Source organism: Salvelinus fontinalis, chromosome 13 (genome assembly GCF_029448725.1).
Source record: "Salvelinus fontinalis isolate EN_2023a chromosome 13, ASM2944872v1, whole genome shotgun sequence".
In the NCBI taxonomy this organism is placed as follows: Eukaryota; Metazoa; Chordata; class Actinopteri; order Salmoniformes; family Salmonidae; genus Salvelinus; species Salvelinus fontinalis.
Genome location: NC_074677.1, coordinates 17,749,882 through 17,894,060, shown reverse-complemented (window position 1 = coordinate 17,894,060; position 144,179 = coordinate 17,749,882). Strand labels below are relative to the sequence as shown.

At 44.4% G+C, this 144,179-nt stretch overlaps 1 long non-coding RNA gene across 1 annotated transcript; it reads right to left on the bottom strand.

Moving 5' to 3' along the window:
- Window positions 1–62,120: 62,120 nt before the first annotated feature.
- Window positions 62,121–125,246, bottom strand: LOC129868195 (uncharacterized). The gene is made up of 4 exons (XR_008761732.1): window positions 125,001–125,246; window positions 116,664–116,764; window positions 115,848–115,930; window positions 62,121–65,786 (listed from the first exon to the last, which is right to left on the bottom strand). It is a non-coding gene; the product is annotated as an uncharacterized LOC129868195 (long non-coding RNA).
- Window positions 125,247–144,179: the final 18,933 nt, after the last annotated feature.

The following is a 144,179-nucleotide window of genomic DNA, read 5'->3' as shown; positions in this document are numbered from 1 at the left end:
ATGGGCCATTTGGGATGTAGTCAGAGTGTTGTTTTAAGGTGAATTGAAGGCAGTTTATTGAGAGACAGGGAACTTGGTCCGCATGTGGTGCCACCCATACCAACGTCCAGCACAGGAAAACAACACAAACATTCCAGGGATTCCAGTCAGTTGTAAAACCTGTTTACAGCTTGGACCAGTATAACTGCCAGGCAGTCAATACTTTACAAGTGGAAAGAAAAGTTTCATTATCCAAATAACGGTTTGATTAATTATCCCAAATAATAGGATTTTGGGATATTGCTATAGTTCACCCACATTACTAAATGACATATTGGTGTCCTTACCCTGTAAGCAGTATGTGGACAAGCTATGACAGCAATCCATGCTATGACAGCAATCCATGCACTGCACTGCTTACAGGGTAAGGAAACCAACACGTAATTTAGTCATTTCTGTGAACTATCCCTTTAACAGAATTGTCAACATTCGAAAAGTTCCTCAATGATCCAAAAACTAACCTGAACATTTCAGTTTGTATTTTCTAGGAAGTGTCTATATTCTCCTCCTCACACAATTTCATGGTCAGGGGATGCCTTCCGTCACCCTTATCCCGTATTAATATTTAATATTTCACATTTTCAGCCTAAATGTTGTGCAGTTTTATTGAGGTTACTTCAGGTTAAGGGCATAGCTACTTTTCCACAATACTGCTTGGAGTTTTTTGGTCCGCAACAGAAGAATGAATCATCAGCACAATTTCTGTCAGCTAGTGAGATTGTGGCATATTTTGTATTTTTTATATTTAACCTTTATTTAACTAGGCAAGTCAGTTAAGAACAAATTATTTTTTTAAATGACGACCTACACCGGCCAAACCTGGATGACACTGGGCCAATTGTGCGCCGCCCTATGGGACTCCCAATCACAGCCAGTAGTGATACAACCTGGAATCAAACCAGGGTGTCTGTAGTGACGCCTCAAGCACTGAGATGCAGTGCCTTAGACTGCTGTGCCACTCGGGAGATATATTCCTGGTAGACCATTGCTTTTAAAGCAAAGAGCAAAATACTGCACACCATGGACAAGCTGCTTCGGAATTAGGTGTCTGAAATTCATGTCTGAAACCCATTGTTAGAGAGGAAATATAATTTCCTTATCAGCAATCAAGTTGATTACTGTACATAGATAACCAACATGGACACCATAAGTAGAATGATTTTGAATGGATGTTCCAATATTTACTGCACTGTTTCCTTGAACTGTTAAATGTGCATTGTCTGTTGTAGTAGTTATTTCAGGTCAACGGGGGCTGCTGGCCTGTCTACACTGTTCAATATAAGTCCATAAGAGTCATAATGTAAAAAATGCTGTTGCGAAGAGAAAAATATAGCTGATTTCAGTCCCAAGAAATAAGAGTAAACCCTAAAAATGGGATCGGAAGTAATGAAGCCGTGGAGCTGGGCCTCTGAGGAGATACAGCTTGCATCCAAAATGGCACCCTATTCCCTTTTAAAGTGCACTAACTTTTACCAGGGCTCTGGTCCTATTCAGTCACTGCATGCAAGCTCCCTATAGCAGTCCGATTCCTATCCAGTCACTGCATGCAAGCTCACTATAGCAGTCAGATTCCTATCCAGTCACTGCATGCAAGCTCCCCATAGCAGTCCGATTCCTATCCAGTCACTGCATGCAAGCTCACTATAGCAGTCAGATTCTATAGTCATCCATGGAGTCTAAGGATGGATTTATGATTTTATGTTCCAGTCTTGGCTAGAGTATGTTTTTCATGTGTGAGAGATAGAGAAATAGAAAGTTGTGTGCTTGAATGTGTGCATGCTTGTGTAAGCCTACATATCAACAAATTAAAACTGTTTACTTAATTAAGTATGTTTTATAATTGCAGCAATGTTCTCTGCTAATGTCATTGTTGATCACAAAAGAAAAGACCATGTATGAGAGCTCTTGGTCACAACCATTTATTTGGTTTTGGTGCCAATTTAAACTTGTTTTGGAGTCCACACTAATTTCTCTGTTTTTAATTCATCATTGTGATTATTAAAAGCTTTAACTACAAGGTGATCATTTTTAAGAAGTAATGCTAAAGTTAGGCTAAAGAAATGTAAATGCTTACTTAGTTTTTTCTCGTAAAGTAGAGGGCCTGGCGCTTCATGTTTCCTAGTCGGAGATTTTGACAGGCAAACGGTGAGGGTACGAGTCAAGACAGCAATGTTTAAATAGCCTGAAAGAGGAAATTGACAACAACGGGTGGATCCACACATGAAACAAAAAGACACCTAAAAATGAGATACATTAAACATTTACAAACCAAACAGTGTCCTTTAGGCAAAGTAAGCAACTTAATGACTTGATCTAACTATGAATGTGAAGAAGCACGATTGCTAATAAATGCAAGCTCTCATCTGAACATGAATAGCCTACATAGACAACTTTAATCCAATTACATTTTTAGACTACACATGACAGCGCGAGATGAACAGTACCGGGAATGCATTGACGTCAATTCTAAGGGACAATGGATGAGAGTGCATCAGCAAGCAGGTCAATCAGTGGAAAGTTATTATAAACCATTTCTTTTGAAATTAAGTTCCCTCTGTCAGTCTGCAACTTTGCGTTCATACCCTGATTATCATTAATATAAGTACTAAAGCCAATGCAAACATATGCTAAAATGGTAATCCAACTTTTTTTTCATGCACAACATCTGCCTATTGTAGGTCCAACTAATTCTATCTCCCGGCACTTAGCTTAATCACAATACCACTGCCATATATTTGGGGGCCAAACTGACCTATCGGCAGTCCTGTGTCCTCTGAAGTATGCTTACCTATGTCCATCGATGTGGCAGGGCATGTAGGAGTCCGGGCGCATTGAATTTGCATTGGAATAAGGCCTGGGCTTGGGCTGTTCGATGACAATATCCCAGGTGACTATTTTGTTGTTGTCGGCAGTGTCTGGGCCCTGAGAGGACAGGCCTGTTTTATTTTCATTTCCCCTCTTATCTTGTGATTTCCAATAGCTCTACTTGGCCTGCAGTGGTCCCTGGGAAAGCCAATCAATAGCCGGTTAATGAGTCACTTTGGAGGTGAATGAGGATTTAGTGTGCACATTGAGTCAGGGCTTTACAGTAAGAAACATTGGTTTGAGTCTCCAATGGCACCCTATTTCCTATAAGCCTAGAGTGCACTACTGCTAACCATGGCCCATGCTGCTCTGGTCAAAAGTAATGCACAATATAGGGAATAGCCATGGTGCCATTTGAGACACAGCCACTGTTTCCTGCTGCACTCCTCGTATGGGTCAGATGCACATTAGGAGAGCATGAAGCAACAGAACTCTGACAATATGTGCTTTCTTTACAGGGCACATAAAGGTCACACAGGTTTAGTGTCTGTGTTAACCTCACGTTTGTCTTCAAGCTATTGACTTTTTATCCCTCCCAATTCGCTTATTTTCAGTGTCTTCTGGTATATAACTGATTAATAAGGAATGGTACCATTCTGAATCTGGGCTATAGCTATATGTATTGTAGATAATGTTTGTAATGGATTTTTAAGATGTGAGATTGATTAGAGCTAACGAATGCAGGCTATGCTTGTGGAAATAAACAACATTTGCTATTGCAGCAATAGTTGCATTTTATTGAATCATCTAGAATTCTTTAAAAACAAGGAAATTAAAGAAATGAAAACCTCTTAAGGATCTCTACAGATCGATGTCTCACCCACGGGACGGTAGTCTAATAAGATTAGCATAAGGTGTATGTCACGTTCTGACCTTAGTTCTTTTGTATTTTCTTTGTTTTATGGTCAGGGCGTGAGTTGGGTGGGTTATCTATGTTTGTGTTTCTATGTTCTAGTTTTTCGTTTGGCCTGATATGGTTCTCAATCAGAGGCAGGTGTTAGTCATTGTCTCTGATTGGGAACCATATTCAGGTAGCCTGTTTTTTGTTGTGTTTTGTGGGTGGTAGTCTTCCGTGTCTGTGTGTTCCACACGGAACTGTTTCGGTTTTCGTACGTTCAATTTATTGTTTTGTATTTCAGTGTTCAGTTTGTTCTATTAAAGTTTCATTATGAACACTTACCACACCACGCTTTGGTCCTCCTCTCTTTCTCCAGACGAAGATCGTTACAGAACCATCCACCAAGAAAGGACTAAGCAAAGTCGTGACGAGAGGCAGCGATGCCTGGAGAACTGGACCTGGGAGGAGATTCTGGACGGCAAGGGACCCTGGGCACAGGCTGGAGAGTATCGCCGCCCCAAGGCTGAGCTGGAGGCAGACACCGTGTTATGCGGAAGAGCGCACGGTGTCTCCAGTACGTGTGCATAGCCCGGTGCGGTACATAGCAGTGCCTCGTATCGGCCGGGCTAGAGTGGGCATCGAGCCAGGTGCCATGAAGCCGGTTCTATGCATCTGGTCTCCAGTGCGTCTCCTCGGGCCGGGGTACATGGCACCAGCCCTACGTATGGTGTCTCCTGTACGTGTGCAAAGCCCACTGTGGCCTATTCCACCTCGCCGCACTGGCATGGCTACGGTGAACATTCAGCCAGGTAGGGTTGGGCAGGCTCGGTGCTCGAGACCTGTAGTGCGCCTCCACGGTCCGGTCTATCCGGTGCCTTCTCCACGCACCAGCCCTCCTGTGACAGCCCCACGCACCAGCTCTCCTGTGGCAGCCCCACGTACCAGGCCCCCAGTTCCTGTTCCCCGCACTCGCCTAGAGGTGCGTGTCCCCAGCCCAGTACCACCAGTTCCGGCACCACGCACCAGGCCTACAGTGCGCCTCTAGGGTCCAGTATGCCCTGCCCTGCTCCCCGCACTCGCCCTGAGGTGCATGTTCCCAGCCCGGTACCACCAGTTCCGGCACCACGCACCAGGCCTACTGTGCGCCTCCAGAGTCCAGTATGCCCTGTTCCTGCTCCCAGCACTCGCCGTGAGGTGCGTGTTCCCAGCCCGGTACCACCAGTTCTGGTACCACGCACCAGGCCTACTGTGCGCCTCGGCAGGCCTGAGTCTCCCTCCTGTCCAGCGCCGCCAGAGCCGTCCGTCTGTCAGGAGCCGCCAGAGCCGTCCGTCAGTCAGGAGCCGCCAGAGCCGCCCGCCAGTCAGGAGCCGCCAGAGCCGCCCGCCAGTCAGGAGCCGCCAGAGCCGCCCGCCAGTAAGGAGCCGCCAGAGCCGCCCGCCAGCCAGGAGCTGCCAGAGAATGAACACTTACGACGCTACGCTTTGGTCCTCCTCTCTTTCTCCAGACAAAGATCGTTACAGTGTAAGTAACAAGAAGATTTCTCAAGGCATTAACATATCTGATATTGGCGGAAAGCTCAAATTCTTGTTAATCTAACTGCACTGTCCAATTTACGGTAGCTATTACAGTAAAAGCATATCATGCTATTGTTTGAGGAGAGTGCACAGTTATGAACTTGAAAAGTTATTAACCTGTTTGGGCTGCAAGGGGCAGTATTGAGTAGCCAGATAAAAGGTGCCCATTTCAAACGGCCTCGTACTCAATTCTTGCTCGTACAATATGCATATTATTATTACTATTGGATAGAAAACACTCTCTAGTTTCTAAAACCGTTTGAATTATATCTGTGAGTAAAACAGAACTAATTTGGCACAAACTTCCTGACCAGGAAGTGAAAAGTCTGAAATCGAGGCTCTGTTCTAGGTCCTGCCTATAAATGGGCATGATACGTATTAGTATACATGCACGTCATACACCTTCCCCTGGATGTCAAGAGGCAGTGAGAGAAGAAATGGAGTGTTTATCTTGGTCTGAAGTGGAATAAATCCTCTTGGAATTACGTGTCACCCATTTCCTGTTTTCAGGAAGGCGCGAGGAGGAACCGGGGATTGCCTTATGAAAGCTGTCGTTATAGGCGACTACTATCTCCGGCTTTGATTTTATTTGATACATGTGACCATATCATCGTAAAGTATGTTTTTTCACTATAGTTTAATCAGATTATTGAAATTTTTTCGGGAGTTTTGCCGTGTTCCGTTCTCTTCCGTTTGTTGACATGGAGAGATTCGTGCCACTTGGCTAGTGTGCTTGCTAATTGCTAAATCGAGAGGGAAAAGGCCGTTCCAAATCCAAACAACGATTGTTCTGGACAAAGGACCCCTTGTACAACAATCTGATGAAAGATCAGCAAAAGTAGGAAACATTTTATGATGCTATTTCATATATCTGTCGTACATGTGAACTAGTCGTTGGCACCCAGCTTTTGGGTACTCTCTAGCTATACCGAAGCTGTATGTCGTAATTAAGTTATTTTTAGAATTCTAACACGGCGATTGCATTAAGAACTAGTGTATCTATCATTTCCTATACAACATGTATTTTTTAGTTATGTTTATGAATAGCTATTTGGTCCGAATATGTGTGTCAGAAAAAGTGTCAGAAAAATATCCGGACGTTGTGGGAAAAAAATGCTACCTTAGCACAATGTATAACCACTGATTTCAGCTCTAAATATGCACATTTTCGAACAAAACATAAGTGTATGTATAACCTGATGTTATAGGACTGTCATCTGATGAAGCATATCAAATTTAGTCAAAAATTATATATCCTTTGCTGGTTTGTTACGATCGCTAACTTTTGCTACTGGGAAATGGCTTGTGTTTCTGGCTATTGTGGTAAGCTAATATAACGCTATATTGTGTTTTCGCTGTAAAACACTTAATAAACCACATTTGGGAGGTCCTGATACAAAAGTTTGAACAAAATGCAATGCTTCATTGGATCAGTCTAAAACTTTGCGCATACACTGCTGCCATCTAGTGGCCAAAATCGAAATTGCACCTGGACTGGAATAATACATTATGGCTTTTCTCTTGCATTTCAAAGATGATGGTACACAAAAAGGACAAAAAAAACGGTTGTTTTTTTCTTTGTATTACCTTTTACCAGATCTAATGTATTATATTCTCCTACACTAGTTTCACATTTCCACAAACGTCAAAGTGTTCCCTTTCAAATGCTATCAAGAATCTGCATATCCTTGCTTCCGGCCCTGAGCTACAGGCAGATAGATTTGGGTATGTCATTTTAGGCGAAAATTGAAATAAAGGGGCGGATCCTTCAGAGGTATAATACTGGGGGGGGGGGGGTTAAGGAGAAAACACATTCATTACCTTACCCTGACAGTTCAACGAATGCAACGTGCTCCTGGAGGAAAATTAACCATAATCATTCTCGAAACAGCATATCAAAACAAATGTTATTGGTCACATACACGTGTTTAGCAGATGTTATTGCGGGTGTAGCGAAATGCTTGTGCTTCTAGCTCCGACAGTGCAGTAATATCTAACAAGAAATATCAATTTCACAACGTATACCAAATACACACAAATCTAAGTAAGGAATGACATGAAGAGTATATACTGTACATACATGTACAAGTGATGTCAGAGCGGCATGAACTAAGATACAGTAGAATAATATAGAATACAGTCTATACAGTTGAAGTCAGAAGCTTACATACACTTAGGTTGGAGTCATTAAAACTTGTTTTACAACCACTCCACACATTTCTTGTTAACAAACTATAGTTTTGGCAAGTCGGTTAGGACATCTACTTTCTGCATGACACAAGTAATTTTTCAAACAATTGTTTACAGACAGATTATTTCAATTTATAATTCACTGTATCAGAATTCCAGTGGGTCAGAAGTTTACATACATTAAGTTGACTGTGCCTTTAAACAGCTTGGAAAATTCCAGAAAATTATGTCATGGCTTTAGAAGCTTCTGATAGAATAATTGACATCATTTGAGTCAATTGGAGGTGTACCTGTGGATGTATTTCAGGGCCTACCTTCAAACTCAGTGCCTCTTTGCTTGACATCACGGGAAAATCAAAAGAAATCAGCCAAGACCTCCAAAAAATGGCAAAACTCCACAAGTCTGGTTCATCCTTGGGAGCAATTTCCAAATCCCTGAAGGTACCACGTTCATCTGTACAAACAATAGTACACAAGTATTAACACCACGTGACCACACAGCCGTCATACCGCTCAGGAAGGAGACGCGTTCTGTCTCCTAGAGATGAACGTACTTTGGTGCGAAAAGTGCAAATCAATCCCAGAACAACAGCAAAGGACCTTGTGAAGATGCTGGAGGAAACAAGTACAAAAGTATCTATATCCACAGTAAAACGAGTGCTATTGCGACATAACCTGAACGGCCACTCAGCAAAGAAGAAGCCACTGCTCCAAAACCGTCCTAAAAAAGCCAGACTATGGGTTGCAACTGCACATGGGGACAAAGATTGTACTTTTTGGAGAAATGTAGAAAAATAGAACTGTTTGGCCATAATGACCATCATTATGTTTGGAGGAAAAAGGGGGCGGCTTGCAAGCCGAAGAATACCATCCCAACCGTGAAGCACGGGTGTGTCACGTTCCTGACCTGTTTTCCTTGTTTTTGTATGTGTTTAGTTGGTCAGGGTGTGAGTTGGGGTGGGCATTCTATGTTCTGTGTTTCTATGTTGGGTAAAATGTGTTGCCTGATATGGTTCTCAATTAGAGGCAGGTGTTTGACGTTTCCTCTGATTTAGAACCATATTAAGGTAGGCTGTTCTCACTGTTTGTTTGTGGGTGATTGTTCCTGTGTCTGTGTCTACCACACGGGACTGTTTCGTGTTTTCGTTCGTTTGTGTAGTCTGTACCTGGTCGTGCGTTCTTCGTGTATATGTAAGTTCTCAAGTTCAGGTCTGTCTACGTTGTTTTGTTGTTTTGTATTTTCCAAGTGTTTTTTAGTGTTCGTCTTGTCGTTAATAAATATTCATTATGTCTTCATTCAACGCTGCGTTTTGGTCCGACCCTTACTCCTCCTCCTCATCCGAGGAGGAGGCATTAGACAGCCGTTACAGGGGGTCGCAGCATCATGTTGTGGGGGTGCTTTGCTGCAGGAGGGTCTGGTGCACTTCACAAAATAGATGGCATCATGAGGCAGGAAAATTATGTGGATAAATTAAAGCAACATCTCAAAACATCAGTCAGGAAGTCTTATGGCTGGTGGCAGTATTGAGTAGCTTGAATGAATAAGGTGCCCAGAGTAAACTGCCTGCTACTCAGGTCCAGAAGCTAAGATATGAATATTATTAGTGATGTGGATAGAAAACACTCTGAAGTTTTTAAAACTGTTTGAATGATGTCTGAGAGTATAACAGAAGTCATATGGCAGGCAAAAACCTGAGAAGAAATCCAACCAGGAAGTGGGAAATCTGAGGTTTGTAGGTTTTCAAGTCTTTGCCTATCCAATATACAGTGTCTATGGGTTCATATTGGACTTCCTAAGGTTTCCACTAGATGTCAACAGTCTTTAGAACCTTGCTTCAGGCTTCTACTGTGAAGGGGGAGAGAATAAGAGCTGATTGACTAAGAGGTCTGGTAGAATGCCATGAGCTCAGTCAGGCGTGCGCCCGTGAGAGGTAGCTTGTTCCTTTTCCTTTCTAAAGACAAAGGACAGCGGTTGAAACATTATTGAAGATTTATGTTAAAAACATCCTAAAGATTGATTCTATAGATCGTTTGACATGTTTCTACGAACTGTAATGGAACTTTTTGACTTTTTGACTTTTGGATTTGTGAACTAAACGCGCGAACAAAAATAAGGTATTTGGACATAAATTATGGACTTTATCAAACAAAACAAACATTTATTGTGGAACTGGGATTCCTGGGAGTGCATTCTAATGAAGATCATCAAAGATAAGTGAATATTTATAATGCTATTTCTGACTTCTGTTGACTCCACAACATGGCGGATATCTGTATGGCTTGTTTTGGTCTCTGAGCGCTGTACTCAAGATTATTGCATGGTGTGCTTTTTCAGTAAAGCTTTTTTGAAATCTGACACAGCGGTTGCATTAAGGAGAAGTATATCTATAATTCCATGTATAACACTTGTATTTTCATCAACATTTATGATGAGTATTTCTGTAAATTGATGTGGCTCTCTGCAAAATCACCGGATGTTTTGGAAGCAAAACATTACTAAACATAACGCGTCAATGTAAACTGTGATATAAATATGAACTTCATCGAACAAAACATACATGTATTGTGTAACATGACGTCCTATGAGTGTCATCTGATGAAGATCATCAAAGGTTAGTGATAAATTCCATCTCTATTTCTGCTTTTTGTGACTCCTCTCTTTGGCTGGAAAAATGGCTGTGTTTTTTTGTGACTAGGTGCTGACCTAACATAATCGCATAGTATGCTTTCGTCGTAAAGCCTTTTGAAATCGGACACTGTGGTGGGATTAACAACAAGTTTATCTTTAAAATGGTGTATAATGCTTGTATGTTTGAGGAATTTTAATTATGAGATTTCTGTTGTTTGAATTTGGCGCCCTGCACATTCACTGGCTGTTGTCATATCGATCCCATTAACGGGATTTCAGAAGTTATCAAAGCTTGGTCTCAAATGGGTCTTCCAAATGGACAATGACCCCACGCATACTTGCAAAGTTGTGGCAAAATGGCTTAAGGACAACAAAGCCAAGGTATTGGAGTGGCCATCACAAAGCTGAAATAAATCATTTTTGCTACTATTATTCTGACATTTCACATTCTTAAAATAAAGTGGTGATCGTAACTGACCTAAGACAGGGAATTTCTACTAGGATTAAATTTCAGGAATTGTGAAAAACTGAGTTTAAATGTATTTGGCTAAGGTGTATGTAATCTTCCGACTTCAACTGTACATATGAGATGAGTAACGCAAGATGTGTAAACATTATTAAAGTTACTAAGATACAGTAGAATAGTATAGAATACAGTATATGCATATGAGATGAGTAATGCAAGATTTGTAAACATTATCATTACCCCCGGATTTTGTGTTAAATTCTCTACAACAAAGCTTTCTCATTGTCCAACAAGCTTTCTCTACCCTTAACCTTGTTCTGAACACATCCAAAACAAAGGTCATGTGGTTTGGTAATAAGAATGACCCTCTTCCCACAGGTGTTATTACTACCTCTGAGGGTTTAGACTTTGAGGTAATCACCTCATACAAGTACTTGGGAGTATGGCTAGATGGTGCACTGTTCTTCTCTCAGCACATATCAAAGCTGCAGACTAAAGTTAAATCTAGACTTGGTTTCCTCTATCGCAATCGCTCCTCTTTCACCCCAGCTGCCAAACTAACCCTGATTCAGATGACCATCCTACCCATGCTAGATTACGGAGACATAATTTATAGATCGGCAGGTGAGCGTGCTCTCGAGCGGCTAGATGTTCTTTACCATTCGGCCATCAGATTTGCCACCAATGCTCCTTATAGGACACATCACTGCACTCTACACTCCTCTGTAAACTGGTCATCTCTGTATACCTGCCGCAAGACCCACTGGTTGATGCTTATTTATAAAACCCTCTTAGGCCTCACTCCCCCCTATCTGAGATATCTACTGCAGCCCTCATCCTCCACATACGACACCCGTTCTGCCAGTCACATTCTGTTAAATGTCCCCAAAGCACACAAATCCCTGTGTCGCTCCTCTTTTCAGTTCGCTGCAGCTAGCGACTGGAACGAGCTGCAACAAACACTCAATCTGGACAGTTTTATCTCAATCTCTTCATTCAAAGACTCAATCATGTACACTTTTACTGACAGTTGTGGCTGCTTTGTGTGATGTATTGTTGTCTCTACGCTCTTGCCCTTTGTGCTGTTGTCTGTGCCCAATAATGTTTGTACAATGTTTTGTGCTGCCACCATGTTGTGTTGCTACCATGTTGTTGTTATGTTGTGTTGCTACCATGCTGTGGTGTCATTTGTTGCTGCCTTGCTATGTTGCTGTCTTAGGTCTCTCTTTATGTAGTGTTGTGTTGTCCCTCTTGTTGTGGTGTGTTTTGTCCTATATTTAGATTGTATTTATTTTTTATTTTTTGATCCCAGCCCCCTTCCCCGCAGGAGGCCTTTTGCCTTTTGGTAGGCCGTCATTGTAAATAAGAATTTGTTCTTAAAAACATCTTAAGGATACCCCCCTTTTTTTTTTTTTTTTTACATTTCGCCTAAAATGACATACCCAAATCTAACTGCCTGTAACTCAGGCCCTGAAGCAAGGATATGCATATTCTTGGTACCATTTGAAAGGATACACTTTGAAGTTTGTGGAAATGTGAAAGGAATGTAGGAGAATATAACACAATAGATTTGGTAAAAGATAATACAAAGAAATAACGAACCATTCTTTTGTATTTTTCTTTGTACCATCATCTTTGAAATGCAAGAGAAAGGCCATATTGTATTATCCCAGCCCAGGTGCAATTTAGAAGCTGTTTTTCAGTCTCTCGGTCCCAGCTTTGATGCACCTGTACTGACCTTGCCTTCTGGATGATAGCGGGGTGAACAGGCAGTGGCATGGGTGGTTGATGTCCTTGATTATCTTTTTCACCTTCCTGTGACATTGGGTGCCGTAGGTGTCCTGGAGGGCAGGTAGTTTGCCCCTGGTAATGCGTTGGGCAGACCGCACCACCCTCTGGAGAGCCTTGCAGTTGCGGGCGTTGCAGTTGCCGTACCAGGCGGTGATACAGCCCGACATGATGCTCTCAATTGTGCATCCTTAAAAGTTTGTGAAGGTTTTAGGTGCCAAGCCAAATTACTTCAGCCTCCTGAGGTTGAAGAGGCTTTGTTGCGCCTTGGTCCATTTCAGATTGTCAGTGATGTGTACCCCATGGAACTTGAAGCTTTCCACCTTCTCCACTGCTGTCCCTTTGATGTGGATAGGGGGGGTGCACCCTCTGCTGTTTCCTGAAGTCCACAATCATCACCTTTGTTTAGTTGACATTGAGTGAGAGTTTATTTTCCTGGCACAACACTCCCAGAGCCCTCACCTGTCGTCTGCAAACTTGATGATTGAGTTAGAGGCGTGCTTGGCCACGCAGTCATGGGTGAACAGGAAGTACAGGAGTGGGCTGAGCACAAACCCTTGTGGGGCCCCAATGTTGGGGATCAGCGAAGTGGAGGTGTTGTTTTCTACCTTCACCACCTGGGGGCGACCCGTCAGGAAGTCCAGGACCCAGTTGCACAGGGCGGGGTTCAGACCCAGGGCCTCGAGCTTAATGATGAGCTTGGAGGGTACTATGGTGTTGAATGCTGAGCTATAGTCAATGAACAGCATTCTTACATATAGCCTCCAACACTTTACTCAGCAAATTGGATGCAGTCTATCACAGTGCCATCCGTTTTGTCACCAAAGCCCCATATACTACCCACCACTGCGACCTGTATGCTCTCGTTGGCTGGCCCTCGCTTCATATTCGTCGCCAAACCCACTGGCTCCAGGTCATCTATAAGTCTTTGCTTGTTAAAGCCCCGTCTTATCTCAGCTCACTGGTCACCATAGCAGCACCCACCCGTAGCACGCACTCCAGCAGGTATATTTCACTGGTCACCCCCAAAGCCAATTCCTCCTTTGGCCGCCTTTACTTCCAGTTCTCTGCTGCCAATGACTGGAACGAATTACAAAAACCACTGAAGCTGGAGACTCATATCTCCATCACTAACTTTAAGCATCAGCTGTCAGAGCAGCTCACAGATCATTGCACCTGTACATAGCCCATCTGTAAATAGCCCATTTTACTCCTTTGCACCCCAGTATCTCTACTTGCACATTCATCTTCTGCACATCTATCACTCCAGTGTTTAATTGCTAAATTGTAATTACTTCGCCACTACGGCCTATTCATTGCCTTACCTCCCTAATCTTACCTCATTTGCACACACTGTATATGGATTTTTTCTGTTGTGTTATTGACTGTACGTTTGTTTATTCCATGTATAACCCTGTGTTGTTGTTTGTGTCACACTGCTTTGCTTTATCTTGGCCAGGTCGCAGTTGTAAATGAGAACTTGTTCTCAACTGGCCTACCTGGTTAAATAAAGGTGAAATATTTTTTTTTTTTTAAGAATGTAAAAAATAATACATAAAAAAACAAAATACTGCAAAGTTTCCTAAGAGCTAGTCGCGAGGATGCCATCTCCGTCAGCGCCGGGGACTATACTGTGGAATTATCATACACACACTGTTGAACGTCCAAGGAAATATCTGGAATCCACTGAGATGTCTGGAATCCACTGAGATGTCTGGAATCCACATGGAAGAAATGTGTTTCCTTTTCTTTTTCATTGCCTTTTGTTTGACAGTTTATGTCTTGTCAGAGCCCAGTCAGTGGTGAGAATGTACAGTATTTATTCCTGGATCCATTATGAACGAGACTTTGCCTTATGTGTGTGTGTGTGTGTGTGTGTGTGTGTGTGTGTGTGTGTGTGTGTGTGTGTGTGTGTGTGTGTGTGTTAAAGAGATGCCAATTAGAATATTTTTTTCCCAAGGAGTAAATTAATTGGTCTGAAAGGACTGCCTGACTAATCCATTTCAGATGGGTTGCTTTTAGAGTGACATCTCGACTCAATCATAGACAATACAACTTGCAATTTGTCCCTGTAAGTGTATTTATGGCTCTCTTGAATTAGTTGGGCTACTGGTACAACTGCAGAGTTGTGTGTAGTATTGCTTGCATTACATTATCAGTGTGAGTTACAGAATAATATAATTATTGCCTCTGAGATTGCCATTTGATCGCAGCCATTGTGCATATTCATGACTTAGCAAACGGTATTCGTTGAAGACTTCACAAGTTGTCATTGCACTCATGTTAACTCACATTTGTACAAATTTAGCGGCTCTTGGCAATGGAATACATGTATCAGTAAAATATGCAAATATCTATTTCACTTCATCTCCACTTTGTTCTCCTTAATTAGTCTCTATTAGCTCGTCCCAGTCTAGGAATTAGGCGCATCGTTAATGCTTCACAGACACATTCTTATTGCTGTATAAGCACATTATATTATGGCAAGCTTGGTGAGTTAGTTCAAACATGTTCTCACATGTATTCTTCATTATAATATCAATTATCATTTGGAGCTTTTCCTGTGGCAATGGTCTATTTCTATTGAATGCCTCATTATTGAACTATCTATCTCAGAATGGAACTAGACACACCAGCTATACACAGAACGAAGTTCAGAATCCACATTCCACCGACAAACCCTTATTCCAGAGGTTATCGATGTGTCAATAATGACTCAATCCCATATATAGTTGATACACAGACCCCATTCACATCCCAGTCTCTGGGTATTTAGTGTAGACCTACAGTATCTGTACATCCTCTGTGTTCTCACCAGGCACATTCGTGTCACAGAGGAACATCCCCCAATGTCAGAGTTCACTGATACTTTTTCTTCCATCAGACTCAGTAGACTTTAGAGTCAGATTATAATCTTAATCTGACCAATAATATACCCTCCCACCCTCCATACACACAGTTTTCCCTGCAGTCTTCTGTTCAAACTCCCATCCTGCTATTCATTCAGCACCTGGGATGGTGTTGCAGATAAAGCAGAGAACAGAAGGGAAGGAGGAGATTATACCTTGTGGATGCAGGCCAAGAACTCATGTAAGCATTCATGTGTACCCCCTCAGATAAGGAATGTAGTTCATGATTAAAACATACAGGTTAATGCCTTCACCATCACCACAACCAAATTAATTGGATGTAGTAAACAGACTGTGTTTCCGTCACTCAATTTTTGTTGTTGTTTTGTTGCCTAACTCCACTTTCTTCAGGGCGTTTCCTTGTCGAGGGAGATGTCCAAATCATTGGTTCATTTCTCTTGGGAGGATGGAGTATCACCTACTTCTGTCCATTTTTTGAATACATTTTGGGAGTAATATTTCTTGAACTCTGGTTCGAGAAATTAGCTTAGGTCTGAGATACTGTATGTTGTTGCTTTGGGTCAAATTGCAATTTAGATTTAAGTAGATGTTTAATCTGCATGTATTGAAAACTTGAGAAGCTATTCAAATGAAACCTTTCTTTAATTAACTCCTTAAATGAAACTACCAGTCCTTGATCATGTAAAGGCAGTCATTGTTGTTCTCCCCCTTAGACGAGGAGGAGCATGGATAGGACCAAGATGCGGATTGAGGGAAATAAACCATCTTTTAATGAAAAAACAGCAAACAAGACACTACAAACTACAAAACAACAAACGTGACTAACCTTCAACTGTCCTGTAAGGACACAGGAACAAACACCCACCAAACACCAGTGAAACCCTGGCTGCCTTTGTATGACTCTCAATTAGAGACAAACAATACACACCTGTCTCTAATTGAGAATCATACCAGGCCGAACACAAAACCCCACATAGAAATACAAACATAGACAAACCCACCCAACTCACGCCCTGACCAACTAAAATGAATACAAAACAAAGGAAAACAGGTCAGGAACGTGACAGATCAAGTAACTGGTGATGTACATCATTCCTTTCTTCTTCCAAAGAGTAAACACGAACGGTTTCTCTGCAATTAGATAATCGGGATTCGACCAAATAGCAGAGTTCAATGAAGGTGCCAGTTTTGTGTTAGCTACTTTGTGGGCTTTTGTCCATGCTTCCAGTGTATTTAAGAATCCAGATCTGCCCTATATTTCTCAATCTGTTAAAAAATTGCCATTTTCCAATCCATTCACATTTAGTGGTTTTACACAGAAGTCTTCTAGATCAGTCCAGGAAGGTGAGTTTACACTTGGACAATTGAGATATTTGATTATTTTATTCATTTGAAAGGTCAAATAATATTTTTTTAAGTCTGGTGCTCCTAGTCTGACTTTGGGTTTACCGTATTGTAATGTAGTATAATTCTGGCCTTTTTCTGTCTTCAATTAAAACTTGAGATATAATGGTTGAGGGTATCAAACAATTTCTGTGGGGGGGGACATTGGACTCATTGAGAAAAGATTGTTTATTTTCTGTAAAATATTCAGAGTTCCATCTTTCGAGATCTTCATTCACTGATTGCAATAGTTGCAGGAAGTTATATTCAAGTAATTAATCTAGCCTGTGTGGTACTTGTACTCCAATATATTTAATGCCTTGAGATGATCATCTGAAGGGGAACATTTTGGCTAAAGAGTCCCAAATAAATGTATTTATTGATCTCTGATTTGCCCCAGTTAATCATATCCTGATATACGACCAAATGTGTTCATCGTCGATCGAGTTCTTGTATGAACATCAGAATTATGTTTGGGGACGCCTATGATTTAGCTGTTTTGGCGAACAGCAGCGGCCAAGAATTCAAGGAACATGTTAAACAGAAGTGGAGACATTAGACAGCCTTGTCTGGTCCCTCTTAGTCATTTGAATGGTTTTGTGATTATGCACTGCTCAAAAAAATAAAGGGAACACTTAAACAACACAATGTAACTCCAAGTCAATCACACTTCTGTGAAATCAAACTGTCCACTTAGGAAGCAACACTGATTGACAATAAATTTCACATGCTGTTGTGCAAATGGAATAGACAAAAGGTGGAAATTATAGGCAATTAGCAAGACACCCCCCAAAACAGGAGTGATTCTGCAGGTGGTGACCACAGACCACTTCTCAGTTCCTATGCTTCCTGGCTGATGTTTTGGTCACTTTTGAATGCTGGCAGTGCTCTCACTCTAGTGGTAGCATGAGACGGAGTCTACAACCCACACAAGTGGTTCAGGTAGTGCAGTTCATCCAGGATGGCACATCAATGCGAACTGTGGCAAAAAGGTTTGCTGTGTCTGTCAGCGTAGTGTCCAGAGCATGCAGGCGCTACCAGGAGACAGGCCAGTACATCAGGAGACGTGGAGGAGGCCGTAGGAGGGCAACAACCCAGCAGCGGGACCGCTACCTCCGCCTTTGTGCAAGGAGGTGCACTGCCAGCGCCCTGCAAAATGACCTCCAGCAGGCCACAAATGTGCATGTGTCTGCTCAAACGGTCAGAAACAGACTCCATGAGGGTGGTATGAGGGCCCGACGTCCACAGGTGGGGGTTGTGCTTACAGCCCAACACCGTGCAGGACGTTTGGCACTTGCCAGAGAACACCAAGATTGGCAAATTCGCCACTGGCGCCCTGTGCTCTTCACAGATGAAAGCAGGTTCATACTGAGCACATGAGCACATGTGACAGACGTGACAGAGTCTGGAGATGCCGTGGAGAACGTTCTGCTGCCTGCGACATCCTCCAGCATGACCGGTTTGGCGATGGGTCAGTCATGGTGTGGGGTGGCATTTCTTTGTCGGGCCGCACAGCCCTCCATGTGCTCGCCAGAGGTAGCCTGACTGCCATTAGGTACCGAGATGAGATCCTCAGACCCCTTGTGAGACCATATGCTGACACATGCACATTTGTGGCCTGCTGGAGGTCATTTTGCAGGGCTCTGGCAGTGCACCTCCTTGCACTAAGGCGGAGGTACCGGTCCTGCTGCTGGGTTGTTGCCCTCCTACGGCCTCCTCCACGTCTCCTGATGTACTGGCCTGTCTCCTGGTAGCGCCTGCATGCTCTGGACACTACGCTGACAGACACAGCAAACCTTTTTGCCACAGTTCGCATTGATGGGCCATCCTGGATGAACTGCACTACCTGAGCCACTTGTGTGGGTTGTAGACTCCGTCTCATGCTACCACTAGAGTGAGAGCACCGCCAGCATTCAAAAGTGACCAAAACATCAGCCAGGAAGCATAGGAACTGAGAAGTGGTCTGTGGTCACCACCTGCAGAATCACTCCTGTTTTGGGGGGTGTCTTGCTAATTGCCTATAATTTCCACCTTTTGTCTATTCCATTTGCACAACAGCATGTGAAATTTATTGTCAATCAGTGTTGCTTCCTAAGCGGACAGTTTGATTTCACAGAAGTGTGATTGACTTGGAGTTACATTGTGTTGTTTAAGTGTTCCCTTTATTTTTTTGAGCAGTGTATTATTGGTAATTACAGAGGCTTGTGGTGAGCTATAGAGAAGTTGAAAATATGTACATATATATGCACTAAAACCAAATGTCTCGAGTGCCAAGTTCAGCTATAGAACTATTGGTTTGGGAAGTGAGATGCATGATGTCAAAGAGGCGCCTGGTGTCGTCTGAAGAGTGTCAGCCTTTCATAAAATCTGTTTGAATTAGAATGTATTATTTTGTGAAGAACCATTTCTAATCTGTTGGCTATTGTCTCTAAGGAGTTATGGTCCAGGGAGGAAATTGCTGGAAGTTGGAGATTATCAAAGAAACTTTTCATTTAGAGGGGATCCACATCACTTCCTGACGTATATAGTTTGTAAAAATAACTTTGAATATTTTCTTGATCGGTGAGTAGATTACCTAAAAAATTTCACCAACTTTTTAACAAATGTTCCTTGTTTTCTTTAAACATATTAGCCAAGAACTTGCTGGACTTCAAATGCTTACTTATAAGCACAACAATGCAGTTTTAAGAAAAAATAAGTGTTAAGGAAGTATTTACTGAAACTGAAGTAAACAAAAAATAAATAAAAAGAAAAATGAAAAAAATAAGAGAAAAGAAAAATATCAAATAATTAAAGAGCAAAGATAAAATAACAGTAGAAGCTGTTAAAAATTCTTAGTGATCAATTCAAGCACCAATCCCATTAACGGGATTGATTTGACAACACCCAGTGAAATAGCAGAAATACTCATAATAATTCATAAATCATACAAGTGTAGTTTAAAGATGAACTTCTTGTTAATCCAGCCACAGTGTCAGATTTCAAAAAGGCTTTACGGCGAAAGCAAACCATGCTATTATCTGTGGACAGCACCCCATCAAACATACACATGAAAATCATAATTCAACCCGCCAGGCACAACACAAAAGTCAGAAATAACATATAATTCATGCCTAACCTTTGAAGATCTTCTTTTGTTGGCACTCCAATATGTTAATTAAACATCACAAATGGTCCTTTTGTTCGATTAATTCTGTCGTTATGTCCCCAAAATGTCCATTTATTTGGCGCGTTTGATTCTGAAAATACACCGGTTCCAATTTGCGCAACATGACTACAAAGTATCTAAGTTACCTGTAAACTTGATCCAGACATTTCAAACAACTTTCCTAATACAACTTTAGGTATTTTTTTACGTAAATAATCGATAAAATTTAAGACGGGAAAAACTGCGTTCAGTAGCGGATAAAAACAAAGTGGAGCGAACTTTCAGGTCACGTGCCCCTGAAAGCAAACAGTACACTTCACAAACAGTACACTTTTCACTTTACAAACAGTACACTTCACAGATCAAATCAAATCAAATTTTATTTGTCACATACACATGGTTAGCAGATGTTAATGCGAGTGTAGCGAAATGCTTGTGCTTCTAGTTCCGACAATGCAGTAATAACCAACAAGTAATCTAACCTAACAATTCCACAACTACTACCTTATACATACAAGTGTAAAGGGATAAAGAATATGTACATAAAGATATATGAATGAGTGATGGTACAGAACGGCATAGGCAAGATGCAGTAGATGGTATAGAGTACGGTATATACATATGAGATGAGTAATGTAGGGTATGTAAACATAAAGTGGCATAGTTTAACTTCTTATGGCTGCAAGGGGCAGTATTGAGTAGCCAGTTAAATCGTGCCCATTTCAAACGGCCTCGTACTCAATTCTTGCTCGTACAATATGCATATTATTATTACTATTGGATTACAGGGAAGACACAATATGTAAATCTATTAGCTAACCACGTTAGCAAAAGACACCATTTTTCTTACTCCATCAGTTTTTTACTCCATCAGTAGCTATCACAAATTCGACCAAATAAAGATATAAATAGCCACTAACCAAGAAACAACTTCATCAGATGACAGTCTGATAACATATTTATTGTATAGCATATGTTTTGTTAGAAAAATGTGCATATTTCAGGTATAAATCATAGTTTACATTGCAGCTACAGTCAGAAATTGCACCGAAAGCAGACAGAAAAATTACAGACACCAACGCCAAATAACTAAATACTCATCATAAAACATTTCTGAAAAATACATAGTGTACAGCAATTGAAAGACAGGCATCTTGTGATTCCAGACAATATTTCCGATTTATCAAGTGTTTTACAGCGAAAACACAATATAGCGTTATATTAGCGTAGCCACAAGAGCCAGAAACACTTGGGCGCCGACGACCAGTTCACATGCACGGTAGATATTAGAAATAGCATCATAAAATGTTTCTTACTTTTGGTGATCTTCCGTCAGAATGTTGGACAAGGTGTCCTTTGTCCAGAACAGTCGTTGTTTGGATCTGGAACGGCAAATTTCCCTCTTGATTTAGCATGGGCACTTGCCAAGTGGCACGGATCTCTCCAACGTCAACAAAGTCAGAGAACGGAACACGGCAAAACTCCCGAAAAAATTTAAATAATCTGATTAAACTATATTGAAAAAACATACTTTACGATGATATGGTCACATGTATCAAATAAAATCTAAACCGGAGATGTTAGTCGTCCATAACGACAGCTAAACAGAAGGCAAATCCATGTCCTCTTTCGAGCGCTCCAGAAACAGGAAATGGACGGTCACGTCATACAAAGAGCTTTAATTCCACCTCAGACCAAGATAGACACGAAATTTCTTCTCTCACCGCCTCTTGATAACCAGGGGAAGGTGTATGAAGTGTACGTAGACTCTTACGTTCATTGCCCATGTATAGGCATGAAGTTGAACAGAGCATCGATTTCTGACATTCCACTTCCTGGTCAGGAAATGTCCTGCAGAATGAGTTCTGTTTCACTCAGAGAAATATTTCAAACGGTTTTAGAAACTAGAGAGTGTTTTCAATCCAATAGTAATAATAATATGCATATTGTACGAGCAAGAATTGAGTACGAGGCCGTTTGAAATGGGCACGATTTAACTGGCTACTCAATACTGCCCCTTGCAGCCATAAGAAGTTAACAGTCTGATGGCCTTGAGATAGAAGCTGTTTTTCAGTCTCTCGGTCCCTGCTTTGATGCACCTGTACTGACCTCGCCTTCTGGATGATAGCGGGGTGAACAGGCAGTGGCTTGGGTGGTTGTTGTCCTTGATGATCTTTATGGCCTTCCTGTGACATCGGGTGGTGTAGGTGTCCTGGAGGGCAGGTAGTTTGCCCCCGGAGATGCGTTGTGCAGACCTCACTACCCTCTGGAGAGCCATACGGTTGTGGGCGGAGCAGTTGCCGTACCAGGCGGTGATACAGCCCGACAGGATGCGCTCGATTGTGCATCTGTAGAAGTTTGTGAGTGCTTTTGGTGACAAGCCAAATTTCTTCAGCCTCCTGAGGTTGAAGAGGCGCTGCTGCGCCTTCTTCACAACGCTGTCTGTGTGGGTGGACCAATTCAGTTTGTCCGTGATGTGTACACCGAGGAACTTAAAACTTTCCACCTTCTCCACTACTGACCCGTCGATGTGGATAGGGGGGTGCTCCCTCTGCTGTTTCCTGAAGTCCACAATCATCTCCTTTGTTTTGTTGACGTTGAGTGTGAGGTTATTTTCCTGACACCACACTCCGAGGGTCCTCACCTCCTCCCTGTAGGCCGTCTCGTCGTTGTTGGTAATCAAGCCTACCACTGTAGTGTCATCCGCAAACTTGATGATTGAGTTGGAGGCGTGCATGGCCACGCAGTCGTGGGTGAACAGGGAGTACAGGAGGGGGCTCAGAACGCACCCTTGTGGGGCCCCAGTGTTGAGGATCAGCGGGGTGGAGATGTTGTTACCTACCCTCACCACCTGGGGGCGGCCCGTCAGGATGTCCAGGACCCAGTTGCACAGGGCGGGGTCGAGACCCAGGGTCTCAAGCTTGATGACGAGTTTGGAGGGTACTATGGTGTTAAATGCAGAGCTGTAGTCGATGATCAGCATTCTCACATAGGTATTCCTCTTGTCCAGATGGGTTAGGGCAGTGTGCAGTGTGGTTGCGATTGCGTCGTCTGTGGACCTATTGGGTCGGTAAGCAAATTGGAGTGGGTCTAGGGTGTCCGGTAGGGTGGAGGTGATATGGTCCTTGACTAGTCTCTCAAAGCACTTCATGATGACGGAAGTGAGTGCTACGGGGCGGTAGTCGTTTAGCTCAGTTACCTTAGCTTTCTTGGGAACAGGAACAATGGTTGCCCTCTTGAAGCATGTGGGAACAGCAGACTGGGATAAGGATTGATTAAATATGTCCGTAAACACACCAGCCAGCTGGTCTGCGCATGCTCTGAGGACGCGGCTGGGAATGCCGTCTGGGCCTGCAATCTTGCGAGGATTAACACGTTTAAATGTTTTACTCACCTCGGCTGCAGTGAAGGAGAGCCCGCAGGTTTTGGTATCGGGCCGTGTCAGTGGCACTGTATTGTCCTCAAAGCGAGCAAAAAAGTTATTAAGCCTGTCTGGGAGCAAGACATCCTGGTCCGCGACGGGGCTGGTTTTCTTTTTGTAATCCGTGATTGACTGTAGACCCTGCCACATACCTCTTGTGTCTGAGCTGTTGAATTGCGACTCAATTTTGTCTCTGTACTGGGACTTAGCTTGTTTGATTGCCTTGCGGAGAGAATAGCTACACTGTTTGTATTCGGTCATGTTTCCGGTCACCTTGCTTTGGTAAAAAGCAGTGGTTCGCGCTCTCAGTTTCAGGTGAATGCTGCCGTCAATCCACGGTTTCTGGTTTGGGAATGTTTTAAGCGTTGCTGTGGGTACGGCATCGTCAATGCACTTTCTAATGAACTCGCTCACCGAATCAGCATATTCGTCAATGTTGTTGTTGGACGCAATGCGGAACATATTCCAATCCGCGTGATCGAAGTAGTCTTGAAGCGTGGAATCAGATTGGTCGTCCAGCGTTGAACAGACCTGAGCGAGGGAGCTTGTTGTTTTAGTTTCTGTTTGTAGGCTGGAAGCAACAAAATGGAGTCGTGGTCAGCTTTTCCAAAAGGAGGGCGGGGGAGGGCCTTATATGCGTCGCGGAAGTTAGTGTAGCAGTGATCCAAGGTTTTACCAGCCCTGGTAGCACAATCGATATGCTGATAGAATTTAGGGAGTTTTGTTTTCAGATTGGCCTTGTTAAAATCGCCAGCTACGATGAATGCAGCCTCAGGGTGTGTGGTTTCCAGTTTACAAAGAGTCAGATAAAGTTCGTTCAGGGCCATCGTTGTGTCTGCTTGGGGGGGAATATATACGGCTGTGATTATAATCGAAGAGAATTCCCTTGGGAGATAATGCGGTCGACATTTGATTGTGAGGAGTTCTAGATCAGGTGAACAGAATGATTTGAGTTCCTGTATGTTGTTATGATCACACCACGTCTCGTTAATCATAAGGCATAACCCCCCGCCCCTCTTCTTACCAGAAAGATGTATGTTTCTGTCGGCGCGATGCGTGAAGAAACCAGCTGGCTGCACCGACTCCGTTAGCGTCTCTTGAGTTAGCCATGTTTCCGTGAAGCAGAGAACGTTACAATCTCTGATGTCCCTCTGGAATGTTACCCGTGCTCGGATTTCATCAACCTTATTGTCAAGAGACTGGACATTGGCGAGTAGTATGCTAGGGAGTGGAGCGCGATGTGCCCATCTCCGAAGCCTGACCAGGAGACCGCTACGTTTGCCCCTTTTTCGGCGTCGCATAGGGTCGCCGGTTGGGATCAGATCCATTGTATTGGGTGGAAGGCAAAACACTGGATCCGTTTCGGGAAAGTCATATTCCTGGTTGGAACGATGGTGAGTTGACGTTGCTCTTATATTCAGTAGTTCCTCCCGACTGTATGTAATGAAATCATTTCAGTCTCCTGAGGGGGAATAGGCTTTGTCGTGCCCTCTTCATGACTGTCTTGGTGTGTTTGGAGCATGACAGTTCGTTGGTGATGTGGACACCAAGGAACGTGAAGCTCTCAGCCTGCTCCAATATGGCTCCGTCAATGAGAATGGGGGCGTGCTCGGCCCTCCTTTTCCTGTAGTCCACGATCATCTCCTTTGTCTTGATCACATTAAGGGAGAGGTTGCCAGGACTCTGACCTCCCTATAGGCTGTTTCATTGTTGTCGGTGATCAGGCCTAGTACTGTTGTGTCATCGGCAAACTTAATGATGGTGTAGGAGTTGTGCTTGGCCATGCAGTCATGGGTGAACAGGGAGTACAGGAGGGGACTGAGCACACACCCCTGATGGGCCCCTGTGTTGAGGATCAGTGTGGCAGATGTGTTGTTACCTACCATTACCATCTGGGGGCAGCACGTCAGCAAGTCCAGGATCCAGTTGCAGAGGGAGGTGTTTAGTCTCAGGGTCCTTAAATTAGTGATCAGCTTTGAGGGCACTATGGTGTTGAACGCTGAGCTGTAGTCAATGAATAGCATTCTCACATAGGTGTTCCTTTTGTCCAGGTGGGAAAGGGCAGTGTGGAGTACAATAGAGATTGCATCATCTGTGGATCTGTTGGGGCGATATGGAAATTGGAGGGGTTCTAGGGTTTCTGGGATAATAGTGTTGATGTGAGCCATGACCAGCCTTTGAAAGCACTTCATGACTACAAATGTGAGTGCTACGGGTCGATAGTCATTTAGGCAGGTTACCTTGGTGTTCTTGGGCACAGGGACTATGGTGGTCTGCTTGATACATGTTGTTATTACAGACTCGGTTAGGGATAGGTTGAAAATGTCAGTGAAAACACTTGCCAGTTGGTCAGCGTGTGCTCGGAGTACACGTCCTGGTAATCCGTCTAGCCCTGTGGCCTTGTGAATGTTGACCTTTTTAAATGTCTTATTCACATCGGCTACAGAGAGCGTGATCACACAGTCATCCGAAACAGCTTGTACTCTCATGCATGCTTCAGTGTTGCTTGCCTCGAAACACACATGGAATTAATTTAGCTCCTCTAGTAGGCTCGTGCCACTGGGAAGCTCATGGCTGTGTTCCCCTTTTCTAGTCCGTTATAGTTTGCAAGCCCTTAAGGTGTAGTAGGATTCAATCTTAGTACTGTATTGAAGGAGGGCATATTGGGATTTCTTATAAACGTCCGGGTTAGAGTCACGTTCCTTGAAGCGGCAGCTCTACACTTTACCTCATTGTGGATGTTGACTGTAATCCATGGCTTCTGGTTGGGGTATGTGCGTATGGTCACTGTGGGGAAGACGTCATCAAAGCACTTATTGATGAAGCCGGTGACTGATCCCGGAACCTATTCCAGTCTGTGCTAGGAAAACAGTCCTACAGCTTAGCTTCTCCGTCTTCTAACTACTTACGTATAATGCGAGTCACTGGTACTTCCTACTTTAGTTTTTGCTTGTAAACAGGAATCAGGAGGATAGAGTTATGGTCAGATTCGCCAAATGGATGGCGAGGGAGAGCTTTGTACACATCTCTGTGTGGAGTAAAGGTGGTCCAAAATATGTTTTCCTCTGGTTGCACATGTAACATGCTGGTAGAAATTAGCTAAAACTGGTTTAACCTGTCTAGGATCAGCGTGGCGCTAGCGGCACACCCCCCCCCCCCCACTGAAAAACCAGTGCCGCGAAATTCAAAAAAAATATTTTTTTAAAATATTTAACTTTCACACATTAAAGTCCAATACAGCTAATGAAAGACACAGATCTTATGAATCCAGTCAACATTTCCGATTTTTAAAATGTTTTACAGGGAAGACACAATATGTAAAGATGTACATCTATTACCTAAAAACACATTAGCATATTCCACCATCTTTTATTTGTCCACCAACACCAGTAGCCATCACCAATTCGGCTAAACTAAGATATTTATAGCCCCTAACCAACAAAAAAACTCATTAGATGACAGTCTGATAACATATTTATGGTATGGGATAGGTTTTGTTAGAAAAAAGTGCATATTTCAGGTATATGGCATAGTTTACAATTGCACCCACCATCACAAATGGACTAGAATAATTACAATGAGCAACGTGTTTACCTAACTACTAATCATCAAACATTTCGTAAAAATACACAGCATACACGAATCGAAAGACACAGATCCTGTGAATACAGACAATATTTCAGATTTTCTAAGTGTCTTACAGCGAAAACACAATAAATCGTTATATTAGCTTAGCACATAGCAATTAGCAGCCCAGCATTGATTCTAGCCAAAGTGAGCGATAAAAGTCAACATCGCCAAAAGATATTAATTTTTTCACTAACCTTCTCAGAATTCTTCCGATGACACTCCTGTAACATCACATTACAACATGCATATACAGTTTGATCGAAAATGTTTATATTTAGCCACCAAAATCATGGTTAGACAATGTGAAATGTAACTCGGCTGGTCAGAATTTGTCCTTGCGCCACTTAGACAGTGATCTACTCTTATACATAAATACTCATAAACGTGACTAAAAAATATAGGGTGGACAGGGATTGATAGACAATTTAATTCTTAATACAATTGCGTTATTACATTTTTTAATTTATCCTTACTTTTCAATACAGTTTGCGCCAAGCGAAGCTACGTCAAAAAACATGGCGTCCTAAGCCACTAAAATGTTTCGACAGAAACACGATTTATCATAATAAAAATGTCCTACCTTGAGCTGTTCTTCCATCAGTATCTTGGGCAAAGGATCCTTTCTTGGGAGAAATCGTCTTTTGGTGGAAAGCTGTCCTCTTGCCATGTGGAAATGTCAACTACGTTCGGGATGAACTGAAAAGCGTGTCCAACTTTTCACATCGTTGCAAAAATAAATGTCACAAAATCGCACTAAACGGATATAAATTGCTATAAAACGCTTTAAATTAACTACTTTGTGATGTTTGTAACTCCTATAACGAGTGAAAAGATGACCGGAGAAATATAACAGGCTAAACTAATGCTTGGAACAGGAGAGGGTCGGTGTCTTCCACGCGCGTTACGCAGCAAGAAAAGACTTGCTAGCTAAAGGTTTTTTTCATTTGTAGGGCCTGTGAACGAGCAATCGAGCCCGTTGGAATCGTCATCACGTAAAGGCATCCAGGGGAAGACGTAAGAAGTGTCCGTATAGTCATAGCAACGACAGTGCCCGTTTAAATGACTTCAGAAAAGTGGCCAACGTTTCTCAAATCTGACTCCATGTCAGGGAAATTGCTGTAGAATGGGCTCTGTTCCACTTAGAGACAAAATTTCAACTCCTATAGAAACTATAGACTGTTTTCTATCCAATAATAATAATAATATGCATATTGTACGATCAAGGATTTTGTGGGAAGCCGTTTAAAAAATTAGCCACATTAGCATAAATAGTCTAAACAGCGCCCCCATCCCCAACAGGTTAAGTATCCATGCAATAAAGTCCCCAGCCACTACGAGCGCAGCCTCTGGATCAACATTGTCTCGTTTGTTTATGGCCTTATTCAGGTCGTTGAGTGTGTTCTTAATGCCATCATCGGTTTGTGGTGGTAAAAAGACAGCTGCGAAAAATATAGATGAAAACTCTCTTGGTAAATGGTGTGGTCTACAGCTTATCATGAGATACTCTACCTCAGGCGAGCAAAATCTTGAGACTTCATTAATATTAGATTTCGTACACCAGCTGTTATTGACAAATAGACACACGCCTTGTCTTACCGGAGGCAGTTGTTCTGTCTTGCCAATGCACAAAAAACCCAGCCAGCTGTATGTTATCCATGTCGTCGTTCTGCCACGACTCAGTGAAACATAAGATATTGCAGTTTTTAATGTCCCGTTGGGAGTCTTGATTGGAGCTCATCCAGTTAATTATCCAATGATTGAACGTTGGCTAACAGGACTGATGGTAGAGGCGGGTAACCCACTCGCCATCCAATTCTTACAAGACACCCCGAACTACGACCCCTATATCTCAGTCTCGTCTTCATGTGAATGACGGGGATTTGGGCCTTGTCCAGTGTCTGAAGTAAATCCTTCACTTCCGACTCATTAAAGAACAAATCTTCGTCCAGTACGAGGTGATTAATCATAAGCTCTTTTCATAAGAGACGATGGCAGAAACATTATGTACAAAATAAGTAGCAAATAATGTGAATAAACACACACAATAGCACAATTGGTTAGGAGCCCGTAAAACGGCAGCCATCTCTTCCGGCTCCATTATAATCCAATGATCCCTAAGTTATCCCCTAGTTCATGGTTATTTTGTCGCCTTCTCATAACTAAGCCTCTGTTTCTGCCGAAATAAGTTCATTAAGTTTGAGTCTGGTCTGTAATAGTCGCTTATGAATATCATCGGGGCCTTCCAAGTGGCCTCCCATCGGAGCCTCCCAAGTGGTCTAAGGCACTGCATCGCAGTGCTAGCTGTGCTACTAGAGTCCAGGCTCTGTCGCAGCCGGCCCCGACTGGGAGAGCCATGGGGCGGTGCACAATTGGCCCAGCGTTGTCCGGGTTAGGGGAGGGTTAGGCCGGCAGGGATGTCCTTGTCCCATCGCGCACTAGCGACTCCTGTGGCGGGCCAGGCGCAATGCACGCCTCCACGGTCGCCAGGTGTACGGTGTTTCCTCTGACACATTGGTGTGGCTGGCTTCCGGGTTTAGTGAGCATTGTGTCAAGAAGCAGTGCGGCTTGGTTGGGTTGTGTTTCGGAGGACGCACGGCTCTCGACTTTTGCCTCTCCCGAGTCCGTACGGGAGGTGCAACGATGAGACAAGACTGTAACTTCCAATTGGATACCACGAAATTGGGTTGAAAAAGGGGTAAAAAATGCATTAAAAAAATCAAATAAAAAAATAAATATCATCAGATTTAGTGGATGCAAAGAGGTTATCAAGCTCCTTGACATTTTTCTCAAATTCTACTTCATTGCTGAGCAGAATGAGAATTTTACATCTAAGTACAAATTTTGCAGTTTCCCAGAGTAGCATAGGTGTACATTCAGATGTGCTATGAAGCTCAAATAATTTGTTCCATTCCTTATTAAAATACGTATCGAATTCGGGATCTGTTAGAAGCGAGATATTAGATTTCCATAGTGAAGGATGAAGTTGTTTGGAGTTTATGGTTAAAGACAAGGCTGATCAATGCGAGGTGCGGATCGAATTAATCTTGGTGTCGGAACTTTGGTATAGCAAAGATGTTTTACAGATGAAAAGATAATATATCTTGTTCTACCATGTTGCCTTTGATTTTGGTATTTTATTAGGATACCCACTAGCAGTTGCAAAAGCAGCAGCTACTCTTCCTGGGGTTCACACAAAACATGAAACATGACATAATACAGAAATTTAACAGACAGGAACAGCTCAAGGACAGAACTACATACATTTTAACACTTTAATGGTTCCTGGAGCACCTGTTGAATACATGTGCCCACTGCCATGGGACCTGTCCACTAGTGGATCAAGAACAGTGTTAACCTGTCTGGCTCTGGCGATCCGCTAGCGGAACTCCTCCCACATTCCACTGAAAAGGCAGAGCGCGAAATTCAAAATATATATTTTTGAAATATTTAACTTTCACACATTAACAAGTCCAATACAGCAAATGAAAGATACACATCTTGTGAATCCAGTCAACACGTCCGATTTTTTAAATGTTTTACAGCGAAAACACCACATATATTTGTTAGCTCACCACCAAATACAAAAAAGGACAGACATTTTTCACAGCACAGGTAGCATGCACAAAGCCAACCTAACTAACCAAGAACCAACCAAACTAACCAAGAAACAACTTCATCAGATGACAGTCTTATAACATGTTATACAATAAATCTATGTTTTGTTCAAAAAATGTGCATATTTGAGGTATAAATCAGTTTTACATTGCAGCTACAATCCCAGCTACCGTCAGAAATAGAACCGAAGCAGCCAGAGTAATTACAGACACCAACGTCAAATACCTAAATACTCATCATAAAACATTTCTGAAAAATCGATGGTGTACAGCAAATTAAAGACAAACATCTTGTGAATTCAGCCAATATTTCCGATTTTTTTAAGTGTTTTACAGCGAAAACACAATATATCATTATATTAGCTTACTACAATAGCCTACCACACTACCGCATTCATTCATCAAGGCACGTTAGCGATAGCTGTAGGCACGTTAGCGATAGCGAATAAACCAGCAAGATATATAATTTTTGACTAACCTTGATAAGCTTCATCAGATGACAGTCCTATAACATCAGGTTATACATACACTTATGTTTTGTTCGAAAATGTGCATATTTAGAGCTGAAATCAGTGGTTATACATTGTGCTAATGCAGTATCTTTTTCCCACAACGTCCGGATATTTTTCTGACACTTTTCTGACACATATTCTGACCAAATAACTATTCATAAACATAACTAAAAAAGGCATGTTGTATAGGAAATGATAGATACACTAGTTCTTAACTTCTTGAGAATACAGGGGGTGCTGTTTTTGCATTAGCATAATTTCCTCTACAGATTAAACTGCCTCTTATTCAATTATTGCTCTTACTATATGCATATAATTAATACCATTGGATAGAAAACAATCTATAGTTTCTAAAACCGTTTCAATTTTGTCTCTAAGTGAAACAGAAGTCATTTGACAGCACTTTCCCTGACCAAGAAGAAGAATGCAAGATGTGTATGCTCGCTTCAACGCTCTGCCTATATATGGTCACGCCACCTATGACCCGAAACACACTTCATTCGTCTTCCTCTGGGTGTCAAGAGGACGTCAGAGAAATTTTTTGTTTACATTTACATTTACATTTAAGTCATTTAGCAGACGCTCTTATCCAGAGCGACTTACAAATTGGTGCATTCACCTTATGACATCCAGTTTATCTTGTACTGACGTGAAATAAGACCTATTTCTTTGGCGTGACCGACAACTTCCGGTTCTCTGAATCGCGCGATTTGTAGGTGTGATTGTCTTCTGTTTTGCTGCCGTTACGGATGAAAACTATCTCCGTCTCGAAGTTTGTTTGATACATGTGACCATATCATCTTAATGTATGTTTTTTCAATATAGTTTAATCAGATTATTTGAATTTTTTCGGGAGTTTTGCCGTGTTCCGTTCTGTGACTTTTTTTCTTTGGCCAGTCGACCAGTACATATGCTAAATGAAGAGGGAAAGTTGCCATTATGAATGGATTGAACGACTCATCAGGACTAAGGACACCTTGATCAACATTCTGATGAAAGATCAGCAATAGTAAGACCCAATTTACGATGTTATTTCATATATCTGTCGTGCATGTGAACTGGTCAGGGGCGCCCAGCTGGTTCTGGCTGGCGTGGCTATGCTAATTTAGCGCTACATTTTGTTTTCGCTATAAAACATTTAATAAATCAGAAATATTGTTTGGATTCACCAGATGTTGGGCTTTCAATATCTGTACGCTGTGTATTTTTTCTGAAATGTTTTAAGACAAGTAATTAGTTATATGACGTTGGTCTCTGTAATTGTTCTGGCTGCGTCGGCACTATTTCAGATTGCAGCTGCAATGTAGAACTGTGATTTATACCTGAAAAATTCACATTTTTCAAAAAAAAAACTATGCTATACCATAAATATGTTATCAGACTGTCATCTTATGAAGTTGTTTCTTGGTTAGTGGCTATATATATTTTTATTTAGTCGAATTAGTGATAGCTACTGACGCAGGAAAAAACTGTTGGAGTAAAAAAATTGTGTCTTTTGCTAACGTGTTTAGCTAATAGATTTACATATTGTGTCTTCCCTGTAAAACATTATAAAAATCTGAAATCTTGGCTTTATTCACAGGATCTGTATCTTTCATTAGGTGTCTTGGACTTGTGATTTAATGATATTTAGATGCTACTATTTAATTGTGACGCTATGCTAGCGATGCTAATCAGTGTGGGGGGGGGGGGGGTGCTCCCGGACCCGTGGTAGGTGCTCGGTAGAGGTTAATGCAATCGCCGTGTTAGAATTCTAAAAATAACTTCATTACGATATGCAGTTTACGTTATGGCGAGAGAGTACCCAAAACCTGGCCGCAAACAACTAGTTCACATGTACGACAGATATATGAAATAACATCATAAAATGGGTCCTACTTTTGCTGATCTTCCATCAGAATGTTGTACAAGGGGTCCTTTGTCCAGAACAATCGTTGTTTGGGTTTTAGAACGGCCTTTTTCCCTCTCGATTTAGCAAGCACACTTGCCAAGTGGTGCGAATCTCTCCATCGTCAACAAACTCAGAGAACGGAACACGGCAAAACTCCCGACAAAATTGCAATAAACTGATTAAACTATATTGAAAAAACATACTTTACGATGATATTGTCACATGTATCAAATAAAATCAAAGCCGGAGATATTAGTCGTCCATAACGACAGCTTATCAGAAGGCAAATCCAGGTCCATCCAGAAAACAGGAAACTGGTGACACGTCATGCCGAGAGCTATTATTCGACACCAGAACAAGTTACACACTCCATTTCTTCTCTCACTGCCTGTCGACATCTAGTGGAAGACGTATGAAGTGCATCTAAACTAATAAATATCAAGGACTTTAATAGGCAGGCCCTAGAACAGTGCATCGATTTCAGATTTTCCACTTCCTGTCAGGAGGTTTGCTGCAAAAGGAGTTCTGTTTTACTCACAGATATAATTCAAACGGTTTTAGAAACTAGAGAGTGTTTTCTATCCAATAGTAATAATAATATGCATATTGTACGAGCAAGAATTGAGTACGAGGCCGTTTAAATTGGGCATGATTTTCCCCCAAAGTGAAAACAGCGCCCTCTGTCCTCAACAGGTTTTAATGTCTCCTCCAACTAGAATTCTGGAGTAGTGAAGATCTTGTAAATACTTGAAGATTGAATAGAAACATGTAGGACAGTCAGTATTGGGACCATATAAATTCACCATGGTGTATGATTAATTGGTGATTGTACCATGAATTAAGATGAGGCGCTCTTCAGGGTCTTTTTAAATGGTGTTTCTTTGTTGATGAGGATGGTGACCCCTCTGCTCTTTGAGTTAAAAGAAGAATAATACATTTGGTCTATCCACTTTATTTGTCATTTTTCATGTCAAGATCAGTTAATGTGTTTCTTGTAATAAACAGATATTTGACTTAACCTGCCTGCGAGAGGAGCGGATGCTCGGCCACAAAGTCATAAAATCTGTTTTAAACCTAAACCTAACCCTAACCTTAACCCAAACCTCATCCACAGTGCTAACCCTAATGCCTAACCATAGCCTGAAATTAAGACCAAAAAGCACAATTATGTTTTCTTTCATTTTTACAATAGAGCAAATTTTGACTAGCCTGACTACTCAAACTAAACAATTTTGCTGCTCTGTCATTCGCTACATACTTTTTTAGTCTGAGACTGCCATCATTGAAGTCGTTTGTGGTGACGAGGGGCACGAAGGGAATTGTAGAAAACAAAGTCATCAGTGATTGGATCGTCTCTTACCAATTAGAGTATCAAAGCCAATGACAATTTTTTGAAACCACCGCTTCACCCAAATGTGTTCTAGCACTGGCTCAACCCATTGGTTTCTGGACCAATCAGACGGCCCTGAATGTGTTGGCATTCGGTGAAGGGTTGGGCAGGTACTCAGATCCAGACTCATTGCAGAGAAGAAACGAAGGTCTGTGGGCGTGGCGCAGAATTTGGCCAGAGCAAGGAGTGGAGGTAGCCAGGCAAAATGTTTACTTTACAGCTGGCCTATCTAAGGAGAAATAACTCATTTCTGCCTCCAGGACAAGGCTTGTGACAATAAATGTCAACCGGAATCTGACCACAGCACAAAAGAGGAGATGAAAAACTCTTTACCCATAATGAAATGTACCACAGAACGTACCATTATACACACATGATCAATTAACTTTAGAATGGGTTCGGGATAAACATATTCAGGCAACAAACATACATATTACTATAGAACACATTTTAATAAAGGTGCTAAATCATGCCTTAAATCACATATTTAAATGTTTAGCAATTATCCTCCCCGAAGGACAATTAACAGGTTGGCATGAACCACAATACAACTTAAGTAATTTGTTCTTTGTCAGGAGGGCTGGCTGTGTACGTGTACAGACAATGTTCTGCTGCTTTAGTTGTGTGAATCTTTCTGCAGTTTTTACAATGCTTGATCGTTTTGCCCTTGTAGCCGTTAGGTTGCTATACAGACATGATCACGGTACTCTGTCTGCTGTCCAACTGTGTTCTCCAAAACCCAACTAGGCTGCAGGGTATGTTATTCTTAACAACTTCTTAACACACACACACACACACACACACACACACACACACACACACACACACACACACACACACACACACACACACACTTACCCTCTAATAGGAAGGGCAAATGTGTCTGTTTGCAGAGGGCCCTGACTGCTTCATTATCGCAGCCTCTCACTTGAGCAGCACGTAGATATTTTGGATTTGATCCAGGCCTTAATCTTACAAACCCAATCTCCCTGCATGATTGAGTAGGGCAAGCCTTATCGCCACCAGTCAATATCATATACCCGCTGGTGGTAAGTGATTGCTATTTTCTCATGTAGATGCTTGTCAGATTGAACAAGGGCCAGGTTATTGATTATGTGATAACACTGTAGGCGATTGAACAGACTGGCTCTATGAGTACGGCTGGGTGGTGGTGGTGGTTCCAGCGGCAGGAGTTCTTGGAGAACGTCTCTCCAGCAGGTCATTGCGCTGTGACAACAAAGACTGCATCCAAAAGTAACCTATTCCCTATAAAGTGCACTACTTTTGACCAGAGCCCATAGGGAATAGGGTGCCATTTGGGACAAAATGAAAATCAACAGGGGTGTAATCTCTGTTGTCCTTAATGGGTGTGATCATGATGGTTTACCGCTGCCACCCTCTATATAATCCCCTGTAGAGGCCTCTACACGAAGGGCTGTGAAATGACAGTGGTGGCAGTTCCCCAGCTGAGAGATGCCTTTCAACAAGCCTCTCAGCAAAAATAATGGCTGCTTGTCTGAAGGGGGACCATTACTATTGTCACTTGGTAGGACACAAACACACACACACACTACTTCTGTCCTTTGAAAATAAAAAAAGCTGCATTCTGCATCACAGAATATGTTTTCTGTAGCCTGATATATACTGAGTGCACAAACAATTTGGAACACCTGCTCTTTCCATGACATGACAGACCAGGTGAATCCAGGTGAAACCTATAGTCCCTTATTGATGAGGTGACAGTTTAAGGAAGCATTTTTATGCCTTAAGACAATTGAGATATGGATTGTGTATGTGTGCCATTCAGAGGGTGAATGGGCAAGACAAAATATTTAAGTGCCTTTGAACGGGGTTTGGTAATAGGTGCCAGGCGCACCGATTTGTGTCAAGAACTGCAACGCTGCTGGGTTTTTCACGCTCAACAGTTTCCTGTGTGTATTAAGAATGGTCCACCACCCAATGGACATCCAGCCAACTTGATACAACTGTGGGAAACATTGGAGTCAACATCCCTGTGGAACGCTTTCGACATCTTGTGGGGGGGGGGGGGGGGGGCTCAATATTAAGAAGGTGCAACTCAATATTAGGAAGGTGTCCTTAATGTTTTGTACATTCATTGTATATTTTTACAGTTCTGTCATACATGGTTGTGGATCAAGTTGCTGTAAATTAAGTTGGTACTTCCATTTTTGGTGAATTAAACAATGGCTATTACAATCAGCACATCTAATGATGTTGTTATTTTACGTCCATAAGGAACATGACATTCTATATTGCTCTTAGTATCCATACTTGAAGGTGAAATTGATTGATTTCCTGTCCTACAGCCTCAGCGCTATCCGCTTCGAAGCTCCGGGTTTTTCCCTCCTTCCTCCAACCTCCATTATTTGTGGCTCATAAAGCGCTTGCCCTGAAGCCTCTTCCTTTTGTTTTACCACCAGTCTATTAACTGCTTCCTCAAATATTACCACATGAAGAGAGGGGAGAGAAGAGAGAGACGAGAGAGAAAGGAGGGAGAGAGAGAGAGGAGAGGGAGAGATAAGAGAGAGAGAGAGACAAAGGGGAGAGAAGAGAGAGAGAGAGAGGAGAGAGAAGATAGAAGACAACCGAGCAGGGTTAATAGAAGGGCACCTGGGTAAATGAGTGTACAGCGCAAGACCCAACCCAGAATGGAGAGTTAAAAGAAGGACGGAAATCAATGGAACAAACAGGGTGAAGGTGGGACCATTAACTATTAATGAGGCCACATTTTGGCTGATGGGGGAAAGACAGAAGGAAAGGTCAGCCATTCGCAGGCAGGGGCGCTGAGAATGGTGTGCTACACTGATGTGGATGAGATGAGGAAAATTTGCTAGACAGCCTACAGGCACGTGGGTGTATAGCGTTAAGAAATTATGCCATGCTGTACAGACAGGCGAGTACTGTAGGCAACAAGGGCTGCATCCCATTTCCTACTATAGGCTCTGGTCAAAAGTAGTTCACTATAAAGGGAGTAAGGTGCCATTTGAGATGCAAACCAAGGACATCTGTATCAGTGTGATGCAGGTTCTGGGCCATAGGAATGAAGAGGTCTTGCTTCTTGAAGGGGGCTTCAAAATGAGGAAGTTTGCACTTGACATTAACAAAGTTATAGGCCTACAATAAAGGAAAGGACTGGGACGGGTTGTTCCAATGTCAGTCCATTTGAAAAACATTACAAAAAACATGAAACCAATTGGAGGGTTCTGATTTGAGTGTAATGTATGCTTTGAGAATGGATCACACAAGTGTATTTTCTTTATTGATTCAGTAAAAGAGATTCTTGGAAATATGAATTTTATTAAGTACAAAATCAAGACAGAAGAAACAAATCTACCTGTGACCCCTGCACTTACGCTCGTCGAGTCATGATTGTTGGAAGACAGAAAATGTTTACGGGAGATAAGCACATTTTTTATAGATTCTTAAAATGAGCGTAGGGAACTGTAGCGTATTAACATTACTTGTGTAACTATCAAATCCTATTATTGCTGGTGGAAATAAAGGAGGAAAATATATGAAAAGGACCAGGATGTCAGCAAACGCTGTGGTAAAATTAATAGCAGAATATTGCCGCAGGCCTCTCTGAATTATGAAAAAGGGTTATGGTCTCATTGGTGGGGAGTTAAAGGACTTGGGTGGAATAGTTCTCTGTTGTCGGCCTGTTGAATGGGAAAGCCTTTAAAAACATATTATCCTGAACAAAGGAGTTTCCTAAGGGCACATCCCCTACATGTGGGTGGTCCGGGGATTCGGGGATCAGAGATATTACAAATGACTATGTGAGTGAAATGTATAGGAACCAGCCTGTAATTCCCACCCTTATATTCAATAAACCACTTCTGTTGAATTGAATGAGATGTTAAATTGCCCACTATCAATATAAGGCCCCTTGGTAAAAGTCATTTCAGACCTCTGAATTGGATTGTTCCACCATTCACTTCAGGCCACGTTAATAGTCATTATGAATGCAAAGATAACCACTGACCATGACCTAAAAGGTGTTTAATACCGCTAGAGTCCCTGGCAGGTAATTCAGAACTAGCCATGTGAGAGAAAGTCCATCGTAGGATGATCTGCCTCGGTTTTACAGGGAGGGACTATCATTATTTTGTGCCATAATAGCAAAATGTAAGAGTGAAGTTAGCATTGATAAGATATTGGCTGCTGCATATATTGTTTAAGATTTGTAAGGCCACATGTCTGGACTTATATGTATGCCACCATCTAATACTATTACTGCATGATTTACAATGCTGGTGACCTCCCAAATTCTGCTGCAGCTCCAACAGTGTCAGTGTATCTTCCAGTTTTCACTCTAATTTTCCCAAAGCACTGTCCTCTGTCCATATCGCTCCAGACAAGAGAAAATGACCTTTCATTGCTAATTCAAACCACTCTACTCATTTCCCCCTAAACACGGTCATAATGACAGTAAAACACTGTAATCAACAGCAATGGAGAGGAAGACTGATGACAATTTTCACCATAGATAATGGCCAAATTAAATCGGGGATGCTGACAAATGAGTGGTACCAACGCACGCAGGCTGGCGAGATAAGAAAGAGGCAAATGTATTAGATGAAATGAATGAAATGTTTGTGAGGCAGTCATTTTGAGAAGGACAGTAATTTCATCGCTTGTACCAAACAACATAAACATTATCTTAAAAGGAAATGAAAATGAAATGACCTTCCTCTCAGTGATGCTTACTCAGGAATGATATGGAGAAGAGAAGTGTGATGATTACTCAGGAATGATATGGAGAAGAGAAGTGTGATGATTACTCAGGAATGATAAGGAGAAGAGAAGAGTGATGGTTACTCAGGAATGATATGGAGAAGAGAAGTGTGATGATTACTCAGGAATGATATGGAGAAGAGAAGTGTGATGATTATGGTGCTTCTTATTTATGAGACACTTTGTATTGGTTGAAAACAATACTGAAATGAAGCACACCAAGGAGAATCACATGAAAGTTAGTCCCCCTATGTTTATTCATTGAGACTCCACAGTTGTCATGACGACTGTCGTTGTCTGTCTTGGTCAAGGTGGACTTGATAACCTACAGTATTTTGTTATCCACCATTCAACATCAAGCTGACGTCATATATCTTTATTTACTTTGAATTATAATCAATTCATTTCATAAAAAGTTTGAGCGTAACGTATACATTGTCTAAGGGTCTACTGTATGTGTATACATCACCTCCGCAATTGCACTTTCTAGAAATGACTGTACCTCCAACAATCCAATATTATCATTTTAGCTACCAGGTCTATATTTCTCTAAATGATCTCCATGTCTTTGAAGATGTGTGCATCATCCGATAAAGTATGGCTGAGCTGACATTGAGACACGATTGGCCTAACTGTAACGGTTTCTCTCCTCCTCTTCGTCTGAAGAGGAGAACTAGAGATCAGACCAAAACGCAGCGTTGTATGTAGACATAATGAATTTAATAAATGAAAGACGAAACACGAAGAACTACACTTGATAATTAACAAAATAACAAACGACGTAGACTGACCTGAACAAGAACTTACATAAACACGAAGAACGCATGAAACAGGAACAGACTACCTAAACGAACGAACAAACAAAACAGTCCCGTGTGGTGCAAACAGACACCGACACAGGAACAATCACCCACAAACAAACAGTGAGAACAGGCTACCTTAATATGGTTCTCAATTAGAGGAAACGTCAAACACCTGCCTCTAATTGAGAACCATATCAGGCAACACATTTAACCCAACATAGAAACACATAACATAGAATGCCCACCCCAACTCACGCCCTGACCAACTAAACACATACAAAAACAAGGAAAACAGGTCAGGAACGTGACACTAACAGCAGTTAAAACCAGCCTCCACCCAGCCTCCTCCTGACCACAGTTAAAACCAGCCTCCTCCTGACACAGTTAAAACCAGCCTCCCCTGACCACAGTTAAAACCAGCCTCCTCCTGTCACAGTTAAAACCAGCCTCCTCCTGTCACAGTTAAAACCAGCCTCCCCCTGACCACAGTTAAAACCAGCCTCCTCTTGACCACAGTTAAAACCAGCCTCCTCCTGACCACAGTTAAAACCAGCCTCCTCCTGACCCAAGTTAAAGCCAGACATCCTGCTGACCACAGTTAAAACCAGCCTCCCCTGACCACAGTTAAAACCAGCCTCCTCCTGACCACAGTTAAAACCAGCCTCCCCTGACCACAGTTAAAAACAGCCTCCTCCTGACCACAGTTAAAAACAGCCTCCTCCTGACCACAGTTGAAACCAGCCTCCTCCTGACCCAAGTTAAAACCAGCCTCCTCCTGACCCAAGTTAAAACCAGCCTCCCCTGACACAGTTAAAACCAGCCTCCCCTGACACAGTTAAAACCAGCCTCCTCCTGACCACAGTTAAAACCAGCCTCCCCTGACACAGTTAAAACCAGCCTCCCCTGACACAGTTAAAACCAGCCTCCTCCTGACCAAAGTTATGACTAGCCTCTTCCTGACCAAAGTTAAAACCAGCCTCCTCCTGACCAAAGTTATGACTAGCCTCTTCCTGACCACAGTTATGACCATCTTCCTCCTGACTCCACTTTAAAAGCAGCATGTCTCTCTCTTCTCTCCGCCCCCTCTTTTACCCAGCTGATGTGGGTCAGTCAGGGGAGGTTTGAGAGGAGGCAGCGGGATAGAGAGAGAGAGAGGGAGAGAGAGAAGAGGGAAGAGAGACGAGAGGGAGAGAGGTGAGGGAGAGATGGAGTGGAGAGAGAGGGGAGGGAGAGAGAGAGAGCAAGAGAGAGAGAGATGGTAGGCTTCGAGGGGATTCCTATCGTAGGTACACCTTTAGCTCATCTCTTGGCGGCAGTAGTACTGTAGACTACTTTATCACTGACCTCAACCCAGAGTCTCTCAGAGCATTCACAGTCAGCTCACTGACACCCCTATCAGATCACAGCAAAATCACAGTCTACTTGAACAGAGAAATAGTCAATCATGAGGCATCAAAGCCAAAGGAACTGAGTAATATTAAGAAATGCTATAGATGGAATGAATGTAGTGTGGAAACCTACCAAAAAACAATTAGGCAACAACAAATTCAATCCCTTTAAGATAACTTCCTGGACAAAACATACCACTGTAATAGTGAAGGTGTAAACCTGGCAGTAGAAAATCTTAACAGTATATTTAATCTCTCAGCTTCCCTATCAAATCTAAAAATGTCAAGCAGAAAACCGAAGAAAATTAACAACAATGACAAATGGTTTGACGAAGAATGCAAAAACCTAAGAAAGAAATTGTGAAACCTGTCCAACCAAAAACATAGAGACCCAGAAAACCTGAGTCTACGCCTTCACTATGGTGAATCACTAAAACAATACAGAAATACACTATGGAAAAAGAAGGAACAGCAAGTCAGAAATGTAATTGAAGTATCCGTAGACTCTAACCACTTCTGGGAAAATTGGTAAACACAAAAAAAAAAAAAACACGAAGAATTATCTATCCAAAATGGAGATGTATGGGTAAACCACTTCTCCAATCTTTTTGGCTCTATAACAAAGAACAAACAGCAAAAACATATACATGATCAAATACACATCTTATTTGCAACCAAGGACTGATCACCCCAATCCACAAAAGTGGAGACAAATTTGACCCCAACAGCAACCTTGGGGAAATCCTCTGCATTATCATTAACAGCAGACTCGTACATTTCCTCGGTGAAAACAATGTACTGAGGAAATGTCAAATTGTCTTTTTACCAAATGATTGTACAACAGACCACGTATTCACCCTGCACACCCTAATTGACAAAAAAACAAAAAAAAAAAACAAAGGCAAAGTCTTCTCAGGCTTTGTTGATTTCAAAAAAGACTTTGACTCAATTTGGCATGAGGGTCTGCTATACAAATTGATGGAAAGTGGTGTTGGGTGAAAAACATATGACATTATAAAATCCATGTACACAAACAACAAGTGTGATGTTAAAATAGGCAAAAAACATACATTTCTTCCCACAGGGCCGTGGGGTGAGACTGAAATTCAGCTTAAGCCCCACCCTCTTCAACATATATATCAACGAATTGGCGAGTGCACTAGAACAGTCTGCAGCACCCGGTCTCACCCTACTAGAATCTGAAGTCAAATGTCCACTGTTTGCTGATGATCTGGTGCTTCTGTCACCAACCAAGGAGGGCATACAGCAGCACCTAGATCTTCTGCACAGATTCTGCCAGACCTGGGCCCTGACAGTAAATCTCAGTAAGGGCCATTCGCCAGGACCACACATGCAAATTCCATCTAGACACAGTTGCCCTAGCCTGTTTGGGCTGCAAGCCCGACGTCGGAACGAAAATGACAACAGCTGCAGGGCGCGAAATTCAAAATCTATTTTTTAAAAATATTTAACTTTCACACATTAACAAGTCCAATACAGCATTTGAAAGATAAACATCTTGTCAATCCAGCCAACATGTCCGATTTTTTAAATGTTTTACAGAGAAAACACCACATATATTTATGTTAGCTCACCACCAAATACAAAAGTGGACAGATACGTATGAATATGATTATGATGTATGAATTATGATTCAAGTAGCATGCACAAGCCAACCGAAATAAACTAAAACCAACCTAAAGAACCCAGAAAAAACTACCTCAGATGACAGTCATATAACATGTTACACAATAAATCTATGTTTTGTTCATAAAAAGCGCATATTTTAGCTATAAATCAGTTTTACATTGATGCTACCATAAATGCTACCACATAGCTACAGTCTGAATCCAGACGGGAGTAGCCAGAGAAAATACAGACACCAACGTCGACTACTAATTACACCTCATAAAACATTTCAGAAAAACATATGGTGGATAGCTAATGAAAGACAGATATCGTGTGAATAGAGCCAATATTTCCGATTTTTGAAGTGTTTTACAGCGAAAACACAATATATCGTTATATTAGCTAACAACATAAGCTAGCATAAGGCAGCATTGATTCTAGTCAAGCGCTAGCCTAGCACAGTTAGCACAGTTAGCATTGAACAGTTCGACAGATATATGAAAAAGCATCCCAAATTGGGTCCTTATCTTTGTTGATATTCCATCAGAATGTTGTAACGGGGTCCAATGTCCAGTACAGTCTTTAGTTGGGTTCCAGAACGAAATATTTCCCTCTTTGGTTATCAAGCACCACGGCTGTGCGGCGCTAATCTTTCTGTCTTCAAAAAATTCTTCCAAAACATCACGTCTAAAGTCCAGAATAAATTGCAATAATATAATTAAAGTATATTGAAAAAACATACTTTAGGATGATTTTGTGACATGTATCAAATAATATCGAAGTCAGAGATCATATTCACCTTTATCGACCTTCTTCCAGTAGCCGAGTCCAAATTCTGCTTCGCGCCCGGAATTTTTTTTTAACTGCGCAGGTCTTACAAGGTGTGGTATTCAGTCCATGGACGAGATATTCGACTCCTTTCAATTCTCACTTCCGCATTACACCCTGATGAAGGCGTATGACGTGTTTCTACGGTCCTAAGTGTAATGACCTTTTATAGACAAGGTCTTAAAGAGACACATCGCATTTTGGAAATCTCAATTCGGCTGGGAAAATGGCTGTAAAAATAGTTCTGTTTGACTTAGAGAAATAATTCAAAGCTTTTTAGAAACTATAGACTGTTATCTATCCAACAGTAGTAAATATATGCATATTGTAAAATCAAAAATTTCTTAAGAGGCCGTTTGAAAATGTGCGCATATTTTCCAGTTTTTTCAATATTCACCCTGCAGCCATAAGAAGCTAGAGCACACAAAAAAACTATACATACCTTGGCCTAAACATCAGCGCCACAGGTAACTTCCACAAAGCTTTGAATGATCTGAGAGACAAGGTAAGAAGGGCATTCTATGCCATCAAAAGGAACATAAAATTTGACATACCAATTAGGATCTGGCTAAAAATAATTGAATCAGTTATAGAACCCATTGCCCTTTATGGTAGTGAGGCCTGGAGTCTGCTCACCAACCAAGAATTCACAAAATGGGACAAACACCATATTGAGACTCAGCATGCAGAACTCTGCAAAAATATCCTCAGTGTACAATGTAAAACACCAAATAATGCATGCAGAACAGAATTAGGCTAATTTTCAAAATCCAGAAAAGAGAAGTTAAATTCCACAACCGCATAAAAGGAAGCGGTTCCCAAACCTTCCATAACTTTTTATGGCTGCAGGGGCAGTATTGAGTAGCTCTGATAAAAGGTGCCCATTTCAAATGGCCTCGTACTCAATTCTTGCTCGTACAATATGCATATTATTATTACTATTGGATAGAAAACACTCTCTAGTTTCTAAAACGGTTTGAATTATATCTGTGAGTCAAACAGAATTCATTTTGCACAAACTTCCTGGACAGGAAGTGGAAAGTCTGAAATCGAGACTCTGTTCTACTTCCTGCCTATACATGGGCATGATACGTATTAGTATACGTGCACTTCATACACCTTCCCCTGGATGTCAAGAGGCGGTGAGAGAAGAAATGTAGTGTTTATCTTGGTCTGAGACGGAACACATCATCTTGGAATGACGTGTCCCCCATTTTCGGTACTCTGAAGAGCGCAAGGTGGACAGTGGGATTGCCTTTTGTTTAGCTGCCGTTATAGGCGACTACAATCTCCGGCTTTGATTTTATTTGATACATGTCACCATATCATCGTAAAGTATGTTTTCAATATAGTTTCATCAGATTATTGAAAAAAAATTCGGGAGTTTTGCCGTGTTCCGTTCTCTTCCGTTTGTTGACATGGAGAGATTCAAGGCCCAAACAGGCTAACATAAATATGCGTGCTGTTTTCGCTGTAAAACATTTTAAAAATCGGACATGTTGGCTGGATTCACAAGATGTGTAGCTTTCATTTGCTGTATTGGACTTGTTAATGTGTGAAAGTTAAATATTTAAAAAATATATATTTTGAATTTCGCGCCCTGCACTTGAGCTGGCTGTTGTCATAAGTGTACCGACGTCGGGCTTGCAGCCAAAGGAAGATAACAAAGCCATCATCTACAGAGAGATGAACCTGGAGAAGAGTCCCCTAAGCAAGCTGGTCCTTGAGCTCTGTTCACAAACAAAAACAGACCCCACAGAGCCCCAGGACAGCAACACAATTAGACCCAACCAAAATCATGAGAAAACAAAAAGATAATTACTTCACACATTGGAAAGAATTAACAAAAAAACAGAGCAAACTAGAATGCTATTTGTCCCTAAACAGAGAGTACACAGTGGCAGAATACCTGACCACTGTGACTGGTAAGGAAAGTTTTGACTATGTACAGACTCAGTGAGCATAACCTTGCTATTGAGAAAGGCCACTGTAGGCAGACCTGGCTCTCAAGAGAAGACAGGCTATGTGCACGCTGCCCACAAAATGAGTTGGAAACTGAGCTGCACTTCCTGACCTCCTGCCAAATGTATGACAATATTAGAGACACATGTTTCCCTCAGATCACACAGATCCACAAAGAATTTGAAAACAAACACGATTTTGATAAACTCCCATATCTACTGAGTGAAATACCACAGTGTGCCATCACAGCAGCAATATTTGTGACCTGTTTCCACAAGAAAAGGGCAAGCAGTGAAGAACAAACACCATTGTAAATACAACCCATATTTATGTTTATTTATTTTCCCTTTTGTACTTAACCATTTGCACATCGTTACAACACTGTACAGTCGTGGCCAAAAGTTTTGAGAATGACACAAATATTAATTTTCACAAAGTTTGCTGCTTCAGTGTCTTTATATATTTTTGTCAGATGTTACTATGGAATACTGATGTATAATTACAAGCATTTCACAAGTGTCAAAGGCATTTATTGACAATTACATGAAATTGATGCAAACAATGTTGACCCTTCTTTTTCAAGACCTCTGCAATCCACCCTGGCATAATGTCAATTAACTTCTGGGCCACATCCTGACTGATGGCAGCCCATTCTTGCATAATCAATGCTTGGAGTTTGTCAGAATCTGTGGGTTTTTTTTTGTCCACCCGCCTCTTGAGGATTGACCACAAGTTCTCAATCTGGGAAGTTGGGAAGTCTGAGAAGTTTCCTGGCCATGGACCCAAAATATCAATGTTTTGTTTCCCGAGCCACTTAGTTTTTTATTTTATTTATTTATTTTACCGTTATTTTACCAGGTAAGTTGACTGAGAACACGTTCTCATTTGCAGCAACGACCTGGGGAATAGTTACAGGGGTTATCACTTTTGCCTTATGGTAAGGTGCTCCATCATGCTGGAAAAGGCATTGTTTGTCACCAAACTGTTCCTGGATGGTTGGGAGAAGTTGCTCTCGGAGGATGTGTTAGTACCATTCTTTATTCATGGCTGTATTCTTAGGCAAAATTGTGAGTGAGCCCACTCCCTTGGCTGAGAAGCAACCCCACACATGAATGGTCTCAGGATGCTTTACTGTTGGCATGACACAGGACTGTTGGTAGCGCTCACCTTGTCTTCTCCGGACAAGCTTTTTTCCAGATGCCCCAAATAATCGGAAAGGGGATTCATCAGAGAAAATGACTTTACCCCAGTCCTCAGCAGTCCAATCCCTGTACCTTTTGCAGAATATCAGTTTGTCCCTGATGTTTTTCCTGGATAGAAGTGGCTTCTTTGCTGCCCTTCTTGACACCAGGCCATCCTCCAAAAGTCTTCGCCTCACTGTGTGTGCAGATGCACTCACACCTGCCTGCTGCCATTCCTGAGCAAGCTCTGTACTGGTGGTGCCCGATCCCGCACCTGAATCAACTTTAGGAGACGGTCCTGGCGTTTGCTGGACTTTCTTGGGCTCCCTGAAGCCTTCTTCACAAGAATTGAACCGCTCTCCATGAAGTTCTTAATGATCCAATAAATGGTTGATTTAGGTGCAATCTTACTGGCAGCAATATCCTTGCCTGTGAAGCCCTTTTTGTGCAAAGCAATGATGACGGCACGTGTTTCCTTGCAGGTAACCATGGTTGACAGAGGAAGAACAATGACTCCAAGCACCACCCTCCTTTTGAAGCTTCCAGTCTGTTATTCAAGCTCAATCAGCATGACAGAGTGATCTCCAGCCTTGTCCTCGTCAACACTCACACCTGTGTTAATGAGAGAATCACTGACATGATGTCAGCTGGTCCTTTTGTGGCAGGGCTGAAATGCAGTGGAAATGTTTTTGGGGGATTCAGTTCATTTGCATGGCAAAGAGGGACTTTGCAATTAATTGCACTTCATCTGATCACTCTTCATAACATTCTGGAGTATATGCAAATTGCCATCATACAAACTGAGTCGGCAGACTTTATGAAAATTAATATTTATGTCATTCTCAAAACTTTTGGCCACGACTATATATATACATAATACGACATCTGTAATGTCTTTATTCTTTTGGAACTTCTGTGAGTGTAATGTTTACTGTTCATTTGTATTGTTTATTTCACTTTTGTATATTATCTACTTCACTTGCTTCGGCAATGTTAACATGTGTTTCCTATGCCAATAAAGCACCTTGAATTGAATTGAATTGAGAGAGAGAGAGCAAACGAGAGAGAGGGTGAGCGAATGAGAGAGAGAGAGAACCAATGCCCAGGTCAGCCTCCTCCCAGTATGGGTGAACCATTAGCAGCAGCTGTCTGAGACATCTGTCTGCTCCCATTACCGTCACAGCTGGATGACTCGGAGTGTGTGTGTGTGTGTGTGTGTGTGTGTGTGTGTGTGTGTGTGTGTGTGTGTGTGTGTGTGTGTGTGTGTGTGTGTGTGTGTGTGTGTGTGTGTGTGACGCACCCGGCTCCCTCTGTCTGGACGATGTATCTCCACTGCCTGCATCTCTTCTCTTCTCTGAACAGAAGCTGAGCAGAACAGGCCTCCTCCCAGCAGGTTCAAACCCAGGTTACAGTGGTGTAGTGCTGCTGCTAGTCACTATCTGGACCCGCCAAGGGAGAGCGAAGAGGAATGATAAAAATAGCAAATGGATTCGACGTTATGTTGAATGGGGGTACATTTTGTGAGGCAACTGGGAATCCAATTGCCTTATGAATGATTTGTTAGAGCTCAATTATTGAGGAGTCTTCTGGAGAGATCCTATGAGCTGTTCTGCTTAGTTCAGACACCAGAAGGCTACTTCTGCATGTAGTAACTGCATAGATGTTTCCCCTGGCAGGGCTCCAGTGACTATGAGATCTGTTAGTCACATGCCTCCCAACTACTGGCGCTCACAATCAGGGATTTCATCAGGACCATACAGGCTGATTAATTAATTATTGAAAGCTAATTCTTGCAATCAATTTGCTTTAGGATCTGTTTTTGAATTATAATCATTATAATCATGCTGGGCTTTTAACATATAGTTATTTAATGGCGTTACATCATGTCAGGTCATTGTCACGTGTCCAATGTACTGCAGTTTGTACCCACTCAACACCTCAAGGCCTTTTATCAATACATTTCTGAGGTAATTATTATTTGTCTTTACTCTATTTGTCTTTACTTTCACTATACCAAAATGAGCCTGTATTATTTAGATAAAGAGCTGATAAACTGGAAACACAGTCAAGCCTGAGTAGATCTTCTTCAGCTGTTTAGGAACAGACTAAAGTAGAGGACAAGAGAGAGGCTACATCCCAAATGGAACCCTATTTTCTGTATAGTGCACTGCTTTTGACCAAAGCCCTATGAGGGCTCTGGTAAAAGGTAGTGCACTACTTAGGGAAGAGGGTGCCATTTAGGACGCATCCTCTGAGAGACATATCGCCTCTGACGACATGGGACAGGGCCGTTCCAAGATATTAGCCTTGTTTAGCCTGTGGTGCCACTATTTTCAATGTTCAATGTTTTCACTGTTTTCAATGGGTCAGGCTTGAGGCGAGGGAGGGAGAAGAAATATGCAGAGCTCATGTGGACATCACGCCCCCAACAAATGGACCTCATAAAGGAAATCTATAAGATTCCGAGGGGCTACATTAATTTTCATTACAGAGGTTGTCTCTGTGCATTAACTGCACTGCGTAGGTGTGTAGGGGGTGTTGGAGGAGAGGAGAGTGTGAAGAGGAGGAGGGAAGGAGATGAGAGGAGAGGTGGTTGAGGGTAGGGGAGGGGAGTGGAGAGGAGAGGAGGGGCGGGGATAGGAGAGGAGAGGTAGGGAGAGGAGAGGAGGGGAGGGGACAGGAGAGGCTGGCTCATCCCTATTTGCTCTGTTTTACACCTTTTGCCATTTTCTGCACCCTCTCTGAGAAATTCATCTTAATCACTGAATGGAAAGTATAATTGCATTTTTGGGTCAGCCAGATGGTACCTTTGTTGAGGAGATTAATTACCCCACCGGACAACATTAATAAAGCAAATATTTGATGAGGAAATGCAATTTGCCAAAGTGAATGCATGGGCTCTGTAAACAGGTGAGATGCAGGCTAGAGTCTGCAGATAACCTGAGGGTAGATCATATTTTATTCCTTTTGTTTATAAGAGCAGAGCTGGTCAGGTAGAGAGCACGGTGGAAAAGAGAGCACGGTGGACTAGGAAACGGCCATTCATGCATCTGGCTGGAACCACAAAGGGCGGCTTAGTCTTACCCAGGACAGAAGAGACTGGTTCCTCATTTTCTCAGTGTACTTATTTACAAAATACACTTATTTTCAGGGTTGTATCAGCATTAATAACTGCAGTAGCAATTTCCTGCAGTCAAATGACCTAGTGGCCTCATGGGTGGAATGTTATTCATTTTTTTTCATAATTAATCAACATTATTTTAACCTCTTTGGGCTGCAGGGGCAGTATTGAGTAGCCCGGATAAAAGGTGCCCATTTCAAATGGCCTCGTACTCAATTCTTGCTCGTACAATATGCATATTATTATTACTATTGGATAGAAAACACTCTCTAGTTTCTAAAACCGTTTGAATTATATCTGTGAGTAAAACAGAACTCATTTTGCAGCAAACATCCTGACAGGAAGTGGAAAATCTGAAATCGATGCTCTGTTCTAGGGCCTGCCTAAAAATTCATTGATATATATCAGTATACATGCACTTCATACGTCTTCCACTAGATGTAGACAGGCAGTGAGAGAAGAAATGGCGTGTATAACTTGATCTGGGGTCGAATAAAAGCTCTTTGTATGACGTGTCACCAGTTTCCTGTTTTCTGGAGAGCGCGTGAAGGGACCTGGTTTTGCCTTCTGATAAGCTGTCGTTATAGACGACTAATATTTCCGGCTTTGATTTTATTTGATACATGTGACAATATCATCGTAAGTATGTTTTTTCAATATAGTTTTATTAGATTATTGAAATTTATTTGGGACGTTAGGCGTGTTGCGTTGTGTGCCTTTGTTCAGGATGGAGAGCTTCGTGCTACTTTGCTAGCTTTCCGTGCTAATTGACTGGAGAAGAGGACATTCTAAAACCAAACAACGATTGTTCTGGACAAAGGACACCTTGTACAACATTCTGATGAAAGATCATCAAAAGTAGGACCCATTTTATGATGCTATTTCATATATGTGTCGAACATGTGAAATAGTAATTTGCGCCCAGATTTTGGGTACTCTCTCGCTATAACTAAGCTGGATGTCGTAATGAAGTTATTTTTTACAATTCTAACACGGCAATTGCATTAAGAACTAGTGTATCTATCATTTCCTATACAACATGTATTTTTTAGTAACGTTTATGTATAGTTATTTGGTCAGAATAGTTGAGTGTCATAAAAATATCGGCACATTCTGGGAAAAAGATGCTACGTTAGCACAATGTATAACCACTGATTTCAGCTCTAAATATGCACATTTTCGAACAAAACATAAGTGTATGTATAACCTGATGTTATAGGACTGTCATCTGATGAAGCTTATCAAGGTTAGTCAAAAATTATATATATTTTACTGGTTTATTCGCTATCGCTAACGTGCCTATTGCTATCGCTAACATGCCTTGATGAATGAATGCGGTAGTGTGGTAGGCTATTGTAGTAAGCTAATATAATGATATATTGTGTTTTCGCTGTAAAACACTTAAAAAAATCGGAAATATTGGCTGGATTCACAAGATGTTTGTCTTTCATTTGCTGTACACCATCGATTTTTCAGAAATGTTTTATGATGAGTATTTAGGTATTTGACGTTGGTGTCTGTAATTACTCTGGCTGCTTCGGTCCTATTTATGACGGTAGCTGTGATGGTAGCTGCAATGTAAAACTGATTTATACCTCAAATATGCACATTTTTTGAACAAAACATAGATTTATTGTATAACATGTTATAAGACTGTCATCTGATGAAGTTGTTTCTTGGTTAGTTTGGTTGGTTCTTGGTTAGTTAGTTTGGCTTTGTGCATGCTACCTGTGCTGTGAAAAATGTCTGTCCTTTTTTGTATTTGGTGGTGAGCTAACATAAATATATGTGGTGTTTTCGCTGTAAAACATTTTAAAAATCGGACATGTTGGCTGGATTCACAAGATGTTTATCTTTCATATGCTGTATTGGACTTGTTAAAAACCTGCAGAAAATCCAAACATTTTTGGGGGGGATACAAACACTAAATTGAATACATTTCAACTCTATATCTGATATGGTACAGGTGTCTTCTTTTTTTAAAGACCATATGTCACGCCCTGATCTGTTTCACCTGTTCCTGTTATTCTCTCCACCCCCTCCAGGTGTTGCTTATTTTCCCCAGTGTATTTATCCCCGTGTTTCTTGTCTCTCTGTGCCAGTTCGTCTTGTATGTTTCCAAGTCAACCAGCATTTTTCCCATTCTCCTGCTTTTTGCATTCTCCTTTTTCTAGTCCTCCCAGTTTTGGAGGGCCGGGTCCAAGATGTCTTTAGCACAGACCCAGCACCTCTCCTCCGGGCCATAACCCTCCCAGTCAACCAGGTACTGGAAACCCCTGCCCTGTGGTCGAACCTTCAGGAGGCATCTCACCGTATACGCTGTATGGCCACCGATAACCCCGGGGGGAGGGATGGGCCTGGAAACAGAAAACAAAGAACAGTGAGATACGGGCTTAATCCTAGACACATGGAATGTAGGGTGAATACGGAGGGTACGGGGTAACACAAGATGGACACCAGTGGAACTCGGGACTCTGGAGATGGGAAAAGGACAAATGAACCGGGGAGACAGCTTGCGGGACTCTACCCGAAGGGGCAGATCCCGAGTGGAAAGCCATACCCTCTGGGGCCGCCCTGGTTCTTTTCCAGGTACCGTCAACAGCGGCGGACAAACATCTGGGCTGAGGGTACGCTGACCTCCTGCTCTTGTTCCAGGATGAGTGGAGGCTGATACCCCATGGAGCACTTGAAAGGGGAGAGTCCCGTGGCAGAACTGTGAAGGGTGTTCCGGGCATATTCCACCCAGACTAGTTGACAGCTCCAGGTAGTGGGGTTGGTTGAGACCAGGCACCTTAAGGTGGTCTCCAGGTCTTGGTTGGTTTGCTCCGATTGACTGTTAGATTGGGGATGGAATCCGAAAGACAGGAAGGCCGACGACCCAATAAGGGTGCAGAATGCCTTCCAGAAGTGAGACGAGAACCCTGATTGGAGACCATGTCTACCGGGAGTCCATGGATCCGGAAGACATGCTGCACCATAAGCTGGGCCGTCTCCTTGGCAGAAGGTCATTTGGGGAGGGGGATGAAATGGGCGGCCTTGGAGAACCGGTCGACTACCATTAGAATGACAGTGTTGCCATCAGACGGAGGGAGCCCAGTGACAAAGTCCAGAGATGTATGAGACCAGGGAGGATGATGGACCGTTAGTGAAGGAAGGAGGCCAGAAGGAGCTTGACGTGGAGTCTTGTTCTGAGCACACACTGTGCATGCAGCGACGAAGGCAGAGACGTTAGGAACCATTGTGGGCCACCAGAAACGTTGTCGGAAGAAGGCTAGTGTACGACAGCACCCTGGATGACAGATCAGCCTGGAGGAATGAGCCCATTCCAGGACCGGACTGGATTAGGGACAAACAGTCAGTTAGCTGGGCCCCCTTCAGGTCCAGGCTGGGACCGTTGTGCCTCGCGGACCAGTTTCTCGACACCCCAATCCACAGCGGCAGCAAGGCATGAGGTAGGGAGAATGGTTTCAGAGGTCGAGTGTGTGGCAGAAGAACTGTATAGGCGGGAGAGGGCGTCAGACTTAACATTCTTTGGCCCGGGGCGGTAGGAGATGGTGATGTTAAATCTGGTGAACAGGAGGGCCTAACTGGAGTTGCGGTGCTTGGCTTTATGGAGATATTCCAGGTTTTATGGTCGGTCCAGACCAGGAATGGCTGTTCTGCTCCTTCCAGCCAGTGCCTCCACTCCTCCAACGCCATTTTCAACGCCAGGAGTTCTCGGTTGCCAACATCGTAGTTCCTTTCAGCAGGATTGAGACGATGGCACAGGGATGAAGCTTCTGGTCCTGGTCAGATCACTGGGGCAGGATGGCCCCCCCTCAAATATATATTATAAAGCCCTTCTTACATTAGCTGATGTCACAAAGTGCTGTACAGAAACCCAGCCTAAAACCCCAAACAGCAAGCATTGCAGGTGTAGAAGCACGGTGGCTAGGAAAAACTCTCTAGAAAGGCCGGAACCTAGGAAGAAATCTAAAGAGGAACCAGGCTATGAGGGGTGGCCTATCCTCTTCTGGCTGTGCTGGGTGGAGAATATAACAGAACATGGCCAAGATGTTCAAATGTTCATAGATGACCGGCAGGGTCAAATAATAATAATCACAGTGGTTGTTGAGGGTGCAACAGGTCAGCACCTCAGGAGTAAATGTCAGTTGGCTTTTCATAGCGATTATTCAGAGAATCTCTACCGCTCCTGCTGTCTCTAGAGAGTTGAAAACAGCAGGTGTGGGACAGGTAGCACGTCCGGTGAACAGGTCAGGATTCCATAGCCACAGGCAGAACAGTTGAAACTGGAGCAGCAGCACGACCAGGTGGACTGGGGACAGCAAGGAGTCATCATGCCAGGTAGTCCTGAGGCATGGTCCTAGGGCTCAGGTTCTCAAAGAGAGAAAGAGAGCATACTTTAATTCACACAGGACACCGGATAAGACAGGAGAAATACTCCAGATATAACAGCCCAAACAGGCAGGATATAACCCCACCCACTTTGCCAAAGCACAGCCCCCACACCACTAGAGGGATAACTTCAACCACCAACTTACCATCCTGAGACAAGGCCGAGTATAGCCCACAAAGATCTCCGCCATGGCACAACTCAAGGGGGGCGCCAACCTGGACAGGAGATCACGTCAGGGACTCAACCCACTCAAGTGACGCACCCCTCCTAGGGACGGCATGGAAGAGCACCAGTAAGCCAGTGACTCAGCCCCTGTAATAGGGTTAGAGGCAGAGCATCCCAGTGGAGAGAGGGGAACCGGCCAGGCAGAGACAGCAAAGGCAGTTCATTGCGCCAGTGCCTTTCCGTTCACCTTCACACTCCTGAACCAGACTACTCAATCATAGGACCTACTGAAGAGATGCTTTCACCTTTCCAGGATCCATCTGAACATTGCCCTCAGCAATGACATATCCCAGAAAGGTGATTGTAGAGCGGTGTAACTCACATCTCGGCTTTCACGAAGAGTTGGCTCTCCAGGAGGTACTGAAGGACCTGTCTGACATGAAGAACATGTTCTTGTAAAGATCGGGAAAAAAACAGGACGTCGTCAAGGTACACGAACACAAACCGGTTTAGCATGTCCCGAAGCACGTCATTGACCAAAACCTGGGAAACAGCAGGGCGTTGGTGAGTCCAAATGTCATGACCTGGTACTCATGTCCACTGGCTGTGTTGAAGGCTTCACTCATCCCCCGGAACATGGGGAGATGTAATGAGAGCAACTGTATTGGCTCACTGTGGCTACCAGAAACCTGTAATTGAACGGGCACAGTACTATGGGTGACTTCCCCTATAGAGCGGCCGTCCAGTGCCCTAGCATCCATGGCAACAGAGAGAGGCTGAGTGGGAATACCAAGCTCCGAAGCCCCAGAGTCAATGAGCACTCGGAGAGACTTAGATTGTCTCCCCACAGCACAAGAGCAAGAAGGGGTGTGCGGGTGACGGTAATTCGGGAACTTCCAGTTTGACTCACCATAGTACTGGTACCCACTAGAGACAAGGGTTTCCTAATAGGGCAGGTAGCTATAAAATGTCCTGCCCCTCCACAGTACAGACAAGTTATTCATCCTTCGTGAGCATTCCCCAACTGATAACCTAGCTCTTCCCAATTGCATAGGCTCAGGAGTATCCAACTCACCAGTCGTAGATTCCTGAGAGGGCTCAGGTGGCTTCGAATCCTCTCGAAAGAGCTGCCTTCGGAAACTTCCGCAATTCCCTTGGAGGTGAACGCGCCATAACGGGTGCACTAGTGTGCCTGAGACCAGACCTCCTCGCACTCTTGCTTTCCCTTAGGCGTCCAGCAATTTTAATGGTAAGGGTGATTAGGGAGTCGAGATCCATCGGCAATTCCCGAGCAGCTAGCTCATTCTTTAACTCCTCAGATAATCCGTGCAGAAAAATATCGAAAGAGACCTCCGGATTCCAGGCACTCTCGGCAGCCAATATGCGAAAATCAACCGCGTAGTCTGCCACACTACGGGAGTTGACGTAAGTCAAGCAATTTACTGGCCACCTTTCTCCCGGAAACCGCAGACTCAAATACCTTTCTCACTTCTGCCATGAATTCCTCCAGATGACAGATTGTTGTTCCCAAACTGCCGTAGCCCAGGAGAGCGCCCTTCCCGACATTAGCGTAATAATATACACTATATTCGATCTGTCTGAAGGAAACGAAGATGGCTGTAGCTCAGAAATAAGCGAGCACTTGGAAAGAAAACCCAGGCAGGTACCAGGATTCCCCAAATATCGCTCCGGAGGTGGTTAGCGGGGTTCTTTGGGAGCCAGGATAGGCTGTACAAACTCACCACAGATAGGAGAATAATTACTGGGTCATTCGGGTCTTTCAGAGGTGGCAGGCAGCCTCTGAGCTTACTCCCTGATTTGCTCCATAATAGCCTTTAACCCATGGCCGTGGCGTTCCGTCAAGGATCTGAGCCCTTCCAAAAGGCCCTGTACCAACTCCTGATCTCTCCTAATGGTGGCTCCCTGCAGGGAGACAGCGTGGCGGAGCTGGTCCAAGTCTGCTGGTCTGTCATGGCCAGTTCGTACAATCAAGGCACAAGGCGAGACCCAGATGCAGACACAGGAGGCATATGGTTGGAGTCTTACAATATTTAATAATCCAAAGGGGTAGGCAAGAGAATGGTCGTGGACAGGCAAAAGGTCAAAACCAGATCAGAGTCCAGGAGGACTAGAAAAAGGAGAATAGCAAAAGGAGTACGGGGAAAACACGCTGGTTTACTTGACTAAACATAGAAGACGAACTGGCACAGAGAGACAGGAAACACAGGGATAAATACACTGGGGGAAATAAGTGACACCTGGAGGGGGTGGAGACAATCACAGGAACAGGTGAAACAGATCAGGGCGTGACAGAAAGAACCATTCCAATGATTATATCATCTGAGATCATGTTTTAATTAAACGAACTTCAATATCTAATTAAGATGAGATGTACACTGTTTATAGAGATTGTTAGAGAAGAAATCCACCCAAAACTATCTTTTGGTGCTTTTTTTGACCAGAGCCATATGGCAGTATATAGGGAACAGGGTTCCATTTGGGACACACCCACTGTGGTCAGTCATGAATGTAAGTACGTACAGCATCACATAGACTGCTTAGCAAACCATTTACTCTTTAGACGCCTGAAGTAGGTGCCTCCCTATGTCAACCGCCGTATTGATCATCAATATCTTCCTCAAAGGAAATACCACTCAAAACTATCTTTGGTGCTTTTTTTTTATTAGTCCACTGTTGATACAGTGAAGAAATGTTTTGCATGTCAGCAATGAACTTTTCAAGCTTTCAAAATACAGAAAACACATCATACAGTATCACTTTCTGTATTTTGATTGCTGACATGCAAAACATTTTGGGACTGCATCAACAGTGAACTAATAAAAAGTAGTGCACTATATAGGAAATAGGGTGCCATTTGGAATGCGATCAAGATGTGTTTGTTTTGACCTCTCTTAGAGATGTAAGCCGACATGATAGTTACCCTTTCCTTCTGTACTGAATGTGGCAAGACATTTAACTAAAAGCAGAACATAATTACTAACCATCACAGAGAACCATAGAGTGCTAATTCTGCAGGTGATAATTAACTTCCAGAGCATTATCTGCATTAAAACTGAAATGTATGTCCCTTATAATGGGAATGGGAATGAATGCATCATGTAGACTAGTTCTGATTCTGGTTAAAGGGCTTTAATACCTATGTATTGGTAAAGCACATGTTACAGACAAAATAAGCAACCCTTTATGAAGCCCAATGATTTAAATAAAATATACCTTTATTAGAATAAAGATAATAATAAAGAATAATTATAACGCAGTAACATGTTCTTACACTCATCTTAATGAAAAACGTACAGTATATCGACACTGGTATTAAAGCAACCTAAAGTAACTGGTATAAAACCATCCTCAGGTTACCAAAATACACCTGTGTTGTAAGGGCAAAGGGGACTAGGGACAGTATTACCTTCTCTCCTGTAGACCTGAGTAGCTAGTTATCTCCTCAAGGTCACTTTATGTCCCTCTCTCCATGGGGCTCCTCCTCTCACACTGGGTCTGCAATCAGGAGCCTCCCCTCCTCTCCTCTCCTCTCCACTCCCCTCCACTCCCCTCCTCCCCTCTCCTCTTCCCTCCTCTTCCCTCCTTTCCTCTTCTCTCCTCTTCCCTCCTTTCCCTTTCCCTCCTATCCTATCCTCACCTCTCCTTTCCTCTTCCCTCCTCTCCACTCCTCTCCTCTCTTCTCCCCTCCTCTTCCTTCCTCTCCTCTTCTCTTCCCTCCTTTCCTCTCCACTTCTCTCCTCTCCCCTTCTCTACTCTTCCCTCCTCTCCTCTTCCCTCCTCTCCTATTCCCTCCTCTCCTCTCCTCTCCCCTTCACTTCCCTCCTCTCCTCTTCTCTCTGGACAGCTGCATGTTGCCACTCCAACACCCCAGGCTTTACAACCTCACTCTAATTAAAACCAATGTTTCAGTTGTTGGCTAATCTATAGGCTATTGCAGACCCAACCTCCATCACTGATTGGTCTAGCCATTTCAAAGACCCTGGGAAAGGCAAACTAATTATTTTTGAACGGTGACCTTTATAGGAAGAGTGGGAAGAATTCAGTCTTTGTGGTATACCTAACTAGATGTTTTACCTGTCCATACCAACAACGGATCTATGCAACCACCGTTGATGTGCCGCTTTTACTGTGCGTATAGAGAACACTCTTTTTTGTTGCTTACTTAATCGTACAAGACTCACAGTTTATATTGACTCAAAACAGTACAAATGGAATGTTTGAAGTCATAGCTCAAAGGAATATTTTTTTTTGCATGTGTGGTGGCATTCTACTGCAATCTACTGTAGATTACGCTTCCTTTATAATAGGTCATCAAAAACAACAGGGAGCCGAATGACAGGTGGATATTTTAAAAAAAATACTCTATATACTGTAAACTGTATAACCAGAGGTTGGAGGGAAGTATTGAGGTGTTGTGTTTCCAACTGTACCTCAGTTATAAGTAACTATTTGATTTAGTGGTAGATGCCAAGAGACAGTTCCCCTCTCTCCACTGGGATTCTCTGCCTCTAACCCTTTTACAGGGGCTGATATTACAGGGGCTGAGTCACTGGCTGACTGGTCCTCTTCCATGCCGCCCCAAGGAGGGGTGCGTCACTTGAGTGGGTTGAGTCACTGACGTGGTCTTCCTGTCTGGGTTGGCACCCCCCCTTGGGTTGTGCCATGGCAGAGATCTTTGTGGGCTATACTCGGCCTTGTCTCAGGATGGTAAATTGGTGGTTGAAGATATCCCTCTAGTGGTGTGTGGGCTGTGCTTTGGCAAAGAGGGTGGGGTTATATCCTGCCTGTTTGGCCCTGTCCGGGGGTATTGACGGATGGGGCCACAGTGTCTCCCGACCATTCCTGTCTCAGCCTCCAGTATTTATGCTGCAGACTGGCTAGGGTCAGTCTGTTATATCTGGAGTATTTCTCCTGTCTTATCCGGTGTCCTGTGTGAATTTAAGTATCTCTCTAATCCTCTCTCTTTCTTTCTCTCTTTCTCTCTCTCAGAGGACCTGAGCCCTAGGACCATGCCTCAGGACTACCTGGCCTGATGACTCCTTGCTGTCCCCAGTCCACCTGGCCGTGCTGCTGCTCCAGTTTCAACAGTTCTGCCTGCGACTATATAATCCTGACCTGTTCACCGGACGTGCTACCTGTCCCAGACCTGCTGTTTTCAACTCTCTAGAGACAGCAGGAGCGGTAGAGATACTCTGAATGAATGGCTATGAAAAGCCAACTGACATTTACTCCTGAGGTGCTGACCTGTTGCACCCTCAACAACCACTGTGATTATTATTATTTGACCCTGCTGGTCATCTATGAACATTTGAACATCTTGGGCATGTTCTGTTATAATCTCCACCCAGCACAGCCAGAAGAGGACAGGCCACCCCTCATAGCCTGGTTCCTCTCTAGGTTTCTTCCTAGGTTTTGTCCTTTTAGGGAGTTTTTCCTAGCCACCGTGCTTCTACACCTGCATTGCTTGCTGTTTGGGGTTTTAGGCTGGGTTTCTGTACAGCACTTTGAGATATCCGCTGATGTAAGAAGGGCTTTATAAATACATTTGATTTGATTTGAAGAACGATACTGCTTACTTTTCTGTGGTCCTCCACAGAAATGTTCAGTCAGGCACTCACCTGGGACTCCTCTTTGGGGTCCTGGCCTGCAGGGATCCACGCCATCATTGAGGTGCCTCGGGCGCTCGGTGCAGCCGTGGAAAATAAAGGAAAAAGAAGGAAATGAAGGAAATGTTAATTTTTTTGTTTTTTCGTATTCAAAAGGCTTCTAAAATTTGTAATTTTTTCATTTGAAAAATGTATCAACCCCAACAAAAAAATCCATTAATTATAATCCACATTTCCTGTTGCTTCAGGATTATTTCCTGTAGTAGCAAACTGGCTCAAATAAAGATCCAACATCTGTAGGAAGAAAATTCCCTGTCTCCTATTTCCTTGTGTGGCAATACGTGGGTCTGATTCAGGCTCAGTATTAAATCACCTTTGGGGTCCTGAGTAAACCTGGTGGAGCCTGTCTCACCTTGCCTTTGTTCAGCCTAACACCTGCGATAACAGAAAGCGTTCGTTTTACACTGAGGGAAGCATGCCCCAATCTCGCCATGGGGCTTTTTCCCGTCTTCTTTTCTTTTTAATCCACATTGTGTCTGGCCTTTTGTGGGGTTCTGATAGAAAGAGCACTTTCCACACAAAGACTCTCCACATTGTTGTACAGTGACAACAAATGAGTCTTTTGTGAATGGACTGAAGGTGCTCTTTCATTATGGTGAGGAAAGAAAAAGAAATCTTCCTTCCTGGTTCCAGGTGTGGTCCCAGCAAACCTTGTCAAACCATGTTGATTGTGCTATGTGACAATATGTTTCTATTGCTCCCATGTGTTTACGTCAGGGATGACAACACATTGCTTGTGCAATCATAGCTTTATTAGATTGTAAATGACAGCATCAGCCAATTTATCATAAACTGTCTATTTGTAAGCTATCATTATAGCATTTTGTGGCAGTACAATGCATGGTTCAAGCGAATTGCAAATAGGAACCGCACCAGGGAACCACACTAAAACCCCATAAGGGTATCAAATTCATAACTGAGAATACCCTAGTTTCCCCTCATTAATTTTGCAGACATCAGACACAATTTATCATGTCCACGGTATAACTGTGTATACAGAGGGGGAACTATCTACTTTTTGGATACATACTGACCTCTACTGGAGTAACACTCTGACCTCTACTGGAGTCACACTATGACCTCTACTTGAGTCACACTCTGACCTCTACTGGAGTAACACAATGACCTCTACTGGAGTAACACAATGACCTCTACTGGAGTCACACTCTGACCTCTACTGGAGTAACACTGTGACCTCTACTGGAGTAACACAATGACCTCTACTGGAGTAACACAATGACCCCTACTGGAGTCACACTATGACCTCTACTGGAGTAACACTATGACCTCTACTGGAGTAACACAATGACCTCTACTGGAGTCACACTATGACCTCTACTGGAGTCACACTATGACCTCTACTGGAGTCACACTATGACCTCTACTGGAGTCACACAATGACCTCTACTGGAGTCACACTCTGACCTCTAATGGAGTCACACTCTGACCTCTACTGGAGTAACACAATGACCTCTACTGGAGTCACACTATGACCTCTACTGGAGTAACACAATGACCTCTACTGGAGTAACACAATGACCTCTACTGGAGTCACACTCTGACCTCTACTGGAGTCACACAATGACCTCTACTGGAGTAACACAATGACCTCTACTGGAGTAACACAATGACCTCTACTGGAGTAACACAATGACCTCTACTGGAGTCACACTATGACCTCTACTTGAGTCACACTCTGACCTCTACTGGAGTCACACTATGACCTCTACTGGAGTCACACTATGACCTCTACTGGAGTCACACAATGACCTCTACTGGAGTCACACTTTGACCTCTACTGGAGTAACACAATGACCTCTACTGGAGTAACACAATGACCTCTACTGGAGTCACACAATGACCTCTACTGGAGTAACACAATGACCTCTACTGGAGTCACACAATGACCTCTACTGGAGTCACACTCTGACCTCTACTGGAGTCACACTCTGACCTCTACTGGAGTCACACTATGACCTCTGCTGGAGTAACACAATGACCTCTACTGGAGTCACACAATGATCTCTACTGGAGTAACACTATGACCTCTACTGGAGTAACACAATGACCCCTACTGGAGTCACACTATGACCTCTACTGGAGTAACACAATGACCTCTACTGGAGTCACACTATGACCTCTACTGGAGTCACACGATGACCTCTACTGGAGTCACACGATGACCTCTACTGGAGTCACACGATGACCCCTACTGGAGTCAAACCATAACCTCTACTTGAGTCACACTCTGACCTCTACTGGAGTCACACTCTGACCTCTACTGGAGTCACACTATGACCTCTACTGGAGTCAAACCATAACCTCTACTTGAGTCACACTCTGACCTCTACTGGAGTCACACTCTGACCTCTACTGGAGTCACACGATGACCCCTACTGGAGTCAAACCATAACCTCTACTTGAGTCAAACCATAACCTCTACTTGAGTCACACTCTGACCTCTACTGGAGTAAAACCATAACATCTACTGGAGTCACACTATGACCTCTACTGGAGTAACACAATGACCTCTACTGGAGTAACACAATGACCTCTACTGGAGTCACACAATGACCTCTACTGGAGTCACACAATGACCTCTACTGGAGTAACACAATGACCTCTACTGGAGTAACACAATGACCTCTACTGGAGTCACACAATGACCTCTACTGGAGTCACACTATGACCACTACTGGAGTCACACTCTGACCTCTACTGGAGTCAAACCATAACCTCTACTTGAGTCACACTCTGACCTCTACTGGAGTAACACTCTGACCTCTACTTGAGTCATACTATGACCTCTACTGGAGTCATACTATGACCTCTACTGGAGTCACACTCTGACCTCTACTGGAGTCAAACCATAACCTCTACTTGAGTCACACTCTGACCTCTGCTGGAGTCACACTATGATCTCTACTGGAGTAACACAATGACCTCTACTGGAGTCACACAATGACCTCTACTGGAGTCACACTATGACCACTACTGGAGTCACACTCTGACCTCTACTGGAGTCAAACCATAACCTCTACTTGAGTCACACTCTGACCTCTACTTGAGTCACACTCTGACCTCTACTGGAGTCACACAATGACCTCTACTGGAGTCACACTATGATCTCTACTGGAGTCACACTATGACCTCTACTGGAGTCAAACCATAACCTCTACTTGAGTCACACTCTGACCTCTACTGGAGTCACACTCTGACCTCTACTGGAGTCACACTATGACCTCTACTGGAGTCAAACCATAACCTCTACTTGAGTCACACTCTGACCTCTACTGGAGTCACACTCTGACCTCTACTGGAGTCACACTATAAACTCTACTGGAGTAAAACCATAACCTCTACTGGAGTAAAACCATAACCTCTACTGGAGTAAAACTATAACCTCTACTGGAGTAAAACCATAACCTCTACTGGAGTAAAACCATAAACTCTACTGGAGTCAAACAATGACCATGGAAAACAATGGCCTCAGATGTTGACCTGCTTGAGCTCTTTGGTGTGTTAGAAGACCAATGTAACAGTTCTGTAACTTTACACAAATTGTAATCTCTGGTGGAGGTGTTTTGCTCGTTCTTCATATAAACAGCTATTTCAACACGATAGTGTTGATTTTAAGAAGTGATTTGATGATGCTTCTAAAAAAGCTAAATAGTACTTATGGTCCTGTGTGGCTCAGTTGGTAGACCACCTTTGGCAGCGATTACAGCCTGCCAGCCAATTACAAATTGTAGTGTAAACAGGCACTACACAAAAACAAGATCCCACAAACAACAGATGGGAAAAGGCTGCCTAAATATGATCCCCAATCAGAGACAACGATAGACAGCTGCCTCTGATTGGGAACCATACCAAGCCAGCATAGAAAACGAAAAACTAGAATGCAAGCCCTAATCACACCCTGACCTAACCAAATAGAGAAATAAAAAGGCTCTCTAAGGTCAGGGCATGACAGCTAGAAATTTGGCACACCTCTATTTGGGGAGTTTCTCCTGTTCTTCTCTGCAGAGCCTCTCAAGCTCTGTCAGGTTGGATGGGGAGAGTCGCTGCACAGCTATTTTCAGGACTCTCCAGAGATGTTCGATCAGGTTTAAGCCCGGACTGTGGCTGGGCCACTCAAACATATTCAGAGACTTGTCCCGAAGCCACTCCTGTGTTGTCTTGGCTGTGTACTTAGGGTCATTGTCCTGTTGTAAGGTGAACCTTCACCCCAGTCTGAGGTCCTGAGAGCTCGGGAGCAGGTTTTCATCAAGGATCTCTGTGTACTTTGCTCCATTCATCTTTGCCTTGATCCTGACTAGTCTCCCAGTCCCTGACGCTGAAAACATCCCCACAGCATGATGCTGCCACCACCATGCTTCACCGTAGGGATGGTGCCAGGTTTCCTCCAGATGTGACGCTTGGCATTCAGCCCAAATAGTTCAATCTTGGTTTCATCAGACCAGAGAGTCTTGTTTCCCATGGTCTTAGAGTCTTTAGATGCCTTTTGGCAAACTCCAAGCGGGCTATCATGTGCCTTTTACTGAGGATTGGCTTCCGTCTGGCCACTCTACCATAATGGCCTGATTGGTGGAGTGCTGCAGAGATGGTTGTCCTTCTGGAAGGTTCTCCAATCTCCACAGAGGAACTCTAGAGCTCTGTCAGAGTGACCATCAGATTCTTGGTCACCTCCCTGGCCAAGGCCCTTCTCCCCCAATTGCTCAGTTTGGCCAGGCGGCCAGCTCTAGAAAGAGTCTTGGTGGTTCCAAACTTTTTCTATCTAAGAATGACAGAGGACACTGTGTTCTTGGGGACCTTCAATGCTGAAGAAATGTTTTGGTACCCTTCCCCAGATCTGTGCCTCGACACAATCCTGTCTCGGCGCTCTACGGACAATTCGTTTGGCCTCATGGCTTGGTTTTTGCTTTGACATGCTCTGTCAACTGTGGGACCTTTATATAGACACACACACAGGGCCTTTCAACCATACTGCGCCTGTACAGATTAACTTTGTATCGCTCAGAAAGAGGGCAGGAATATGAGCATTTGTGATTTCAGACTTTTTTTGTTATGATACTTATGTGCCTTTCCAGATCATGTCCACAGGAGGACTCCAATCAAGTTTTAGAAACATCTCAAGGATGATCCATGGAAACAGGATGCATCTGAGCTCAATTTCGAGTCTCATAGAAAATGGTCAGAATGCTTATGTAAATTAGGTATTTCTGTTTTACACTTTTTATAAATTTGCAAAAATGTCTAAAAACCTGTTTTCACATTGTCATGATGGGTTATTGTGTGTAGATTGCTGAGGATTTTTTTGTATTTAATCCATTTTAAAATAAGGCTGTAATGTAACAAAGTGTGGAAAAAGTCAAGTGGCTGAAAACTTTCTGAATTCACTGTTTGCACTCACTACTGTACATCGCTCTGGATAAGAACTTCTGCTAAATTACCGTAAATTACAGATGTACTTATTTTGTCACAGCTTGGCTTCTCCCCTCTTCCCGTCTCGAAAACTGTCGTCTCCCACCCTGTTATGATTGGCCGGAAATCTCCTCCGGCAGAAATTGAAGAGTGCAATCCGTGGCATTGGTGGTGAAGGTCAAGGAGCGTGGCAACCTGCAGAGACATGATCCCGATGACAGTAGTCATAAATCTCCCACCATCACACGGGGCCAAGCAGCCGCCGCACGGCTCCAAGCTGGGAACGCCAGGCAGAGATAAGAGCATGGTTATTACCGTCCTGACTCTCCTATCTCCCCTTCCTCTCCCTTTCTCTTCCATGTCCCTTCTCTCTCCCCCTCTCTCCTCCACGTAGCTCTCCTCCTATCCTCTCTGTCTGCATCCCCATGGGCCCTGGTCAAAAGTAGTGCACTATATAGGGAATAGGGTGCCATTTGGACACAGACTTTCTTTGTGGATGTGTGTGTATGGTAAGTCCTGACGCTGAGCTGTGATAGGGCAGGCATCACTCTGACAGCCCCTTACTCTCCCTCTAAGGAAGTCACTGGGAACGCAGCTTTCAATTAGACATGTCCAGGGGATTGGCTAAATTTGTTTCATTTGACGGAAGGTTGGTTTGCAATGGATGCTGAAATGTGGTTTTGAAAAATATACCGCAACACCTATAAAAGTGAATACGATGTTAACAGGTCAATTTTTTAAATATAACTAGGCAAGTCAGTTACGAACAAGGAAGGGCTAGGAACAGTGGGTTAACTGCCTTGTTCAGGGGTAGAACGACAGATTTTTACCTTGTCAGCTCAGGGATTCGATATTGCAACCTTTCGGTTACTAGTCTAACGCTCTAACCACTAGGCTACCTGCCACCCATACACAAACCTTTTGAGGGGCAGGTGCTCAAACAAAAAAAAGAGCACCCAAACAAAATGTTTACGTAACTGCGGTCAAAGACTTTTTGAGCAATTATGACTTTGATTATTTAGTTACGTAAAAGCAATAGATGGACACATGTTAAGACTTTTTGAGCAATTATGACTTTGATTATTTAGTTACGTAAAAGCAATAGATGGACACATGTTAAGACTTTTTGAGCAATTAAGACTTTGATTATTTAGTTACGTAAAAGCAATAGATGGACACATGTTAATGGCTAATAGAAATAGCACATATTTAATGTGAAATTAACAACAACTTAGGTTCAGAAAAACAAAGACAACATATTTTTTAAAACCTAAAACAAAAGGGCACTTTAGAGACTGGAAGGACAATTGGGCATGTGCTTTGCACAGCTATATCCATATCTGTGCATGAATCACAATTTCTGCAGATCTCAGTTTCAGAGGCCATAATCGTGCATCTCGGTCAGCATTTTGGTTGACATGATAGAATCTATAGGCACAGCCTGCGTGTATTCTGTTGCGAGTTCTGTTTTTTCCTGATCTCTGGGTAGCCTATGAATGAGTGAGAGAAAATTGCATCCAGCGGGTGAAATACGATACCATGAGACACTGTCGTTGTTTGAGTCTGAACATACAGTATCTGCCATGCTGTGGCTCTTTGTGATGCTCAACATCTAAACTGGAGCGTACAGAGAGAGGTGATGGGGTGGACAGCTGTGTCCCTGGGCCTGTTATGGCCTGACAGGACTTGACAGAGATGACCATCATGGCCATGTCAGTAAGTCACACTCTGGCTCCTTCAACCTCATCACACGTTGCTAAGTGGTGGAAGAGTGGGGTGGAACTAGGACAATGAATGAGAGAGAGAGAGACAGAGAGACAGAGAGAGAGAGAGATGGTTCAGAATATGAATGGTACCCTCAAATAATACATTGATCTTCCACATTCTGCCTAGTTAGACATCTTTATTTTTATCTAAGCTGCCCTATGGTTCTCCTAACTTCAAAGACTCAATATTTCGCAGAACCATGACTCTTTCTAAGTGACAAGATGGATTAATTGTTTAGCCTGCTGGAGCTGTTGCTGTTAAGACCTAAGACATTTTGTATATACTGACACGACGTGACTAATATCTAGTGTGAATGTATCCTGGTCTGACAAACAGCGCTGTAGCTCTACCACCTTCCACCAAAGATGCGTAACGCCCGCACCGATATCTCTAGCTTAAATAAACAGATTCTTATGGGGATTTGTTTATTATGGTAATAATACCATAATAATAGTAATTCGATTTCTGCATGGCCGTGGACATCGACTCTAGGTAGCATGGAAAATAGAAGATGGGCTCCAGTTCTGTCCCAACATGATGAATCATGAGGCTAGATGTGAGTGTTGAGCTGGTGGAGGTCGACCACAAAAAAGTGTGCTTCAAGCTATGTACAGTAGTGTTTGTATTAAAGGGGCAGTCTGCAATTCGATTGCTACATCCATTTTTTTACTTTTAAATTAGTTACATACCATTGGTTCTTGAAGAATGCTTAGTTTAACCCCATCAGCACCCAAATGATTAGCTTGTTTTACTTCATTGTTTGTAAACAACCTAATTGTAAACAAACACTGTATAGCCTCAAAGCTTCCGGTTCTGGTGCCATGCATTGACATGCGTTGCCTTATCGTGGCTTTCTTTTGCAAATTAATGAATTTACTATGAATTAAACAACTTATTTTCTAAAATGATTTATAGTAAATACCATATTAAGCAGGGGGGCAACTTTCACTGGGGACAGGGCCCCAAATTCTGAAATTGCATTCTCCCCCCCCCCCCCCCCCCCCCCAGTTTTATCATTGCACTGTGATACCAAATGTTTTGTAGTCTTTTTTGAAGTAAACGAACTTAGCTAGCTTTCGCCAGTTGGTGCACCGTTAGAGAGCGAGCTGGCCAAAGTAGCTATTCTTTTTGCCTTATTCACACTAGACTTGAATCAAACAATGAAAGCAATGGCCATACGATTGAAGACCTATAATTCTGATATTTTTTTGTGCAATGTGAGTTTTTATTTGAGTCAGTATAGTAATGTAATTGATTTGTCAGTTTCCTAGATAATTCCCTACCTTTAACACTGACACAGTAATAAACAGCTCTACAGGCTTCACAGTCAGTACACAACACTATGATCATCATGTCTTAGCAGGATCAACTGGTGACAGGTGTCCCAGCAGGGTCAGACAGCCAGGGAAGACCAGCCTATGGAGCTCAGGTGAATTTTGCAGTATATTAATATTATCAGTGAATGATACAAAGTTCCCTGTAATTGATGGGTAACCTCCAGTAGCTACAGGATGGCAGCTTAAAGCTACAGTCTGGGATCTGGGAATAATGGTCATTTCAATGATTGAACCATTGATTCTATTCTTTGTCAGGCCTCATCTTAGGAGGATCAGATGGTGACGGGTCTCGGCAGGGTCAGGCAGCCATGGAAGACAAGTCTGTGATGGAGCTGAGGTAAATTGTAGAAATTTTTTACAAGTCAGATTCTTCAAAGATTGAAACTATTTTAAGGCAATCTGATTAACCTCCAAAGTTGATTTCCAAACTGAAACAAGAGTTAAAAGAGGCTTTCCCGATGACACAAAGCATGTAAAACTAAAATGTGAGGAAGACCTGGTAGAAGCTATTGATGATGATGATGATGATGATGATGATGATGATGATGATGGTGATGATGATGATGATGATGATGATGATGATGATGATGATGATGATGATGATGATGATGATGATGATGATGAATGGATGCAGATGTGTTAGAATGCCCAGTCATGTTCATATAATCTCAGACATAAATGACTGCAGTTTAAGACCATCCATTCACTATTACGTTCAAATGGCTCTCCTGTGAAGTAGTGACCCGCGACATACGCCTAGTGTCCTGAAACAAGTCACATACGCCTGGTGTCCTGAAACAAGTCACATACGCCTAGTCTCCTGAAACAAGTCACATATACCTGGTGTCCTGAATCAAGTCACATATACCTAGTGTCCTGAATCAAGTCACATATATCTGGTGTCCTGAAACAAGTCACATATACCTGGTGTCCTGAAACAAGTCACATACGCCTGGTGTCCTGAAACAAGTCACATATACCTGGTGTCCTGAAACAAGTCACATACGCCTGGTGTCCTGAATCAAGTCACATATACCTGGTGTCCTGAAACAAGTCACATACGCCTGGTGTCCTGAATCAAGTCACATACGCCTAGTGTCCTGAAACAAGTCACATATACCTGGTGTCCTGAAACAAGTCACATACGCCTGGTGTCCTGAAACAAGTCACATACGCCTAGTGTCCTGAAACAAGTCACATACGCCTGGTGTCCTGAAACAAGTCACATATACCTGGTGTCCTGAAACAAGTCACATACGCCTAGTGTCCTGAAACAAGTCACATACGCCTGGTGTCCTGAAACAAGTCACATACGCCTAGTGTCCTGAAACAAGTCACATACGCCTAGTGTCCTGAAACAAGTCACATATACCTGGTGTCCTGAAACAAGTCACATACGCCTAGTGTCCTGAAACAAGTCACATACGCCTAGTGTCCTGAAACAAGTCACATACGCCTAGTGTCCTGAAACAAGTCACATATACCTGGTGTCCTGAAACAAGTCACATACGCCTAGTGTCCTGAAACAAGTCACATATACCTGGTGTCCTGAAACAAGTCACATACGCCTAGTGTCCTGAAACAAGTCACATATACCTGGTGTCCTGAAACAAGTCACATACGCCTAGTGTCCTGAATCAAGTCACATACGCCTAGTGTCCTGAAACAAGTCACATACGCCTAGTGTCCTGAAACAAGTCACATATACCTGGTGTCCTGAAACAAGTCACATACGCCTAGTGTCCTGAAACAAGTCACATACGCCTAGTGTCCTGAAACAAGTCACATACGCCTAGTGTCCTGAAACAAGTCACATATACCTGGTGTCCTGAAACAAGTCACATACGCCTAGTGTCCTGAAACAAGTCACATATACCTGGTGTCCTGAAACAAGTCACATACGCCTAGTGTCCTGAAACAAGTCACATATACCTGGTGTCCTGAAACAAGTCACATACGCCTAGTCTCCTGAAACAAGTCACATATGCCTAGTGTCCTGAATCAAGTCACATACGCCTAGTGTCCTGAAACAAGTCACATATGCCTAGTGTCCTGAAACAAGTCACATACGCCTAGTGTCCTGAAACAAGTCACATATGCCAGTGTAACTGAATGAAACTGAATAACATGCACTCAGTAACATGCACTCCTCTGTTGGAGGTGTAAAACACAAAAGGGGACATATTTGACAATGTTATGGTCTTGTGAAGGCTGACTGAATTCTGTAAGAGTATGACTTTTATCTCAGCCTGTCTACAGATTCTCCTTTCTCCCTCTTTGTGTTTGCTTGTAAATGTTGATACTGGAGACTGTTATAAAATGAAACTGTGAAACCAAGCATCTACGAAATGCATTGACATTAATTGGAAGGTTGATTATCCTCCCACATTGTCACAATGGATGACAGAAAGTTATGTATTACCAGATTTGATTTAATACCAGATTAACGGTATACTGGGCAATTTTCATAAAGTCTGGATGCCTTATATGGAATACAGTATGACAAAATGAGTCTTTATTGAAACATGCCCACGTCAGGGGAGACACCTACAGTATTTAGGCACTCCCTAGCTGCTGGGCTGCTCAGTCCTGGCCCTGGGGGTCTACCAACCTGTGGGTTGTTACTCTGGCCTTGGCATAACATGCCCTAAACCAATAATGTTTCACTAATATCCTAAAGCTGTGTGCATGTAAAAAGCGCTCTACAATACTATTAGGCCTATGAGATACATTTTATGGAGGATCAAATCAAATTGTATTTGTCACAATACAACAGATGTAGACCTTACCGTGAAATGCTTACTTACAAGCCCTTTAACCAGCAATGCAGTTAAGAAAAATAAGAGTCAAGAAAATATTTACTAAATAAAGTAAAGTAAAACATTTTCAAAATAGCAAAGTGGCTATATACAGGTGGTACCGGTACCGAGTCAATGTGCGGGGGTACAGGTTAGTCGAGGTAATTTGTACATGTAGGTAGGTGTAACGATTGTTCTCCTCCTCGTCTGAGGAGGAGCAGGGATCGGACCAAAACGCAGCTTTTGTGGAGTACATAATGAATTTATTTAAACAAGACGAACACGAAGCACACTTGAATAAATTACAAACTAACAAAAACGACGTAGACCGACCTGGACATGAGAACTTACATAACACGAAGAACGCACGAACAGGAACAGACTAAACAAACGAAACAGTCCCGTGTGGTACATACACAGACATGGAAGACAATCACCCACAAACAAACGGTGTGAACAGCCTACCTTTAAATGGTTCTCAATCAGAGGACACGTCAAACACCTGTCCCTGATTGAGAACCATATAAAGCTAATTACCAATGAACCTAAACATAGAAACACATAACATAGACTGCCCACCCAGCTCACATCCTGACCAACTAAACAAAGCTAAACAAAGGAAAATAAGGTCAGGAACGTGACAGTAGGGGTGAAGTGCATATGCATACAGTGAGCACCATAATTCATTGGACAGTGAATGTTTTTTTTGTTATTTTGGTTCTGTACTCTAGCACTGAGTTTGAAAGGATTCAATGACAATGAGGGTGAAGTGCAGACTGTCAGCTTTAATTTGAGGGTATTTTCATACATATCGGATGAACCGTTTAGAAATGACAGCACCTTTTGTACATGGTCCCCCCATTTTAAGGTACTACAAGTATTTGTTGAATTGGCTTCACAGATGTGTGTCATTAGGCAGGTGTATTCATTTGTGTCGTTAGTGCATGCAGGAGAGCTGTTGATGAATAGTATTGATTCTAGACTTTGCTGTTGCCTTTGGAGGTTGTTGTTGGGTTGTGACAACATGAGGAAGACAGCAGTGTCGATGCAAATGAAGCTGGCCGTCATAAGGCTCAGAAATGAAAATCAATCAATCAGGAACATTGAAAAAACCCTGGACACGCCCAAGTCAACAGTTTGGTTCATCATTAACAAGAAGAAAACAACTGGTGAACTCAATTATGTCAAAAGACCCAGTAGACTGAGGAAGACCATTGTAGTGGATGACCAGAGAATACTCTCTATGGTGAAGAAAACCCCCCTGTTAACAGCCCAACAGATCAAACAGACTCTCCTGGATGCAGGTGAAGATGTGTCAAAGTCTACCATACGTAGAAGACTACACCAGCAGGACGACAGAGGGTACACTACAAGATGCAAACCACTGACAAGCCTGAAGAACAGAAAGGCAGGATTACAGTTTACTAAAAAGCACCTTAAAGAGCCCCAAGAGTTCTGGAAAAAAGTATTGTGGACAGATGTACCAGAGTGATGGAAAGAGGAAAGTGTGGAGAAAAAAAAGACATGCCCATGATCCATACCACCTCATCCGTGAAACATGGTGGAGGGGGTGTTATGGCTTGGGCCTGTATGGCTGCCAGTGGAACAGGCTCACTTGTCTTCATCGATGATGTGACTGCAGAAAGAAGTAGAACAATGAATTCTGAAGTCTACAGAAATATTTTATCTGCTCAGATAAAACCAAATGCCTCCAAACTCATTGGACGGCACGTCATTATGCAACAAGACAATGACCCTAAACATACTGCTAGAGCAACAAAGGGGTTTTTGATGGCCAAAAAGTGGAAAATCCTTGACTGGCCGAGTCAATCACCGGATCTGAATCCAATTGAACATGCATTTTACATGCTGAAGAGGAGACTGAAGGCAATAAGTCCCCGAAACTAGCAGGAACTGAAGATGGCTGCAGTACAGGCCTGGCAGAGCATCACCAGGGAAGACACCCAGCGTTTGGTGATGGCGACGCATCGCAGACATCAAGCAGTCATTGCATGCAAAGGATATGCGGCCAAATATTAACAATGATTACTTTATTCTACATTATGTTAAACTGTCCAATGTTTTTTGATGCCCGAAAATGGGGGGACCATGTACAAAATCATCTATAATTTCTAAACGGTTCATCCGATATGTATGAAAATACCCTCAAATTTAAAGCTGACAGTCTGCACTTCACCCTCATTGTCATTGTATCCTTTCAAACTCAAAGTGCTAGAGTACAGAACCAAAATAACAAAAAATGGTCACTGTCCAATGAATTATGTATATAAAAAACAGTGAGTAGCAGCAGTGTAAAAACAAAGGAGGGTGGTCAATGTAAATAGTCAGGGTAGCCATTTAATTGGCTGTTCAGCAGTCTTATGGCTTAGGGGGTAGAAGCTGTAAAGAAGCCTTTTGGGGCCTAGACATGGCGCTCCGGTACCGCTTGCCGTGCGGTAGCAGAGAGAACAGTCAATGACTTGGGTGACTGGAGACCTTGACAATTTTTAGGGCCTTCCTCTGACACCTCCTGGTATAGAGGTCCTGGATGGCAGGAAGCTTGGCCCCTGTGATGTACTGGGCCTTACGCACAACCCTCTGTAGCGCAGTTGTCATACCAGGCGGTGATGCTACCAGTTTGGATACTCTCGATGGTGCAGCTTTAGAACTTTTTGAGGATCTGGGGACCTATGCCAAATCTGTCTCCCGAGGGAGAATAGGCGTTGTCGTGCCCTCTTCACTACCAGTCTTGGATGTGATGTTTATGTGTGTTAATGTTTTTTGTTGTTGTTTCCAACCCTTTCCCTTAAAAAAAAAAAAGTTGGGAAAATATTGTTGCTAGATTTGTTAGGCTATTGGTTAAATGTGAAACACAATATTGATTATTTAATTACCTTTCATCTAGTCTTATCAATCACCTAGCTTGATGATTGGGGGCATTTTTGCTTACTTTTTGTTGTTCTAAATAGAGACGGCTAGAAGGGCCATGGGTAATATTGGATTGTGTAGAAATACAGGTTGTTGGCTTTAGATGCCGCCAAAAAATCTATGGGAGGACCCCATACCCCCCGCCATGTTATGTCTCTCCCACTTCTAAAACCAAAGTTGCACCCCTGATATTAAGGTGTGGGACATTCATTGTATGACAACAAAACATTTGCAGGTCGATTTCGCTCAAGCAGATAGCATAGTCTGTCCATTCACAATTCACCTTTGGGAACATGGCGGCTCTCAACACCAGACAACAGAAAGAGTTGGCTGCTACTATCCAAGAGATTGTTCTGACTTTTAATTAAAACTGGTAAATGAATCACTCCCATTGCTCACTTCTAAAGTAGATGCCTAAGTCTGAAGAAGGCATCCAATGCAACAGAGGTGCAACTCCATGACCTGGAAACAGCACAAGCTAAGTTAGAAGGGCCAATCAAACTCGTAAAAGAGAAAACGGAATCACTTGAAAATGATTCCCGTAAATTCAATGTGCGGTTATAGGACTTAAAACTGGCGTGGAAGCGAGCAACCCAACTTCTTTCATGATCTTTTCTATGAACCGTTCGGGCAGGAGAAGCTAGGTCCCACGTGTTAATTAACATTGCACACCACACGGGTCCTCTCCGGAATGACTCTCGCTGTATGATTGTACAATCCAGTTTTAAAGTCAAACTGCAAATAGTTTTTACCTTGCAGTAGAATCGGGGGCTCTGACCTATGCAGAGAAGAGGATCAGCATCTACGAAGACATGCGTGCCGAACTGCTAAAACAGAGGGCGACTTACAATGGGGTGAGATCCCAGCTACGCAAGCTAAATCTGAGATGCGGCTTCATCCACCCAGCAAAACTCACCTTGACCTTCCAGAACACAACACACACATTCTCCACTGCCAAGGAAGCGAAATACTTTTTCGAGAATCACTTCAAACCCAACACACAAAGGGACGAGTTGACAGATGGAACCCCATTATGACTGGCTCAATATCCAGGTATGCTAACCATGCACAATCGCGCAGCCTAGCCTATGGCTATGATGCTGCCCTCAGAATAAGACAATGATGAGGACACCCCCTCAAGTGGGTACAAGGAACAGTATTACTATTATTGCTGAGTATTGGACTTTGTTATTATTATATTGCCTATGGTTGTAACGTCTGCAGCTACGTCAAGCCCGACGTAGTTGCAGGCGTGGAAGAATCGCAGGCAATCGGCAACTGTATAGATCTGCGGTCCACCAGTAGGTTGCCAATGGATATGGACATCCGGATGTATTGGTTTAGGTTCGTTAAATCTCCTCTGCAGGCCAGTTCGGTCTGTAACTCCCGATTATGACCCCTCCAGTAGACTGTAAGGAGAGCTGGTTCACTCCATCCACTGCCGGTAGCCATGGTGCAGAACTCAAGGGCATACTCAGTGGTGGAGTGATGGCCCTGTCGCAGCTCACATAACAGGTGACGACCTGACGACCTGAAACTGAATGGTCGAATACCTCCTTGAAGAGGGCGTGGAAACATGATTCAGAGGACAGATCAGAACTGGCTGTGACCCAATCCAGAGATTTGCCTGTGAGTAGGTGTAACAGTTTAGCTTCCGTCCCTCGAGCCCCTACTTGGGCTTGAACCAGGGACCCTCTGCACACATCAACAACTGCCTCCCACGAAGCATCGTTACCCATCGCGCCACAAAAGACAACTACGACAAGGTTTCGGAACGAGTGACGTCACCAATTAAAAGGCTATTAGGGCGCACCCTGCTAGCCATTTCACACCGGTTACATAGGGAGATGACAAAGTCCACCCTGTCTTTGTCAGGGGTGAAGTCAGCGGGGTGATGGTCAATGTACAGGTTACACTGCATGATAAATCCTTGTCATTTCGCTGGGGAGACTTGACACAACTGTGAGAAGCATTGAAGTCAACATGGGCCAGCATCCCTGTGGAACGTTTTCGACACCTTGGTTTACAGGGAGGGTTTCTGGGTGGGGAATGGAGTCTCCCTGTGTGTCCTGTTTTAGGTTAAATCCATGGGGTTATCAACACTAAAGATAACAAGTATATAATTAATAGAACATTCCTTTCTGAAAAACAATGGCAACACTAGCAATTCTCTCTTAAAATTTGAAGGCCTACATTATCCTATCAAATGTTCCAGCTGTCTTGATATCCCAGCAAGAAACCATATTTGTATAGCAATTCTCTTAGAAGCACACCTACTCCATCAGGACGCACATAGAATGCAGAACCATTTGTACAAATTGTCTGCTTTTTCATCAGCCCCAAACAAAACTAAGGCTGTAATCATAATGATACATCAGGAACTCAAAATCCCCATCTTGGGTAAAGGCGAAGACCAGGAAGGCAGAATCACTTTCCTTAAATGTATTCATAATGGAAATAAGATTACCTTTATTAATGTGTATGCTCCAAATTCATATGATTCTACGTTTGTAGAATCTCCAAACAGCATATTGTTTGAATTAATTGAATTCCATCCTGTTTTTGGGTTGGACATGAATGACAATTTGGGCATGCTGGACAAATCTAATAAGACCAACTACAATCCACGGGCAACCAAGCCTCTCCAACATATACTCTCTGATTACAATGTCATTGATGCCAGGCGAGCATATTATCCTAAAGTAAACGAGTACACTTTCTACTCAAACATTTAAAAAAACATTCTCCCGAATCAATTTTATATTATTTTCTACTACATCTCTTTTTTTTTTAAATAAAAAAATAGAAATTCAACATAATGAGCTTGTCCGATCACCACTACTGCCATTTCACATGTCAGAATCTCCTAAAAGAGCCACAAGATCGCTTTTCAACGCTAGATTTCAACAAAATCTTACATTCAGTGATCAATTTGAAATGTAACTAAATTAATTCATAATGATTATTAAAAATTCTGTCGATTTACTCCCGGATTCTATGAGATGCCACCAAAGGTTTTATTAAAAACAGTGAAACTTGGGCCTCCCGAGTGGCGCACCGGTCTAAGGCACTGCATCGTAGGGCTAGAGGCATCACTACAGACCCGGGTTTGATCCCGGGCTGTATCACAACCGGCCGTGATCTGGAGTCACATATGATGGCGGACAATTGGCCCAGCGTCGTCTGGGTTAGGGAAGGGTTTGGCTGGAGGGGCTTTATTTGGCTCATTGGGCTCTAGCAACTCCTTGTGGCAGGCCTGCAGGCTTACCCCGGTTGTCAATTGAACAGTGTTTCCTCCGACACATTGGAGCGGCTGGGTTTGGTGGGTCATGTTTTGGAGGACACATGACTCAACCTTCACCTCCCGAGCTTGTTGGGGAGTTGCAGCTATGCGACAAGATCAAATTTGCAGAGAAAAAGTAGGTAAAATACAAAAATAAATGAATAACAAAAAAATAATGCAACTGCATTTGCATCTCAGTTGAATAAATGACAATGAAAGAAGATATCAGAATTGGATATGTTGTTAACTGCATTAGAGCATTCTCAACAAATGCTTTATTCAGACCAGATAGCTATTACTCTTTCCAAAGTCAAGACAGAACCTAATTTATTGATAAGACCGAGAGCAGACTTTCCCAACCATCGAGTTAGACTCACCCATTACTTCCATGGTAATCGTCCCAGTCGTCTACTGGCCAACAAGCTATGCAGTAATGATCAATTAGTTGATATAGCAACTATTGTATCTGAACCTAAATGAATCAATCAACGATTCTACCACTTCTATAAAGAACCGTACACCTCTGATTGTAAATCCACACCAAGCCAAACTAAATCCTTTCTAAAAGAATAAAACCTCTTCTCTCAACAGAGAAAGCCGTCTCATTGGGAGTCCAAATCTCTCTCAGTTGCTAGGTTTCCATACAATTGGCGACAGATTTTCAGGTGAATATTCTAAAATCTGCATAAAAACAATGTGTATTTTCCCACCAGAAATGTGTTTCCATCAAATTTACTGAACAACACTTTAATTGGAACAGAATATGGAAAAATATTACCTTGACATCCCATAATCTGAACCATCAATTTTTTTATTTAAAGTTTGTTCGCAGACTGTATTTAACACCAAGGAAATGTTTTACGATGAAATTGGCCCCAACTCCCAACTGTTCACTGTGTTCCCTAAATCAGATAGGCACATTCCTTCATATGATGTGGGAGTACCCTGCAGTTAAATGCTTCTGGGACAAAGTTACACAATTCATTGAAGTGCATCTACAGTACTATGTGTTAAGAGAATTATGTGCTCAATGTTCATAAACTGAACTTCAATTAACCCACTCGGTCTGTTACCAAGAATGTGTAAGGTTCTTGTTGAAATGAAACAGACAGCGGCCAGTCTACAATAGTCAGAATGTTTATTTACGAGAGCTCTCCTTATCATTTCCTATACATTGGTTTATATACCTCTCATTTCGTCATAAATGTCCCTCCTCCTCTCAGACAATATAGTTCACAAGTCTTCTCCTACTCATACATTGCCTGCCACCTGTTATACAATCTACTACAAGCCCAAGGTTTCTCCCTCCCTGGGTGGGGAGACTTCCTTCCCTGTTATCAGTTCCACAGTGGTCACAAGATGTCTGCCACAGTTCCTCTTCTCTTATGGACAAACATTCTCCATCATTATACAGAGACAGGGTAGAATTCTGTTAGTTATAGTTCTACGTTAAATGTATACATCATTTAGTCATTATTCATAAAATTCATAACACTATGTTACTCAATAATGACAACTCCTTTAATCTCTCAATCTCGCAATCCGGTTTCCGAGCCGGTCACGGGTGCACCTCAGCCACGCTCAAGGTACTAAACGATATCATAACCGCCATCGATAAAAGACATTACTGTGCAGCCGTCTTCATCGACCTGGCCAAGGCTTTCGACTCTGTCAATCACCATATTCTTATCGGCAGACTCAATAGCCTCGGTTTTTCTAATGACTGCCTTGCCTGGTTCACCAACTACTTTGCAGACAGAGTTCAGTGTGTCAAAGCGGAGGGCATGTTGTCCGGTCCTCTGGCAGTCTCTATGGGGGTACCACAGGGTTCAATTCTCGGGCCGACTCTTTTCTCTGTATACATCAATGATGTTGCTCTTGCTGCGGGCGATTCCCTGATCCACCTCTACGCAGACGACACCATTCTGTATACTTCCGGCCCTTCCCTGGACACTGTGCTATCTAACCTCCAAACGAGCTTCAATGCCATACAACACTCCTTCCGTGGCCTCCAACTGCTCTTAAACGCTAGTAAAACCAAATGCATGCTTTTCAACCGTTCGCTGCCTGCACCCGCATGCCCGACTAGCATCACCACCCTGGACGGTTCCGACCTAGAATATGTGGACATGTATAAGTACCTAGGTGTCTGGCTAGACTGCAAACTCTCCTTCCAGACTCATATCAAACATCTCCAATCCAAAATCAAATCTAGAGTCGGCTTTCTATTCCGCAACAAAGCCTCCTTCACTCACGCCGCCAAACTTACCCTAGTAAAACTGACTATCCTACCGATCCTCGACTTCGGCGATGTCATCTACAAAATAGCTTCCAATACTCTACTCAGCAAACTGGATGCAGTTTATCACAGTGCCATCCGTTTTGTTACTAAAGCACCTTATACGACCCACGACTGCGACCTGTATGCCCTAGTCGGCTGGCCCTCGCTACATGTTCGTCGTCAGACCCACTGGCTCCAGGTCATCTACAAGGCTATGCTAGGTAAAGTGCCGCCTTATCTCAGTTCACTGGTCACGATGGCTACACCCACCCGTAGCACGCGCTCCAGCAGGTGTATCAATTCGTGTAACGAATTGCAAAAATCTCTGAAGTTGGAGACTTTTATCTCCCTCAACAACTTTAAAAATCTGCTATCCGAGCAGCTAACCGATCGCTGCAGCTGTACATAGTCCATCTGTAAACTACCCACCCAATTTACCTACCTCACCCCCATACTGCTTTTATTTATTTACTTTCCGCTCTTTTGCACACCAGTATCTCTTCTTGCACATGATCATCTGATGATTTATCACTCCAGTGTTAATCTGCTAAATTGTAATTATTCGATGTATTGCCTACCTCATGCCTTTTGCACACATTGTATATAGATTCTCTTTTTCTACCATGTTATTGACTTGTTTATTGTTTACTCCATGTGTAACTCTGTGCTGTTGTCTGTTCACACTGCTATGTTTTATCTTGGCCAGGTCGCAGTTGCAAATGAGAACTTGTTCTCAACTAGCCTACCTGGTTAAATAAAGGTGAAATAAAAAAAATAAAAATAAAAAAGAGATGATAACTGCAGGCAGGCAGAACTGCTGCAAAAAAAATGAATCTTACAGTGCCTTCAGAAAGTATTTATACCCTTTGACTTATTCCATATTTTGTTGTCTGAATTGCCCGAATTCAAAATGGGGAGATTTTTATTTTTACCCATCTACACACAAACCCCTATAATAACAAAATGAAAACATGTTGTTCAAAAATGTTCAAATGTATTGAACATGAAATAAAGACATTTCTAATTTACATAAGTATTCACGCCCGTTAGTGCTTTGTAGAAGCACCTTTGGCAGTGATTACAGCTGTGATTATTTTATTCTTCAAGTTCTGTCAAATTGGTTGTTGATCATTGCTAAACAATCAGTTCTTGCCATAGATTTTCAAGTAGATTTAAAACCTGTCTAGGATCAGCGTGGCGCTAGCGGCACTCCCCCCCCCCCCCCCCCCCCCACTGAAAAACCAGTGCCGCGAAATTCAAAAAAAATATTTTTTTAAATATTTAACTTTCACACATTAAAGTCCAATACAGCTAATGAAAGACACAGATCTTATGAATCCAGTCAACATTTCCGATTTTTAAAATGTTTTACAGGGAAGACACAATATGTAAAGATGTACATCTATTACCTAAAAACACATTAGCATATTCCACCATCTTTTATTTGTCCACCAACACCAGTAGCCATCACCAATTCGGCTAAACTAAGATATTTATAGCCCCTAACCAACAAAAAAACTCCTTAGATGACAGTCTGATAACATATTTATGGTATGGGATAGGTTTTGTTAGAAAAAAGTGCATATTTCAGGTATATGGCATAGTTTACAATTGCACCCACCATCACAAATGGACTAGAATAATTACAATGAGCAACGTGTTTACCTAACTACTAATCATCAAACATTTCGTAAAAATACACAGCATACACGAATCGAAAGACACAGATCCTGTGAATACAGACAATATTTCAGATTTTCTAAGTGTCTTACAGCGAAAACACAATAAATCGTTATATTAGCTTAGCACATAGCAATTAGCAGCCCAGCATTGATTCTAGCCAAAGTGAGCGATAAAAGTCAACATCGCCAAAAGATATTAATTTTTTCACTAACCTTCTCAGAATTCTTCCGATGACACTCCTGTAACATCACATTACAACATGCATATACAGTTTGATCGAAAATGTTTATATTTAGCCACCAAAATCATGGTTAGACAATGTGAAATGTAGACAAGCTGGTAAAGAAAACGTCCTTGCGCCACTTAGACAGTGATCTACTCTTATACATAAATACTCATAAACGTGACTAAAAAATATAGGGTGGACAGGGATTGATAGACAATTTAATTCTTAATACAATTGCGTTATTACATTTTTTAATTTATCCTTACTTTTCAATACAGTTTGCGCCAAGCGAAGCTACGTCAAAAAACATGGCGTCCTAAGCCACTAAAATGTTTCGACAGAAACACGATTTATCATAATAAAAATGTCCTACCTTGAGCTGTTCTTCCATCAGTATCTTGGGCAAAGGATCCTTTCTTGGGAGAAATCGTCTTTTGGTGGAAAGCTGTCCTCTTGCCATGTGGAAATGTCAACTACGTTCGGGATGAACTGAAAAGCGTGTCCAACTTTTCACATCGTTGCAAAAATAAATGTCCCAAAATCGCACTAAACGGATATAAATTGCTATAAAACGCTTTAAATTAACTACTTTGTGATGTTTGTAACTCCTATAACGAGTGAAAAGATGACCGGAGAAATATAACAGGCTAAACTAACGCTTGGAACAGGAGAGGGTCGGTGTCTTCCACGCGCGTTACGCAGCAAGAAAAGACTTGCTAGCTAAAGGTTTTTTTCATTTGTAGGGCCTGTGAACGAGCAATCGAGCCCGTTGGAATCGTCATCACGTAAAGGCATCCAGGGGAAGACGTAAGAAGTGTCCGTATAGTCATAGCAACGACAGAGCCCTTTTAAATGACTTCAGAAAAGTGGCCAACGTTTCTCAAATCTGACTCCATGTCAGGGAAATTGCTGTAGAATGGGCTCTGTTCCACTTAGAGACAAAATTTCAACTCCTATAGAAACTATAGACTGTTTTCTATCCAATAATAATAATAATATGCATATTGTACGATCAAGGATTTTGTGGGAAGCCGTTTAAAAAATTAGCCAAATTAGCATAAATAGTCTAAACAGCGCCCCCATCCCCAACAGGTTTTAAGTCAAACTGCCCTTTAGGAACATTCACTGTCTTCTTGGTAAGCAACTCCAGTGTACATTTGGCCTTGTGCTTTAGGTTATTGTTTTTCTGAAAGGTGAAGTCATCTCCCATTGTCTGGTGGAAAGCAGACAGAACAAGGTTTTCCTCTAGAATTTTGCCTGTGCTTAGTTCCATTATAAAAACATTTCTCCTGAAAAACTCCCCAGTCCTTAACGATTACAAGCATACCCATAACATGATGCCGCCACCACTATGCTTGAAAATATGGAGAGAGGTACTCAGTAATGTGTTGTATTGGATTTGCCTCAAACATAACACTTTGTATTTAGGACAAAAAGTGAATTGCTTGACACAGTTTTTTCAGTTTTACTTTAGTGCCTTGTTACAAACAGAATGCATGTTTTGGAATATTTGGCTTCCTTCTTTTCATTCTGTCAATTAGGTTTGTTTTTATTTGTATTTATTTTATTTAACCTTTATTTAACTAGGCAAGTCAGTTAAGAACAAATTCTTATTTACAATGACGGCCTACCCCAGCCAAACCCTAACCTGGACGATGCTGGGCAATTGTGCACCGTCCTATGGGACAATCGTTGTGATACAGCCTGGAATCTAACCAGTGTCTGTAGTGACACCTCTAGCACTGAGATGCAGTGCCTTAGACTGCTGCGTCACTCGGGAGCCCAAGTATTAGTATTGTGGAGTGACTGCAATGTTGTTAATCCATCCTCAGGTTTCTCCAATCACAGCTATTAAACTTTGTAACTGTTTTAAAGTCACCATTGGCGTCATGGTGAAATTCCTGAGCGTTCCTTCCTCTCCGGCAACTGAGTTAGGAAGGATGCCTGTCAGAGCAAAGCCCAAAAAATTGTCAAAGACTCCAGTCACCCAAGTCATAGACTGTTCTCCCTGCTACCGCACGGCAAGCGATACCGGAGCGCTAAGTCTAGGTCCAAAAGGCTCCTTAACAGCTTCTACCCCCAAGCCATAAGACTGCTGAACAATGAAACAAATGGCCACCCAGACTATTTATATTGACACCCCCCTCCCATTTGTTTTTACACTGCTGCTACATGCTGAGTATTATCTATGCATAGTCACTTTACCCCTACCTACATGTACAAATTACCTCCACTAGCCTGTACCCCCGCACATTGCCTTGGGTACCAGTACCCCCTCTATATAGGCTCATTATTGTTAATTTATTGTGTTACTTTTTATAAATGTTTACTTTCGTTAATTTGGTAAATATTTTCTTAACTCTTTCTTGAACTTTATTGTTGGTTAAAGGCTTGAAAGTAATTCGTTTCACGGTAAGGTCTACTGTTGTATTCGGCAAGTGTGACAAATAAAGTTTGATTTGATTTTTGTCTTTGTAGTGACTGGGTGTATTGATACACAATTCAAAATGTAATTAATAATTTCACCAAGCTCAAAGGCATATTCAATGTTTGCTTTTCTTTTACCCATCTACCAATAGGTGTACTTCTTTGCAAAGCATTGGAAAAGCTCCCTGGTCTTTGTGGTTGAAGATGATTTAGGCTTGCCATAACAAAGTGGTTGAATACTTATTGACTATTTTATTAACTTGTAAAATTTCAAAAAAAAAAAATTCTTTAAATCTCAATTTAATCCATTTTAAATTCAAGGACTAACAGACACTATAGATGGAAATGACCTCTCTCTCTCTCTCTCTCTCTCTCTCTCTCTCTCTCTCTCTCTCTCTCTCTCTCTCTCTCCCTCTCTCCCTCTCTCCCTCTCCCTCTCTCTCTCCCTCTCCCTCTCTCTCACACTCTCCCTCTCTCTCACACTCTCTCACACTCTCTCTCACACTCTCTCCCACTCTCTCTCACACTCTCTCCCACTCTCTCCCTCTTTCTCTCCAACTCTCTCTCCCTCTCTCTTCCACTCTCTCTCTCTCTCTCTCTCTCTCTCCCTCTCTCTCTCTCCCACTCTCTCCCACTCTCTCCCTCTCTCTCTCCCACTCTCTCCCACTCTCTCCCTCTCTCTCTCCAACTCTCTCTCCCTCTCTCTCCCACTCTCTCCCTCTCTCTCCCACTCTCTCCCTCTCTCTCCCACTCTCTCCCACTCTCTCCCACTCTCTCCCACTCTCTCCCTCTCTCTCTCCAACTCTCTCTCCCTCTCTCTCCCTCTCTCTCCCTCTCTCTCCCACTCTCTCCCACTCTCTCCCTCTCTCTCTCTCTCTCTCTCTCTCTCTCTCTCTCTCCCAGTTCACCAGTGGATGCAGTTATTACTAGAAGTTATAACGTTAGAATAATCCACAGCAAGAATGAATTGAGCGAGTCATGGAATAATTGAGGCCTGGACAAATACGCTTGTCTCTGGAAAGACTAATCTCAGCTAAAGCCCAACATACAAATAAACAAACTATAAAGCCATAAGAACTGTACTTTGTAACATGATCATACGGATCAAACCTTTGTATTTATGTACCTTTTTAATGTTTTTTTTTCTTTGTGAGTGGCAGCCCACAGGTGAATACGAAGTGATTATGTCATTATATGAATTTGTATATTAAACCTGTAACCTGACCCCCAATAAAAAAAATACAAAATAAATTAGAATTTGGTCACAAAAAAAACAGCTAATGTTGATATTATGGATGGTCAGTCCTTGCATCCATAGCTCTGTTTATGAATCAAATCAAATACATTTTTATTGGTCACATACACGTTGCCAATTTGAGAGTGGTTACATTTCTCCTGGCCAACCTCTCAACTTTTTAGTGAAACAGTAGCGAGGAGTACGCTTTGTTATTGTTTCAAGTGCTGATTGCCGCTTTAAGGAATTATCTTTGAAGGTAAAGAAGTGCATTACTCTTATCTCATATCAAAGCACAATCAACGGTTCCACATTCACAGTTAATTGAGACTGGAATTCAATAGGTCGCTTTTAAACCCAAGATAGTGTAAACACATTCATGATATGTGGGGAACCAAAGTGGCCGTTCGTTTTTATAAGCATCGTCTTCCGCAGTTAGACACAATAAAGTCCAAGTTCCAGCCTTGTTGGATACCCTCATAATGATTGATTTCCCATCATACACCTTTGGTACTGGGTAAATATTGTGCAGCCTTCATAACCCCTTTTTTCAACTGTCTCTCCAGCTGCCTTCAGGAATTCCATAGAGAAAATTTCACACACACACAAATACAAACACACACACATCCATCAAGGCATTTCATGAACCTACAAAAAGAAATAGCCAGACTTCTCAGAAACTAGTCTGTCAAGGGAAAGCTGTTCACTCCTGCCAAGGTTGAGTGAGCATAATGTCTCATAATGGGAAAAGAATGGAGGAGCAGCCACTGCACATTGTCTGAAACTCATGAAATGATTGCCTTTCACAGTGCACAGTGAATGTGACATGGTACCCGCTAGCAGAGGAGGAACAGCGACCTATCCAGCAGGGCGGGTGTGTGAAACCATCCTGCAGTATAAACAGCTGTTGATGTCTGATAAATATGGCTCTCAGGGAAAAGATACAAGATGAGCACTACCATGACCCTCCTCCTTCCCATTCCGCCATTGACATGCTAAAGGGGAACCGGCCAATTTCAGCGAAACTCAACATGAAGAGAGAGGAATATACAAACGTCATGGTATAGGAAATGAATCCTAATGCAACTTTTCAGATGAAATTAGATTCACATTTAACCCCCTAAAGTCGATTGATGCACCGGTGCGTTAATCTAAATAACATAATAAAATAATACCCATAAAAATCTATGCGTTTAAGCTAGAGATATCTTTTTTTGTAGTGGATGCATCTCAATCCACTGCTGTGAAAAGTGACAGAACTAGAGCGGTGCTGTGAAAGGTGACAGAGCTAGAGTGGTGCTGAGAAAGGTGACAGAACTAGAGCGGTGCTGTGAAAGGTGAAAGGTGACAGAGCTAGAGCGGTGCTGTGAAAGGTAACAAAGCTAGAGCGGTGCGGTGAAAGGTGAAAGGTGACAGAGCTAGAGCGGTGCTGTGAAAGGTAACAAAGCTAGAGCGGTGCTGTGAAAGGTGACAGAACTAGAGCGGTGCTGTGAAAGGTGAAAGGTGACAGAGCTAGAGCGGTGCTGTGAAAGGTAACAAAGCTAGAGCGGTGCGGTGAAAGGTGACAGAACTAGAGCGGTGCTGTGAAAGGTGACAGAACTAGAGCGGTGCTGTGAAAGGTGAAAGGTGACAGACCTAGAGCGGTGCTGTGAAAGGTAACAAAGCTAGAGCGGTGCTGTGAAAGGTGACAGAACTAGAGCGGTGCTGTGAAAGGTGAAAGGTGACAGAGCTAGAGCGGTGCTGTGAAAGGTAACAAAGCTAGAGCGGTGCGGTGAAAGGTGACAGAACTAGAGCGGTGTTGTGAAAGGTGACAGAACTAGAGCGGTGCTGTGAAAGGTGACAGAGCTAGAGCGGTGCTGTGAAAGGTGACAGAGCTAGAGCGGTGCTGTGAAAAGGTGACAGAGCTAGAACGGTGCTGTGAAAGGTGACAGAGCTAGAGCGGTGCTGTGAAAGGTGACTGAGCTAGAGCGGTGCTGTGAAAGGTGACAGAGCCAGAGCGGTGCTGTGAAAGGTGACAGAACTAGAGCGGTGCTGTGAAAGGTGACAGAACTAGAGCGGTGCGGTGAAAGGTGACAGAGCTAGAGCGGTGCTGTGAAAGGTGACAGAGCTAGAGCGGTGTTGTGAAAAGTGAAAGAGCTAGTGCGGTGCTGTGAAAGGTGACTGAGCTAGAGCGGTGCTGTGAAAGGTGACAGAGCCAGAGCGGTGCTGTGAAAGGTGAAAGGTGACAGAGCTAGAGCGGTGCTGTGAAAGGTAGCAAAGCTAGAGCGGTGCGGTGAAAGGTGACAGAACAAGAGCGGTGCTGTGAAAGGTGACAGAACTAGAGCGGTGCTGTGAAAGGTAACAAAGCTAGAGCGGTGCGGTGAAAGGTGACAGAGCTAGAGCGGTGCTGTGAAAGGTAACAAGGTTAGAGCGGTGCTGTGAAAGGTGACAGAACTAGAGCGGTACTGTGAAAGGTGAAAGGTGACAGAGCTAGAGCGGTGCTGTGAAAGGTAACAAAGCTAGAGCGATGCGGTGAAAGGTGACAGAACTAGAGCGGTGCTGTGAAAGGTGACAGAACTAGAGCGGTGCTGTGAAAGGTGAAAGGTGACAGAGCTAGAGCGGTGCTGTGAAAGGTAACAAAGTTAGAGCGGTGCTGTGAAAGGTGACAGAACTAGAGCGGTACTGTGAAAGGTGAAAGGTGACAGAGCTAGAGCGGTGCTGTGAAAGGTAACAAAGCTAGAGCGATGCGGTGAAAGGTGACAGAACTAGAGCGGTGCTGTGAAAGGTGACAGAACTAGAGCGGTGCTGTGAAAGGTGAAAGGTGACAGAGCTAGAGCGGTGCTGTGAAAGGTAACAAAGCTTGAGCGGTGCTGTGAAAGGTGACAGAACTAGAGCGGTGCTGTGAAAGGTGAAAGGTGACAGAGCTAGAGCGGTGCTGTGAAAGGTAACAAAGCTAGAGCGGTGCGGTGAAAGGTGACAGAACTAGAGCGGTGCTGTGAAAGGTGACAGAACTAGAGCGGTGCTGTGAAAGGTGACAGAGCTAGAGCGGTGCTGTGAAAGGTGACAGAGCTAGAGCGGTGCTGTGAAAGGTGACAGAGCTAGAACGGTGCTGTGAAAGGTGACAGAGCTAGAGCGGTGCTGTGAAAGGTGACTGAGCTAGAGCGGTGCTGTGAAAGGTGACAGAACCAGAGCGGTGCTGTGAAAGGTGACAGAACTAGAGCGGTGCTGTGAAAGGTGACAGAACTAGAGCGGTGCGGTGAAAGGTGACAGAGCTAGAGCGGTGCTGTGAAAGGTGACAGAGCTAGAGCGGTGTTGTGAAAAGTGACAGAGCTAGTGCGGTGCTGTGAAAGGTGACTGAGCTAGAGCGGTGCTGTGAAAGGTGACAGAACTAGAGCGGTGCTGTGAAAGGTGACAGAACTAGAGCGGTGCGGTGAAAGGTGACAGAGCTAGAGCGGTGTTGTGAAAAGTGACAGAGCTAGTGCGGTGCTGTGAAATTTGACAGAGCTAGAGCGGTGCTGTGAAAGGTGACAGAACTAGAGCGGTGCTGTGAAAGGTGACAGAGCTAGAGCGGTGCTGTGAAAGGTGACAAAGCTAGAGTGGTGCTGTGAAAGGTGACAGAACTAGAGCGGTGCTGTGAAAGGTGACAGAGCTAGAGCGGTGCTGTGAAAGGTGACAGAACTAGAGCGGTGCTGTGAAAGGTGACAAAGCTAGAGCGGTGCTGTGAAAGGTGACAGAACTAGAGCGGTGCTGTGAAAGGTGAAAGGTGACAGAGCTAGAGCGGTGCTGTGAAAGGTAACAAAGCTAGAGCGGTGCGGTGAAAGGTAACAGAACTAGAGCGGTGTTGTGAAAGGTGACAGAACTAGAGCGGTGCTGTGAAAGGTGACAGAGCTAGAGCGGTGCTGTGAAAGGTGACAGAGCTAGAGCGGTGCTGTGAAAGGTGACAGAGCTAGAACGGTGCTGTGAAAGGTGACAGAGCTAGAGCGGTGCTGTGAAAGGTGACTGAGCTAGAGCGGTGCTGTGAAAGGTGACAGAGCCAGAGCGGTGCTGTGAAAGGTGACAGAACTAGAGCGGTGCTGTGAAAGGTGACAGAACTAGAACGGTGCGGTGAAAGGTGACAGAGCTAGAGCGGTGCTGTGAAAGGTGACAGAGCTAGAGCGGTGTTGTGAAAAGTGACAGAGCTAGTGCGGTGCTGTGAAAGGTGACTGAGCTAGAGCGGTGCTGTGAAAGGTGACAGAGCCAGAGCGGTGCTGTGAAAGGTGACAGAACTAGAGCGGTGCTGTGAAAGGTGAAAGGTGACAGAGCTAGAGCGGTGCTGTGAAAGGTAGCAAAGCTAGAGCGGTGCGGTGAAAGGTGACAGAACAAGAGCGGTGCTGTGAAAGGTGACAGAACTAGAGCGGTGCTGTGAAAGGTAACAAAGCTAGAGCGGTGCGGTGAAAGGTGAAAGGTGACAGAGCTAGAGCGGTGCTGTGAAAGGTAACAAAGCTAGAGCGGTGCTGTGAAAGGTGACAGAACTAGAGCGGTGCTGTGAAAGGTGAAAGGTGACAGAGCTAGAGCGGTGCTGTGAAAGGTAACAAAGCTAGAGCGGTGCGGTGAAAGGTGACAGAACTAGAGCGGTGTTGTGAAAGGTGACAGAACTAGAGCGGTGCTGTGAAAGGTGACAGAGCTAGAGCGGTGCTGTGAAAGGTGACAGAGCTAGAGCGGTGCTGTGAAAAGGTGACAGAGCTAGAACGGTGCTGTGAAAGGTGACAGAGCTAGAGCGGTGCTGTGAAAGGTGACTGAGCTAGAGCGGTGCTGTGAAAGGTGACAGAGCCAGAGCGGTGCTGTGAAAGGTGACAGAACTAGAGCGGTGCTGTGAAAGGTGACAGAACTAGAGCGGTGCGGTGAAAGGTGACAGAGCTAGAGCGGTGCTGTGAAAGGTGACAGAGCTAGAGCGGTGTTGTGAAAAGTGAAAGAGCTAGTGCGGTGCTGTGAAAGGTGACAGAGCTAGAGCGGTGCTGTGAAAGGTGACAGAGCCAGAGCGGTGCTGTGAAAGGTGAAAGGTGACAGAGCTAGAGCGGTGCTGTGAAAGGTAGCAAAGCTAGAGCGGTGCGGTGAAAGGTGACAGAACAAGAGCGGTGCTGTGAAAGGTGACAGAACTAGAGCGGTGCTGTGAAAGGTAACAAAGCTAGAGCGGTGCGGTGAAAGGTGACAGAGCTAGAGCGGTGCTGTGAAAGGTAACAAAGTTAGAGCGGTGCTGTGAAAGGTGACAGAACTAGAGCGGTACTGTGAAAGGTGAAAGGTGACAGAGCTAGAGCGGTGCTGTGAAAGGTAACAAAGCTAGAGCGATGCGGTGAAAGGTGACAGAACTAGAGCGGTGCTGTGAAAGGTGACAGAACTAGAGCGGTGCTGTGAAAGGTGAAAGGTGACAGAGCTAGAGCGGTGCTGTGAAAGGTAACAAAGTTAGAGCGGTGCTGTGAAAGGTAACAGAACTAGAGCGGTGCTGTGAAAGGTGACAGAACTAGAGCGGTGCTGTGAAAGGTGAAAGGTGACAGAGCTAGAGCGGTGCTGTGAAAGGTAACAAAGCTTGAGCGGTGCTGTGAAAGGTGACAGAACTAGAGCGGTGCTGTGAAAGGTGAAAGGTGACAGAGCTAGAGCGGTGCTGTGAAAGGTAACAAAGCTAGAGCGGTGCGGTGAAAGGTGACAGAACTAGAGCGGTGCTGTGAAAGGTGACAGAACTAGAGCGGTGCTGTGAAAGGTGACAGAGCTAGAGCGGTGCTGTGAAAGGTGACAGAGCTAGAGCGGTGCTGTGAAAGGTGACAGAGCTAGAACGGTGCTGTGAAAGGTGACAGAGCTAGAGCGGTGCTGTGAAAGGTGACTGAGCTAGAGCGGTGCTGTGAAAGGTGACAGAACCAGAGCGGTGCTGTGAAAGGTGACAGAACTAGAGCGGTGCTGTGAAAGGTGACAGAACTAGAGCGGTGCGGTGAAAGGTGACAGAGCTAGAGCGGTGCTGTGAAAGGTGACAGAGCTAGAGCGGTGTTGTGAAAAGTGACAGAGCTAGTGCGGTGCTGTGAAAGGTGACTGAGCTAGAGCGGTGCTGTGAAAGGTGACAGAACTAGAGCGGTGCTGTGAAAGGTGACAGAACTAGAGCGGTGCGGTGAAAGGTGACAGAGCTAGAGCGGTGTTGTGAAAAGTGACAGAGCTAGTGCGGTGCTGTGAAATTTGACAGAGCTAGAGCGGTGCTGTGAATGGTGACAGAACTAGAGCGGTGCTGTGAAAGGTGACAGAGCTAGAGCGGTGCTGTGAAAGGTGACAAAGCTAGAGTGGTGCTGTGAAAGGTGACAGAACTAGAGCGGTGCTGTGAAAGGTGACAGAGCTAGAGCGGTGCTGTGAAAGGTGACAGAACTAGAGCGGTGCTGTGAAAGGTGACAAAGCTAGAGCGGTGCTGTGAAAGGTGACAGAACTAGAGCGGTGCTGTGAAAGGTGAAAGGTGACAGAGCTAGAGCGGTGCTGTGAAAGGTAACAAAGCTAGAGCGGTGCGGTGAAAGGTGACAGAACTAGAGCGGTGTTGTGAAAGGTGACAGAACTAGAGCGGTGCTGTGAAAGGTGACAGAGCTAGAGCGGTGCTGTGAAAGGTGACAGAGCTAGAGCGGTGCTGTGAAAGGTGACAGAGCTAGAACGGTGCTGTGAAAGGTGACAGAGCTAGAGCGGTGCTGTGAAAGGTGACTGAGCTAGAGCGGTGCTGTGAAAGGTGACAGAGCCAGAGCGGTGCTGTGAAAGGTGACAGAACTAGAGTGGTGCTGTGAAAGGTGACAGAACTAGAACGGTGCTGTGAAAGGTGACAGAGCTAGAGCGGTGCTGTGAAAGGTGACAGAGCTAGAGCGGTGTTGTGAAAAGTGACAGAGCTAGTGCGGTGCTGTGAAAGGTGACTGAGCTAGAGCGGTGCTGTGAAAGGTGACAGAGCCAGAGCGGTGCTGTGAAAGGTGACAGAACTAGAGCGGTGCTGTGAAAGGTGAAAGGTGACAGAGCTAGAGCGGTGCTGTGAAAGGTAGCAAAGCTAGAGCGGTGCGGTGAAAGGTGACAGAACAAGAGTGGTGCTGTGAAAGGTGACAGAACTAGAGCGGTGCTGTGAAAGGTAACAAAGCTAGAGCGGTGCGGTGAAAGGTGAAAGGTGACAGAGCTAGAGCGGTGCTGTGAAAGGTAACAAAGCTAGAGCGGTGCTGTGAAAGGTGACAGAACTAGAGCGGTGCTGTGAAAGGTGAAAGGTGACAGAGCTAGAGCGGTGCTGTGAAAGGTAACAAAGCTAGAGCGATGCTGTGAAAGGTGACAGAACTAGAGCGGTGCTGTGAAAGGTGACAGAACTAGAGCGGTGCTGTGAAAGGTGAAAGGTGACAGAGCTAGAGCGGTGCTGTGAAAGGTAACAAAGCTAGAGCGGTGCTGTGAAAGGTGACAGAACTAGAGCGGTGCTGTGAAAGGTGAAAGGTGACAGAGCTAGAGCGGTGCTGTGAAAGGTAACAAAGCTAGAGTGGTGCGGTGAAAGGTGACAGAACTCGAGCGTTGTTGTGAAAGGTGACAGAACTAGAGCGGTGCTGTGAAAGGTGACAGAGCTAGAGCGGTGCTGTGAAAGGTGACAGAGCTAGAGCGGTGCTGTGAAAGGTGACAGAGCTAGAACGGTGCTGTGAAAGGTGACTGAGCTAGAGCGGTGCTGTGAAAGGTGACAGAGCCAGAGCGGTGCTGTGAAAGGTGACAGAACTAGAGCGGTGCTGTGAAAGGTGACAGATATAGAGCGGTGCGGTGAAAGGTGACAGAGCTAGAGCGGTGCTGTGAAAGGTGACAGAGCTAGAGCGGTGTTGTGAAAGTGACAGAGCTAGTGCGGTGCTGTGAAAGGTGACTGAGCTAGAGCGGTGCTGTGAAAGGTGACAGAGCCAGCGCGGTGCTGTGAAAGGTGACAGAACTAGAGCGGTGCTGTGAAAGGTGACAGAACTAGAGAGGTGCGGTGAAAGGTGACAGAGCTAGAGCGGTGCTGTGAAAGGTGACAGAGCTAGAGCGGTGTTGTGAAAAGTGACAGAGCTAGTGCGGTGCTGTGAAATTTGACAGAGCTAGAGCGGTGCTGTGAAAGGTGACAGAACTAGAGCGGTGCTGTGAAAGGTGACAGAGCTAGAGCGGTGCTGTGAAAGGTGACAAAGCTAGAGTGGTGCTGTGAAAGGTGACAGAACTAGAGCGGTGCTGTGAAAGGTGACAGAGCTAGAGCGGTGCTGTGAAAGGTGACAGAACTAGAGCGGTGCTGTGAAAGGTGACAAAGCTAGAGCGGTGCTGTGAAAGGTGACAGAACTAGAGCGGTGCTGTGAGAGGTGAAAGGTGACAGAGCTAGAGCAGTGCTGTGAAAGGTAACAAAGCTAGAGCGGTGCTGTGAATGGTGAAAGAACTAGAGCGGTGCTGTGAAAGGTGAAAGGTGAAAGAGCTAGAGCGGTGCTGTGAAAGGTAGCAAAGCTAGAGCGGTGCGGTGAAAGGTGACTGAGCTAGAGCGGTGCTGTGAAAGGTGACAGAGCCAGAGCGGTGCTGTGAAAGGTGACAGAACTAGAGCGGTGCTGTGAAAGGTGACAGAACTAGAACGGTGCGGTGAAAGGTGACAGAGCTAGAGCGGTGCTGTGAAAGGTGACAGAGCTAGAGCGGTGTTGTGAAAAGTGACAGAGCTAGTGCGGTGCTGTGAAAGGTGACTGAGCTAGAGCGGTGCTGTGAAAGGTGACAGAGCCAGAGCGGTGCTGTGAAAGGTGACAGAACTAGAGCGGTGCTGTGAAAGGTGAAAGGTGACAGAGCTAGAGCGGTGCTGTGAAAGGTAGCAAAGCTAGAGCGGTGCGGTGAAAGGTGACAGAACAAGAGCGGTGCTGTGAAAGGTGACAGAACTAGAGCGGTGCTGTGAAAGGTAACAAAGCTAGAGCGGTGCGGTGAAAGGTGAAAGGTGACAGAGCTAGAGCGGTACTGTGAAAGGTAACAAAGCTAGAGCGGTGCTGTGAAAGGTGACAGAACTAGAGCGGTGCTGTGAAAGGTGAAAGGTGACAGAGCTAGAGCGGTGCTGTGAAAGGTAACAAAGCTAGAGCGATGCGGTGAAAGGTGACAGAACTGGAGCGGTGCTGTGAAAGGTGACAGAACTAGAGCGGTGCTGTGAAAGGTGAAAGGTGACAGAGCTAGAGCGGTGCTGTGAAAGGTAACAAAGCTAGAGCGGTGCGGTGAAAGGTGACAGAACTAGAGCGGTGTTGTGAAAGGTGACAGAACTAGAGCGGTGCTGTGAAAGGTGACAGAGCTAGAGCGGTGTTGTGAAAGGTGACAGAACTAGAGCGGTGCTGTGAAAGGTGACAGAGCTAGAGCGGTGTTGTGAAAGGTGACAGAGCTAGAGCGGTGCTGTGAAAGGTGACAGAGCTAGAGCGGTGTTGTGAAAGGTGACAGAACTAGAGCGGTGCTGTGAAAGGTGACAGAGCTAGAGCGGTGCTGTGAAAGGTGACAGAGCTAGAGCGGTGCTGTGAAAAGGTGACAGAGCTAGAACGGTGCTGTGAAAGGTGACAGAGCTAGAGCGGTGCTGTGAAAGGTGACTGAGCTAGAGCGGTGCTGTGAAAGGTGACAGAGCCAGAGCGGTGCTGTGAAAGGTGACAGAACTAGAGCGGTGCTGTGAAAGGTGACAGAACTAGAGCGGTGCGGTGAAAGGTGACAGAGCTAGAGCGGTGCTGTGAAAGGTGACAGAGCTAGAGCGGTGTTGTGAAAAGTGAAAGAGCTAGTGCGGTGCTGTGAAAGGTGACAGAGCTAGAGCGGTGCTGTGAAAGGTGACAGAGCCAGAGCGGTGCTGTGAAAGGTGAAAGGTGACAGAGCTAGAGCGGTGCTGTGAAAGGTAGCAAAGCTAGAGCGGTGCGGTGAAAGGTGACAGAACAAGAGCGGTGCTGTGAAAGGTGACAGAACTAGAGCGGTGCTGTGAAAGGTAACAAAGCTAGAGCGGTGCGGTGAAAGGTGACAGAGCTAGAGCGGTGCTGTGAAAGGTAACAAAGTTAGAGCGGTGCTGTGAAAGGTGACAGAACTAGAGCGGTACTGTGAAAGGTGAAAGGTGACAGAGCTAGAGCGGTGCTGTGAAAGGTAACAAAGCTAGAGCGATGCGGTGAAAGGTGACAGAACTAGAGCGGTGCTGTGAAAGGTGACAGAACTAGAGCGGTGCTGTGAAAGGTGAAAGGTGACAGAGCTAGAGCGGTGCTGTGAAAGGTAACAAAGTTAGAGCGGTGCTGTGAAAGGTAACAGAACTAGAGCGGTGCTGTGAAAGGTGACAGAACTAGAGCGGTGCTGTGAAAGGTGAAAGGTGACAGAGCTAGAGCGGTGCTGTGAAAGGTAACAAAGCTTGAGCGGTGCTGTGAAAGGTGACAGAACTAGAGCGGTGCTGTGAAAGGTGAAAGGTGACAGAGCTAGAGCGGTGCTGTGAAAGGTAACAAAGCTAGAGCGGTGCGGTGAAAGGTGACAGAACTAGAGCGGTGCTGTGAAAGGTGACAGAACTAGAGCGGTGCTGTGAAAGGTGACAGAGCTAGAGCGGTGCTGTGAAAGGTGACAGAGCTAGAGCGGTGCTGTGAAAGGTGACAGAGCTAGAACGGTGCTGTGAAAGGTGACAGAGCTAGAGCGGTGCTGTGAAAGGTGACTGAGCTAGAGCGGTGCTGTGAAAGGTGACAGAACCAGAGCGGTGCTGTGAAAGGTGACAGAACTAGAGCGGTGCTGTGAAAGGTGACAGAACTAGAGCGGTGCGGTGAAAGGTGACAGAGCTAGAGCGGTGCTGTGAAAGGTGACAGAGCTAGAGCGGTGTTGTGAAAAGTGACAGAGCTAGTGCGGTGCTGTGAAAGGTGACTGAGCTAGAGCGGTGCTGTGAAAGGTGACAGAACTAGAGCGGTGCTGTGAAAGGTGACAGAACTAGAGCGGTGCGGTGAAAGGTGACAGAGCTAGAGCGGTGTTGTGAAAAGTGACAGAGCTAGTGCGGTGCTGTGAAATTTGACAGAGCTAGAGCGGTGCTGTGAATGGTGACAGAACTAGAGCGGTGCTGTGAAAGGTGACAGAGCTAGAGCGGTGCTGTGAAAGGTGACAAAGCTAGAGTGGTGCTGTGAAAGGTGACAGAACTAGAGCGGTGCTGTGAAAGGTGACAGAGCTAGAGCGGTGCTGTGAAAGGTGACAGAACTAGAGCGGTGCTGTGAAAGGTGACAAAGCTAGAGCGGTGCTGTGAAAGGTGACAGAACTAGAGCGGTGCTGTGAAAGGTGAAAGGTGACAGAGCTAGAGCGGTGCTGTGAAAGGTAACAAAGCTAGAGCGGTGCGGTGAAAGGTGACAGAACTAGAGCGGTGTTGTGAAAGGTGACAGAACTAGAGCGGTGCTGTGAAAGGTGACAGAGCTAGAGCGGTGCTGTGAAAGGTGACAGAGCTAGAGCGGTGCTGTGAAAGGTGACAGAGCTAGAACGGTGCTGTGAAAGGTGACAGAGCTAGAGCGGTGCTGTGAAAGGTGACTGAGCTAGAGCGGTGCTGTGAAAGGTGACAGAGCCAGAGCGGTGCTGTGAAAGGTGACAGAACTAGAGTGGTGCTGTGAAAGGTGACAGAATTTGAACGGTGCGGTGAAAGGTGACAGAGCTAGAGCGGTGCTGTGAAAGGTGACAGAGCTAGAGCGGTGTTGTGAAAAGTGACAGAGCTAGTGCGGTGCTGTGAAAGGTGACTGAGCTAGAGCGGTGCTGTGAAAGGTGACAGAGCCAGAGCGGTGCTGTGAAAGGTGACAGAACTAGAGCGGTGCTGTGAAAGGTGAAAGGTGACAGAGCTAGAGCGGTGCTGTGAAAGGTAGCAAAGCTAGAGCGGTGCGGTGAAAGGTGACAGAACAAGAGTGGTGCTGTGAAAGGTGACAGAACTAGAGCGGTGCTGTGAAAGGTAACAAAGCTAGAGCGGTGCGGTGAAAGGTGAAAGGTGACAGAGCTAGAGCGGTGCTGTGAAAGGTAACAAAGCTAGAGCGGTGCTGTGAAAGGTGACAGAACTAGAGCGGTGCTGTGAAAGGTGAAAGGTGACAGAGCTAGAGCGGTGCTGTGAAAGGTAACAAAGCTAGAGCGGTGCTGTGAAAGGTGACAGAACTAGAGCGGTGCTGTGAAAGGTGAAAGGTGACAGAGCTAGAGCGGTGCTGTGAAAGGTAGCAAAGCTAGAGCGGTGCGGTGAAAGGTGACAGAACAAGAGTGGTGCTGTGAAAGGTGACAGAACTAGAGCGGTGCTGTGAAAGGTAACAAAGCTAGAGCGGTGCGGTGAAAGGTGAAAGGTGACAGAGCTAGAGCGGTGCTGTGAAAGGTAACAAAGCTAGAGCGGTGCTGTGAAAGGTGACAGAACTAGAGCGGTGCTGTGAAAGGTGAAAGGTGACAGAGCTAGAGCGGTGCTGTGAAAGGTAACAAAGCTAGAGCGGTGCTGTGAAAGGTGACAGAACTAGAGCGGTGCTGTGAAAGGTGAAAGGTGACAGAGCTAGAGCGGTGCTGTGAAAGGTAACAAAGCTAGAGTGGTGCGGTGAAAGGTGACAGAACTCGAGCGTTGTTGTGAAAGGTGACAGAACTAGAGCGGTGCTGTGAAAGGTGACAGAGCTAGAGCGGTGCTGTGAAAGGTGACAGAGCTAGAGCGGTGCTGTGAAAGGTGACAGAGCTAGAACGGTGCTGTGAAAGGTGACTGAGCTAGAGCGGTGCTGTGAAAGGTGACAGAGCCAGAGCGGTGCTGTGAAAGGTGACAGAACTAGAGCGGTGCTGTGAAAGGTGACAGATATAGAGCGGTGCGGTGAAAGGTGACAGAGCTAGAGCGGTGCTGTGAAAGGTGACAGAGCTAGAGCGGTGTTGTGAAAGTGACAGAGCTAGTGCGGTGCTGTGAAAGGTGACTGAGCTAGAGCGGTGCTGTGAAAGGTGACAGAGCCAGCGCGGTGCTGTGAAAGGTGACAGAACTAGAGCGGTGCTGTGAAAGGTGACAGAACTAGAGAGGTGCGGTGAAAGGTGACAGAGCTAGAGCGGTGCTGTGAAAGGTGACAGAGCTAGAGCGGTGTTGTGAAAAGTGACAGAGCTAGTGCGGTGCTGTGAAATTTGACAGAGCTAGAGCGGTGCTGTGAAAGGTGACAGAACTAGAGCGGTGCTGTGAAAGGTGACAGAGCTAGAGCGGTGCTGTGAAAGGTGACAAAGCTAGAGTGGTGCTGTGAAAGGTGACAGAACTAGAGCGGTGCTGTGAAAGGTGACAGAGCTAGAGCGGTGCTGTGAAAGGTGACAGAACTAGAGCGGTGCTGTGAAAGGTGACAAAGCTAGAGCGGTGCTGTGAAAGGTGACAGAACTAGAGCGGTGCTGTGAGAGGTGAAAGGTGACAGAGCTAGAGCAGTGCTGTGAAAGGTAACAAAGCTAGAGCGGTGCTGTGAATGGTGAAAGAACTAGAGCGGTGCTGTGAAAGGTGAAAGGTGAAAGAGCTAGAGCGGTGCTGTGAAAGGTAGCAAAGCTAGAGCGGTGCGGTGAAAGGTGACTGAGCTAGAGCGGTGCTGTGAAAGGTGACAGAGCCAGAGCGGTGCTGTGAAAGGTGACAGAACTAGAGCGGTGCTGTGAAAGGTGACAGAACTAGAACGGTGCGGTGAAAGGTGACAGAGCTAGAGCGGTGCTGTGAAAGGTGACAGAGCTAGAGCGGTGTTGTGAAAAGTGACAGAGCTAGTGCGGTGCTGTGAAAGGTGACTGAGCTAGAGCGGTGCTGTGAAAGGTGACAGAGCCAGAGCGGTGCTGTGAAAGGTGACAGAACTAGAGCGGTGCTGTGAAAGGTGAAAGGTGACAGAGCTAGAGCGGTGCTGTGAAAGGTAGCAAAGCTAGAGCGGTGCGGTGAAAGGTGACAGAACAAGAGCGGTGCTGTGAAAGGTGACAGAACTAGAGCGGTGCTGTGAAAGGTAACAAAGCTAGAGCGGTGCGGTGAAAGGTGAAAGGTGACAGAGCTAGAGCGGTACTGTGAAAGGTAACAAAGCTAGAGCGGTGCTGTGAAAGGTGACAGAACTAGAGCGGTGCTGTGAAAGGTGAAAGGTGACAGAGCTAGAGCGGTGCTGTGAAAGGTAACAAAGCTAGAGCGATGCGGTGAAAGGTGACAGAACTGGAGCGGTGCTGTGAAAGGTGACAGAACTAGAGCGGTGCTGTGAAAGGTGAAAGGTGACAGAGCTAGAGCGGTGCTGTGAAAGGTAACAAAGCTAGAGCGGTGCGGTGAAAGGTGACAGAACTAGAGCGGTGTTGTGAAAGGTGACAGAACTAGAGCGGTGCTGTGAAAGGTGACAGAGCTAGAGCGGTGCTGTGAAAGGTGACAGAGCTAGAGCGGTGCTGTGAAAGGTGACAGAGCTAGAACGGTGCTGTGAAAGGTGACAGAGCTAGAGCGGTGCTGTGAAAGGTGACTGAGCTAGAGCGGTGCTGTGAAAGGTGACAGAGCTAGAGCGGTGCTGTGAAAGGTGACAGAACTAGAGCGGTGCTGTGAAAGGTGACAGAACTAGAGCGGTGCGGTGAAAGGTGACAGAGCTAGAGCGGTGCTTTGAAAGGTGACAGAGCTAGAGCGGTGTTGTGAAAAGTGACAGAGCTAGTGCGGTGCTGTGAAAGGTGACAGAGCCAGCGCGGTGCTGTGAAAGGTGACAGAACTAGAGCGGTGCTGTGAAAGGTGACAGAACTAGAGCGGTGCGGTGAAAGGTGACAGAGCTAGAGCGGTGCTGTGAAAGGTGACAGAGCTAGAGCGGTGTTGTGAAAAGTGACAGAGCTAGTGCGGTGCTGTGAAATTTGACAGAGCTAGAGCGGTGCTGTGAAAGGTGACAGAACTAGAGCGGTGCTGTGAAAGGTGACAGAGCTAGAGCGGTGCTGTGAAAGGTGACAAAGCTAGAGTGGTGCTGTGAAAGGTGACAGAACTAGAGCGGTGCTGTGAAAGGTGACAGAGCTAGAGCGGTGCTGTGAAAGGTGACAGAACTAGAGCGGTGCTGTGAAAGGTGACAAAGCTAGAGCGGTGCTGTGAAAGGTGACAGAACTAGAGCGGTGCTGTGAAAGGTGAAAGGTGACAGAGCTAGAGCGGTGCTGTGAAAGGTAACAAAGCTAGAGCGGTGCTGTGAATGGTGACAGAACTAGAGCGGTGCTGTGAAAGGTGAAAGGTGACAGAGCTAGAGCGGTGCTGTGAAAGGAAACAAAGCTAGAGCGGTGCGGTGAAAGGTGACAGAGCTAGAACGGTGCTGTGAAAGGTGACAGAGCTAGAGCGGTGCTGTGAAAGGGGACTGAGCTAGAGCGGTGCTGTGAAAGGTGACAGAGCCAGAGCGGTGCTGTGAAAGGTGACAGAACTAGAGCGGTGCTTTGAAAGGTGACAGAACTAGAGCGGTGCGGTGAAAGGTGACAGAGCTAGAGCGGTGCTGTGAAAGGTGACAGAGCTAGAGCGGTGTTGTGAAAAGTGACAGAGCTAGTGCGGTGCTGTGAAAGGTGACTGAGCTAGAGCGGTGCTGTGAAAGGTGACAGAGCCAGAGCGGTGCTGTGAAAGGTGACAGAACTAGAGCGGTGCTGTGAAAGGTGACAGAACTAGAGCGGTGCTGTGAAAGGTGACAGAGCTAGAGCGGTGCGGTGAAAGGTGACAGAGCTAGAGCGGTGCTGTGAAAGGTGACAGAGCTAGAGCGGTGTTGTGAAAAGTGACAGAGCTAGTGCGGTGCTGTGAAATTTCACAGAGCTAGAGCGGTGCTGTGAAAGGTGACAGAACTAGAGCGGTGCTGTGAAAGGTGACAGAGCTAGAGCGGTGCTGTGAAAGGTGACAAAGCTAGAGTGGTGTTGTGAAAGGTGACAGAACTAAAGCGGTGTTGTGAAAGGTGACAGAGCTAGAGCGGTGCTGTGAAAGGTGACAGAACTAGAGCGGTGCTGTGAAAGGTGACAAAGCTAGAGCGGTGCTGTGAAAGGTGACAGAACTAGAGCGGTGCTGTGAAAGGTGACAAAGCTAGAGCGGTGCTGTGAAAGGTGACAGAGCTAGAGCGGTACTGTGAAAGGTGACAGAGCCAGAGCGGTGCTGTGAAAGGTGACAGAGCTAGAGCGGTGCTCTGAAAGGTGACAGAGCTAGAGCGGTGCTGTGAAAGGTGACAGAGCTAGAACGGTGCTGTGAAAGGTGACAGAGCTAGAGCGGTGCTGTGAAAGGTGACTGAGCTAGAGCGGTGTTGTGAAAGGTGACACAGCCAGAGCGGTGCTGTGAAAGGTGACAGAACTAGAGCGGTGCTGTGAAAGGTGACAAAGCTAGAGCGGTGCTGTGAAAGGTGACAGAGCTAGAGCGGTGCTGTGAAAGGTGACAGAGCCAGAGCTGTGCTGTCAAAAAGGTGACAGAGCTAGAGCGGTGCTGTGAAAGGTGACAGAGCTAGAGCGGGGCTGTGAAAGGTGACAGAGCTAGAGCGGTGCTGTGAAAGGTGACAGAGCCAGAGCGGTGCTGTGAAAGGTGACAGAGCTAGAGCGGTGCTCTGAAAGGTGACAGAGCTAGAGCGGTGCTGTGAAAAGTGACAGAGCTAGAACGGTGCTGTGAAAGGTGACAGAGCTAGAGCGGTGCTGTGAAAGGTGACTGAGCTAGAGCGGTGTTGTGAAAGGTGACACAGCCAGAGCGGTGCTGTGAAAGGTGACAGAACTAGAGCGGTGCTGTGAAAGGTGACAAAGCTAGAGCGGTGCTGTGAAAGGTGACAGAGCTAGAGCGGTGCTGTGAAAGGGGACAGAGCCAGAGCTGTGCTGTCAAAAAGGTGACAGAGCTAGAGCGGTGCTGTGAAAGGTGACAGAGCTAGAGCGGGGCTGTGAAAGGTGACAGAGCTAGAGCGGTGCTGTGAAAGGTGAAAGGTGACAGAGCTAGAGCGGTGCTGTGAAAGGTAACAAAGCTAGAGCGGTGCTGTGAAAGGTGACAAAGCTAGAGCGGTGCTGTGAAAGGTGACAGAACTAGAGCGGTGCTGTGAAAGGTGAAAGGTGACAGAGCTAGAGCGGTGCTGTGAAAGGTAACAAAGCTAGAGCGGTGCGGTGAAAGGTGACAGAACTAGAGCGGTGTTGTGAAAGGTGACAGAACTAGAGCGGTGCTGTGAAAGGTGACAGAGCTAGAGCGGTGCTGTGAAAGGTGACAGAGCTAGAGCGGTGCTGTGAAAGGTGACAGAGCTAGAACGGTGCTGTGAAAGGTGACAGAGCTAGAGCGGTGCTGTGAAAGGTGACTGAGCTAGAGCGGTGCTGTGAAAGGTGACAGAGCCAGAGCGGTGCTGTGAAAGGTGACAGAACTAGAGTGGTGCTGTGAAAGGTGACAGAATTTGAACGGTGCGGTGAAAGGTGACAGAGCTAGAGCGGTGCTGTGAAAGGTGACAGAGCTAGAGCGGTGTTGTGAAAAGTGACAGAGCTAGTGCGGTGCTGTGAAAGGTGACTGAGCTAGAGCGGTGCTGTGAAAGGTGACAGAGCCAGAGCGGTGCTGTGAAAGGTGACAGAACTAGAGCGGTGCTGTGAAAGGTGAAAGGTGACAGAGCTAGAGCGGTGCTGTGAAAGGTAGCAAAGCTAGAGCGGTGCGGTGAAAGGTGACAGAACAAGAGTGGTGCTGTGAAAGGTGACAGAACTAGAGCGGTGCTGTGAAAGGTAACAAAGCTAGAGCGGTGCGGTGAAAGGTGAAAGGTGACAGAGCTAGAGCGGTGCTGTGAAAGGTAACAAAGCTAGAGCGGTGCTGTGAAAGGTGACAGAACTAGAGCGGTGCTGTGAAAGGTGAAAGGTGACAGAGCTAGAGCGGTGCTGTGAAAGGTAACAAAGCTAGAGCGGTGCTGTGAAAGGTGACAGAACTAGAGCGGTGCTGTGAAAGGTGAAAGGTGACAGAGCTAGAGCGGTGCTGTGAAAGGTAGCAAAGCTAGAGCGGTGCGGTGAAAGGTGACAGAACAAGAGTGGTGCTGTGAAAGGTGACAGAACTAGAGCGGTGCTGTGAAAGGTAACAAAGCTAGAGCGGTGCGGTGAAAGGTGAAAGGTGACAGAGCTAGAGCGGTGCTGTGAAAGGTAACAAAGCTAGAGCGGTGCTGTGAAAGGTGACAGAACTAGAGCGGTGCTGTGAAAGGTGAAAGGTGACAGAGCTAGAGCGGTGCTGTGAAAGGTAACAAAGCTAGAGCGGTGCTGTGAAAGGTGACAGAACTAGAGCGGTGCTGTGAAAGGTGAAAGGTGACAGAGCTAGAGCGGTGCTGTGAAAGGTAACAAAGCTAGAGTGGTGCGGTGAAAGGTGACAGAACTCGAGCGTTGTTGTGAAAGGTGACAGAACTAGAGCGGTGCTGTGAAAGGTGACAGAGCTAGAGCGGTGCTGTGAAAGGTGACAGAGCTAGAGCGGTGCTGTGAAAGGTGACAGAGCTAGAACGGTGCTGTGAAAGGTGACTGAGCTAGAGCGGTGCTGTGAAAGGTGACAGAGCCAGAGCGGTGCTGTGAAAGGTGACAGAACTAGAGCGGTGCTGTGAAAGGTGACAGATATAGAGCGGTGCGGTGAAAGGTGACAGAGCTAGAGCGGTGCTGTGAAAGGTGACAGAGCTAGAGCGGTGTTGTGAAAGTGACAGAGCTAGTGCGGTGCTGTGAAAGGTGACTGAGCTAGAGCGGTGCTGTGAAAGGTGACAGAGCCAGCGCGGTGCTGTGAAAGGTGACAGAACTAGAGCGGTGCTGTGAAAGGTGACAGAACTAGAGAGGTGCGGTGAAAGGTGACAGAGCTAGAGCGGTGCTGTGAAAGGTGACTGAGCTAGAGCGGTGCTGTGAAAGGTGACAGAGCTAGAGCGGTGCTGTGAAAGGTGACAGAACTAGAGCGGTGCTGTGAAAGGTGACAGAACTAGAGCGGTGCGGTGAAAGGTGACAGAGCTAGAGCGGTGCTTTGAAAGGTGACAGAGCTAGAGCGGTGTTGTGAAAAGTGACAGAGCTAGTGCGGTGCTGTGAAAGGTGACAGAGCCAGCGCGGTGCTGTGAAAGGTGACAGAACTAGAGCGGTGCTGTGAAAGGTGACAGAACTAGAGCGGTGCGGTGAAAGGTGACAGAGCTAGAGCGGTGCTGTGAAAGGTGACAGAGCTAGAGCGGTGTTGTGAAAAGTGACAGAGCTAGTGCGGTGCTGTGAAATTTGACAGAGCTAGAGCGGTGCTGTGAAAGGTGACAGAACTAGAGCGGTGCTGTGAAAGGTGACAGAGCTAGAGCGGTGCTGTGAAAGGTGACAAAGCTAGAGTGGTGCTGTGAAAGGTGACAGAACTAGAGCGGTGCTGTGAAAGGTGACAGAGCTAGAGCGGTGCTGTGAAAGGTGACAGAACTAGAGCGGTGCTGTGAAAGGTGACAAAGCTAGAGCGGTGCTGTGAAAGGTGACAGAACTAGAGCGGTGCTGTGAAAGGTGAAAGGTGACAGAGCTAGAGCGGTGCTGTGAAAGGTAACAAAGCTAGAGCGGTGCTGTGAATGGTGACAGAACTAGAGCGGTGCTGTGAAAGGTGAAAGGTGACAGAGCTAGAGCGGTGCTGTGAAAGGAAACAAAGCTAGAGCGGTGCGGTGAAAGGTGACAGAGCTAGAACGGTGCTGTGAAAGGTGACAGAGCTAGAGCGGTGCTGTGAAAGGGGACTGAGCTAGAGCGGTGCTGTGAAAGGTGACAGAGCCAGAGCGGTGCTGTGAAAGGTGACAGAACTAGAGCGGTGCTTTGAAAGGTGACAGAACTAGAGCGGTGCGGTGAAAGGTGACAGAGCTAGAGCGGTGCTGTGAAAGGTGACAGAGCTAGAGCGGTGTTGTGAAAAGTGACAGAGCTAGTGCGGTGCTGTGAAAGGTGACTGAGCTAGAGCGGTGCTGTGAAAGGTGACAGAGCCAGAGCGGTGCTGTGAAAGGTGACAGAACTAGAGCGGTGCTGTGAAAGGTGACAGAACTAGAGCGGTGCTGTGAAAGGTGACAGAGCTAGAGCGGTGCGGTGAAAGGTGACAGAGCTAGAGCGGTGCTGTGAAAGGTGACAGAGCTAGAGCGGTGTTGTGAAAAGTGACAGAGCTAGTGCGGTGCTGTGAAATTTCACAGAGCTAGAGCGGTGCTGTGAAAGGTGACAGAACTAGAGCGGTGCTGTGAAAGGTGACAGAGCTAGAGCGGTGCTGTGAAAGGTGACAAAGCTAGAGTGGTGTTGTGAAAGGTGACAGAACTAAAGCGGTGTTGTGAAAGGTGACAGAGCTAGAGCGGTGCTGTGAAAGGTGACAGAACTAGAGCGGTGCTGTGAAAGGTGACAAAGCTAGAGCGGTGCTGTGAAAGGTGACAGAACTAGAGCGGTGCTGTGAAAGGTGACAAAGCTAGAGCGGTGCTGTGAAAGGTGACAGAGCTAGAGCGGTACTGTGAAAGGTGACAGAGCCAGAGCGGTGCTGTGAAAGGTGACAGAGCTAGAGCGGTGCTCTGAAAGGTGACAGAGCTAGAGCGGTGCTGTGAAAGGTGACAGAGCTAGAACGGTGCTGTGAAAGGTGACAGAGCTAGAGCGGTGCTGTGAAAGGTGACTGAGCTAGAGCGGTGTTGTGAAAGGTGACACAGCCAGAGCGGTGCTGTGAAAGGTGACAGAACTAGAGCGGTGCTGTGAAAGGTGACAAAGCTAGAGCGGTGCTGTGAAAGGTGACAGAGCTAGAGCGGTGCTGTGAAAGGTGACAGAGCCAGAGCTGTGCTGTCAAAAAGGTGACAGAGCTAGAGCGGTGCTGTGAAAGGTGACAGAGCTAGAGCGGGGCTGTGAAAGGTGACAGAGCTAGAGCGGTGCTGTGAAAGGTGACAGAGCCAGAGCGGTGCTGTGAAAGGTGACAGAGCTAGAGCGGTGCTCTGAAAGGTGACAGAGCTAGAGCGGTGCTGTGAAAAGTGACAGAGCTAGAACGGTGCTGTGAAAGGTGACAGAGCTAGAGCGGTGCTGTGAAAGGTGACTGAGCTAGAGCGGTGTTGTGAAAGGTGACACAGCCAGAGCGGTGCTGTGAAAGGTGACAGAACTAGAGCGGTGCTGTGAAAGGTGACAAAGCTAGAGCGGTGCTGTGAAAGGTGACAGAGCTAGAGCGGTGCTGTGAAAGGGGACAGAGCCAGAGCTGTGCTGTCAAAAAGGTGACAGAGCTAGAGCGGTGCTGTGAAAGGTGACAGAGCTAGAGCGGGGCTGTGAAAGGTGACAGAGCTAGAGCGGTGCTGTGAAAGGTGAAAGGTGACAGAGCTAGAGCGGTGCTGTGAAAGGTAACAAAGCTAGAGCGGTGCTGTGAAAGGTGACAAAGCTAGAGCGGTGCTGTGAAAGGTGACAGAACTAGAGCGGTGCTGTGAAAGGTGAAAGGTGACAGAGCTAGAGCGGTGCTGTGAAAGGTAACAAAGCTAGAGCGGTGCGGTGAAAGGTGACAGAACTAGAGCGGTGTTGTGAAAGGTGACAGAACTAGAGCGGTGCTGTGAAAGGTGACAGAGCTAGAGCGGTGCTGTGAAAGGTGACAGAGCTAGAGCGGTGCTGTGAAAGGTGACAGAGCTAGAACGGTGCTGTGAAAGGTGACAGAGCTAGAGCGGTGCTGTGAAAGGTGACTGAGCTAGAGCGGTGCTGTGAAAGGTGACAGAGCCAGAGCGGTGCTGTGAAAGGTGACAGAACTAGAGTGGTGCTGTGAAAGGTGACAGAATTTGAACGGTGCGGTGAAAGGTGACAGAGCTAGAGCGGTGCTGTGAAAGGTGACAGAGCTAGAGCGGTGTTGTGAAAAGTGACAGAGCTAGTGCGGTGCTGTGAAAGGTGACTGAGCTAGAGCGGTGCTGTGAAAGGTGACAGAGCCAGAGCGGTGCTGTGAAAGGTGACAGAACTAGAGCGGTGCTGTGAAAGGTGAAAGGTGACAGAGCTAGAGCGGTGCTGTGAAAGGTAGCAAAGCTAGAGCGGTGCGGTGAAAGGTGACAGAACAAGAGTGGTGCTGTGAAAGGTGACAGAACTAGAGCGGTGCTGTGAAAGGTAACAAAGCTAGAGCGGTGCGGTGAAAGGTGAAAGGTGACAGAGCTAGAGCGGTGCTGTGAAAGGTAACAAAGCTAGAGCGGTGCTGTGAAAGGTGACAGAACTAGAGCGGTGCTGTGAAAGGTGAAAGGTGACAGAGCTAGAGCGGTGCTGTGAAAGGTAACAAAGCTAGAGCGGTGCTGTGAAAGGTGACAGAACTAGAGCGGTGCTGTGAAAGGTGAAAGGTGACAGAGCTAGAGCGGTGCTGTGAAAGGTAGCAAAGCTAGAGCGGTGCGGTGAAAGGTGACAGAACAAGAGTGGTGCTGTGAAAGGTGACAGAACTAGAGCGGTGCTGTGAAAGGTAACAAAGCTAGAGCGGTGCGGTGAAAGGTGAAAGGTGACAGAGCTAGAGCGGTGCTGTGAAAGGTAACAAAGCTAGAGCGGTGCTGTGAAAGGTGACAGAACTAGAGCGGTGCTGTGAAAGGTGAAAGGTGACAGAGCTAGAGCGGTGCTGTGAAAGGTAACAAAGCTAGAGCGGTGCTGTGAAAGGTGACAGAACTAGAGCGGTGCTGTGAAAGGTGAAAGGTGACAGAGCTAGAGCGGTGCTGTGAAAGGTAACAAAGCTAGAGTGGTGCGGTGAAAGGTGACAGAACTCGAGCGTTGTTGTGAAAGGTGACAGAACTAGAGCGGTGCTGTGAAAGGTGACAGAGCTAGAGCGGTGCTGTGAAAGGTGACAGAGCTAGAGCGGTGCTGTGAAAGGTGACAGAGCTAGAACGGTGCTGTGAAAGGTGACTGAGCTAGAGCGGTGCTGTGAAAGGTGACAGAGCCAGAGCGGTGCTGTGAAAGGTGACAGAACTAGAGCGGTGCTGTGAAAGGTGACAGATATAGAGCGGTGCGGTGAAAGGTGACAGAGCTAGAGCGGTGCTGTGAAAGGTGACAGAGCTAGAGCGGTGTTGTGAAAGTGACAGAGCTAGTGCGGTGCTGTGAAAGGTGACTGAGCTAGAGCGGTGCTGTGAAAGGTGACAGAGCCAGCGCGGTGCTGTGAAAGGTGACAGAACTAGAGCGGTGCTGTGAAAGGTGACAGAACTAGAGAGGTGCGGTGAAAGGTGACAGAGCTAGAGCGGTGCTGTGAAAGGTGACAGAGCTAGAGCGGTGTTGTGAAAAGTGACAGAGCTAGTGCGGTGCTGTGAAATTTGACAGAGCTAGAGCGGTGCTGTGAAAGGTGACAGAACTAGAGCGGTGCTGTGAAAGGTGACAGAGCTAGAGCGGTGCTGTGAAAGGTGACAAAGCTAGAGTGGTGCTGTGAAAGGTGACAGAACTAGAGCGGTGCTGTGAAAGGTGACAGAGCTAGAGCGGTGCTGTGAAAGGTGACAGAACTAGAGCGGTGCTGTGAAAGGTGACAAAGCTAGAGCGGTGCTGTGAAAGGTGACAGAACTAGAGCGGTGCTGTGAGAGGTGAAAGGTGACAGAGCTAGAGCAGTGCTGTGAAAGGTAACAAAGCTAGAGCGGTGCTGTGAATGGTGAAAGAACTAGAGCGGTGCTGTGAAAGGTGAAAGGTGAAAGAGCTAGAGCGGTGCTGTGAAAGGTAGCAAAGCTAGAGCGGTGCGGTGAAAGGTGACTGAGCTAGAGCGGTGCTGTGAAAGGTGACAGAGCCAGAGCGGTGCTGTGAAAGGTGACAGAACTAGAGCGGTGCTGTGAAAGGTGACAGAACTAGAACGGTGCGGTGAAAGGTGACAGAGCTAGAGCGGTGCTGTGAAAGGTGACAGAGCTAGAGCGGTGTTGTGAAAAGTGACAGAGCTAGTGCGGTGCTGTGAAAGGTGACTGAGCTAGAGCGGTGCTGTGAAAGGTGACAGAGCCAGAGCGGTGCTGTGAAAGGTGACAGAACTAGAGCGGTGCTGTGAAAGGTGAAAGGTGACAGAGCTAGAGCGGTGCTGTGAAAGGTAGCAAAGCTAGAGCGGTGCGGTGAAAGGTGACAGAACAAGAGTGGTGCTGTGAAAGGTGACAGAACTAGAGCGGTGCTGTGAAAGGTAACAAAGCTAGAGCGGTGCGGTGAAAGGTGAAAGGTGACAGAGCTAGAGCGGTGCTGTGAAAGGTAACAAAGCTAGAGCGGTGCTGTGAAAGGTGACAGAACTAGAGCGGTGCTGTGAAAGGTGAAAGGTGACAGAGCTAGAGCGGTGCTGTGAAAGGTAACAAAGCTAGAGCGGTGCTGTGAAAGGTGACAGAACTAGAGCGGTGCTGTGAAAGGTGAAAGGTGACAGAGCTAGAGCGGTGCTGTGAAAGGTAGCAAAGCTAGAGCGGTGCGGTGAAAGGTGACAGAACAAGAGTGGTGCTGTGAAAGGTGACAGAACTAGAGCGGTGCTGTGAAAGGTAACAAAGCTAGAGCGGTGCGGTGAAAGGTGAAAGGTGACAGAGCTAGAGCGGTGCTGTGAAAGGTAACAAAGCTAGAGCGGTGCTGTGAAAGGTGACAGAACTAGAGCGGTGCTGTGAAAGGTGAAAGGTGACAGAGCTAGAGCGGTGCTGTGAAAGGTAACAAAGCTAGAGCGGTGCTGTGAAAGGTGACAGAACTAGAGCGGTGCTGTGAAAGGTGAAAGGTGACAGAGCTAGAGCGGTGCTGTGAAAGGTAACAAAGCTAGAGTGGTGCGGTGAAAGGTGACAGAACTCGAGCGTTGTTGTGAAAGGTGACAGAACTAGAGCGGTGCTGTGAAAGGTGACAGAGCTAGAGCGGTGCTGTGAAAGGTGACAGAGCTAGAGCGGTGCTGTGAAAGGTGACAGAGCTAGAACGGTGCTGTGAAAGGTGACTGAGCTAGAGCGGTGCTGTGAAAGGTGACAGAGCCAGAGCGGTGCTGTGAAAGGTGACAGAACTAGAGCGGTGCTGTGAAAGGTGACAGATATAGAGCGGTGCGGTGAAAGGTGACAGAGCTAGAGCGGTGCTGTGAAAGGTGACAGAGCTAGAGCGGTGTTGTGAAAGTGACAGAGCTAGTGCGGTGCTGTGAAAGGTGACTGAGCTAGAGCGGTGCTGTGAAAGGTGACAGAGCCAGCGCGGTGCTGTGAAAGGTGACAGAACTAGAGCGGTGCTGTGAAAGGTGACAGAACTAGAGAGGTGCGGTGAAAGGTGACAGAGCTAGAGCGGTGCTGTGAAAGGTGACAGAGCTAGAGCGGTGTTGTGAAAAGTGACAGAGCTAGTGCGGTGCTGTGAAATTTGACAGAGCTAGAGCGGTGCTGTGAAAGGTGACAGAACTAGAGCGGTGCTGTGAAAGGTGACAGAGCTAGAGCGGTGCTGTGAAAGGTGACAAAGCTAGAGTGGTGCTGTGAAAGGTGACAGAACTAGAGCGGTGCTGTGAAAGGTGACAGAGCTAGAGCGGTGCTGTGAAAGGTGACAGAACTAGAGCGGTGCTGTGAAAGGTGACAAAGCTAGAGCGGTGCTGTGAAAGGTGACAGAACTAGAGCGGTGCTGTGAGAGGTGAAAGGTGACAGAGCTAGAGCAGTGCTGTGAAAGGTAACAAAGCTAGAGCGGTGCTGTGAATGGTGAAAGAACTAGAGCGGTGCTGTGAAAGGTGAAAGGTGAAAGAGCTAGAGCGGTGCTGTGAAAGGTAGCAAAGCTAGAGCGGTGCGGTGAAAGGTGACTGAGCTAGAGCGGTGCTGTGAAAGGTGACAGAGCCAGAGCGGTGCTGTGAAAGGTGACAGAACTAGAGCGGTGCTGTGAAAGGTGACAGAACTAGAACGGTGCGGTGAAAGGTGACAGAGCTAGAGCGGTGCTGTGAAAGGTGACAGAGCTAGAGCGGTGTTGTGAAAAGTGACAGAGCTAGTGCGGTGCTGTGAAAGGTGACTGAGCTAGAGCGGTGCTGTGAAAGGTGACAGAGCCAGAGCGGTGCTGTGAAAGGTGACAGAACTAGAGCGGTGCTGTGAAAGGTGAAAGGTGACAGAGCTAGAGCGGTGCTGTGAAAGGTAGCAAAGCTAGAGCGGTGCGGTGAAAGGTGACAGAACAAGAGCGGTGCTGTGAAAGGTGACAGAACTAGAGCGGTGCTGTGAAAGGTAACAAAGCTAGAGCGGTGCGGTGAAAGGTGAAAGGTGACAGAGCTAGAGCGGTACTGTGAAAGGTAACAAAGCTAGAGCGGTGCTGTGAAAGGTGACAGAACTAGAGCGGTGCTGTGAAAGGTGAAAGGTGACAGAGCTAGAGCGGTGCTGTGAAAGGTAACAAAGCTAGAGCGATGCGGTGAAAGGTGACAGAACTGGAGCGGTGCTGTGAAAGGTGACAGAACTAGAGCGGTGCTGTGAAAGGTGAAAGGTGACAGAGCTAGAGCGGTGCTGTGAAAGGTAACAAAGCTAGAGCGGTGCGGTGAAAGGTGACAGAACTAGAGCGGTGTTGTGAAAGGTGACAGAACTAGAGCGGTGCTGTGAAAGGTGACAGAGCTAGAGCGGTGCTGTGAAAGGTGACAGAGCTAGAGCGGTGCTGTGAAAGGTGACAGAGCTAGAACGGTGCTGTGAAAGGTGACAGAGCTAGAGCGGTGCTGTGAAAGGTGACTGAGCTAGAGCGGTGCTGTGAAAGGTGACAGAGCTAGAGCGGTGCTGTGAAAGGTGACAGAACTAGAGCGGTGCTGTGAAAGGTGACAGAACTAGAGCGGTGCGGTGAAAGGTGACAGAGCTAGAGCGGTGCTTTGAAAGGTGACAGAGCTAGAGCGGTGTTGTGAAAAGTGACAGAGCTAGTGCGGTGCTGTGAAAGGTGACAGAGCCAGCGCGGTGCTGTGAAAGGTGACAGAACTAGAGCGGTGCTGTGAAAGGTGACAGAACTAGAGCGGTGCGGTGAAAGGTGACAGAGCTAGAGCGGTGCTGTGAAAGGTGACAGAGCTAGAGCGGTGTTGTGAAAAGTGACAGAGCTAGTGCGGTGCTGTGAAATTTGACAGAGCTAGAGCGGTGCTGTGAAAGGTGACAGAACTAGAGCGGTGCTGTGAAAGGTGACAGAGCTAGAGCGGTGCTGTGAAAGGTGACAAAGCTAGAGTGGTGCTGTGAAAGGTGACAGAACTAGAGCGGTGCTGTGAAAGGTGACAGAGCTAGAGCGGTGCTGTGAAAGGTGACAGAACTAGAGCGGTGCTGTGAAAGGTGACAAAGCTAGAGCGGTGCTGTGAAAGGTGACAGAACTAGAGCGGTGCTGTGAAAGGTGAAAGGTGACAGAGCTAGAGCGGTGCTGTGAAAGGTAACAAAGCTAGAGCGGTGCTGTGAATGGTGACAGAACTAGAGCGGTGCTGTGAAAGGTGAAAGGTGACAGAGCTAGAGCGGTGCTGTGAAAGGAAACAAAGCTAGAGCGGTGCGGTGAAAGGTGACAGAGCTAGAACGGTGCTGTGAAAGGTGACAGAGCTAGAGCGGTGCTGTGAAAGGGGACTGAGCTAGAGCGGTGCTGTGAAAGGTGACAGAGCCAGAGCGGTGCTGTGAAAGGTGACAGAACTAGAGCGGTGCTTTGAAAGGTGACAGAACTAGAGCGGTGCGGTGAAAGGTGACAGAGCTAGAGCGGTGCTGTGAAAGGTGACAGAGCTAGAGCGGTGTTGTGAAAAGTGACAGAGCTAGTGCGGTGCTGTGAAAGGTGACTGAGCTAGAGCGGTGCTGTGAAAGGTGACAGAGCCAGAGCGGTGCTGTGAAAGGTGACAGAACTAGAGCGGTGCTGTGAAAGGTGACAGAACTAGAGCGGTGCTGTGAAAGGTGACAGAGCTAGAGCGGTGCGGTGAAAGGTGACAGAGCTAGAGCGGTGCTGTGAAAGGTGACAGAGCTAGAGCGGTGTTGTGAAAAGTGACAGAGCTAGTGCGGTGCTGTGAAATTTCACAGAGCTAGAGCGGTGCTGTGAAAGGTGACAGAACTAGAGCGGTGCTGTGAAAGGTGACAGAGCTAGAGCGGTGCTGTGAAAGGTGACAAAGCTAGAGTGGTGTTGTGAAAGGTGACAGAACTAAAGCGGTGTTGTGAAAGGTGACAGAGCTAGAGCGGTGCTGTGAAAGGTGACAGAACTAGAGCGGTGCTGTGAAAGGTGACAAAGCTAGAGCGGTGCTGTGAAAGGTGACAGAACTAGAGCGGTGCTGTGAAAGGTGACAAAGCTAGAGCGGTGCTGTGAAAGGTGACAGAGCTAGAGCGGTACTGTGAAAGGTGACAGAGCCAGAGCGGTGCTGTGAAAGGTGACAGAGCTAGAGCGGTGCTCTGAAAGGTGACAGAGCTAGAGCGGTGCTGTGAAAGGTGACAGAGCTAGAACGGTGCTGTGAAAGGTGACAGAGCTAGAGCGGTGCTGTGAAAGGTGACTGAGCTAGAGCGGTGTTGTGAAAGGTGACACAGCCAGAGCGGTGCTGTGAAAGGTGACAGAACTAGAGCGGTGCTGTGAAAGGTGACAAAGCTAGAGCGGTGCTGTGAAAGGTGACAGAGCTAGAGCGGTGCTGTGAAAGGTGACAGAGCCAGAGCTGTGCTGTCAAAAAGGTGACAGAGCTAGAGCGGTGCTGTGAAAGGTGACAGAGCTAGAGCGGGGCTGTGAAAGGTGACAGAGCTAGAGCGGTGCTGTGAAAGGTGACAGAGCCAGAGCGGTGCTGTGAAAGGTGACAGAGCTAGAGCGGTGCTCTGAAAGGTGACAGAGCTAGAGCGGTGCTGTGAAAAGTGACAGAGCTAGAACGGTGCTGTGAAAGGTGACAGAGCTAGAGCGGTGCTGTGAAAGGTGACTGAGCTAGAGCGGTGTTGTGAAAGGTGACACAGCCAGAGCGGTGCTGTGAAAGGTGACAGAACTAGAGCGGTGCTGTGAAAGGTGACAAAGCTAGAGCGGTGCTGTGAAAGGTGACAGAGCTAGAGCGGTGCTGTGAAAGGGGACAGAGCCAGAGCTGTGCTGTCAAAAAGGTGACAGAGCTAGAGCGGTGCTGTGAAAGGTGACAGAGCTAGAGCGGGGCTGTGAAAGGTGACAGAGCTAGAGCGGTGCTGTGAAAGGTGAAAGGTGACAGAGCTAGAGAGGTGCTGTGAAAGGTGAAAGGTGACAGAGCTAGAGCGGTGCTGTGAAAGGTGACAGAGCTAGAGCGGTATTGTGAAAGGTAACAGAGATAGAGCGGTGCTGTGAAAGGTGACAGAGCCAGAGCGGTGCTGTCAAAAAGGTGACAGAGGTAGAGCGGTGCTGTGAAAGGTGACAGAGCTAGAGCGGTGCTGTGAAAGGTGACAGAGCTAGAGCAGTGCTTTGAAAGGTGACAGAGCTAGAGCGGTGCTGTGAAAGGTGACAGAGCTAGAGCGGTGCTGTGAAAGGTGAAAGGTGACAGAGCTAGAGCGGTGCTGTGAAAGGTGAAAGGTGACAGAGCTAGAGCGGTACTGTGAAAGGTAACAGAGATAGAGCGGTGCTGTGAAAGGTGACAGAGCTAGAGCGGTACTGTGAAAGGTAACAGAGATAGAGCGGTGCTGTGAAAGGTGACAGAGCTAGAGCGGTGCTGTGAAAGGTAACAGAGCTCGAGCGGTGCGGTGATAGGTGAAAGGTGACAGAGCTAGAGCGGTACTGTGAAAGGTCACAGAGCTAGAGCGGTGCTGTGAAAGGTAACAGAGCTAGAGCGGTGCTGTGAAAGGTGACAGAGCTAGAGCGGTACTGTGAAAGGTGACAGAGCTAGAGCGGTACTGTGAAAGGTGACAGAGCTAGAGCGGTGCTGTAAAAGGTAACAGAGCTAGAGCGGTGCTGTGAAAGGTGAAAGGTAACAGAGCTAGAGCGGTGCTGTGAAAGGTGAAAGGTAACAGAGCTAGAGCGGTGTTTGTCAGACCACGAGACGTCCCGAAAATAGGTCTTCTCACGAAAACATCTGTAGCGTCCGAACGTCTGTAGCATCCGAACATGACTGAACACATGACTGAACACATGACTGAACACATGACTGAACACATGACTGAACACATGAAAAGTTGTACTCAGTGATGTGACCTTAGAGATAATTGTATGTCTGGGGTACAAAGATGAGGTAGTCATTAAACATTTTTATTAGACGCTATTATTGCACACAGAGTGAGTCCATGCGACGTCCATGCAATGTGACTTGTTAAGCTCATTTTTACTCCTGAACTTATTTTGGCTTGTCATAACTAAGGAGTTGAAAGCTTATTGACATTTCAGCTTCATTTTTTATTAATTTGTAAAAATGTCTAAAAAACATTTTCCACTTTGACATTATGGGGTATTGTGACACAAAATCGCAATTGAATCCATTTTAAATTCAGGGTGTAACACAACAAAATGTGGAAAAAGTCAAGGGATGTGAATACTTTCTGAAGACACTGTAGCTCACAGTTGGCACCCTGGCAATTCCTTTATCAGCTTCTGTCAGGTGCTATTCCATTAGTGTTCTGACTCTTCTCATGAGTCTGTCTGTGTAATTCACACTCTGCTGTGTGTTAGACTGAAGCTGTCATCTCCAGCCGCATTTCTCTCCCTCTGCCAAACTTCCACCCACCTGTCTGTTCCAGTCTCTCCATCTATCACGTCTATCACTTCCTCCCAGTCTGCGGATGAAAGGGGTAACAGTGCTATGAGTCCCTGTGTGAAAATAGAAGCTTTGTCATCGTTGGGTCTATAGCTGCTACCACACCATCTGTAAAGAGAAATGTACCACACATACCATACCCTCTATACCAACCTGGTCTCAGAGTATTTTGTATTATTCTCTTCGTAATTCTGAAACACTCTATTTACTATGATATGTTACATTAAGTATGCTATGTATCAATTTGTGGATGTCCATCACCCATTTCGTATGATATGTTACAAATTAAAATTTGGATTATATGTTACAAAATCTAGCTAGGTGGCTAACATTAGCTAGCTCGCTAGCGTTAGCTGGTCTAGGGGTTAGGGGTTAAGTTTAGGGTTACATTTAGTAGATAGGTTAGAGGGTTACGGTTAGGGTTAGGGGAAGGATTTGCTAAACTGGTTAAGGTTAAGGTTAGCTGAAGTGGTTAAGGTTAGGGGAAGGGTTAGCTAACATGCTAAGTAGTTCAAAGTAGCTAAAAACTAGTAAGTAGTTGAAGAGCTAGTAATTAGCTAAAATGCTAAAGTTGCCCATGATGAGATTCAAACCCTCAACCTTTGGATTGCTAGACATTCGTGTTGTACATCTACACAGCCAGCCAGAAAACCACTGATTTACGTACATAATCATACGAAAAGCTCTGAGACCACGCTGTCTATACAGAGATCACATCCTGACCTGCTGATAGACTTTGAATATCAGATTTTAGATTATGGTTGGTCCCTACTTCTAAATTCTCACCTGGTCTAGTTTTACCAGTCCATCCTTACTCTGTAGACCCTCAGGAGTGGCACATACAGGTTGTCCTGGTCACTCTCTCAGGGACTCCAGAGTGTCAGCCACTGAATGGGGGAGGCAAGAGACGGAGAGGAGCTCAGAAAAGGTTAATTGGTTTTGTTGACCATCTTTCTTAAGCAGTGGTGGAAACTGAGCATAGGTGAACAGCGTGAAGAGGCCCAGCATAGCAAACAGCCTGTATGAGGATTAAAGGCATCGATTGGCTGGTGAGTGGTAACCTGTCCATTGTATTAATGGAGCACAAGTTCATATCACTATTCTTCTTCTCTTTGCCTTTTGGCTCTCGCCTTCTTTCACAGCTCTCTCTCCTTCTTTCTTAGCTCTCCGTCTTTCACCTGCTGTTGCGATTGCTCTCTTTTTCCCCCTCTCTCTCCTATACATGTATGAGTCATAAATAGTATGAACTCTTGGCTCTGGATTGTTCAGCTGTTTGAATATCTCCCCATAAACTGCATCTCTCTATTGCTCTCTCTCTCTCAGGGTCTCTCTCTCTTGCTCACTCTCAAGCTCTCTTTCTCTGTCTGCCTCCCCCTCACTCTACCCTACTCTACTCTCTACTTCACCTCAAGGTGAACAAGGTGCACAAGCACACTGAAAGAAAGAGAGAGCTTAAAGAGGGTAGGGAATGCACTTGGCCAGTCTGAACACAGTGCCAATGCAAACCCCCTGAGCAGAACTGTTGCTTGTGAAAACCTGTGATTCCTTCAGCTCCCACTGAGCAGAGATTGACTGACTGCTTCTGACATGCTGACCACACCACTAGCGTTACGTGCGCAAGTGTTGCAAAATAAATGTACGCATACATACACATGTTGCCAATCGCCATATAAAGTCCACAGGAGAAGAAGAAGAAGACGAAGACTGAAGGAGAGATTACTAGAAACTAACTAGTTTCCCCCTTTAATCTGTGGATGAATTGTTGGAGTAGAGAACACATGTGTGACTCAAAATGGGTTAAAACTCTCCAAAGATTCAGAAAAAAGGGCCTTGTGCATTTCAGGTAAAATAACAACCCAATGTTTATATCCCAGCACAAATTAGCTAGCAACAGCTAGCTAGCTAGCTAAATGGCCATGAATGTTACATGAGTTTCGACCTGTCCCTAAATTAATATTGTTTGTTCAAAGTTTGTTTTGATATTTCAACCTGCATGTCCTGATCGCGTCTGGTGTGGATGGACAAAATGAACATGCGCACGATGGCGCACTTGGACGCATACGCGTGCCCGGTCTAGTCAGCATGTGAGTCCCCTCTCTCATAGAGGCAGAGTGAGTATTAGACTTTTATATCAAAACTGCATTAAAAGTCAGTGGTGCTCACACAGTACTATATGTCTCTAATATCCAATTCCATAATGACTGCATCCCATTTTCTCGCACTGTTTACTATTTCAATATTTCTAATTCCAATATGCAAATTACAGATATAGGTGGAGTATAGATTTTCTTTCAGAATCATGTAAGTACTCCCTTGGTTTGCAAGGTTATGTTATGAAATAAATATATTCACCACATGTAATCATTGGCATCTGAATTGTTTTTGAGGTACTGGTGCGACTATGTGGAAACTGTCTGGTAATTTACATCCTTTATTAACTGGACCAAACCAGTTCATTTGGAAGTAAAACACTACCAACATGTTACTTCACCATTCAATTACCTGCTATTGATTGCTTTGAAAGGATTTGCACAGTTAAATACTTATCTTTGCATATCATCTCACTGTCAGCCTAGTAAGACCTGCAGTAGTTATTCAACCCAGTTTCAATCAGAAACTTCTTATTCTCACTCCAACTAAAAAAGTGCAACCTCTTATTGCATTTCTCACATTTTTTATTCATAGATTTTAGATGTGTAATTAAATGGGTTTTGTTGCAAAATGCTATATATCCATCGTTTAGCTGGAATGGAATGTTCAAATATTTGACTGTGATATGGGGTTGTCTTACTTAGCCAACTTAAAACGAATGGACTAATTGTCTAAGTGCTCTATGGATAAGAGCATCTGCTAAATGATTAAAATGTCAAATACTGTATAAATATTTTACATGCATATGTCATATTACTGTATTGATTCATGTTTTAAAAACGTTTTTTTAATATTGATGTCATTAATGTATCATTTGTACAGTTCTTTATTAAAAATGTTGTAATTTGTCAAAGAATATTATTTTAAAAACCTAGAAGTACTACTTATTTTCCTGAGAGTGAAGGGGATATAGCATTTTGCAACAAAACATGATTATTTGTATCTCTGAAATGAAATCATCAGGTGATAGATTTCAAACAAATAAAGTAATTGTCTGTCAGTGAACAAACCTCTTTCATAACTTCTTTAAACAATAAAAGCTCATTTACATTTCTGAATTTGGATATATATCGATTTGGAATGAAACTCCTCGTATGTCCCATTCAAGGACACCCCAGTGAACATAGAGGACAGGAGCGTTTAAACGCTGTTTACAATCAGCTGAATTATTCATAGGTATAAAATATTCACATTTCAATCAAGTCAGTACTGTACTGGGGAGGGAAGGAGGGAAGGAAAGTGATTTAAAAAAAGAAGCCCAACAGGAGTTGAAGAACAGTGTGAAAGAAAGGGCCAGCGGAAGTGAATGTTGGGAAAGAAAGAAAGAAAGAAAGAAAAGAAAGAAAGAAAGAAAGAAAGAATGAAAGAAAGAATGAAAGAAAGAAAGAGAAAACATCCCATTTATTTGATGAATCTCCTGTTACTTTTCATTTTGGGAGAGTTAAGGGGTACTCATTATATGGAAATACAAGCTAATGAATAACAAAAGAAGCCCATAGTAATTAATGTGGTTTAAATTAATTAATTAAAGTGGTTTAAAATAATAATGGAGGAGAGAGTATTGCAGAGATAACACAAATTACATTTGAATCCAGGGATTATGATAAATCTATGTGCTATAAAAACACTAGCAGTCTCTTAGAGATCTGATTGCCAGCGAAGTCTCCTACATTTACCAACTATAGAGAAAGGAGAATCAATTAAAGGGATGTTTTCATGTGTACTTTAGTTGATATACCACAGAAATCAAATAGGATTACATGAATGTTAACTACCTCAAATTGAATTGCATGCATTCGGTAATGAAGTTGGTTTCCAAGGTAATTCTACATGCTGAAGAGGATTCTTTGCCCCTGTACAGACCAAGGCTACAGAACAGAAACCACCACATCGGTAATTAAGAAACAAATTGCAGTTGGTTGAGAATGCTATTAGTATTTATAATAAGCCATCATGTATTTTTGTCTATCAATAACACTGGGTCTGTTTTCTTTGTGTATGATCTGATCATGTCAATGGTACTAAGGCCCAGTTTACAGAGAGGCCAAATAGCTAGGAGATAGGCCACTGCCCTGAAACCAGAGGCCATTGGAATGTTCTACTTAATTCAAAATTCAAATAACGGCAGTCATTTTTATGGAAAAATGTGTATGTATTTTACAATACTGTATTGACACTGTTTTATAACATAGTATGAGTTCAGATGATTTTCTTATATTCGTGCCAGGCTGGCTACATAAAATGCTCTGAGCTGGAGCCACAAATTGAACTTTGAACTCTTTCTTTGTTAGGCCATTCACTACCAAGACAGGTTATTCCTTCTTTAACATGCATGCTTGATAACACAGTGAAAGTATAGCCAAAAGATTCCTCACATTACAGAAACAGGAGATAGGCTACTGCCCTATGAGCCGTTCTGGCTCGTACAAAGCTTACTTACTATAGTCCAAAGAGTTTTCTCTAAAAACTCCATGTTTACTCAAGCATGGATAACAGGTCAGCCAGTCAGCCACATATCCCAGAGTTCCATGCTCTGAGGCGACCCTGAACCACTGTACTCTGAAGACAGTGGCGGTTGGTGCACCTGGCCCCTGGAGGAGGTAGACTGGTAGAGGGTTCAGTGAGTTCAGCCAGGGCCCCAGGCTCAAAGCCAGCAGCCTTTAAATGATGCCATCTCCTACATTCAACTGAGATCCCACTGAGACTATTTTCAAACCGCTCACCGGCTCTCATATTGCCGGAGGAACTCAAGCTCAGGAGGCTGACCTCTCAATGGGTAAGAAATGTTTCCCTTTTTAGTCTGGCTTTTTTCCTTTTCGCAATCACATGGGGGGAAAATGGACTCTCCGGGCAGATTATTAAAGTTTAATAATCCACTTTGACAGAGGACAGTGCTTGGAACACTTGCTTGAAATGCCAGGTTCAATGGCTGACGATGAGTCTGGATTTTAAATACTCCTTATCAAATATAAATAATAGAGAGCCACCATTAAGGCCCATATCTGATTTAGATAGATGGGCCTATTAAAAAGAAGCCTAATGAAGTGTCTTTTTCTGTTCTCCCAAGGTTCAGCAAAAAAGCTAAATGAGGAACAATTTCTTTCTGTCTATTGCAAAAATTACTTACTCTGTCCTCTTCTCTTCTGTCTCAAGGTTCAATGAGCAACTGGGCAACCTGGACTCAGGGGTAGACGTAACATAGTAAATGTAAATCTGGGACACATTGTAAAATATATATAGGTTCAGAAATTTTGTGAAATAGCAGTTACAAATAGAAATCAAACTGGATGGACATCAGAAATAGAGGAAGGACTAAAAACAAACAAAATATAATGTCTGTAAAATGTGTATAATATGTATAAACTGAAGGTAGAAGCCTAAGTGTTATTGTTTAGTAGTTTACTCCAATTGGGGGAAGGGTGGTACGGTTTGCGTGGAATAATAAAGGTATATTCTAAAAAAATATATGTATATCTATATAGGTATGTGTATGTATATATGTGTATATGTATGCATATGTATATGGATATACAGTGGAGAGAAGAAGTATTTGATACACTGCCGATTTTGCAGGTTTTCCTACTTACAAAGCATGTAGAGGTCTGTCATTTTTATCATAGGTACACTTCAACTGTGAGAGACGAAATCTAAAAAAAAATCCAGAAAATCACATTGTATGATTTTTAAGTAATATATTAGGTATATATTTATCCCCCAAAAAGATATGGGGGATTGAAAATGATGCAGACAATTACATTGATCGAACCAACAATCTTTCCGCAATATTAAGCTGATCCACCCCTAAAAAAAAAAATCCGGGACACTCCAGTTAGTATGATATGTTACATTTTGTATGTTATGTACTAATTTGTTGATGTCAATCATCCATTTTGTATGAATTGTTACAAATTACAATTTCTATGATATGTTACAAATTGCAATTCATACAATATGTTACAAATTTGCAAAATGTATGATATGTTACATATTCCAATTTGTTCTGGCTAACGTTAGCTAGGTGGCTAGGTCACTAACGTTAGCTAGGTGGCTAACATTAGCTAGGCTAGGGGTTAGGGTTTGGGGTTAAGGTTAAGGTTAGGGTTAGGAATTACGTTAAAGGGTTTTAAGCTTAGTGTTAGAGTTAGGAGTTAGGAGTTAGGTTAAATGGTTAAGGTTAGGGTTAGAGGAAGGGTTAACTAACATGCTAAGTAGTTGCAAAGTAGTTCAAAAGTAGTAAGTAGTTGCAAAGTTGCTAAAATGCTAAAGTTGTCCGTGATGAGATTTGAACACGCAACCTTCGGGTTGCTAGACATTCGCATTATATGTCCGACCAACTACCCTACTTGTGTTTTCACCTCAAGTAACGTTCTATCTTATGTAAACATAACAAATAACATATCAAACTAATTTCATTGTCCCGGATTTACATTTACTATGTTACGTCTAGTGTTTGAAACCAGGCTGTATTAGGAGACCCATATTAGAGCTTTATGGCTTTTAAGAGAATGAGTCTGAGTCTGAGCTGTTGCTGGATACACAGGAGACAAAAGACAAGAGATAATTTATACATTATATTTGTTTTTAACGGTCTCAACGGAGTAGATGACTAATGTGATTTTTGCTTTTACTGTCTCTGAATAAAGTACTTCCTCCACAGCCCATGTATCAAACAGTCTGATTTCTGGCACCAGAGTTTCTGTTGGTTTGTTTGGTAGCCTATTATAATTATAAACGTCTGTCTCTGGTTTAGTGTGAACGCATTAATATGATTGGAAGAATCTGTTGGATATAATAATGGAATGAAATTTAGCTGTAGCTGTGCCAACTACGACTATAAAGTGACCCTCTCTTCACTCTAGACATTCAAATTACGTAAAGATGTTAAGCCTACATTAATCCAGGACTTGTTTTGGCAGATGAAGGCTGAGCGTGAACCAGAAACAGTTTGCTGACGTTATGATTCAAGCCTTTCGCGACTGTACAAATTCTCTTCCACAAACCATCCTGCATTGCTGACATCCTATCTCTGTAAGTGACCAGGAAACACACCGTTTTGGGACGTTGGAGCATGTATCTCTTCGGTGGTATGCTTAACAAACTGACCCTGTGGTGCCCTGCTGGGACGGCTTACTCAGCATGGATGTGTCCCAAATATCACCCTATTCCATATACTGTATTTAGTGCACTACATAGGGAATGGGATGCCATTTGGGACGCAGCCTATGTCTTCCTCCTGACTCCCTAGCTCTGTCCGTACTAATCGTACTATTTGTGATGTAAATTCAGTATGTAGTATGCTTATTGATCATAGTATAGATGTAGTTAGCATGCCAAAAGTTCCCGGATGTCGTACTAAATAGGCCAAAATACAAAGTATACAAGAAGTGGACACTATTTCTGTGCTTTTAGGGCCCATAATGCAATTCTTCAGAAAATGGGTGTGGCTTCACAACATTTTCAGATTTGAAGAAAATGGAGGAAAATATGCAGCCGAAGTCCGACGAGAGCAGATACAAATTCATTGCTTTAACTAATTATGACAAATGTTAAGAAAATGTTGAGCAATATAATAAAGTAATGACACAGAAACAGTAGGGGTTCAAACTTTAGAACCCAGTTCCTACATTTGAATATAAAATCGATTTTATCAAACAAAACCATGCTACATTTTATCTCTGGGACCCTCAGGATGACAAATCAGAGCAAGATTACTGAATATAAGTACATCATTTACCTTCAGAGGTGAATGTATCAAACCAAGTGCCGTGATAAAAGTTTTTTGTTGTTGTACACTCTCCTCAAACAATAGCATGGTATTTTTTCACTGTAATAGCTACTGAAAATTGGACAGTGCAGTTAGATTAACAAGAATTTAAGCTTGCTGAACATATAAGACATGTCTATGTCCTGGAAAGTTGGATGTTACTTACAACATCATGCTAATCACATTAGCGCGCGTTAGCTCAACTGTCCAGGTATAGGGACACTGATCCCGTAGAGGCTAGTTACCGTCCTAACGTTAGTTGGCAACTAATACTTCGAACTTGTCAGACAGTATATTAACTATATGCTATCTAACTAACTACCCAATGTTTATTGATTTAATTATTCACGTCATTCTAAGCTAAGTGGTATAGTCATTGTGAGTTCTCAATGGACATTGTTCATTCTTGCTATCTACTCCAATTTCAGAGCACTCTTGTCTGAGTGTGCCAGAGCGCAGAATAACTGATGGATTTACGAACACTCAACACCCGTTGAATATTTGAATATGGCAGGTGTCAGTAAACGTTGACAAAAACAAGCGTAATTAAATTGTTGCCGTAGCCACAGTTACAGTCACCAACACTCTGGATAACATGAAAACAGCATTACCAAGCGCGAGTAAAATGGTCAGAGTGAGTTGTTGTCTCATTTGTGTCTGGAAATAGCTAGCAAGCTAGCCAACGATACCCAGTTAACTTGGGTGCTTGACTGCCGTTGTGAGGTCAGAAGGTTCGGATCAACCTAAGTCCTCGGCCAGACCGTCCAGTGTGCGCTCTGAGAGCGAAACACTCTGAATTTACCAACGGGCAATCTGACAATGCTCTGGATTTGTGCACTCTGGCACTCCAGATTGAATTAACGACACACCCGAAATTGTAAAATGTCTAGCTAGTCATTTGTTATGCTAACAAGCTAGCAAGAGGTTGCATAGCAACAGCATCAACTTCCGGTAGACAGGCCGAAGCGCTAATACGCTCAACTGAAAGAATACTGTTCGTTTACAGTATACTAAAATTAACTAATAGTATATAATATGTAGTATATACTGTACTCATTAAGTATGTAGTATACAGTATGTTAGTATGGGTATTCGAACACAGCTCCTGTCCTGTCTTGACTCCCGCCCAACACCAACACAAACACAGCCATACATTATTAAGAAATCAGCTGTGTATGTCTGAAACCTGTCACACCGTATAAACTCACATTTTTATCCTGTACCCAGGTAAATGAATAAACCAACCCTTGCTGGTGGAGAAAGACTGGATGATATCGGAGTAGCTGTGTCTCGTCTCTGTTCTATGCACCCCTTGGATCCGCGGGATATTCAGGTTCGGGGGCAGGGGGCGGCTACTTTTTTCCAAATCACCATTCAGGGGTCCGGGAGTTCCTCTGACAATCTGGCCCGGTTGACTCAAGTAAGACCAAACCAAGTGGAATACTGCAGAGAGGCGGCACTGGGTTCACCTAAATGGGATCTCCGCCTCCCGCTCAGCATGAACAAATGGGCTCTGACTCATACTCCATGCGGTGCTAATGTATTCTAAAAGACACCCTAAGGTTTGAGGAACGGGTATTTAACACACAGCCGTCCGTACAGCATATAATTAAGAGAATTTGATTTCCTGCTCAGTTGGAGAATACAGGTTAGCGGTGACATAGAAAGGCGTGGAAGGAGACCCCATGTTTTAAAGAACTTAGAGAGTGGAGGTATCAGCTGTAGTACCACTAGGGGTGCATCCCAATAATATCTCCTTTCTCCTGAAGTGTACACTCATTCACTACTTCACACAAATCAAAAGACATTGGATTGTTAGAGGCATGGGATAGAGGGAGCTTCCACCATAGTGCTCCCAAGTGGCGCAGCGGTCTAAGGCACTGCATCTCAGTGCTAGAGGCATCACTACAGACCATGTTTAAATTCCAAGCTGTATCACAACCAGCTGTGATTGGGAGTCCCATACGGTGGCTTGGTTGGGGTACGCCATCATTGTAAATAAGATTTTTTTCCCGGTTCTGACTGGTATAAGATACATTTTTTATTTGAACTAGGCATAGTTCAAATAAAAAATATATCTTATACCAGTAATTTCCTTTCAAATCAGTGAAGAAAAGTGAACAAGTGCACACTTTGGGAGAAAGGAGAGATATTTGGGACATGGCCTCCCACTGGGCACAGACATCAATTCAACATCTATTCCACGTTGGTTCAGTGTAATTTGAAATGATGTGGAAACAATGTTGATTCAACAGGTGTGTGCCCAGGAGGATATAAAAACACTGAGACACACAGACTGGAGTACCATTAAATATACAGGACTATGGGGAGGCAGTGTGGTGAAAGAGCATGCAATATTAAGTAAATATACGAAGTAAAAAGACAATAAACATTCTGTAATTGACATCAATTTGGACCCGGATAAATGGATGCTCTCAAATGATTTTGAAAAATGTGACTTTCTTCAAAAAGCTGCAGAAGCTGCACCCAGGCGGGAAATGTAAATGTTAATCTGAGCTGTATGATTTGGAGGTAAGATCATCTATGGATGCCGATGTTGCCACAAAGCCACAAGTCCCGGGTTGTTATGACACCCTGGAATGAACGCAAGGTGAATGTTTTGTTTGTATGAGTGCCGATGTTGCCACAAGCGAGTCCCGGGTTGCCACGAGGTCCCCGGTTACACCACACCCTGGGGTGAATGCAAGGTGAATGTTTTGTTTGTATGATTTCTAAAGCTATGAACAAAAATCTGAAGAACATGTGTCATCTCATAAAAAATATATATACACCACCGTTCAAAAGTTTGGGGTCACTTAGAAATGTCCTTGTCCATTAAAATAACATCAAATTGATCAGAAATACAGTGTAGACGTAGTTAATGTTGTAAATGACTATTGTAGCTGGAAACTGCAGATTTTACATGTAATATCTACATAGGCGTACAGAGGCCCATCATCAGCAACCATCACTCCTGTGTTCCAATGGCACGTTGTGTTAGCTAATCCAAGTTTATCATTTTAAAAGGCTAATTGATCATCAGAAAACCCTTTTGCAATTATGTTATCACAGCTGAAAACTGTTTTACTGATTAAAGAAGCAATAAAATTGGCCTTCTTTAGACTAGTTGAGTATCTAGAGCATCGGCATTTGTGGGCTTGATTACAGGCTCAAAATAGCCAGAAATAAATAACTTTCATCTGAAACTCGTCAGTCTATTCTTGTTCTGAGAAATGAAGGCTGTTCCATGCGAGAAATTGCCAAGTATAATCGTACAATGCTGTGTACTACTCCCTTCACAGAACAGCGCAAACTGGCTCTAACCAGAATAGAAAGAGGAGTGGGAGGCCCCGGTGCACAACTGAGCAAGAGGACAAGTACATTAGAGTATCTAGTTTGAGCAACAAACGCCTCACAAGTCCTCAACTGGCAGCTTCATTAAAAAGTACCCGCAAAACACCAGTCAACGGTGAAGAGGCGACCCCCGGGATGCTGGCATTCTGGGCAGAGTTGCAAAGAAATATCAGACTGGAAAATAAAAATAAAAGATTAATATGGGCAAAAGAACACAGACACTGGAGAGAGATATGTTTTTTTCTTTGCAACTCTGCCTTGAAGGCCAGCATCCGGGAGTTGCGTCTTCACTGTTGCCGTTAAGACCGGTGCTTTTCTTTCAAAAACAAGGACATTTCTAAGTGACCCCAAACTTTTGAAGAGTAGTACATATATACATACTGTACCAGTCAAACGTTTGGACACACCAACTCATTCAAGGGTTTTTCTTTATTTTTACTGTTCTCTACATTGTAGAATAATAGTGAAGACATCAAAACTATGAAATAACACAAATGGAATCATGTAGTAAGCAAAAAACAAATCAAAATATATTTTATATTTGAGATTCTTCAAAGTAGCCACCCTTTGCCTTGATGACAGCGTTGCACACTCTTGGCATTCTCTCACCAGCTTCAAAAGGAATGCTTCTCCAACAGTCTTGAACGAATTCCCACATATGCTGAGCATTTGTTGGCTGCTTTTCCTTCACTCTGCGGTCCAATTCACCCCAAATCATTTCAATTGGGTTGAGGTCGGATGATTGTGGAGGCCAGGTCATCTGATGCAGCACTCCATCACTCTCCTTCTTGGTCAAATAGCCCTTACACAGCCTGGAGGTGTGTTGGGTCATTGTCCTGTTGAAAAACAAATGATAGTCCCACTAAACGCAAACCAGATGGGATGGCGTATCGCTGCAGAATGCTGTGGTAGCCATGCTGGTGAAGTGTGCATTGAATTCTAAATAAATCACTGATAGTGTCACCAGCAAAGCACCCCCACACCATCACACCTCCTCCATGCTTCACGGTGGGAACCTCACATGCAGAGATGATCCGTTCACCTACTCTGTGTCTCACAAAGACACGCCGGTTTAAACCAAAAATCTCAAATTTGGACTCATCAGACCAAATGACAGATTTCCACCAGTCTTGTCATTGATTTCTATGATTGATCTGTCCCCCTGGGCGGCAGTGACTCCTGTCCATTGCTCGTGTTTCTTGGCCCAAGCAAGCCTCTTCTTCCTATTGATGTCCTTTAGTAGTGGTTTCTTTGCAGCAATTCGACCATGAAGGCCTGATTCACGCAGTCTCCTCTGAACCGTTGATGTTGAGATGTGTCTGTTACTTGAACTCTGTGAAGCATTTATTTGGGCTGCAATTTCTGAGGCTGGTAACTCTAATGAATTTATCCTCTGCAGCAGAGGTAACTATGGGTCTTCCTTTCCTGTGGTGGTCCTCATGAGAGCCAGTTTCATCATAATACTTGATGGTTTTTTATGACTGCACTTGAAGAAACTTTGAAAGTTCTTGAAATTTTTCGCATTGACTGACCTTCATGTCTTAATAAAGTAATGATGGACTGTTGTTTCTCTTTGCTTATTTGAGCTGTTCTTGCCATAATTTAGGGCTATCTTCTGTATACCACCCCTACCTTTTCACAACACAACTGTTTGGCTCAAATGCATTAAGAAGGAAAGAAATTCCACAACTTTTAACTTTTAACAAGGCGCACCTGTTAATTGAAATGCATTCCAGGTGACTACATCATGAAGCTGGTTGAGAGAATGTCAAGAGTGTGCAAAGCTGTCATCAAGGCAATGGGTGGCTACTTTGAAGAATCTCGAATATAAAATATATTTTGATTTGTTTAACCCTTTTTTGCTTACTACATGATTCCATATGTGTTATTTCATAGTTTCGATGTCTTCCCTATTATTCTACAATGTGGAAAATAGTACAAATAAAGAGAAAACCCAGGAATGAGTAGGTGTGTCCAAACGTTTGACTGGTACTGTATATATAGCGAGAGAGATAGAAATCTGTTGTTAAGTAACACAGTTATTTTTGATTAGCTTGAAGGCTGTCGTGGGAGTCTGGGGACTATGGCATCAACAGTAATGTGTGATTATTTGGCATTCAATAAAGCAGAGAAGCAATAAACAGGCTTTGTGTTAATCCAGGATTAATTTTTATGTATATCAGATCAAGTGGGATTTCAGACTGGAGTGTTCCAAATACTCACTGGAGAGATATTACAAAATACATCAACTCACAGGAGTTTACAATCTCCACTGGCATGTCAGTCTGATGCCGTCTAATGCAGTCTAATGCAGTCTACTGCAGTCTGATGCAGTCTGATGCAGTCTGATGCAGTCTAATGCAGTCTACTGCAGTCTGATGCAGTCTAATGCAGTCTAATGCAGTCTACTGCAGTCTGATGCAGTCTGATGCAGTCTAATGCAGTCTGATGCAGTCTGATGCAGTCTAATGCAGTCTACTGCAGTCTGATGCAGTCTAATGCAGTCTAATGCAGTCTACTGCAGTCTGATGCAGTCTGATGCAGTCTGATGCAGTCTAATGCAGTCTAATGCAGTCTACTGCAGTCTGATGCAGTATGATGCAGTCTAATGCAGTCTGATGCAGTCTACTGCAGTCTGATGCAGTCTGATGCAGTCTAATGCAGTCTACTGCAGTCTGATGCAGTCTGATGCAGTCTACTGCAGTCTGATGCAGTCTGATGGAGTCTGATGCAGTCTGATGCAGTCTGATGCAGTCTAATGCAGTCTGATGCAGTCTACTGCAGTCTGATGCAGTCTGATGCAGTCTAATGCAGTCTACTGCAGTCTGATGCAGTCTGATGCAGTCTACTGCAGTCTGATGCAGTCTAATGCAGTCTACTGCAGTCTGATGCAGTCTGATGCAGTCTACTGCAGTCTGATGCAGTCTGATGCAGTCTGATGCAGTCTGATGCAGTCTAATGCAGTCTGATGCAGTCTGATGCAGTCTGATGCAGTCTGATGCAGTCTGATGCAGTCTAATGCAGTCTACTGCAGTCTGATGCAGTCTGATGCAGTCTACTGCAGTCTGATGCAGTCTGATGCAGTCTGATGCAGTCTAATGCAGTCTGATGCAGTCTGATGCAGTCTACTGCAGTCTGATGCAGTCTGATGCAGTCTGATGCAGTCTAATGCAGTCTGATGCAGTCTACTGCAGTCTAATGCAGTCTACTGCAGTCTGATGCAGTCTGATGCAGTCTGATGCAGTCTGATGCAGTCTGATGCAGTCTACTGCAGTCTGATGCAGTCTGATGCAGTCTGATGCAGTCTGGTGCAGTCTGATGCAGTCTACTGCAGTCTGATGCAGTCTACTGCAGTCTACTGCAGTCTGATGCAGTCTGATGCAGTCTGATGCAGTCTGATGCAGTCTACTGCAGTCTGATGCAGTCTACTGCAGTCTGATGCAGTCTGATGCAGTCTGATGCAGTCTGATGCAGTCTGATGCAGTCTACTGCTTGCTCTGGGTTTGTAGCTGCATGTTTCAGTTACTGTCCAGTTGAAAGTTGAAAGTGAACAAGTTGCCTTGGCTTGATCTCACGTTGTCTTTTATTTAATTGTATTGTGTCTAGAGTTGTATTAAAATGTTTTAATTGTACTTTAAATCAAGTTTGATTTGACACACATATGTGACTTTCCATACTGTTTTAGTCCACACAAACAAATAAAACAAACAAACATACGTAAGCAAGCAGTCATTTCAGGACTGAAAGGCATCTAGGACAGAGAGGCATCACGATTCAGCAAGCCACAGAACAGAAGTGAAGAGGGGAAATAGATCGATAGACTGGTGATTTATCCCATTGGCCCACTCTCTCCTGGCTGGGCCCACGGAGGCAGGTTGGCTTCCCAGCATCCTTACTCGGATAGATCATCATCATGTAATTGGTTTTAAATCAAGAGGAAGTCACTGCCGCCCAGGGGGACAGATCAATCATAGAAATCAATGACAAAACACTAAGATAATGCCTCCCAAATGGGATTATCCTCAGAGGAGGGGAGGAGAGGCGGGAGGATTTGTATTTCCTCTCCTGTGCCAGTGGGGAGCTTATTCTGTCACACCACATAATTGGTTTCTCCCACTTCTGGCCCTGTGATTTACAGAGGGATACAATATGGCATCAGAATTGTTCTATTTTTGGGGGGGGATAAACACGTGTCACCTTATACATGTCTCTAGACTGGTTCAATGTACAGCACTGCTGATGTGTTATAACTAGGCTAGAGCTAAAGACCATAGTTGTTACTGGTCAGGTCAAGTGGTTAGGAAAACAGCCTAGCCCTAAAGACTCTCTAGGGTACGTGAGACGTTAGCGTCCCACCTCTTCAACAGCCAGTGAAAATGCAGGGCGCCAAATTCAAAACAACATAAATCCCATAATTAAAATTCCTCAAACATACATGTATTTTACACCCTTTTAAAGATAAATAAATCCAGCCACAGTGTCCGATTTCAAAAAGGCTTTACGACGAAAGCAAAGCAAACAATTATGTTAGGTGAGTGCCTATTCACAGAATAACACAGCAATTTTTCCAGCCAAAGAGAGGATTCACAAAAGCAGAAATATAGATAAAATTAATCACTAACCTTTGATGATCTTCATCAGATGACACTCATAGGATTTCATGTTACACAATACATGTATGTTTTGTTCGGTAAAGTTCATATTTATATCCAAAAATCTGAGTTTACATTGGCGCCTTACGTTCAGAAGTCACAAAACATCCTTTGATTTTGCAGAGAGCCACATCAATTTACAGGAATACTCATAATAAACATTGCTAAAAGATACAACTGTTATCCATGGAATTTTAGATGCACTTCCCCTTAAAAACCTCTTATGGCTGCAAACCCGTCACCGGGATGATATGAAAACAGCCAGTGACAGTGCAGGGCGCCAAATTCAAACAACAGAAATCTCATAATTAAAATTCCTCAGACATTCATGTGTCTTATATCATTTTAAAGGTAATCTTGTTGTTAATCCCACCAAAGTGTCCGATTTGAAATATGCTTTTCAGCGAAAGCACTACAAACGATTATGTTAGGTCACCACAAAACCACAATAAGCACAGCCATTTTTCCAGCGAAAGATAGCTTTCACAAAAAGCAGAAATAGAGATAAAATGTATCACTAACCTTTGATTATCTTCATCAGATGACACTCATAGGACTTCATGTTACACAATACATGCATGTTTTGTTTGATAAAGTTTATATTTATATAAAAAAATCTGAGTTTACATTGGCACGTTACATTCACTAGTTCCAAAAACATCAAGTGATTTTGCATAGCCACATCGTTTCAACAGAAATACTCATCATAAATGTAGATGATAATACAAGTTATACACATGGAATTATAGATATACCTCTCCTTAATGCAACCGCTGTGTCAGATTTTTTTAAAACTTTACGGAAAAATAAACCATGCAATAATCTGAGAGCTCAGAACAATAGCCAAATTAGCCGCCATGTTGGACTCAACAGAAACCAGAAAATACATGATAAATGTTTCCTTACCTTTGATGAACTTCATCAGAATGCAGTCCTAGGAATCCCAGGTCCACAATAAATGCTTGATTTGTTCGATAATGTCCGTTATTTATGTCCAATTAGCTACTTTGGAATTGTTTACCAAACGCGCTAACCAAAGTCACAAAGCGCGTCCACTATAACGTGACAAAATGTCCAAAAGTTCCATAACAGTCAGTAGAAACATGTCAAACGATGTACTGAATCAATCTTTAGAATGTTGTTAACATACATCTTGAATAACGGTCCTACCGGAGAATTACATTGACTTCAGTTGACCGATGGAACGGAGCTCCCTCTCACGTGAACGCTCCAGTTCAATGCGTGAGCACCTCATGGCAGTGATTACTCATTCCTGTCTCCTTCGGCCCCTCTTCACATTAGAGTCATCAGACAAAGTTCTATTGACTGTTGACATCTAGTGGAAGCGGTAGGAAGTGAAAACTCATCCATATCTTGCTGTAATTTCAATGAGAGCTTGGTTGAAAATCTGCCACCCCCAGAAAAAATCCAAACAGAAAGTGGAACTTCTCAGGTTTCTGCCTACCATATGAGTTCTGTTATACTCACAGACATAATTCAAACAGTTTTAGAAACGGCAGAGTGTTTTCTATCAAATACTACTAATAATATGCATATATTAGCAACTATGACATAGGAGCAGGCTGTTTACTCTGGGCACCTCTGTGCACCTTTCATCCAAGCTACTCAATACTGCCCCTTCAGCCATAAGAAGTTAATGCAACCGCTGTGTCAGATTTCAAAAAAGCTTTACGAAAAAAGCAAACCATGCAATAATCTGAGTCGGCGCTCAGAGCCCAATCAAGACACAAATATAGCCGCCATATTATGCAATCAACAGAAGTTAGAAGTAACAATATAAACATTCACTTTCCTTTGATGATCTTCATCAGAATGCACTCCCAGGAATCCCAGTTCCACAATAAATGTTTGTTTTGTTCAATAATGTCCATCATTTATGTCCAAATTCCTCCTTGTTGTTCTAGCTTTCAGTACACTTTCCAAACTCACGACGCGCGGGCAGGTCCAGCGGAAAGTACGGACGAAAAGTAAAAAGGTTATATTACAGTCCGTAAAAACATGACAAACGAAGTATTGAATCAATCTTTAGGATGTTTTTAACAAAATTCTTCAATAATGTTCCAACTGGAGTATTCCTGTGTCTTCAGAATTGCGATGGAACAGAGCTCGCTCTCACGTGAACGCGCATGGTCAGAGCATGGTCACTTCATGGCAGACCTGACTCATTCCTCTCTCCTTCGGCCCCACTAAACAGTGGTGGCATCAGAAAAGGTTATAACGACTGTTGACATCTATGGAAGCCTTAGGAAGTGCAACATTACCAATATCCCACTGTATCTTCAATAGGAGCTGAGTTGAAAATCGACCAACCTCAGATTTCCCACTTCCTGGTTGGATTTTTTCTCAGGTTTTTGCCTGCCATATGAGTTCTGTTATACTCACCGACATCATTCAAACAGTTTTAGAAACTTCAGAGTGTTTTCTATCCAAATCTACTAATAATATGCATATTCTAGCTTTTATGGCTTTGTAGCAGGCTGTTTACTCTGGGCATGCTTTTCATCCGGACGTGAAAATACTGTCCCCTACCCCAAAGTAGCCTGCTGAATGATGTTTCCCAGATAGGGGTTTGGGACCACCTGGTGAGTTATAGCCCGTTTCTCTTTGTCACTGGTAAAGACTGGGTGGTGGCAAGGAACATTCAACTGGGGCAATAGAACATTAAAAAGATTTCAGGTGAGTCAAACTGCAGGACAGAAGTTTAGGACTGATTTGGGTTAGAAAGTCATATTACCCTTCAGCTGCCACCCCATCCATCTGAAGGTGTTATGAGTGGGACTGGCCTCATAATGGCTCTGATTAGTGTGGGGCCAAGACCATATGCACAGGGACTGGCGGTTCCTTCCAGGTAATTTGCTGCTGATTGTCAGGGACCAGGTGAGGTACGAGAAGTGACATGTCAGGTTGAACACCTGGACACCACCAGATTTGCTGCTGACACTACAGGGTGGGAGACTTTGATCTCTTCAGACTGGACCTTATCATGATTAGAACCACAGTTTTTCCTGGTCAGACTGGACAGTATCACGGTTAGGACCAGATTTTTTCCGGGTCAGACATTCTTCAATCTACTATGAATCTGAAAAACTCATACAGTTATGAGTATCGTATCCAACTCATAACAAAAGATAAGTCTGATTCATGTGGAGAACCACTAACACGTCATGTAATGGCTTCCAGTCCAGTCATAATAGTCATAATAACAAGGCTGTCTGACTGTAGTGGGAACAGATCTCAGGCTGCATGTTACATTTTTAATGCATTTTAATGCTGCGCCGGGCTTGGAGTTTTAAATAGAATATGAAGAAAAGCAATCAGGAATGGCCGCCCCTCCACGTCGCTCTACGCCGTTCCAGCGTCACCCAGGTCTCTTAAGTTCCAAGTGTCAAGGTGATTAATGAGTTATCTGCAGGTTGTATTGGGCCTGCATATTCAACTGCAGGATTACATGTCAAAGAATGATGAGTGTCTTTGGTAATGTTAGAAAACATAACGTTCAAGTTTTATACACAGTATGACCTATGTGACTGACAGGGCAAGTGATTCACTGTAATCTTGTTATGGTTTCTCTTTAACCCTCAGTGATAGTATGATCGCTGTATTGCTCTATAATCTTATGGTTTCTCTTTAACCCTCAGTGATAGTATGATCGCTGTATTGCTCTATAATCTTGTTATGGTTTCTCGTTAACCCTCAGTGATAGTATGATCGCTGTATTGCTCTATAATCTTGTTATGGTTTCTCTTTAACCCTCAGTGATAGTATGATCGCTGTATTGCTCTATAATCTTGGTATGGTTTCTCTTTAACCCTCAGTGATAGTATGATCGCTGTATTGCTCTATAATCTTGGTATGGTTTCTCTTTAACCCTCAGTGATAGTATGATCGCTGTATTGCTCTATAATCGTGTTATGGTTTCTCGTTAACCCTCAGTGATAGTATGATCGCTGTATTGCTCTATAATCTTGTTATGGTTTCTCGTTAACCCTCAGTGATAGTATGATCGCTGTATTGCTCTATAATCTTGTTATGGTTTCTCTTTAACCCTCAGTGATAGTATGATCGCTGTATTACTCTATAATCTTGTTATGGTTTCTCTTTAACCCTCAGTGATAGTATGATCGCTGTATTGCTCTATAATCTTGTTATGGTTTCTCTTTAACCCTCAGTGATAGTATGATCGCTGTATTGCTCTATAAATATAGTTATTCACTCTTCACCTTGGCACATTTCTGAGAATTTCATTTCTGAGAATAATCATTCTCAAGTAGTCACTGAGCTAGCCACAAGTGATTTGGAATTATACTTCAGGTAATTACAATTTGCTGCCCCTCTCATATCCTGTCTTTGAAACTGTGTGTTGGAATCTGTCATGGAAGATGAGAGGTGAGAAGAACATTGGTGACAATTAGACAAACATTGACTTACACCGATTACCTAATTTGGTTCCTAGGTTTATTTGTTTGTTTTCGTCATTGTACAGAGGTGAACCTTGGCACCAACAGATTTCTCATTACCTATTTACCGGTCCTCCACCTGCAGTGAGAGTTAGAAGGCAATAGTTTGAACAGTAAAATGTTTTCTTCTGTCACTGCATGTTCCCCACTGTTTATCATACTTACAGATGTAAGATCTTAATTTGAGCCAGTTTGCTACAGAAGGAAAATAATCACGCAGCAACAGGAAATGTGAATTGTCATGTGGATTATAATTAATGTAAATTTTTTGTAGGGGTTGATACATTTTTTATTAAGGAAAATGAAGTGTGACATTTTAAAGTGGAAATTATTCATGTTTGAAGGCTTTTTAAACCTTGAATACACTATAAGTTCTCAGCGACAAAAATTAAGATCCATCTGTAAGTACGAATAAAAAAAACATTCTGGGAAGAGGTGTGTGTGTGTGTGTGTGTGTGTATTAGGGTAAGCGACACTGTTGTGGTAGAAACACCAAACTTCTGGTTGTACCCTCTCTATGCATCTCCATAGTGTTAATCTGGCCTCATTAAAACAGAACAGTCTGCATTCCTCCACAGGGTTAAGGACACATCAGGGTGTTTAACTAAAGCTCTCACAGTCTGGCACCCTGACTGTGTTGTGTCTGTAGAGTAGTGGGTTCCATACGGTTTAGGGTTAGATGTGGGCGAAATGGCACCCTATTCCATACCATGTGCACTACTTTTAACCAGAGCAAACTGGTGTGGGAGTTAGAGTAAGAGCCAACTGGTGTGGTCAGTGGGGGAGTTAGAGTAAGAGCCAACTGGTGTGGCCAGTGGGGGAGTTAGAGTAAGAGCCAACTGGTGTGGTCAGTGGGGGAGTTAGAGTAAGAGCCAACTGGTGTGGTCAGTGGGGGTGTTAGAGTAAGAGCCAACTGGTGTGGCCAGTGGGGGAGTTAGAGTAAGAGCCAACTGGTGTGGCCAGTGGGGGAGTTAGAGTAAGAGCCAACTGGTGTGGCCAGTGGGGGAGTTAGAGTAAGAGCCAACTGGTGTGGCCAGTGGGGGAGTTAGAGTAAGAGCCAACTGGTGTGGCCAGTGGGGGAGTTAGAGCAAGAGCCAGTGCATTAGTCCTGTAGATGAAATACTGCGGGAGAAGCCAATTAATTGTTCTGGAGGCAACACTTTCATTTGTGTGCACACAGCACAGAGAGACTGGGGTAATACATCAGAACAGAGAGACTGGGGTAATACAGCAGAACAGAGAGACTGGGGTAATACAGCAGAACAGAGAGACTGGGGTTATACATCAGAACAGAGAGACTGGGGTAATACATCAGAACAGAGAGACTGGGGTTATACATCAGAACAGAGAGACTGGGGTTATACATCAGCACAGAGAGACTGGGGTTATACATCAGCACAGAGAGACTGGGGTTATACATCAGAACAGAGAGACTGGGGTAATACAGCAACACAGAGCGACTGGGGTTATACTTCAGAACAGAGCGACTGGGGTAATACAGCAGCACAGAGAGACTGGGGTAATACATCAGAACAGAGAGACTGGGGTAATACATCAGAACAGAGCGACTGGGGTAATACATCAGAACAGAGCGACTGGGGTAATACATCAGAACAGAGCGACTGGGGTAATACATCAGAACAGAGCGACTGGGGTAATACATCAGAACAGAGCGACTGGGGTAATACATCAGAACAGAGCGACTGGGGTAATACATCAGAACAGAGCGACTGGGGTAATACATCAGAACAGAGAGACTGGGGTAATACATCAGAGCAGAGAGACTGGGGTAATACATCAGAACAGAGAGACTGGGGTAATACATCAGAACAGAGAGACTGGGGTTATACATCAGAACAGAGAGACTGGGGTAATACATCAGAACAGAGAGACTGGGGTTATACATCAGAACAGAGAGACTGGGGTAATACAGCAGCACAAAGAGACTGGGGTTATACATCAGAACAGAGAGACTGGGGTTATACATCAGAACAGAGAGACTGGGGTTATACATCAGAACAGAGAGACTGGGGTAATACAGCAGCACAAAGAGACTGGGGTTATACATCAGAACAGAGAGACTGGGGTAATACATCAGAACAGAGAGACTGGGATTATACATCAGAACAGAGAGACTGGGGTAATACATCAGAACAGAGAGACTGGGGTAATACATCAGAACAGAGAGACTGGGGTAATACATCAGAACAGAGAGACTGGGGTAATACATCAGAACAGAGAGACTGGGGTAATACATCAGAACAGAGAGACTGGGGTAATACAGCAGAACAGAGAGACTGGGGTAATACATCAGAACAGAGAGACTGGGGTAATACATCAGAACAGAGAGACTGGGGTAATACATCAGAACAGAGAGACTGGGATTATACATCAGAACAGAGAGACTGGGGTAATACAGCAGAACAGAGAGACTGGGGTAATACATCAGAACAGAGAGACTGGGGTTATACATTAGAACAGAGAGACTGGGGTAATACAGCAGAACAGAGAGACTGGGGTAATACATCAGAACAGAGCGACTGGGGTTATACATCAGAACAGAGCGACTGGGGTAATACAGCAGCACAGAGAGACTGGGGTTATACATCAGAACAGAGAGACTGGGGTAATACGTCAGAACAGAGAGACTGGGGTAATACATCAGAACAGAGAGACTGGGGTTATACATCAGAACAGAGAGACTGCTATGTTGTTAGGTATGGCTCTGCAGCACTACTAGGCATGGGAGAGAGAGACATTTTTATGCGGATCTTCCTCAATACTTTGACAATACAGATTGAATCCAAGGTTGTGTCCCAAATGTCACCCTATGTCACGGTCGTCTTGAGGTGAATGAATGGACCAAGGCGCAGCGTGATATGAATACATCTTTAATTTTACGACGAAGATGAACACGAAACGAAACACTTATGCAAACTATACAAAACAACCGTGACGCTACAAACGAAAGTGCGCACACACAAGCTACTTACGTTCAACATAGACAATCTCCCACAATCACATAAAGCCTATGGCTGCCTTAAATATGGCTCCCAATCAGAGACAATTAATGACATCTGTCTCTGATTGAGAACCAAACCAGGCAACCATAGACTTTCCTAGAACTCTCTCCTGAACACAAACCCATACACTATACAACACCCCCTAAACAATACACACACCCTAAACTAGACAAAACACACAAACTTCCCATGTCACACCCTGACCTAACTAAAATAATAAAGAAAACAAAGAATACTAAGGCCAGGGCGTGACACCCTATTCCCTACACAAGGCAGGGAGTGGCAGAAAGGGATAGATAGAGAGCGGGCCCTTGTCAAAAGTAATACACTACATAGAGTGCCATTTGGTACGCCACCCAAACACCAGCGATTCCAGTCATCCCTTACATTGCAGTGGTTTAACCCTTAGCTACCGTGAGATCTGCTTGGACACAGTGTGTCAGAACCAGCAGTAAGCAGGCTGCCACTCAACAGCTTTGATAAAGGCTTAGAATGTAACACTGTGAGTAGGTGGGTACACAATGTCGTTGACAACATTCTCAATGCCACACCATTTAAAAATAGTGATAGAATTATGAAATTTGTGGGGAAACCATCCCACTTCAGTGAATGCAGGATATCTAGCTAGGTGCTCTACTGTTCTTTATGCTTGAAACTACAATCTGCTTTTGTGTCACTGAACCAAAGCAATTTCATGGGATATCAGTGATAAATAAATATATATTTACCTCAGTCCAAGCATTAAATTCATTCTATCGGCACATTTGGATTGAAGAACATACAAGGCTTGGGACTTTGTAGGTGATGGAACTACCAAAAATCGATTGTTTTATATTGAACAACAATAGAAATGCAAGATGTGAAGTGTTGGTCCCATGTTTCATGAGCTGAAAGAAAATATACCAGACATTTTTCATACGCACAAAAAGCTTATTTCTCTCAAATGTTGTGCAAAAATGTGTTAACATCCCTGTTAGTGAGCATTTCACCTTTGCCATGATAATCCATCCACCTGACAGGTGTGGTATATCAAGAAGTTGATTAAACAGCATGAGCATTACACAGGTGCACCTTGTGACTGGGGACAATAAAAGGCCACTCTAAAATGTGCAGTTTTGTCACACAACGCCATGCCATAGGTTCCTCAAGTTTAGAGGGTGCTTGCAATTGCCATGCTGACTTCAGGAATGTCTACCAGAGCTGTTGCCAAATAATTGAATGTTAATTTCTCTAACATAAGCCGCCTCCAACGTCATTTTAGAAAATTTGGCAGTACGTCCAACCGGCCTCACAACTGCAGACCACGTGTAACCACGTCAGCCCAGGATCTCCACATATGGCTTCTTCAGCTGTGGGATCCTCTGAGACCAGCCACCCAGACAGCTGATGAAACTGAGGAGTATATGTCTGTAATAAAGCCCTTTTGTGGGGAAAAACACCTTCTAATTGGCTCGGCCTGGCTGCCCAGCAGTGGGCCTGTGCCCTCCCAGGCCCATCCATGGCGGTACCCCTGCCCTTCATGTGAAATCCATAGATTAGGGCCTAATTCATTTATTTCAATTGACTGATTTCCTTATATGAACTGTAACTCAGTAAAATAGTTGTGTTTATATGTTTGTTCAGTATAAATAATATTTTCAATTTTCACCTGTCTCCTAAAATGGTGGAACCTTCTGTAAGAGATTAAGAAAAAGGTACAAGGAATCTCTTTTTCTCTGACTATCTGTGTCTCTTTCTTTCTCTCTCCTTACTCTTGTGTCTCTCTACAATGGATAAAGTGAGAGTGGCACTTTACTAAGAGCCTTCAGTAATGTTTAAATGGTGAAAAGCATTTTGAATATGAAGTCCCAGCATCCTACCTGCACACACACACACACAAACATACACATTCCCCCCAGTGTTAACCCCTCATTGTCTCTTCTGTGACAGCTGTCTCTGGCTCCAGTGGGTTCCATTTTCCAGAATGCCGAAGGCACCCCAAAACGCTGCTACTGCCAGGAGAAATAGTGGAGCTGCTCCATCCTCCATATTACTTTATTTGTTTTGTCATGAAAGCAAATTCTTGAAAATTGACACTTGCCGCAACGAGCATCTGTTTTTGCCATCTGCGGGATATGCAAATGCAGGACGATGAATATTCAGCCCGACTTGGGTAGAGGCATGATTCCTCAAGCTTGCTCACACTTGGTGGAGGGGATCGTGCATCGCACTGCAGACGGTGGGGAACGTACGTTTAGATGACGATATGTACCCCCCCTTCTCCTCCTAGTTTAAGAAGACATATGTTAAACGAAGGCTCCGCTAATTTGGAACAATTGATGAACTGACGGCAGCATCTCTTTTATTCATTCATTCGGCGCCAAACCTGATCGTCTCCCCTGTCTGGCTTAGTGAAAACACCCTCTGTCTCTCTCTCTCTCTCTCTGTCACTCTTTCTCTCCTCTCTGTCACTCTTTCTCTCCTCTCTCTTTCTCTTTCATTCTCTCCATCTCTCTCTGTCTCTCTGTGTCTCTCTTTCTCTCCACCTCTCTCCCTGTCTCTCGCCCCCAGCCTGCTCTCTTTCTCTGCCTACAGGGATGCCACCCTATGAATAATGCAGCAGAGAGGTGGAATGATAATGGGATATTAGAAGGAGAATGAGCGGCTGTAATATGAGTCAGGAGCCACGTGGGCTCTTTATTTATATCAATTATTTCAATAAAGTGCCACTTGTGTTTAAAGTTGGAGCGTGAGATGCATGACAGCCGATTAAGCCAGCCGAGCATGATGGAGGAACGATTACCGTTATGTTATTCTGTCAACATTATCATCCTTGTCATTACCACTATCAGTCAGTTTGATTTGCTTGGGAGGATAAGAACGGCGATGAAGACTTCAGCAGCAGGCAATCTTCTTACCTGCATTATCTCTGTTGTTTGAGTTGCTCTCAATGGAGTTATGTACAAACAGTACACCCACTGATGATGTCACTGGAATAAGTCCTGACTTATAACCAGGAATCCTACAACTTTCACAAACAACAGATTTTTTCTGTGAAATATTCTACACTGAGTTTACCAAACATTAGGAACACCTTCCTAATATTGAGTTGCTCCCCCACTTCTGGCCTCAGAACAGACTCAATTTGTCATGACATGGACTCTACAAGGTGTCAAAAGCGTTCCACAGGGATGCTAGCCCATGTTGACTCCAATGTTTCCCACAGTTGTGTCAAGTTGACTGTATGTACTTTGGGTGCTGGATCATTCTTGTTACACACGGGAAACTGTTGAGCGTTAAAAACCCAGCAGAATTACAGTTCTTGACACTAACCGGTGCACCTGGGACCTACTACCATACCCCATTCAAAAGGCACTTAAATCTCTGAATGGCACACATGCACAATCCATGTCTCAATTGTCTCAAGGCTTAAAAATCCTTCTTTAACCTGTCTCCTCCCCTTCATCTACACTCATTGAAGTGGATTTAACAAGTGACATCAATAAGGGATCATATCTTTTACCTGGATTCACCTGGTCAGTCTGTCATGAAAAGAGCAGGTGTATACTATGTACATAATCCATCCGTCTGAGATTTGTGGGCAGTTGAGAATTCAATATAATGAGAATATTGTAGATATATTGTTCACAATTACAGTCAAACAATAGATGCCAGCATTGTCCTTCACAACCCCGGTATACCCATCCAAATGTGACAAAGAGAAAACGTCCCTGAAACCGCGTTACAAACCGAGAGAGATAAGGCTGCTTTATTTGCTGCTTTGGAGTGCTGTTGCTGCAAGCTCATGGTCCTTCAGGGCTTCATTTAGCAAACTTACGGTCTAAGCCACACAAATCTGTCCTGGGAGAATGTGAGTGGGAACTCAAGCAGCTGTCAGGAAACTCACTTCCTGGTCCTGCATCCCAGAGCAGCTGCTTGCTGCTCTGGGATGCAGAGACAGAGAGACATAGAGAGCGAGACAGACAAAGAAATGCAGGACATGGAGACTGCTTCCCATTCAGCCACAGGCTAGGTGGATTCTTGCAGTGATGACATCACTCTAATTGCTTCACACTCTATCTGACAGTATCTGTCTCTCTCTTTCACTCTCTCTTTACTTCTCGTACTCTCTCTCACTGTCTCTCTCTCTCCTGCTCTCTATCTATCTCTCTCTGCCTCTCCCTGCCTCCTTAATGTTAAAGTGAGAGTAGCACATCAATGAGCACCTTGAGTCTCCAGCCTATTCAGCCCCACAGCCCACCAGTTGACTCAATGGGGTCAACAGACACACTTTCTGTGATCGTTTCACAGTGATGACTGTTCCAGATGAGGGTGTGCAAAGACAGGCTGCTGTTCCCCAGAAGCTCCGGCCCAGTTGATGAAAAGAGAAGACCTTGCCTGCAGCCCCTGTCATAGAGGGCCATTCATCCTGTGGCACAGTCAGACTGCCTCATAAAGACCCAGAGGAAGAGGATCCCTGGACCCCCTAACTAACTGTCCATGTCTGCCTGGACCCATATAGCAGTGGCCAACGTGACAGAGCTGTGAGTTACCTTGACGATGCTGGCCTGCTGGTGCTGCTTGTAAAAAGACCCGAGTGTACTCATCTCCTCCCCAATCCCGTCACGCAGCCTGGGAGCCAGAAGGAGCTTCTCCAGTCCCTCCTTGTGTTCATACAGACACATACAACACACTCAGGATACATACCAAATGGCATCCTATTCCCTATATAGTGTGCTATCCCTGGTCAAAAGTAGTGCACTATATAGGGAATAGGCTGCATTTTAAGACAAAGTCTTAAAGCTAGAATCCTTAATTTATACAGTCGTGGCCAAAAGTTTTGAGAATGACACAAATATTAATTTTCACAAGGTTTGCTGCTTCAGTGTCTTTAGATATTT